This window comes from Oncorhynchus mykiss, chromosome 16 (assembly GCF_057628025.1).
Source record: "Oncorhynchus mykiss isolate SJ-2025 chromosome 16, ASM5762802v1, whole genome shotgun sequence".
In the NCBI taxonomy this organism is placed as follows: Eukaryota; Metazoa; Chordata; class Actinopteri; order Salmoniformes; family Salmonidae; genus Oncorhynchus; species Oncorhynchus mykiss.
The window spans coordinates 62,687,656-62,831,834 of NC_143037.1; the positions used below are offsets into that span (position 1 = coordinate 62,687,656).

Genomic DNA, 144,179 nt, shown 5'->3' on the forward strand with positions numbered 1-144,179 from the left:
GTGGTTCCAAACGTCTTCCATTTAAGAATGATGGAGGCCACTGTGTTCTTGGGGACCTTCAATGCTGCAGACATTTTTTGTTACCCTTCCCCAGATCTGTGTCTTGACACAATCCTGTCTCAGAGCTCTACGGACAATTTCTTCGACCTCATGGCTTGGTTTTTACTCTGACATGCACTGTCAGCTGCGAGACCTTATATACAAAGGTGTGTGCCTTTCCAAATCATGTCCAATCAATTGAATTTACCACAAGTGGATTCAAGTTGTAGAAACATCTCATGGATGATCAATGGAAACAGGATGCACCTGAGCTCAATTTCGAGTCTCATAGCAAAGGGCCTGAATAATTATGTAAATAAGGTATCTGTTTTTTTTATTTTGAATACATTTGCAAACATTTTACAAAAAAACTGTATTTGCTTTGTCATTATGGGTTATTGTGTGTAGATTGCTGAGATTTGTATTTATTTATCCATTTTAGAATAAGGCTGTAACGAAATGTGGAAAAAGTTAAGTGGTCTCAATACTTTCCGAATGCACTGTATGACTTTGGATGTTTCCGTGAGGCTTACGTGCCTTTTCTATGAAATGATGTGCAACAGATTTTAAGATCATGTTGAAATAGAAAGGGTTTGACTTTGTGGCTGTGTTAACTAGTGACAACCCTACACCTGGCCATGGAGCAAATTAAAATAGGGGGAGCAAACAAATGTTTTTACTAGCAAATTATCATAATCCAAAATGTTTAGCTGTCAGGAGAGATGGGCCAATGAATTATAGGCCTACTCATTAATAAACATTCCATAACTGCAGGTGGCAGTAAATCGCCAACCTTGGCTTTATACTGTTCAAACACCAGTGTGAACCCTTTCTGTTTTTTGCCAACTCATAGAAGTAGAAAATGTACTACCTCAATATAGAGATAGCCTCAATGGCCCTGCCCAATGCTCTCACCGACGCCGTAATGATACGATGTCTAAGTTAATGGTCTTTCCCCACCTCTTCCAGTCCTACTAGTGTACGTTGGCGGTTGGCAACAACTTCCTGGATCTCTCTCTCACTATGAGTCAGCGAGCGAGGATCTACTCTCTGTTGATTGGCTGGGTGGAGTACAATGGGGCTTTTGGGGGCCACCACGGGTTCAGGTAGAAGGCGTCATTACGACCTTTAGCACTCAGTGGACTGAGAGAGAAGGAAAGAGAGGTTAGTATTATGTGACAAATTGAAAAAAATGTTTTAGTGTTTAAACTGCCATTTATCGGTATAAAATTTTTATCATAAAAATCCATGTGAAAATCATATTGCGTGGTATGACTGCTAGGGGCAATGAAGTTCTACCGCAATCATACAGTAGGCTTAGGCAATTGCTTTGTGGCTGCTCAAATGAGTATGTGAAATTTTGTCCCTAAGACAACCGTTCATTCACGTTTACTCCGATGATCCTCTGCGGCATTAGCGACTCATAACAAAAAATGAACTTAGCCAAGTAATCAATATTCTTTTCACTATATTCTCTTTTCCCTCCTTGGAGCTGTATGAGCAAACAAAAATACTCGTCAGTACGCCCAACCTAGAACATTTCCCCGCAGCCATGCCCGAATAGTCCACCACACAAAGGACATCCAGCCAACTTGACACATCTGAGGGTGGCAATGGCTTCAACATGGGCTAGTATCTCAGGGCTCTATGGGGGGTGATTCATGACAGAATTAAGCCACGTGAAGCTACTGATACCTCACCTAGTCACCTAACGTCTTCCTAGCTCCATAAAATAATGCCTTGAATTAACATGGATTGTCAAAGGAGACAAGTTTGTTTCAAAGGAGTCAAACTGCTGACTCGTTCACGTCACGTGACACGTACACGTTATGTAAACGTAGTGTTCATGTGGTGTTCACATTGCTAATGTGTGTTCGCGTGTAAGTTTATTATGATGTTATGTCTACATGTGTTACGTGTTAGTTTAAGTGTCTGTTTAGTTCATACATTTCATTTGTCGATTTAGCTAAAATAGGCCTATCACCGCAATGCTAAAATGATTAGGCTAGTTGATATGGCAGCCACCTTTACTGTGTAGATATGCCCATTTCTTGCATCAATACAAACCCCAAGGGCTTCTTGGTAGCCTAGTGGTTTGAGTGTTAGGCCAGTAACTGAAGGGTTGCAAGATCAAAGCTGACAAGGTGAACTTTTTTTTTGTCATTTTGCCCGAGCAAGGCAGTTAACCAACTATTCCCCAGGCGCCGAATATTGGATTTCAATTAAGAGAGGTTGGGTTAAATGTATTTTTTGTTGGTCCTGTCAATGTTAAGTGATCACACATGCCTCAGCACACATAGGTTACTTTGCCTGCTTGCAAATGTGTGCTAAAAGTGGGGATGCTTCATAGTATTTCTGATTATCTTAACTCACCACCATCAATTAATTTTATTTTTCACAGATATCCATGGAACCACGACTGCAATATAGGCCTACACTCAGATAAAAAGGTGCTATCTACAAACTAACAGGATTCTTCCACTGTCCCCATGGGAGGACCCTTTTTGGTTCCTGGTAGAACCCCTTCTGTCTCTAAGTAGAACACTTTTGGGCTCCATTCCACAGAAGGTTCTACCTGGAACCAGAAAGTTTTCTCCTTTGGTGACAGCCAAAGAATCCTGTTGGAACCCTTTTCTCAAAGAGTATACTCAACAAGTTTAGCCTGTTAAGTTCACACCATTTGATTCTGTACTCAAACATCTGCCTGGTATTCAAGATAACATGCAACATAGCACCACCACCTTTGAAGGTTTTTGTCAACCTCTGCTCACACTTAAATCACAGTGCTCCAAGAACCTCCACCAGGGTAGTATCCTGTAGTATCCTCAAACGGTCAAAAAGGAGACACGAGGCACCACACACTCATTTTAGATCCCAATGGGTCTTTATTTTCATACTGTATGCTCTCACTCTCATTACTGTCTCCTTTGCCATCTTCTCAAGTCTTTACTTGGGACTCCATCCATACACACACACACATTCTATAGCATCTTGCTTACATTTCTCACATTTTAGGCATCCCGCTGAGGCCTTGGATGGATCATGTTACACTGAGATGGGCACAGGGGTATATGTACAGTCCTTTTTAGTGTGGAGGCAAAGTAGTTGAACAGGAGAAGATGATGTGGTTACTTGTGGAGGGAGAACAGTGAGGGTGGTGGGTTGAGCACCTGCAGTGAAGCTGATTGGTTCACATCTTGACTAAAAGAGAGGTTTAGAAATTCACATCTTGACTAAAAGAGAGGTTTAGAAATTCACATCTTGGCTCAAAGAAAGAGATTTAGAAATTAGTTTGACATTGCCATAGTTCAACAGCTGAAAAGCCATCATTAACATACTCCCAGAGATAGCAAGACATTCAGTATTCACTGAATGAAGTAACCTACCCATCCTCGTTTACAATTGTATTCGTCAGTGAAATAAATGATACTATAACACATTCAATTACATTATTAATGTAGACTGCTCCTGTATCTACTTGGTACAATAACGTAATCATTGAATGAAATAAAAATAATCATAGCACACACAGTTACATTGGTGTAAAATAGGCTACTACTGTATCCACACTATATTAGGACACCGTTGTGATATTGTCAGGCCTGATTTTAGGTCTTCGATCAAAGTAGCATGTTCTACCTTTGTTTCTCTTCTTCAGTGAAAAGTAGTTATTTCATTTACAATTGAATTAATCCATTAAATAAATAATACTAGCACATCGAATTACGTTATTGTACACTAGCCTACTCCACTATCGACACAGTAAATAATATTTCCTATATGCTTTTGAAAATACGTTATCAGCAAAAAAGTATTCTTTTCAAATAAACCACATTTGCCTTAACACGGTAGGACTAAATATTTCCTAACGATATCACAACTTAAATATAGCCTAGTTACTCCTCAATTGGATCAAGTACATCTTGGTAATTATTTTCATTGTCTCTAATAAGGAAACTATCTGGGTAAGACACTCGAAAATAACTTCTGCCACTTAGAAAAGAAAATGTATGTCTGTTTTGCCACCTAGCTCTCAAATACCGTGCCAGTCTCTCACTCTATGAATGGTCACTGCTATCCGGATTCCTTGGGGCGTCCTTACCCTGAACCCTAAACTAACACAACTTAACCTTTTATATATTTATACTTGATGGAGATAGGGACATCCCAAGGATTCTGAATAGCACGGACCCTCTGGGAAAGAATATGCACTCCTCAGTAGGTAAGATTGCCTACGTGCTTTTGACAATACGTTATCAACAAAAAAATATTATTTTTTAATTAACCAAATTTGCCTTTATCACAGTAGGACTAAATATTTCCTAACGATATCACAACTTAAACATAGCCTACTTACTCCTCAACTGGATCAAGGACATCTGGGTAATTATTTTCATCGTCTCTAATGAAACTATCTGGGGCAGACACTCGAAAATCGCTTCTGCCACTTGTAAAAAAAATTAACAAAATAAAAAACTAACAAATTAATGTCTGTCTTGCTGCCGAGCTCTCAAATACCGTGCCAGTCTCTCATTCTATGAATGGTCACTCCAATCCGGATTCCTTGGGACGTCCTTACCCTAAACTAACACTAACTTTAACCAATTTACATTTATACTTGATAGAGGTATGGACATCCCAAGGAAGCCAAATAGCACATACCCTCCGGGAAAGTCTATGAACTGCTCTATTGACTTAAGGGACATCCCAAGGATTCCGAAATAGCACCTATGAACTCCTCTGAAAGCCGTGGACACAACTCTTATTGGTTGTCTGATGTGAACTGATAAAACAGTCTGTGATTGGCTAACAACATTTAGATCTGTATACAGCGAGATAAAATAAACATACCATGCCATGAGGTGTTGAGGGAAAGACTGATTATCTATAGATTGGGCATCATCTTTTCTAGGCCTTTAGCGATAACAGGAAATACACAAGCCGTACGCTACACTATAGTTCAAGGTGGCTACGTTGGAATGTCTGCTTGCACGGGAACAATTGTACGTTTCTAACATTTATGGTTGAGATTGAATTAATATAAATATAAACTATGCACATTATGACTTTCATTAACACGCGATGCAGGCGTCACGCAGACGTTAGTAAGGCGTTGGTATCATGTCATGTCAGGTGGTACGGTTGCCTAGGCTTATATATATGTCCCTTATCACCCCCCATGGAGGGCAAAAGGAGGTGTGACTCAACATTAGGAAGGTGTTCCTAATGATTTCTACACTCTATGTAACTTACTGTATTTTAAATCACAGGTTTTGCCAATGGCTGCTGCTAAAACTGACATTGCATTCATTGATGAAAAAATAGAGTTTTAAACAAGCTTTGGTTTTTTCCATTTGTCTGATTTGTGGCTTATCTGGGGTGCACCACTATACAACAAGTGGGTAACATCAAAATGTGATTTCACCACGCCGTGATGTGATTTGATTTCCCACTCATCTTCTGGGCAAGACACGCCCCACTGAAGTGCTGCGATTGGCTTTTTAAGGTCCTTAGTCTCATGAATCCTCCTGATTTGTCAGCTGAAGGGCGCACCAGGCAGGGTTTCACGCACACCGTGATAGCTTGCTAGCTAGTAGAGAGACAGACTACTAATGAACTGAGGGGACAGGCAGACTAATTTATTTTTATCACCACCGACAGACTCAATGTCTGCGTCTTATAATAAGCATACCATAGCCATTTATTGACTTATCTGAAAGATCAATGGCACTCATGAAACAAACAGATTTAGCATGTAAAATAAATTATTTTATTCCATCAAACTCTGACAAAACATTGACATTCAAAATAGTAATTGGATCAATCTACTGTATAATCACACAATAATAATTAAATACATACTGTACATTCATTATTTGGATCAATCAACTGTACAATATTACATTAATAATAAAAATAATTACTTAAGGCTGTGAAGTGAAATATTTACACCAAAACTCTGCTTTCACCAGGGTCTGGAATCTCTGGCTCAGTTGTCCCTAAATAAACCATTCTGTGAGCTTCTGGTAGATGTGTAGCATTGGTCAGTTGCAACAGGTCTTTTCTGTGGAGTCGGGGTTGTCTTTCACCTTGTGAAAACAAGTTTGACAATACAGACAACTCCTGAACAACGATTACAGTAAAAAAGTGTATGTAATCTCAACAGGTCAGGCCCTGATGTTTTTGTGGTTCGTCCTGCAGACGGATTTGTCGTCCACCCAACCTGTCCTTCCTGTGTGCGACCGATGTTTGGTTGCGCTGAGATTTGAGGCACTGTATGCCTGGAGGCTCACTGGATGGCACTGGATCTCTTAGCGCAGTTCACCCTGCCACATCGGCCAAACATGCATCACATTTTTGAAGGGATGTCTTACACAATAAATCTCAACAGATTAAAAAATATATATATTTTTGATTTACAACATTTTAATTTGTGCCTATATGCAACATTTTTGCTCTCATTTCAGATGTTAGTGGCAAGAAGCTGCTGCTCTGGCACTGGTGATGGATGATAATGGCAGTCTGGTGCTTGCATGGATCACCTTTTCATCCCATTGGACAATTGCACATCTCCATATACATGTCCACTATGTAGATCTGGCCAGGTGAGGACGAGTGCTTCACTTCAAAGTGCATGTCATTGATCTGTGAATAGACCACCCATACATAAAATGTATGCACGCATGTCTAAGCCGCTTTGGCTTTATAGTAAGCTGACAGACGAGTGGTCAAGAAGTCAAAGAGCTGGGGGACGTTATTAGCATTTGTTCGAGGCAGAATTTTATCCTTTAAGATCCTCTTGGCCGAGTTGTTAGTGCCGTTTCCTCTCACTGGCACAGGGCACAATATTCTCTGCGGTAGTAGAGCTTTTCCAGGTCGTTCTTGAAGTGCTGATACCTGCAAAGTTGAACACAATATTAAATTAAAGGATAATTTGATGTATAAAATGAATGTACATTAAACATAATGAATTATTATTATTATTATTATTATTATTATTATTATTATTATTATTATTATATACATATACCAAGATAATGCCCAAACCCCTGTCAGGAAATGAACCAAAATGAAATGAATTGTATATGCATTCAAACATCCTTTGTAACCCATAAGGCATATGCCTAACTGAAGTACTGTGTACGTGTGGTCCAATGAGTAAAAAACAGTAGTACAACCTTTCCTGTGGCAGTCCTCATGAGAGACAGTTTCATCATAGCGCTTGATGGTTTTTTCAACTGCACATGAAGAAACTTTCAAAGTTCTTGAAATGTTCTAGATTGACTGTGCTTCATGCCTTAAAGTAATGATGGACTGTCGTTTCTCTTTGCTTATTTGATCTGTTCTTGCCATAATATGGACTTGGTCTTTTACCAAATAGGGCTATCTTCTGTATACCACTCCTACCTTGTCACAACACAACTGATTGGCTCAAACACATTAAGAAGGAAAGAAATTCCACAAATTAACTTTTAACCAAGGCACACCTGTTAATTGAAATACATTCCAGGTGACTACCTCAAAGCTGGTTGAAAGAATGCCAAGTGTGCAAAGCTGTCATCAATGCAAAGGGTAGCTAGCTACCTTGAAGAATCTCAAATATAAAATATATTTTGATTTGTTTAACACTTTTTTAAAGAAAAAGAAAAACTCTTGAATGAGTAGGTGTGTGCAAACGTTTGACTGGCACTGTATATCTGAGGATACATCATCAATTATTACCTTTTCTTGATCCTATCTGAGTTCGCCATCTTCAACAGCTGCCCGGGAAACAATCTGGCGTAACTGTCGCAGTTTTGCTCTTTTATTTCGCTTCACCTTAGTCAAAACAAAGCGCTCGAGGTAAAATATGGCTCGGCATCGTAGTCAAAACCGCTCACATGACTCGAACCTAACGACCAGCAGCCAATTGCAACACTTCCGCGGAGGCGTGTCTTGCCCAGAAGACGAGTGTGAAATCAAATAACGCCATCTTGTGTCCGTCATTGGACAGTGTTTGCTGGTTTCCACTAGTTACCATAGCCACAAAGTCTAAGTGTATGATTTATTTTTTGGGGGGTCTTAATTTAAGTTTAGGGTTAGGCATAAGTATAGCAGTGTGGTTAATGTTAGGTTTAAAATCAGACTTTAATAAGATAATTTGAAATAGACAGGGTTTATGACTTTGTGACTGTTGTAACTAGTGATGACCGCGTTTACAGGCGTTGTGCCAAAAATCTCCCCCCGACAGAATTCCCCCCTTCGCTTGAACGCGCACGCACTCAAATTTTCATTGCTGCGACTTGCTTGCTAGTTGAGATTTCTGATCACGTTAGGCTGCGTTTCATTTATTTTTTTCGGTTTGAATGTGGGGGAGACACTAATATCTGCAGTTTTCCCATGTCCTATTCATCTAGTAGTTGTTCTGAAATGTTTATTGCTTGCCTACATTTTACTCCCTCCTCTATGTTTAATATAACACACATACATTAATGATTAATTTCGGTTGCCTATCCTGAAGTGAAGTTTATTCTATAGAAAGTATTAAGGTATTAAAGAAATTAGAGGGGAGGGGGGGGGGGGGGGGGGAGAATTTCGGCAGGCAAGAAAATGGCCTTGCCGTAATCCCCCACCCCCCTTCTAATTTCCTTAATTTTGTGGCTAAAGTCAAATACTTTCTGTGGCACACATCCGAGTCAAATACTTTCTATAGAACAAACTGCACGATAGGCAACCAACATTAATAATTAATATGTGTGTTACATTAAACATAGAGAAGGGAGTAAAATTTAGGCAAGCAATAAACATTTCAGAATAATTACTAGTCGAATAAGACATGGGAGAGATGAATTTTGGCAAATATATTTATTTATAGACTAATACACAAATAGCCAAACCGAAAACTGCAGACATTACTAGTGCCTCCCCTGCACCAATCCGACATAAAAAAAAAAAATGAAATGCAGTCTAACGTGATCAGAAATCTCAACTAGCAAGTAAATCGCAGCAATGAAGAATTGAGTGCGTGCGCGTTCACGCGAAGGGAGGGGGGAGATTTTCGCCACAACACCGGAAACCTCACAAGTCGCAGGCAGGTTTGACTGCAACGCAAGTCACAGGTGACAACGCCAGATAACACAATATGGCTGGGACAGACCTTTATGGGCATTCATTTGTTTATTGTTTTTTTCAAACGAGTTTTTAAGGGAACCTGGTGATAGGACAGGCTCATTTGTACATAGGCCTTTGTGTGCGGTCTCTCTTGAAAGTTTTCCTACATAGACTTTTACAACAAGAAGTTGAATGCCTCGGACGGACGGCTTTCTGCATTGTTCGCATAGGAATCGAAAGTTAAATGACGCTGTCACGAAATACATAAGGTAGGTGGTGATAATGAAACGAACCTGACAGAGCAACATAACAAGACCACACCTGATCAGACGTGTGTTGCTGGTAACGACTGAATGAAAACAACAATTTCACTGGAACTTCTAAATAAAATAAATGGATACACGGCCATACGAGACAACGCAGGGCAAGGTAAATATACCCGCTATTCTTAAGACCGACTGACCTGTGTGATCATTCCTACTCTGGTTTGTCTCATTGAAGGAAAAACATCCGTCAAGCTGTCAGCTAGCTTATTTTGTCAACTAAGTGTTTTACCAAAGAAGTGCACCATTATCATGTAATTATGTAATCCCCTACTCAAATCCACTTCCTGATTGTTTCATTGTGAAGGAAGTGCACAACCAATGCACTGTGTTGTTTACAACTGAAACAAACAGGCATAGTTGTGGCTCTGCTAAAACTATTGTTATAAGACATATTACTAAATTATTGGTCATCATAGCACAATCAAACATTGCACATTCTCTTTGTACTAGCAGTCCCAATCCAGACACAAATGCATGAGTTACACCTCCACTAAAACACTAAAGTCTGAAGTATGATTCAACTTTCACTTTCCAGAGCTCCACCATGCCACACAGAGAATGCAATGAAGAGTCACGTGACAAGAGGCCACACGAGGGACCTATCAAACATGTCACTGCGGTATTAGATATATAATCAATTTAACTGAAGTTACATGTGAGTCATTTTGTGTAATGCCAGGTTCAGCATGGTCCCAGTCCCAGATTTGTAGTTGTTTACTTTAGCCAACTCTTCTGCCATATTCATTCTATGGCATTTGCTGCATACAGATCTGGATACCAGGCTACAGCGAGCTCACAGTGGATACAATTTCTCATCATGAACACTAATTAGCTTACTCTGTAACATTTTCAGGAGGAGAAACGACCTTTGAGAAGAATGAGAAGTCCGCCTAGACACAGAATAACTGGTTCGTTTAGGCAGAGGTTTGGAGGGAGATTCAACAGACCACGGTAAGACTTAAGGACATTTCAGAGCAACCTTGTGTAGCCTAAGGTTTGTTCTTGGTCATTTCAACATTTCCACACATTCACCGACTCACAATACTCTCACTCACTCATTCACACCTCTTATTTTCTGCTGTTTTCCTTACTGTACCGATTCATAAGGGACGATCATTCATTCCGGAAGCCCCGCTTCAGTTTTGGGTTCCAGAGATACCACTCCTTTACCCCCCGCCCACGGTTTCACTGGAGAGACCAGTCCGGCCCCCCTGGGCCCCTAGGCCCACCACAAGACCCATCAGGCCCCAACAGCCAGTACAGTGACCAGAGGAACATGGACAGGAACTCCCCCGCCAAGTCCTCACCTAAAGGACACACCAGTAGGTTTACACTCATGTTGTGTTTGAGGGGAGTTTTGACCAAATTAAATAACCTGTGGCTACAGGGTAAGCGTATTACCGTCTATGCCAACATGAACCAGATCTCTTGGCAGAGTTCATAGTAGGGGCTAGGGCTGCACAATTAATCAGATTCACATCGAAATGTCAATATTGACATGTGAAATATTCATATCGCAATACATATTTTGAAACGCATCTCAGCCGTGTAATGGCCCCTTTTTTTTCTTTACTTTTCAATTATTTTGTTCTCTTGTGGCTGTTTCCCGCACCAAGACCGCCCCCGTCAATCAAGCAGGGCAGTTCCTCTTCCTCGCTGTTAGATCATTAAAAGTTTGTGTGCTGTTCTCTTAGATCAAATGCAGTCAACCGATTGTTCAAAACAAGAACGATGCTGCTTTCTACTTAGCTTCTCAATATGTCATCCTATTTCTAGGATTCCAACAGTTCACCCAAGTGTTTTGATCTATATCGCACGAAAAATCTAACATTTGGTTTTTAAAAAATCAGATCTTACCCTTATCGGGCAGCCCTAGTACATGCAAAAAAAAAATTATATTCCTAAAATACCTATATCACTTTACTCGTGTGAACACTAGAGTGCAGTATGAGCAAACAGTGTTCATGTCAACTCAGACAGTGAATATATTAGCTACATTTGGAATGTGTTTTGCTCATCAGTATTCCTGGTGGTTGATAGTCACCAAGCAACAACCTGACAATGTTGCATAATACTGTCTGCACACAGCATTGGTAGATATTATAATGACAGTATTATGTATACAATGAAATGGCAAAGAATAGTATCCTACTGAAAAAGTGCCAATCATTCCAACCTTCATTAAACACCAGTGTATTTATGTCACCTCTTATGTAGAATACATAAGATAACAGCTGCTGAGCATCAAATTATAATATATTTTATTAAATATAGTACTCTATTGGGCATATATTTAAAGGAATACTTTGGGATTTTGGCAAAGAGGCCCTTTATCTACTTCCCAGGAGCCAGATAAACTTGTGGATACCATTTTTATCTCTCTGTGTCCAAGTATGAAGGAAGTTAGAGGTCGTTTTGAGAGCTAATGCCAACTAGCGTAGCGCATTGACTGGAAGTCTATCTGCTAGTATGGTAGTAGATACACATAGACTTCCAGCCATTGCTCTAATGTGAGTTAGCATTGACTCGTGAAACTACATCTAACTTTCTCATTGCCAAAACCCCGAAGTATCCCTTTAAGTACTGTACTGTAAATATTTCTGATCATCAAAGTTCGCCTCATCACGTTAGCATTAGTATCATGAAGAATAAAAGTGGTTTAGTAAGACCGCAATCGGTGTGCCTGTAAGTCATCAATTAGTTCTTATGCTTAAGCCTCATTCTCTATCATGTTTGAAAGTGTTTTCTTGAATAACTTTGCATTGCCTGAAGACGACCCAGGTCATATCTGCAATAGAAACCATCATTTCATCTTTCATCTCCTTGCTTTTGTTTAAATTAGCTGTATCGCTATTCTCAACCGTGGTAGTGGTGGTGCTTGCTTTTTCTCCTATTTTAATCAGCTGCTATGTCTCTGCGCAGACTGCAGTACTGTGGAGGTGTGTGGGTGTGGGTGAGTGTGTGAGGAACAGGTTGCTCTATGTGCTTGAGAGATCTGCTATGATGGTGACTCATTTCTATAGTGTGTGTGTTAGAGATGGAAAAGGAGAGAGATATAGCTAAAGAAAACAAGGAGAAAGAGGGAGTGAGGTACCAGGCAGACAGCCAGCTCTGTATACAGGTAATGAACCATAACAAAGCTATCGCCTCACATACCCACACTGCAGTCAAACGTTGCGAGGCAGACTTCGCAAATCACACCCAATGCTGAAAGAATGCTTAACGAAACATTAATTTTAGCCCCTGCGTGCTGCCTATAAACAATAACTCTCCCGCTGATGGCAGATTGCAGCCAGAGAGATGGAGATGGGGAAGCTTAGTCCTGAATTATACCTTCAGCTAGTGGCGCTAATGGGATGTTAGTTTGGCCCTGAGGACACTGGGTAGATTGAGTAGTCCCAGCATCAATCACAGATATTAGAGTTAATTGAGAGATATCAACTGGGCCAATCAAGGATATTGGAGTTCATCACAGATGTCAGCTGCTGTAGTTTAGCTCTAAGTTATCCCCCATCTGTTCTGAGTTGTAGGTGTGTGTTATGTTGAGTGGGGGCTTGTGTTGTATTGTTGTTTGAAGATGTGGTTTGTCTGTGTGATGTTGCAGGTGCTCTCAGGTCTTCTGCAGGTGCCAGCAGAGAGGAGAAGCAGCCTGTGTCGTTCACAGTAAGTCCACATTCCACCACTCCTCAGCCTCGTTTGGGATCTGGGGAGTCTGCTGTTTAAAGTAGGGAGGGCACACATCCTGTATTTGTTGTCATGCTCCGCTAGTGTATTGCGGTGACTGAACTTGTAAATCATCCCCTCTCTCTTTCAAAACTACGTGTAGGTAGGCCTCCTTCATAAATTAAAAAAAAAAAAGTTTAACCAGCAGGGTTTGAGTAGGTTCCTTTCTAAATGTAATCCGTTACAGTTACCTGTCAAATTGTAATCAACAATGTAACTTTTGGATTACCAAAACTCAGTAATGTTATCTGATTACTTTCCCCTTAAGGGGTGTGGGCTCGTGGCTGTCACAGCCACAAAGTCATAACATCTGATTTTAAACCTAACCTTAAGCACAGTGCTAACACTAATGCCTAACCCTAACCTTAACTTTTTGTTTTCATAAGTTTTTACAGTATAGTCAATTTTGAGGTTATGGTTAGGCATTAGTGTTAGCAGTGTAGTTAAGGTTAAGGCTATGTTTAAAATCAGATTTTAATGACTTTGTGGCTGTGCCAGCCACTAACCTGGGCGTTACAATTTTGAAGACAAAATTACCATTTGAACGACATCAATAGCAGGTTAATTCAATCTTATAGTTTACATAGTTCGCCATAAATGGATGTTGATTGTACTTTATGGGTTGGTTATGTAGGGTTCTTCTAACCCATTGCTTTTTACTACAGATAATAATACGATTAGGCTATATCTTCACATTAAAAAAACAGTGTACATTTCCAATTAATTAAATATTCCTTGATCCTCAAGAATAGGACTTGGAAATGTATACTGATCAAAAATATAAACGTAAAGTGTTGGTCCCATGTTTCATGCGCTGAAATAGAACATTTCTGGGAGCTTTCATGTGCACATAAAGCTTATGTGCGGAGATGTGTTTACATCCCCATTTCTTCTCTGCCAAGATAATCCATCCACCTGACAGGTGTGGCAAATCAAGAAGCTGATTGAACAGCATGATCATTACACAGGTGCACCTTGTGCTGGGGACAATAAAAGGTCACTTTAAAATCTGCAGCTTTGTTACACAACACAATGCCATGCAATTGGCATGCTGACTGCAGGAATGCCCAACAGAGCTCTTGCCAGAGAATTGAATGTTCATTTCTCTACCATACACTGCCTCCAACATTGTTTTAGAGAATTTGGCAGTACCTCTAACCAGCCTCAAAACCGCAGACCATGTGTATGGCGTCGTGCGGGTGAGCGGTTTGCTGATGTCAATGTTGTGAACAGAGTGCCCTATTGTGGTGGTTGGGTTATGGTATGGTCAGACATAAGCTACGGACAACAAACACAATTGCATTTTATTGATGGCAATTTGAATGTACAGAGATACCATGATGAGATCCTGAGGCCCATTGCTGTACCATTTACCCGCCGCCGTCACCTCACGTTTCAGCATGATAATGCACGGCCCCATGACACAAGGATCTATACACAATTCCTGGAAGCTGAAAATGTCCTTGTTCTTCCATGGCCTGCATTCTCACAGATATGTCATCCATTGAGCATGTTTGGGATGGTCTAGATCAGCGTGTTCCAATATCCAGTAACTTCTTACAGCCATTGAAGAGGAGTGGAACAACATTCCACAGACCACATATCACATATCCAGACCACATATCCCAAAAACTAAGGACTAATTAGCCTCATTTATTTTGTCCTGGATGACTGATTGGGCTCATTTCTTCAAGTTGAAAAATAAACGGAAGCAAACTGAGTAGTCCCTTATATGTAACTGATTACATATAATCCATGACCCCCCCCCCCCCCTTGCTTGACTGCTGCTTCAATTTCTCAGAAGTCACATGTACCACACTGGGAGGTATGCACTGCAACAAATGTACTTATATTGAATTTAAGTCTGAGTGCATCTCTTTGCCCATGATGCTCGCTGTCAAAATGTTTATTACACACACACACACACAGCGTCTTTCAAGGTCCTTCAAATCAAAGATATATAAAAAAGAAAACCTCAAACATTTGAGTAATCTTGGCTAGTCTGCTCGGTAAGATTATTTTGTGTGTGTCCTCTGCGCTCTTGGCTATGATGGGAATTGGAAGGACAGAGAGAGCACAGGTGCAGCATAAAGAATGGAATTGAAAGTTGGATGGTCTGACTTAGAGAGAAAGGAGCAGAGCGAAGCACAAGGTTGTCTCCTTCCGTTTTACCATGCTGATGATTCAAACGGAGGCTTGCTGCCTGCTTACCTTGAGAAGATACAGTAGAGGGGGAGAGAGAGGCTCGTAATGAATTTAACAACAATCAGGTGGGCTCTGAATGGCAAATGTGCTAAGGTCTTAAGGAATACAAAGGGAACATGGACTTCCTGATGGGCCGCCCCCAGGTGGTAAGGGTAGGTAACAACACATCCGCCATGCTGATACTCGACACGGGTGCCCCTCGGGTGTGTGCTCAGTCCCCTCCTGTACACCCTGTTCACTCATGACTATATGGCCAGGCACGACTCCAACACCATCATTAAGTTTGCTGATGACACAACAGTGGTAGGCCTGATCACTGACAACAATAAGAAAGCCTATAGGGAGGAGGTCAGAGACATGGCTGTTTTTTTGGCATGGGTCCTCAGATCCTCAAAGTTCTACAGCTGCACCATCGAGAGCATCCTGACTGGTTGCATGACTGCTTGGTATGGCAACTGCTCGGCCTCTGACCGCATGGCACTACAGATGATAGTGCGTACGACCCAGTACATCACTGGGACCAACCTTCCTGCCATCCAGGCCTTCTATACCAGGTGGTGTCAGAGGAAGGCCCTAAAAATTGTCAAAGACTCCCGCCACCCTAGTCATAGACTTTTCTCTCTGCTACCATATGGCAAGTGGTACCAGAGCTCCAAGTCTAGATCCAAAATGCTTCTCAACAGCTTCTACCCCCAAGCCATAAGACTCCCGAACTGCTAATAAAATGGCTACCCAGACTATTTGCATTACCCCCTCTTTTAAACTGTAAACATTATCTATGCATAGTCACTTTAACTCTACCTACATGTAAATATTACCTCAATTGCAGAATTTTTAGATTTGAAACAATTTTACTGTTCATAAGTAGTGCTTTGCTTATAACTGCTTGTAACTCTCTCTCCCCTGTGTCTGTAGTTGGCTCAAAAGAAGGAGAGATCCCATAGCAGAGAGGGAGAAAGAGAGAGGGATAGAGGGCTCCCCTCCACCGTGAGCAGGGCCGCAGCACGAAACAGAACCATCCAACAGAAGAGGAAAGAAATAGAACAGGTATAGTACAGTGAGCTCTTAATATCTAGTATTGCATATCATGTTTCAAATTATTTGGAGGTAGAGTACATTTGAGAAAAACATGAGTGAAAGATGAAGGACTAAGAATATAACATCAGAAGAATACAATAAAGTACATTGGAAAACAACTTTCATCCTGATAACTCAACTGGATACTAACATACTAAGAGAGTTTCTAGCTACTAGCTACCTGCTGTTAGCTAACAAAAATGACAATAAAAAACAGCAAAGGACCGGACAAAAGACAGCAAAACAAGTACCTAAACTTACCCAAGCACGAGAAAACAATTCAGACAGAAAACAAGAAAGGTGGGCTTTGTTTACATTGAGAAATGCCTAGCTACAACTAGCAAAGTGAAAACATCTACTGTATCCAGCTGTAATTAACTAAGATGGATACATTTTTGACTCGTTTCAGGAAACTAGATGTATGTCGTGTGTCACTACTCCACAGGCGAGGCATTTGAATGCATCTTTTGGCACAAATGCCTTCTGGAACGTGAACTTTCATGTGCCTTAAATACAAAAGTGTATGCCATCTGTAAATACAAATAAAATTGGTAAATTACGAGCCTAATTGGTTTAGCCATGGATAAAAACAGGAACCTTCCCACTAGCTGGGATAATGGATGGGCTGGATATGCCAAGAGATGAGTTCGGATTGCGCTTGCCATGTAGCACGCTTCTGTCTATAACATGAGCTTAGTATGTGTAGGTGATCCTTTCTAAAGCGGCTTTTTTGAAAGATGATATAGAGAACCACGCAAATGTTGCTACGGCTCTCCACTTTCTGGAGGACCGAGTTATGAAATCAGTGGAATCTCCGGGAGAAGCAGAGTATGTAGATCTTTTGTTTCGGCTTTAATTAGGTTTTCCTGTCTGACTAAAGAGAGAACACAGAAGGCTGTTGTATAAAACACCTGTCTGGATTACATCTTCAAACTAAGGGCAACCATGGCATCAGTGACAGAAGCAAACATCAATGTAAGAGAGTCTAGCTAGCTACATTTTCAGATATTGTACGTTTCTAATTGGCTCGCTAGCTAATGTTACGTGTCTGATCTTTGTAGTAATGTTATTCGTGTCTCAGAGCCATTTGCATTGCTAGTTATAGCATAGTGTTAGCTAGGTAGCTAACATTGAACCTAGCTATTAGCTTTAGCTACCTGTAGATTCATGCAGGGTAGTAACTGATGTCATGCAGCCTGTCATTTTTGTGTTTATACTTTTTCACAATGACAATTTTGATGTCGGACGACAAAGAATGCTCATGATGTTGCTGCGACAACTGTCTTCAGACATGTCGATACAAGTAATATAAACCAGCTTTTAGTCTTGAAATCTTTGGTTGTACACTACCGTACTCATTGTTTAGCACATGGCCTCACGTGAATCCTTAAAGGGATGGGTGGGGCTGGGGCTTAAGAGGGTGTGAACGATGCTGAATGGGTGTAGATAAAGAAGAGCTCTCCAGCAGGTGTCCCAAACATTCAAGGGCCATTTCCTCAAAAGTGGGGTTACAAGTTTATCAACTTTCAAAGCAGAATTACTTTGCATTTGTTACTCAACTGCAGTGTATGATATACCATGTTATTATTCACATTATCCAATGTGAAAAACACAATTTCAAATGTTGCCCCATAAGACCTAATTGAGTCGGTCAGTCACATTTACCCAGCTCAGCAACCTTGCATCAAATATGCAGAAGGTATTGCCAGTGAAGCAGGGAGGAACAAATATAAAGCAAAGGTTTTAAAAGAGCACCCTGAGAGCAGACTATATGCAACAAAAATACAAAGATATCAATGTGGAGCTTCTTTTTTTCATAGAACATCCAAATATTTGACAAACAAACATCTTAAAATGTCTGGAAACAAGACAACCCCAAGATTTGATATTAATATATACAGTTGAAGTCGGAGGTTTACATACACTTAGGTTGGAGTCATTAAAACTTGTTTTTCAACCACTCCACAAATTTCTTGTTAACAAACTACAGTTTTGGCACGTCGGTTAGAACATCTACTTTGTGCATGACACATAATTTTTCCAACATTGTTTACAGACAGATTATTTCACTTATAATTCACTGTTTCACAATTCCAGTGGGTCAGAAGTTGACTATGCCTTTAAACAGCTTGGAAAATTCCAGAAAATTATGTCATGGCTTAAGAAGATTCTGATAGGCTAATTGACATAATTTGAGTCAATTTGAGGTGTACCTGTGGATTTATTTCAAGGCCTACCTCAGAACCTTTTTTGTAGACCTCCAAGTCTGGTTCATCCTTGGGAGCAATTTTCAAAAGCCTGAAGGTACCACGTTCATCTTTACAAACAATAGTGCGTGAGTATAAACACCATGGGACCACGCAGCCGTCATACCGCTCAGGAAGGAGACGTGTTCTGTCTCCTAGAGATGAACGTACTTTGGTGCGGAAAGTGCAAATCAATCCCAGAACAACAGCAAAGGACCTTGTGAAGATGCTGGAGGAAACAGGTACAAAAGTATCTATATCCACAGTAAAACAAGTCCTATATCGACATAACCTGAAAGGCCTTTTTCAACTGCACATGGGGACAAAGATTGTACTTTTTGGAGAAATGTCTTCTGGTCTGATGGAAAAAAAAGGACTGTTTGGCCATAATGACCATCATTATGTTGTGAGGAAAAAGGGGGATGCTTGCAAGCCGAAGAACACCATCCCAACCGTGAAGCACGAGGGTGGCAGCATCATGTTGTGGGGGTGCTTCGCTGCAGGAGGGACTGGTGCACTTCACGAAATATATGACATTATAAGATAGGAAATGTATGTGGATATATTGAAGCAACATCTCAAGACATCAGTCAGGAAATTAAAGCTTGGTCTCAAATGGGTCTTCCAAATGGACATTGACCCCAAGCATACTTCCAAAGTTATGGTAAAATGGCTTAAGGACAACAAAGTCAAGGTATTGGAGTGGACATCACATTGCCCTGACCTCAATCCCATAGAACATTTGTGGGCAGAACTGAAAAAGAGTGCGCGAGCAAGGAGGCCTACAAACCTGACTCAGTTACACCAGCTCTGTCAGGAAGAATGAGCCAAAATTCACCCAACTTATTGTGGGATGCTTGTGGAAGGCTACCCGAAATGTTTGACTCAAGTTAACCAATTTAAAGGCAATGCTACCAAATACTAATTGAGTGTATGTAAACTTCTGACCCACTGGGAATGTGATGAAATAAATAAAAGCTGAAATAAATCATTCTCTCTACTATTATTCTGACATTTTACATTCTTAAAATAAAGTAGTGATCCTAAGACAGAGAATTTTTACTAGGATTAAATGGTGGGAATTGTGAAAAACTAAGTTTAAATGTATTTGGCTAAGGTGTATGTAAACTTATGACTTTAACTGTATATATAATTTTTGTGCAAAATATTGAATAGGGTAATTTTACCAATTGCACTATATGGATGTGAGGTTTGGGGTCTAACCTGTAATTACGATTAAATGCATTGGGAGAAAAATCTTAAGACAGAATTCTGCAGAATTATCAAAAATAACAAATAATGCATGCAGAGTGGAACTCAGAAGATTACCTTTTTAATTGTAAATATAAAGAAAATGACAAAATGTTGCACCGTTTGAAATTAAGCCCCAAAACATCCTTATAATTCAAAGCACTGAAAATCCAAGAGCGGAACCCTGAACAGAGACCCCTGTGTCAGCTATTAAAAAAACACTAAACAACCCTATTATCCAAACACACAGGGAAATCTATCAAATTGTTACAGAAATTAAAACTATTTGACAAATTGGAAAAATGTAACAAACAGAAAAAACAAAATCACTATTTGGCCCTCAAAAGAGAATAGAAATTGGCAGAATGTCTCTATTCTGTCAGAAATACGAAACAGAGACAGATCCTGACCAAATACCACCAATTGGCTATAGAGAAGGGGAGACACAAAAAAACATGGCTACCCAAAGTGGGGTGTCTATGTGGTCACTGCACAACAGGGGAGGTAGAGACATAGAAACGTTTTCCTCTTCTGTAAGAAATACTCCAAAATAAGAATATTTTTTCAAGAAAATTCTCAATCAAATCCTAACTTCTCTGCATTTACTAATGACATAAAGCTGTGAATTATTCTGGGTGAGGGTGAAACCACAAATATTACTGCCCTATATGATTGCCATGGCCTGAGGGACATCCCACAACAATTCATTCCCTGAAGTATTTACATTGTATATAAATTACAAGTAATACATAGTGTAACCATCATTCATGTTTGTTTATTTATTAGCCGTTGTTTATTTTATAATCATATTTTTATTTAATTACATTTATGACTGAAGATTACACAATACAACAGCAGTAGTGTTGTACATGTATACATTATTATATATGTACTATTATTACTACTGAAATTAACTGTATTTCACTATCTTCATTGCATTGTACTGTATTTACTGAAATGCTGTACCACTATACCGCTTTGGCAATAGCTACAAATTGTATTTCATGCCAATAAAGCAATTTGAATTTGAGAGAGAGAGAAAAGAAAGAAATAACAGAGACGAGGAGGTAGGATTATGAGAGTGAGGGGAAATAGAGAGGGAGGGAAAGGAGAGAGAGAGAGAAAGAAAGAGAGCGGGTAGTTGTGGAAAAGGAGATTTGATAACTGCAGTGCCAAAACTAATTGAGTAACATTGCGCCAGAGACACGTCTAATTTATTATAATTTTTTCTTCATTGTAGCAGCTGAATCAGTTGAATAGGTTATCATTCATGATTAGAGCCAATACATGGTGAGGTTATAATCTGCTTGTACATCCCTGGGTAGTTTACCTGCAATCACTCGCAGATGGAACTTCTGTTATTGTCAGGTTGTTTGTCCATGTTTTTTAATAAATAAATCTTAATCATAATGAGTCATCACATGCGCACGGTGCTGTTTTCTTTGAATAGCTTTAAATACACGTGCTTTAATAGATACGTCACAGTCAATGTGACAGAACATCACATGAAGCGTTGCCAGTGGGAGGTGTGTTGTGTTGTCTCCATCCACTCGACTGATGAGAAGGTATCTCTCGCTCTTCACATCTCCATGGTTACTGGAGATGGTAGGCTCCGTGAGAGAGTAGTCTCAAAACAGGTAGCTGATACACCCATCCTTCAAAGATCCACACAGTGCCCTTTCATGGTGTGTACTGTCGTGTGAACAGCTGTCTGTGTGTGTGTGCTGCTGCCCTGGACTGCTAATCCACTCAGTGGTAATGGCATACACATGACGAGACCTCTCGCCCCAAGCATCTCTCCCAGAACTCTCTCAATCCCTGTCTTTCCATCCTCTCTTTCATGCTCTCTTGCTTTCCATCCTCTCTTTCATCCTCTCTTCACACCCGCTCTCTCTCCATCCTCTATCTCTTGTGATTTTCCTTTCTCTTCAGCCCAGCTTCTCTCTCTCTCTCTCTCTCTCTCTCTCTCTCTCTCTCTTTTTCTCTCTTTCTCTGTCTCTCTCTCTCTCTCTCTATATATATATATATATATATATATACTTTTTTTTCTTTTTTTTTTTTTCTGCCTTGCTCCTCCTGTGTCTGAAGGCTCATATCTGCAGCATTTCTCTGGTATTAGAGTGAGCTGAGGTGTCTTTAGACCAATCTGTGCTATGCTCCTCACTGGAACAGGAGCCGCAATGCAAAGAAACCTCTCATGTGCAATGAAAATATGTTTGTGTTTGTCGTGCTGGTGTACAATTAGGATTGTGACACAGCTTAATGTGGTTTAGAAGATGCGTGTACAGGTTTTGTGTTTTAGGACTGTGATGCACAGTTTAAATGTGATGGTGGAAAAAGCTGACTGTCTGTGTGCTATACAGGTGTACCGTCAGGACTGTGACACGTTTGGTGTTGTGGTGAAGATGCTGATAGCCAAAGACCCCTCCCTGGAGCGGCCCATCCAGTTGTCTCTACAGGAGAACCTCAGGGAGATTGGCCTGCGCTGTGTAGAGGCCATGCAAGAGTTCATTGAGGAGTATGACACCAGGGAACCATCCACAGTGATACGCACACATGCACCTTTGTCTTAACCTGTGTAAGTGGCTGGCTTCTCTACCAAAACACAGATTGTGGTGTTTTCATGCTGATTGGGTATGTAATATTGGGTATGTAAACTTGTGAGCTGGTCTGTCCTTGATCAGTCAGGCCAAAGTCACTCCTGGTACTCAGCCTTCTGGAAGCTCTGTGTCTGCTGCTGAAACTCAATAATTTATGTTTGTCAACTTTCAATATTGCTCGTGATGATGTAAGATATAGCTATGGCACTTGTGCTTCCTACCAAAGTGTAGTTCATTAATTCCAAGCCCTGTATTTTATTGAAATGTTGTCTTTTTATTGAAAATGTATTTATGACATGATTAATACATGAGTTATAATATTTTTTATATACAAGGGGGATTTCTTTCAATACAGTTTCTATTTACACAACCTTTGGATATTCTCGGAGCATAAAAATCTGTTCTTGAAAATTAGGTCTCTCTGTTTTTGATTGTCTTGTAATGTCTCATGCTGCTGCTCCCTACACTCCCTGATCTACAAATCTCCCTGATCTACAAATCACCCTTCTACACACATCACCCTAATCTACTAACACCCTGATCTACAAATCACCCTGATCAAATCAAATATTGGTCGCATACACATATTTTGCAGATGTTATTTTGTGTGTGTTCCTAGCTCCAGCAGTGCAGTGATATCTAACAATTCACAACAATACACAAATCTGAAAGAAAAAAATGGAATTAAGAAATATAGAAATATTAGGACGAACAATGTCGGAGTCCGGAGTTTAAAAATATGTGTGCATATATGCAGTACCGGTCAAAAGTTTGGACACACCTACTCATTCAAGGGTTTTTATTTATATTTACATTTATATTTACAACGCGATACATATCGGGGTGAACAGGCCGTGGCTGGGGTGATGTCCTTGATGATCTTTTTGGCCTTCCTGTGACATCGGGTGCTGTAGATGTCCTGGAGGGCAGCAGTGTGACTCGGTGATACATTGGGCAGACTGCACCACCCTCTGGAGAGCCCTAAGCTTGCGGGCAGTGCATTTGCCGTACTAGACGGTGAAGTGGGTCTAAGGAGGCTGAAGAAATTTGGCTTGTCACCTAAAACCCTCACAAACTTTTACAGATGCACAATTGAGATCATCCTGTCGGGCTGTATCACCAGCTGGTACGGCAACTGCACCTCCCTCAACCGCAGGGCTCTCCAGAGGGTGGTGCGGTCTGCACATTGCATCACCGGGGGCAAACTACCTTCCCTCCAGGACACCTACAGCATCCGATGTCACAGGAAGGCCAAAAAGATCACCCCGATATGTATCGCGTTGCATGAGGCAAATGGTGGTCACACCAGATACCGACTGGTTTTCTGATCCATGTCCCTACTTTTTTTGTAAGGCATCTGTGACCAACAGATGCATATCTGGATTCCCAGTCATGTGAAATCCATAGATTAGGGCCTGATGAATTTACCGATTTCCTTACATGAACTGTAACTCAGTCAAATCTTTGAAATTGTTTCATGTTGTGTTTAATTCTGTTCAGTGTACAAGGCATTTGGAAATTATTCAGAACCCTTGAGTTTTTCCACATTTTGTTACGTTACAGGCTTATTCTAAAATGTATTAAATAGTTTATTTTCCTCCTCAATCTACACACAATACCCCATAATGACAAAACAAAAGCATTTTTTTTAGAAATACAGTGCCTTGCGAAAGTATTCGGCCCCCTTGAACTTTGCGACCTTTTGCCACATTTCAGGCTTCAAACATAAAGATATAAAACTGTGTATTTTTTTGTGAAGAATCAACAACAAGTGGGACACAATCATGAAGTGGAACGACATTTATTGGATATTTCAAACTTTTTTAACAAATCAAAAACTGAAAAATTGGGCGTGCAATATTATTCAGCCCCTTTACTTTCAGTGCAGCAAACTCTCTCCAGAAGTTCAGTGAGGATCTCTGAATGATCCAATGTTGACCTAAATGACTAATGATGATAAATACAATCCACCTGTGTGTAATCAAGTCTCCGTATAAATGCACCTGCACTGTGATAGTCTCAGAGGTCCGTTAAAAGCGCAGAGAGTATCATGAAGAACAAGGAACACACCAGGCAGGTCCGAGATACTGTTGTGAAGAAGTTTAAAGCCGGATTTGGATACAAAAAGATTTCCCAAGCTTTAAACATCCCAAGGAGCACTGTGCAAGCGATAATATTGAAATGGAAGGAGTATCAGACCACTGCAAATCTACCAAGACCTGGCCGTCCCTCTAAACTTTCAGCTCATACAAGGAGAAGACTGATCAGAGATGCAGCCAAGAGGCCCATGATCACTCTGGATGAACTGCAGAGATCTACAGCTGAGGTGGGAGACTCTGTCCATAGGACAACAATCAGTTGTATATTGCACAAATCTGGCCTTTATGGTAGAGTGGCAAGAAGAAAGCCATTTCTTAAAGATATCCATAAAAAGTGTTGTTTAAAGTTTGCCACAAGCCACCTGGGTGACACACCAAACATGTGGAAGAAGGTGCTCTGGTCAGATGAAACCAAAATTGAACTTTTTGGCAACAATGCAAAACGTTATGTTTGGCGTAAAAGCAACACAGCTCATCACCCTGAACACACCATCCCCACTGTCAAACATGGTGGTGGCAGCATCATGGTTTGGGCCTGCTTTTCTTCAGCAGGGACAGGGAAGATGGTTAAAATTGATGGGAAGATGGATGGAGCCAAATACAGGACCATTCTGGAAGAAAACCTGATGGAGTCTGCAAAAGACCTGAGACTGGGACGGAGATTTGTCTTCCAACAAGACAATGATCCAAAACATAAAGCAAAATCTACAATGGAATGATTCAAAAATAAACATATCCAGGTGTTAGAATGGCCAAGTCAAAGTCCAGACCTGAATCCTATCGAGAATCTGTGGAAAGAACTGAAAACTGCTGTTCACAAATGCTCTCCATCCAACCTCACTGAGCTTGAGCTGTTTTGCAAGGAGGAATGGGAAAAAATGTCAGTCTCTCGATGCGCAAAACTGATAGAGACATACCCCAAGCGACTTACAGCTGTAATCGCAGCAAAAGGTGGTGCTACAAAGTATTAACTTAAGGGGGCTGAATAATTTTGCACGCCCAATTTTTATATCCAATAAATGTCGTTCCACTTCATGATTGTGTCCCACTTGTTGTTGATTCTTCACAAAAAAATACAGTTTTATATCTTTATGTTTGAAGCCTGAAATGTGGCAAAAGGTCGCAAAGTTCAAGGGGGCCAAATACTTTCGCAAGGCACTGTATTTGCTAATTTATTTAAAAATAAAAACTGAAATATGACATTTACATAAGTATTCAGACCCTTTACGCAGTACTTTGTTGAAGCAACTTTGGCAGCGATTACAGCCTTGAGTCTTCTTGGGTATGACTCTACAAGCTAGGCACACCTGTATTGGGGGAGTTTCTCCCATTCTTCTTTGCAGATACTCTCAAGCTCTGTCAGGTTGGATTGGGAGCATTGCTGCACAGCTATTTTCAGGTCTCTCCAGAGATGTTTGATCGGGTTTAAGTCCGGGCTCTGGCTGGGCCACTCAAGGACATTCAGAGACTTGTCCCGAAGCCACTCCTGTCTTTTATTGGCTTTGTGCTTAGGGTCGTTGTCTTGTTGGTATGTGAACCTTTGCCTCAGTCTGAGGTCCTGAGCGCTCTGGATCAGGTTTTCATCAAAGATCTCAGTACTTTGCTCTGTTAATCTTTCCCTCAATCCTGACTAGTCTCCCAGTCCCTGCCGGTGAAAAACATCCCAATAGCATGATACTACCACCAACATGCTTGACCGTAAGGATGGTATCAGGTTTCCTCCAAACGTGGCGCTTGGTATTCAAGCCAAAGAGTTCAATCTGGGTTTCATCAGACCAGAGAATCTTGTTTCTGATGGTCTGAGCGTCTTTAGGTGCCTTTTGGGAAAGTGGGCTGTCATTTGCCTTTTACTGAGGAGTGGCTTCCGTCTGGCCACCCGACCACAAAGGCCTGATTGGTGGAGTGCTGCAGAGATGGTTGTCCTTCTGGAAGGTTCTCCCATCTCCACAAAGAAATTCTGAGCTCTGTCAAAGTGACCACTGGGTTCTTGGTCACCTCCCTGACCAAGGCCCTTCTCCACTAATTGTTCAGTTTGGCCGGGCGGTCAGCTCTAGGAAGATTCTTCGTGGTTCAAACTTCTTCCACTTAAGAATGATGTAGGCCACTGTGTTCTTGGGAACCATCAATGCTGCAGAAATGTTTTGGCACCCTTCCCCATATCTGTGCCTCGACACAATCCTGTCTCGGAGCTCTACGGACAATTCCTTCAACCTCATGGCTTGGTTTTTGTTCTGACATGCACTGCCAACTGTTGGGACCTTTATATTTATATATATATATATATATATATATACAGATGTGTGCCTTTCCAAATCATGTCCAATCAATTGCATTTTACCACAGGTGGATCAAGATGTAGAAACATCTCAAGGATGATTCATGGACACAGGATGCACCTGACCTCAATTTCGAGTCTCACAGCAAAGGGTCTGAATACTTATGTAAATAAAGAATTTCTGTTTTTTGGTTTTTACAAACATTTGATAAAATGAAACGTCTTCGTTATGGGCTATTGTGTGTAGATTGCTGCGAAATAAACAATATTTAATCAATTTTAGAATAAGGCTGTAACGCAACAAAATGTGGAAAAAGTCAAGGGGTCTGAATACTTTCTGAAGGCACTGTTTAAACATCAAATCACCCTGGTCTACAAATATTCCCTTTTACTACCCAGTAAAGATGGTCAATGTGTGCAGAAGTCAGCTCAGGGTGATCGAGTTGAAAATGTAGATCAGGGATCCTCAACTTGCTTAAATTCTTCCAGAGATTTGAGAATGGGATGGAGATTCACCTTCCAGCAGGACAATGACCCTAAGCATACTGCTAAAGAAACACTCGAGTGGTTTAAGGGGAAACATTTAAATGTCTTGGAATGGCCTAGTCAAAGCCCAGACCTCAATCCAATTGATAATCCGTGGTATGACTTAAAGGTTGCTGTACACCAGCAGAACCCATCCAACTTGAAGGAGCTGGAGCAGTTTTACCTTGAGGAATGAGCAAAAATCCCAGTGGCTAGATTTGCCAAGCTTATAGAGACATTCCCCAAGAGACTTGCAGCTGTAATTGCTGCAAAATGTGGGATGAACAGTTATGCACGCTCAAGTTTTCATTTTTTTTTATTATTTCTTGTTTGTTTCATTATAAAAAATATTTTGCATCTTCAAAGTTGTAGGCATGTTGTGTAAATCAAATGATACAACCCCCCCCCCCCCAAAAAAAATAAAATAAATAAATGTTAATTTCAGGTTGTAAGGTAACAATAGGAAAAATGCCAAGGGGGTGAATACTTTCACAAGCCACTGTATCTGTAAGGTCTCTCAACTAAGTAATGAATTTCAAGCACAGATTGAACTGCAAAGACCAGGGAGGTTGCAAAGAAGGGCACCGATTGGTAGATGTGGAAAAAATAAAAAATACAAATAATAATAAAAGCAGTCCCTGAATATCCCTTTGAGCATGGTGAACTTATTAGACTTTAGATGGTGTATCAGTACACCCAGTCACTACAAAGATACTGGCGTCCTTCCTGACAGTTGCCGGAGAGGAAGGAAACCACTCGGGGATTTCACCATGAAGCCAATTGTGATTTTAAAACAGTTACAGCTTGGTTGTGATATGATAAAACTGAGGATGGATCAACAACATTGTTGTTACATCTCTAATCTAAATGACAGACTGAAAAGAAGGAAGCCTGTACAGAATACAAATATTCCAAAACATGCATCTTGTTTGAAACAAGACAAAAAACTGAGGCAAATAAATTATATATTTTTGTCCTCAATACAAAGCGTCGTGTTTAGTGCAAATCCAACACAACACATCACTGAGTACCACTCTTCATATTTAAAGCATGTTGGTGGCTGCATCATGTTATGGGTATGCTTATTATTGGCAACGAATAGGGAGTTTCTTAGGATAAAAATAAACCGAATACAGCTATAAGCACAGGCAAAATCCTAGAGTTTAACCTGGTTCAGTGTGCTTTCCAACAGACATGGGGAGACTAATTCACTTTTCAGCAGGACAATAACCTAAAACACAAGGCCAAATCTACACTGGAGTTGCTTCCCCAGACAACATTGAATGGTCTACTGAGTGGCCTACTTACACTTTGGCAGAAATAGGTTTGAAAATCTATAGCAAGACTTGAAAATGACTGTCTAGCAATGATCAACAATCAACTTGACAGGGCTTGAATTATTTATTTTTTATAATAATGGGCACATATTGTACAATCCAGGTGTGCAAAGCTCTTAGAGACTTATTCAAAAAGACTCACACCTTTAATTACCACCAAAGGTGCTTTTACAAATTATTGACTCGGGTGTGAATATTTATGAGATATTTCCTTATTTCATTTTAAATAAATTTGCTAAAATCTCTAAAAACATGTTTTCACTTGGTGGACCAAATAAATTAAATTTGGCCAGCGGCCACCAGTTTGGGAACCCTGATGTTGATGGATGTTTGATCACTAAGTAGCCAACCAGTTAGTCAGTCAAAGCCTATTTTATACTTGTCGATAACATGCGTCCTTTGTCCTGATCTTCCCCACGTTCTGATTGTGCCCATATTTTCAGAAATATGTCTATCCATGGTATTAAAATGTTTCTCATATCGGTCCACTGTGTCCGCATTGTGACCAAATTATTTGACAGCTATTCTTTCAAAATAATATTTTATTTTAAGACACATATTGATGCCATAAATCAATGGTGCTACCCGTCAATGCTTTTAAAAGGCAGGATGATAATGATCACATTGCAGATTTTAATCGTCTATACCTGTTTGAAAATGTGGGCACAATCAGAATGTGGACAAGATCAGGACAAAGGATGCAAGTTAGAACCAGGTATAGACTTATTATGGGCTTATTAGCAGCAGACTGGTAATGAACAGATGGAATTTCTACACCAAAGGTTGGAGCGACGTCAGGAGGGACAGGGACTGTCAGTCAACCAAACCAACATGGGATTCCATAATATACGTAATAATACATGCCCTTTAGCAGACGCTTCTATCCAAAGCGACTTAGTCATGCATGCACCATGTGCCATGCACCATGTGCCATGCTCTACCAACTGAGCTACAGAGGACCACAGCTAGAACCAACCACATAAATCTGGAGAAAGCTGCTTCACGGCATTTATATTATTATAAAAATGTATAAGCAATTATAATGACCTATTAAACAGGGTTTTTATTACAGTGTTAACAAAAGAAGACGTGACATTTTCACTGTTCATTAAAATCCACTTTAATTCCAATATGACACAACATCAACAAATAAACATGCAAGACTTTTCTATCCCTACATCATGTTATACAAATAATGATTCTGTAGTTACAAAATATATATAAATATGTAGGGTCATTATGTACAGAACATTTACATTACTACATCCATAACTTAAATAACATGTATTTTACTGTTATATACATTTAACAGGTATTATTATTGTTATTATTGTTATTATTATATTTCATTATTATTAATCTAGTAGTGGTATTCTAACTCTGAAAAACAAAGCTTGTTGCGGGAGAACACGGGACCATATGAGACGCTGCTGTGCCTGAATGGTCAAGGAGCAGAGGCTAGAGCTGTCCTTGGTAAGCATGGATGGAGCGAGGGCAGGAGGCTATGTAAAACACACAGCACAGGGTTAGGTTCAACAGGCTACTTATACAGGGTGATAACATGGCTGGCTAGCCAACGATACTGTACATTCAGCAGCTCTTGGTTTCCACTGAGGTAAAAGACAACACTGTACAGAATCTAGCACACATTTCCCACAATCACGCAGCCAGTTGACTTGGTTTGGAGGGCTGCAGTGTGTGCCAGGCAGTTTTTGGTTCTCCTTAGTAATTGATGGACTGATTATAAGTCATTGGTGGATCACTGGTATGAGAGGTCCACTCAGGTGGTTTTCCAAGGTCCAGTAAGGTACATAAAATACGTGAGCACTTCGGCCCGTAGAGCTCTTGTTGGTGTGTGCCATTACTTCTTTTAACTGAGTCATTTGGGAGCATTCATTAAACTTTACAGACATGGTGAATTTATCCCCTGTCTGTTTCAAGATGGAAAACAATGCTAAATAGTTGCTAAATTCCATCATGAATTGCAACTATTTGCAGTATTATTTTATGCCTTGTTGACGTACTGAATATTATGCATGCATGAATCCAATTTCTATAAATGTTTTAACTGGTTTGAAAAAACAGCTAGTAGTTTTACTATGGCAGTACATTTTATGAATAAGTCCAGTATTTCTTGGATGTATCTCTAGATGTATCTCTCACATGCGCACGCGCACGCACAGTTTATAATTTGCTGTAACCTTTCTTGTTGTATATAATAAACAGTTAACAATACAAATGTGATGCTCGTGCCAATCGTTAGTCACCATTGTAAACATTGCAGTTGTGTAAGAAGCCGGTCCATTGCAGGCTTCCTGTTCTGATTAGATCATACTGTGTAGGTGTACACAAACAACACTCCCCCCCCCCCCCCCCCCCGCGCACAGAGCCAGTTGTATAATTTACACACATCAAATATATATGTCTCTCTCTCTCTCTGACACATACACATACACTCTTTCACATACTCTCTCTCTCACTTAATTTTTCTCTGTCTCCCTCCCACTCCCTTTCTCTCTCTTTTTCCCTTCCACTCTCTATGAGATGGTGCAGTTCTTGCTCTTCCTCCTCTGGCGCATTTGTAGCTGTCCGTGCAGCTGCCCGTGGTTTCCTCCATGTAGGGGTCCATGTATGGGTCCATGGTGGCCCCCCATCCCTCCCACTCCTGTAGGGCTGTATCTGTGGCGCAGCTCCTCATTGTTGAGGTAGCGTAGCTGGATAGGTCTGGGGATGGGCTCACCCAGGAAGTACCCCTCATCTTCTTCAGACTCAGAGGACGAGGAGCAGCTGGAGCACCAGGGGTCTGCCCCCTCCCCGTACCCCTCTCCACCACAGTATGGACCCCCCAGGCCCAGTGGCTGAATCCCCCCACCCCCCACTGCATTGTGCAGGGTGAGATCTGAGGTGGTGCGAGGGCAGGGTCTATAAGGCTGTTGTCTGTAACCACCCATGCCCCCAACCCCAAACAGGTCCCGGGCGGTGCGGCCGGCGGGGAAACGGTCGTAGTCCTCCTGAATGCGACGGTGTGGTGGTTCCATCATGTGATTTGCCCGGTCGGCCGCCAGGTGGAGGGCGTTGTCAGAGCGTGAGCGTCGAGAGCGCCGGTGGTGGCGACCGCTGTTGCGGTGGTTGCCGTTTCCATCATTACCGTTGCCGCGGTGTTTCCGTCGCCGTGGTTGCGTTGGTAGTTGTTGTTGCCGTATGGGCTCTGGCTCATTGGGCCGACGACGAGGTGTCCTCTCAATCATGGGGGGCATGCGGAGGTTGCCACTACTCCCCATCAGGGCCACACGACCTTTACCCTCAAAGGCCAGAGGCTGGGGGGCGTCCCAGTACCCCAGGGGGTACCCCACCTGCACGGGCGCATTCAGGTTCCTGTACAGCCGAGAGGAGGTCAGGGACTCAGAGCTGCGGAATTGGACAGGGGAACCCAGTGTCCCCATGTTGCTCTTCTCAGACACATTCATCCCAGAATCCTTACTAAGGTCTGGCATGGAGAACCTGGACAGGTGCTCCTGACGCTTATTGACTCCATCCAGAGAGTTACCTGGGAAAGATTCACAGACAGGTTATTGATACTTTATTACCTGATTGGGAGCATAAATCATTAGCCATATTATCATATTCGATCATATCTACGGTCTATCTTCTAAACTCAGGTGAGAGGGCACAGCACCTGTAGCGTTGGACAGGGCCAGAGACTCCATGGATCCTCGAGGGGTTTGTTCCAGAGGGGTGAGGGGCTCTGTGAAGCTAATGCCGTTGCTCATGGCGTTCCTGGTCAGGGGGGGCCTGCTGTCTCTCTGGAAGCCATGCATGCTGATGCTCCTCTTGTCTGAGAAGCCCTGGCCTTGGCTGGACACCTCGTTAAAACTCATCTGGGTTCTCAGCTTGGGTGGCCGGAACTCGTCCTGGCTGTGGTGGATCCAGTTGTCCTGGAAGGATTGGCCCCTCAATGCCGCCATGGGCGTCCTCTTGGTGTTGCCCTGCTCTTTAACCCAGGACTCAGGCCTCTTCCCTGGGTTGCCAGAGCTCTGGGTTGGGGGGTGGAGTTTGGGGCTGGGGCTGTAGCCCTGCCTGGGGTTACACGGGCCCAGGAGCAGGGGCGTGGGGGTTGGAGAGGGGTCCCGCGGGGAGCCCTCATAGGCTGCCTCGTATGCTGGGGGGTAAGGTTCGTCCCGGCTCATCCACACCTGGTTGAGACTAGGGGTGCGGCTTGGGGTGCGACTGGGGGTTCGGCTGGGTGTCTGGATGGAGCCAAGGCTCAGACGGTCCATATGGATAGACAGGGGGTCCACCTCGACAGACAGACGGTCAGGCATGGGCGCTGGCTGGCGACGCTCCTTCTCGGTATTTCGGTGATCCTGTTTTATGATCTTGGTGCTGTGGCGGGACTCACGGGAGCGGGCACTCTGGAAGGCCGAGTCCGAGGAGTCAGATTCATCTGGGTCCTGATTGATGGAATTGATTACATAATTGAAATACATAGAAAACACACATACAGGTGTCACCAGAACATTCAGTTAAATGCTGGTTGTTCACCTGTCCGGCGCTGCAGGAGCGTGAGCAGTAGATCTGTCCCTGTTTGGGCAGAAAGGGGCGCCCCAGGAGGGAGCGCTTACAGCGGGCACAGCAGAAACACTCCTCTGTGGCATGCCAGTGCTGCCCGTCATATGTCATTTGGCCCTGGTCAATGCCTGGAGAGAGGATCACATCCTGGCATTAGAATTAGAAATGATGCTTACTACTAATAAGGTGTCAGTTTGGGGATATCACAAACTGATTCTTAATGATCACAGACAATTGGAGGCTTGATCTTGTCTTTGGATGAAAGAACACTGGCATAGGCATATGGTATATCAGCAGCATTACCGTCAGTCTAACTGACTGGCTGAAACACATCATCTATAGTGAGAGACTGTAACTTTCCTCAGTAATGAGCTGAGCCAAGCACACAGTCTCTGAAGAGCCTGCTCAGAGCCTCAGCTAATCTGTAAAACATGAGCCTACAAAATATTTGTATGATATTTCCTGGAAGAAATTAAATACAGCACAAACGCTGCGTTTTATTTCCCAGAAGGTTGATATTGTGATTTTATCCAAAACTGGGATTATGCGGTCTGTATAATAACTAAATAAATAACTAAATAAATATACATTTATCTCAGATTTTATGACTATTGGCACTTAACGATCACAGGTTATTTGAATGGCTCCATTAGGTTGTCGTCACAGGTAAAACATGTCAATAATGAAATGAGTTGAGACATGGAGAAATGGAGGTAGAGACACAGAGAGCGACAAAGGGAGACTGATGGCGTGTGGGAACAACACAGTCATAGAGACTTGAAACAGGGGGCAAGATAAATGTAAAAAGAGACACTAACCACGTTTCCATCCCAAATTTTAAAGTCATGCAGTTTATTAGGCTACCGATGAAATAAGTTATAATGAACTTCACAGAGTGGTGAAAGTGCACAGTGATCTTAATGCTCCTTTCAATACATTTCGATGGTGTTATTCTGGCGTGATGATGACTGATGCTTGACAGCTATCTGACAAATAAAAATAGAGTTGAAAATGTGATGGAAACACATTGAACTTTAGATTTCTTTTCGGCACACGAAAAAGTTAATTTTGTGTGGACTATGTCAACACACACTGATTGTTATCCACACTGGAAACAACACTGGTGGGAAAATGTGCATGTTTTCTTTGAGGATTTTACAATATTCGCATGAAAATCTGTCGCCAATTGGATGGAAACCACGCTACAGAGAGCGAGAAAGGGATAAAAATAGGTCAAGGGAATAAGAAATGGTAAAAAGAAAAGCAGGGATGGATATAATGTCAACAAGAGAGATGGAGGAAGATGGACAGCAATGAAGAGAGAAGCAGTTACAGAGGTGAAGACGGACGTACAAGTAGAGGATGCAGGCGCGTTTTGAAGAATATACAATCATTGCATGATTTATTAATTGAACATACGAACTGACAATAACAAAGAAAGAGAGTTGTAAATACACTGATTGAAGTGACAGCAATACGTGATCATAGCTGTCACCTGGATTCATCTGGTCAGTCTATGTCTTGGAAAGAGCAGGTGTTCCTAATGTTTTGTACACTCAATGTATGTATACATCATGTTCAGGAAACGTCTAGAACCATGTACCTATGTGTTCACCGCAGGCGTCACAGTACTCTGCGTAGAGGGACTCAAAGCAGTTGCAACAGTGTGGGTGTCCATCCTTCATGATGTAGCGCTGGCCGCCCAGCGGAGCCTCACACTCATAGCAGCAGAAGTGTTTCATGTGCCAATGCCTGCCCTCCGCCTCCGTACACTCATCAGCAAAGATAATCTAAAGCAAAGCAAAGAGAAAGAAAGAGAGAGAGAGAGAGAGAGAGACCATTCATCACAACAATCAGCAAACCTGATAGCATCTTCTAAAGAAAATAGATCCAAAATCATCAGCAAAAATAATTCAAGATAATATGCAGGTAAGACAGAGAACAGACTGTCAAACCATAGACCACTAGAGAGGGTGAGAGATACACACCAAGCGGAGACAGATTCTTACCAAGTGAATATCACACATATCTTAGAATTAGCTGAAATAAGACTTAGTCAAACCCAGCAAGACTTCCTCAGATAACTGAGATGTGGAAGGTGACACCCCTCAACACTCCATACCCCTTAAACCCCATCTCCCGCTGAGCTCCAGCCGACCCCCCACCACCCCAGCCCTCTGAGCCCAGGCGTGCTTACCTCATCACAGGCACAGCAGCGGGGTTTGAGCCTCTCGGCATGGTGCCGGCCGCAGTAGATCTTCCCTTCTTGGTGGAAGTAGATGAGGTCCACCAGGAGCTCCTCACACATGCAGCACACGAAGCAGTGAGGGTGCCACACCAGGCCGTGGCCTGCCCGCGATGCAAACACCACAATGTCCCGTCCATTTATCTGGCCCCCACACTGAGAGAGAGAGAGAGAGAGAGAGAGAGAGAGAGAGAGAGAGAGAGAGAGAGAGAGAGAGAGAAAATAAATGTACAGAGGGGGAAAGAAGAAGGAGGGGTAGAGAGAAGGAGGAGGAAGAGAGAAGGCGGGGGGAGAGAAAAAGAGTGGGAAGGAAGGAGGAGGGGGGAGAAGGAGGTGGAGAGAGAAGGAGGGGAGATTGAAGGAGGAGGGAGAGAAGGGAGAAAAATGCCAGTTACGATATGAATAATCCAATGTTTCTAAATGTGAAGTGCATGATCTTATCACTGAAGGGCTTTTATGGCTAATCCTGCTGATTAGACATCAAACCAAAAACAATGGCAAAGAAAGCATCTCATTTAGACATGAACAGATCTGAGTAGAAAACTGAATTTATTTTCAAATAGAAATTAGATTTGCTGTAGCACATATTTTATCCCATTTGCACCATCCCCTAGTGGTGCCCTCTATGTTTCTGCTCTTTGTGCTGTAGGTTTTCTGTCATGTTTGTTTTGTGTCAGCAGTGAGTACCTGTTCACAGATGGCCCCACTGATGGACAAGGGGAAGGGGCGGACATTGCCTCTTCCCAGGTTGTCCCTCTTTCTCTGGTTACTGAAGAGCTTGAGCTCCCTCTTCTCCTCGTCGTCCAGTGTGTTGCAGTATCGGACCTGACGACCAAACCAAAACACTCTTTCGTCACCCATATCAAAAACATTAGACATCCCTTCATAAATGTGCCGAAGGTCACTAGACACAGGGAATCAGGTAAACTAGTGTCACCTCGTTGTCGTGCGGGGGCAGCTGGTGAATCAGCTGTTTGATGCGGTGCTTCTCTCCTGGGCTGTTCACATACGGCACCCTGTCCTCAGGTAGAGAACCGTAGTACTGATGCACCTGACAGGGACACAAACCACAACACTCTGGCTTTAGTCTCACAAAACGCTAAGGGTCTTAGTTCAGCATGGTGACAATGATAGCATCTTCTACAGCCTTGGTACATGTTTGTTTTTGCACTCAACAATTGTTGGTTTTTTGTAATGACAGGATTGATAGAGTGGCTAGTCTGATCCTTCCTGAAGTATGCCATGTGCCTACCTATCATTACAAACGTTACCCTCTCTGTAAATTGAATGGTAAAATGTCTGTCGATTAAAAACAAAAGTTAAAAAACCCTCCCAGATGAACCTGAAAGCAGCAGTTTTTAATGAATAGATGATGGGCTTTATATTCTGCTGTGTTGGTTATTGTTCTGTCCTCCATCATCCTTGGCCTTGAGAACAACGGCTGGAACTAGAAGTGTCTGGAACAAAGGCTCTTGTGGCTCTGCAGCAGACACAGCCTTGGAGAGCAATGTTCTCTTTAATTGCAGACAGTGTTTTGTAGAGTCCCGATTGTAGGCTCTTATTCTACTTAGCTTTATTAGTCCATATATGATGGAAATGTGTCTTCTGCTTTTTATCCAACAAATACGTTCCTTACTCTAGGGAACATGGAAGGGAGGGAGGGAGCATGGCAGCATTGCATCACAGGTCCCACTTGTGCAGCACTTTACCGTGGAGACAAGCAGGAATTATTACTTCAACCTCAGACATCAATGCCAGCAAACCTCCAGCTGCCAGCTCACTCCCACTAGATTTTTGCCCTGGTCTACAGTAGGATTTGAACCGCCAACCTTCCAGTTGCTGGCCCACCCTCAAAGCTAGTGATGGGAAAATAGAAAAGTATCTATGATTTCTGAATGCCTGTAGGCTACAATCAAAGTAATTATAGGCATTCAGGAAAACTTGCTGAGCTGAAGTCACATGATAGAAAGGAGGGAAAATGCTTCAGGTAATTATTCTTCAAGAACACAACAATCTTATGGTACAATTAAAGTTTTGTCACACCTCAATGATTTGCAACATAATCCTTGACACATACAGAGCAGATTTAAACTAAAATCATTGTGTGGCTCACACCTAACATTGCACAAAATAAATTAGGGCCTTCCAATCCACTAGAAAACAGCCATCTAGTCAACAGCAGACGCTAAACTTAGTTGTAGGTCACAATCATCCAGCAGGCTTGATTGCCTTCATCTCCTGTAGGTTCAGAGAAAGGCCACAGCCTCCCTCAGAATCCTGTCAAGATGGCTAACTGGAGAAAATAACTATCATCAGCCCTGCCTGTCATCTATTAACAGAGCTCCTGAAGGGAGGGAGGAAGGGAGGGTGGGGAAAGGAAAGAAGGAAGGGAGGGCAGGAGGGAGGGCGGGTCGGCGGAAGGGGAAGGGAGGATGGAAGGATGGGAGAGAGGGAGGGAGCGATGGAGGAAGGGGTGGTGGGAGGAAGGGAGCATGGCAGCATCGCATCACAGGTCCCACTGTGCAGCACTTTACAGTGGAGACAAGCAGGAATTATTACTTCAGCCTGAGAACAAACAAAGGACTAACTTCTCCCTCATCTGGACAGCTCCCGTCAACGGAAAGAAGTAATCATTTTTATGTCTGTGCTGTTTTCTCTCTGTGGTGAAAGTTTATGTTTCAATTTGTTCCAATTTGAGGGGTTAGGAATGACAATCCTGATAGAATAAAACATAGCAATCCAACAAACAGTAAACAATTCTAGAATATATAATACACACCATCATTACACCACTGAAACCAAAAGAGGCACCATCATTTCATTACTTTCATGTCGTTCAGATGATGCAGTCCACAGATTATCCATCAGGTCATCTTCATGGTTTGGTCACGGTTGTCATTAGGTTGGGCTCTGACCACTCTGCTCATGTCGTGTCACCTCAACAGTGACAGTTGAGTAATTTCTTCACATTTGCACTTCCATGAAATGTTTGACAGCTAATTTGTTATTTTCTCTCTCTCTCTCTCTCTCTCTCTCTCTCTCTCTCTCTCTCTCTCTCTCTCTCTCTCTCTCTCTCTCTCTCTCTCTCTCTCTCTCTCTCTCTCTCTCTCTCTCTCTCTCTCTCTCTCTCTCTCTCTCTCTCTCTCTCTCTCTCTCTCTCTCTCTCTCTCTCTCTCTCTCTCTCTCTCTCTCTCTCTCTCTCTCTCTCTCTCTGAATTCAGGACACCATAGAGGGAGTTTTAAAGCAATTAACCATCAGTTCTGCTGCTTGTTTATCAATCAATGATTCCACCCCTCTCAGATAACTAGGAAAATTAAGAAGGGGAAAAGAAGAAGGGGAAAAGAGGGGTACAAAGTGGATGGTGTACCTGCTCAGGGCTGAGACCAGGGGGCGCCCAGGCGTATTCCTCCAGTGCGCAGCCTGAGTCGTCGTCAGAGGTAGAGTTCCCCTGGAAGTCATACATCAACTTAGTGACACTCTTCTCCATCTCCAGAGACATGGCCCTCACCACATGCTCCTCACTGGGACACTTAGAGTAGACACAGGTCTTACTTTAGCAGAGCAGAGAGAGAGAAGGAGAAGGGGGAGAGAAAGACAGAGCGCGAGGGAGGGAGGGAGGGAGGGAGGGAGGGAGGGAGGGAAAACAAAGAGAGATATAGAGGGGAGAGAGAGAGAAAGATAGAGAAAGAGAAAGTAATTAGTATTCTACACTACAGGCTGCGGTTTCAGATTTCCCAGGGCCATACATCAGGGCTATGGCAGACATATGAAAGCATTTTCACCAATTTGTTATAACCAATTATGCATAAATATTGTACAGAGTCATACACACAAACACACACACTGGCTCAGACTTTAATAAAACTGTCAAATGCACAAAATGTTTGTGCCATTATAGTTTTCAAAACGAATATACAGTCCAAACACAGAAATCTAACACAACAAACCTAAGTTATGTGACCATTTATCAGATATGGCTGAGCTCCTAAGACAGTGTTGATCATAATTCAGAATATGAATTAGGATGAGCAGAGATCAATGCAGAGGCGATAGAGATAGAGAGAGGGAGAGAGTGAGAGTGAGAGGATGGAGGGTCTCTGGCTGGATAGTGGAACAGCTGGACACATTACTAATACATGACTGATTAGGAGGAGACGGTATCTGCTGCAGATCGCTACCTGCTGTCACCAGAAACATGGCACGAAAGCAATTAATTTAGGGAGAAAATGGGACATTTTATAGCATGAATGGATGGTGGGTGATAGGGGTAAAGGCCATGGCAAGGTGCCCCTACAGTAAGTTGGTCCATATGAGAAACAAGATGGGTTTACTGTAGCTAATCCACTTCCAATAAAATCAGTCCCACCACATGACACGTCACGGATCAGGCTCAAACAGGATCTGCCCACCATTAATCCAAAACAACATTCCCTCACCACAACACAGACACCCTGTGGAACGTCCATTACTTGGAATCTAACAGATAGCTACAACAACTTTTCAGAGCTTCTTACACAACACACAAAGCCACATGAGATAACTAAAGCCATGAAAGCACAAGGACATAACTAATCTCCCTCACTGTGCTTTGAGGAGTGAGCCAGTGAGTCAGACTGCATGAGGTAGTGTGGTGTGTTGTTTATCTCGCTCTAAGATGGACGCTGCTGATTCCTCTAGGGTTCTAGGTAAAGCTGGTGCTGATGTAGCTGCTAGCTCTTGGCCTGGCCCGTTCAGGCAGACAGTGCATCAGTTACATCACAACTGTATGGAGTAGAGAGAGTGAGGGAGAGAAGGCCTCATGGGAGACCTGGAGAGTGTGTGTGTGAGTTCGATGTAACACACTCTCACTATGCCGAGTGGTTTGTCATCACGCACTCCTCTAATCTGCCCCGGCAACAAATTAAGGGGGTGGAGGAATTTGGAGGGAGGGAAGGAGGGAGGCAGGCAGGCAGGCAAATTTGATCTTTCACTTTTTTTCTCACTGGTTTGTGTTCAGTTCTGCGTTCTATAGAGAGAAAAAAACAAAGGCTTGTCTATCAGTCACAGCCAATCAGAGATAACATGCATTATGTGCCATTAGTTCACTGATAATGAATATGAGCACGTAGCCAATATGAGTGACACATCATCTGCATCGCATGAATGACAGCTTTGGCCAGGAGCATCATTATTACCACTCTTGTTACATACTGTAAAGTTCAAGGAGGTTCAGTCAATAATCACCATGACATTTAGTTTTGCCATGGCTTAAAGAAAAAGTTTATCAGACAAATATCAAGAGAGGATGAATGCTGCCACATCTCATTGTCTGTAGAAGAAGGTAATCACTCAATTTAAATGAAAGGGTGGTAGTATGCTTTCTACTGCATACAAAACTCCAAACGACTTCATCTTCAGAGAGAGAGAGAATTAGAAATAGAGATGCTGTAAATGGAGAGAGATTGATAGGTATAGATTTTGGCTCTTTAATCTATAGCAAAGAACAAGCAGCAAAAACATATACATGATCAAATACAAATCTTAGAATCAACTATTAAAGACTACCAGAACCCACTGTATTCTCCAATTACATTGAATGAACTACATGACAAAATACAAACCTTCCAACCCAAGAAGGTCTGTGGGGTTGACGGTAACCTAAATGAAATGATAAAATATACAGACCACAAATTCCAATTGGCTATACTTAAACTCTTTAACATCATCCTCAGCTCTGGCATCTTCCCCAATATTTGGAACCAAGGACCGATCACCCCAAATCACAAAAGTGGAGACACATTTGACAGCAATAACTACCGTGGGATATGTTCAACAGTAACCCTGGGAAAATCCTCTGCATTATCATTAACATCGTACATTTCCTAAGCGAAAACAATGTACTTAGCAAATGTCAAATTGGCTTTTTACCAAATTACCATACAATAGACCAGGTATTCACCCTGCACACTGTAATTGACAAACAAACAAACCAAAACAAAAGCATATCATGCTATGTTGATTTCAAAAAAGCTTTCGACTCAGTTAGGCATGAGGGTCTGCTATACAAATTGATGGAAAGTGGTGTTGGGGGAAAAACATACGACATTATAAAATCCATGTACACAAACAACAAGTGTGCGGTTAAAATTGGCAAAAAAACACACACATTTCTTTCTACTGGGCCGGGGGGTGAGACAGGGATGCAGCTTAAGCCCCACCCTCTTCAACATATATATCAACGAATTGGCGAGGGCACTAGAACAGTCTGCAGCACCCGGCCTCACCCTACTAGAATCTGAAGTCAAATGTCTACTGTTTGCTGATGATCTGGTGCTTCTGTCATCAACCTAGGAGGGCCTACAGCAGCACCTTCTGCACAGATTCTGTCAGACTTGGGCCCTGACAGTAAATCTCAGTAAGACAAAAATAGTATTCCAAAAAAGGTCCAGTTACCAGGACCACAAATTCCATCTAGACACCATTGCCCTAGAGCCCATAAAAAACTATACATACCTCGGCCTAAACATCAGCGCCACTGGTAACTTCCACAAAGCTGTGAACGATCTGAGAGATATGGCAAGAAGGGCCTTCTATGCCATCAAAAGGAACATAAAATTTGACATACCAATTAGGATCTGGCAAAAAATGCTTGAATTAGTTATAGACTCCATTACCCTTTATGGTTGTGAGGTCTTGGATCCGCTCACCAACCAAGAATTTACAAAACGGGACGAACACCAAATTGAGTCTGCATGCAGAATTCTAAAAAAATATCCTCTGTGTACAACGTAGAACACCAAATAATGCATGCAGACATATTGGAAATAATACCTGACATATTGGAAAGAATTTACAAAAAAACTGCAAACTAGAACGCTATTTGACCCTGAACAGAGAGTACACATGGGCAAAATACCTGACCACTGTGACTGACTCAGAATGAAGGAAATATTTGACTATGTACAGACTCAGCCTTGCTACTGAGAAAGGCAGACGAAGGCAGACCTAGCTCTCAAGAGGACAGGCTATATGCACACTGTCCACAAAATGAGGTGGAAACTGAGCCGCACTTACTAACCTCCTGCCAAATGTATGACCATATTAGAGACACATATTTCCCTCAGATTACACAGACCTACGAAGCATTAAAAAAATGTAATTTTGATGAAATCCCATATCTATTGGGTGAAATACCACAGTGTGCAATCACAGCAGCAATATGTGTGACCTGTTGCCACAAGAAAATAGCAACCAGTGAAGAACAAACATCATTGTAAATACAATCTATATATATATATATATATTTATTTATTTTCCCTTTTGTACTTTAACTATTTGCACATTATTACAACACTGTATATATACGTAATAAGACGTTTGAAATGTTTATTTTGTGAGTGTAATTGTTACTGTAAATTTGTTATTGTTTATCTATTTCACTTGCTTTAGCAATGTAAAGGTATGTTTCCCATGCCAATAAAGCCCCTTAAATTGAAATTGAATTGATTTGAGATTGATAGAGAGAGAGAGAGAGAGAGAGAGAGAGAGAGAGAGAGAGAGAGAGAGAGAGAGAGAGAGAGAGAGAGAGAGAGAGAGAGAGAGAGAGAGAGAGAGAGAGAGAGATAGTGATTATAACGGTCTCTGTGTGAGTGTGCATGAGAGAAAGAAGGAGAGCGTGAGGGAGGAAGGAAGGAAGGAAGGAAGGAAGGAAGGAAGGAAGGAAGGAAGGAAGGAGTAAGAGAGAAAGAGCCTCTTCTTTATGTAAAAACGAACATGAGAAGAAGTGCTCGTCTGAAGCACTGAACACCTAACCAAGGGTCCATTACTTCTTCACTGACAGTTCTCCACCAATCATATGCCACTGTTGTGCTTTTCCCATGTCACACTACCGTTATAATAAAACACATGACATGTTTCTCTTAAATATCACATTTACATATGTATTCAGATCCTTTACTTAGTACTTTGATGAAGCACCTTTGGCAGCGATTATCGCATTGAGTCTTCATGGGTATGACGCTACAAGCTTGGCACATCTGTATTTGGGGAGTTTCTCCCATTCTTCTCTGCAGATCCTCTCAAGCTCTGTCATGTTGGATGGGAAGCGTTGCTGTACAGCTATTTTCAGGTTTCTCCAGAGATGTTCGATTGAGTTCAAGTCCAGGCTCTGGCTGGGCCACTCAAAACATTCAGAGACTTGTTCCCAAAGCCACTCCTGTGCTGTATTTGCTGTGTGCTTAGGGTCGTTGTCTTGTTGGAAGGTGAACCTTTGCCCCAGTCTGAGGTCCTGAGTACTCTGGAGCAGGTTTTCATCAAGGATCTCTCTGTACTATTCTCTGTTCATCTTTCCCCTGATAATGACTAGTCTCCCAGTCCCTGCCGCTGAAAAACATCCCCAGAGCATGATACTGCCACCACCATGCTTCACCATAGGGATGGTGCCTCGTTTCCTTCAGGCGTGATGTTTGGCATTTAGGCCAAAAAGTTCAATCTTGGTTTCATCAGACCAGAGAATCTTGTTTCTCATGGCCTGAGAGTCTTTACGTGCATTTTGGCAAACACCAAGCGGGCTGTCATGTGCCTTTTACTGAGGAGTAGACTCCAATCAAGTTGTAGAAACATCTCAAGGATGATCAATGAAAACATGGTGCACCTGTCACGTTCACTGTCTTCAAACTCCCTGTCATAAATGAGCCAAGGTGCAGCGTGCATGTAATTCCACATCTTTAATAAAAGTGAAACCTTCACAAAAAAACAGGTAAACAGAAACTGAACTTGACGCAACCGTGTCGCACACAAACACACACAGAAAATAAATAATAATAACATTAGGTGGCAAAAAGGCTGCCGACCGGACTGGGGACCGTCGCTGCAGGCTCCGGACCGCACTGGGGACCGTCGCTGGAGGCTCCGGTCCGGACTGGTGAACGTCGCTGGAGGCTTCGGTCCGGACTGGGGACCGTCGCTGCAGGCTGCGGACCAGACTGGGGACCGTCATTGGAGGCTCCGGTCCGGACTGGGGAATGTCGCTGGAGGCTCCGGTCCGGACTGGGGACCGTCGCTGCAGGCTGCGGACCGGACTGGGGACCGTCGCTGCAGGCTGCGGACCAGACTGGGGACCGCCGTTGGAGGCTCCGGTCCGGACTGGGGAATGTCGCTGGAGGCTCCGGTCCGGACTGGGGACCGTCGCTGCAGGCTGCGGACCGGACTGGGGACCGTCGTTGGAGGCTCCGTACTGGGGACCTTCGCTGGAGGCTCCGGACTGGGGTCCGTCGCTGGAGGCTCCGTACCCTGGATTTTTACTGCAGGCTCCGGCCATGGATCATCACTGGAGGCTTCGTGCCATGGATTATTACTGGAGGCTCCGGGCCATGGATTATCACTGGAGGCTTCGTGCCATGGATTATCACTGGAGGCTCCGGCCATGGATTATCACTGGAGGCTTCGTGCCATGGATCATCACTACAGGCTCTGGGCCATGGATTATCACTGGAGGCTTCGTGCCATGGATCATCACTACAAGCTCCGGCCCATGGATCATCACTGGAGGCTTTGTGCTATGGATTATCATTGGAGGCTCCGGGCCATGGATTATGACTGGAGGCTTTGTGCCATGGATCATCACTACAGGCTCCGGGCCATGGATCATCACTGGAGGCTTCGTGCCCTGGATATATCACTGGAGGCTTCGTACGTGGATCCGGAACAGGTCTCACCGGACTGAGGATACGTACTGGAAGCCTGGTGCGTGGAGCTGCCACAGAGCTTACCAGGCTTGGGAGACATACTGGAGGCCTGGTACGTGGAACCGGAACAGGTCTCACCGGACTGGGGAGATGCACTGGAAGCCTGGTGCGTGGAGCAGGCACCGGATACACTGGGCCGTGGAGGCGCACTGGAGGTCTCGAGCGTAGAGCTGGCACAACCCGTCCTGGCTGGATGCCCACTTCCGCCCGGGAAATGCGGGGGCACTGGCACAGAGCGCACCGGCATGTGAATGCTCACTGGAGACACAGTGCGCATCACCGCATAACACGGTGCCTGACCGGTCACATGATCCTCACGGTAAGCACGGGGAGTTGGCTCAGGTCTAAACCCTGACTACGCCAATCTCCCTGTGTGCCCCCCCCAATTTTTTTTTGGAGCTGCCTCTCGGGCTTCTGTTGTTGACCTAACTTCGCTGCCTCCGCCTGCTTCCATGACAGGGTCTTGTCCCCTGCCATAATCTCCTCCCCGGTCCATCTCGTCCTCCAAGTTGGTGCACGCTGCTGGGTCTTTTAATGGTGGGTGATTCTGTCACGTTCACTGTCTTCAAACTCCCTGTCATAAATGAGCCAAGGCGCAGCGTGCATGTAATTCCACATCTTTAATAAAAGTGAAACCTTCACAAAAAAACAGGTAAACAGAAACCGAATGTGACGCAACCGTGTCGCACACAAACACTCACAGAAAATAAATAATTACCCACAACATTAGGTGGTAAAAAGGCTGCCTAAGCATTATTCCCAATCAGAGACAACGATAGACAGATGCCTCTGATTGGGAACCCCACTCAGCCAAAAATGAAGAAATAGAAAACATAGAATGTCCACCCAAATCACACCCTGACCTAACCAAATAGAGAAATAGAACGGCTCTCTAAGGTCAAGGCATGACAGCACCTGAGCTCAATTTTGAGTCTCACAGCAATGGGTCTGTTTTTGCTTCATCATTATAGGGTATAAATGAATTTAATCCACTTTAGAATAAGGCTGTAGCATAAGAAAAAGTCTGAATACTTTCATAATGCACTGTATCTATACTATACACATCCTTCATCTGTGAAGGTTATGAGCAAAAAAAACTCTGTAATGATCATCTCTAAACACTGATCAGTATCTCTTTTCTCATCTCATGTTCAACAATGAGAAACAAAATGGTGATTGATTCTATTTGCAGCCACAAAAATATCAGCAGTTGCATAACTTGCCCACATAGTCCATTATTGTCCTAGAATGGGAGAAACTTCTTGTTTTTTCTTGTTATTTTCATATATAAAAGCAACTCAAAATATATAATAGCAAAAACTATCAAAGAGTATACAAACATTACAAACAGTCTGGGGGACATCAGCTATTCACTGTCCCAACATCGGGAAACAAAGGGAAACTCAGCCGCGAGCTTCCAAGTGACGCGAGCCTACCAGACGAGTTAAATGTCTTTTATGCTTGCTTCGAGGCAAGCAACACAGAAGCATGCATGAGAGCACCAGCTGTTCTGGACGACTGTGTGATCACGCTGTCAGTAGCAGATGTGAGCAAGACCTTTAAACAGGTCAAAATCCACAAGCCACGGGCCAGACAGATTACTAGGACGTGTACTCAGATCATGCGCAAAGCAACTGGCAAGTGTCTTTACAGACATTTTCAACCTCTCCCTGAGAATAATACCTACAAGTTTCAAGCAGACCACCATAGTCCCTGTGCCCAAGAAAGCGAAGGTAACCTGCCTAAATGACTACCACCCTGTAGCACTCACGTCATTAGCCATGAAGTGATTTGAAAGGCTGGTCATGGCTCACATCAACACCATCATCCCGGAAACCCTAGACCCACTCCAATTCGCATACTGCCCCAACAGATCCACAGATGACGCAATCTCAATCACACTCTCCACTCTGCCCTTTCCCACATGGACAAAAGGAACACCCATGTGAGAATGGTGTTCATTGACACAGCTCAGCGTTCAACACCATAGTGCCCAAATAGCTCAAACCTAAGCAAGGACACTGGGACTAAACACCCCCCTCTGCAACTGGATTCTGGACTTCCTGACGGGCCTCCCCCAGGTGGTAAGGGTAGGCAACATCACATCTGTCACGCTGATACTCAACACGGGGGCACCTCCGGGGTTGGTGCTCGGTCCCCTCCTGTAATCCCTGTTCACCCACGACTGCACAGCCAAGCATAACTCCAATACCATCATTAAGTTTGCTGACGCCACAACAGTTGTAGGCTTGATCACCGACAACGATGAGTCAGCCTATGGGGTCCCAGGACAAAAAGCTCTCCCTCAACGTGAGCAAGACAAAGAAGCTGAACGTGGACTACAGGAAAAGGAGGGCCAAACATGCCCCCAATCACATCTACAGGGCTGTAGTGGAGCATGTCGAGAGTTTCAAGTTCCTTGGTGTCCACATCACCAACAAACTATCATGGTCCAAACACACCAAGACAATCGTGAAAAGGGCACGACAACACCTTTTCCCCCTCAGGAGACTAAAAAGATTTGGAATGGGTACCCAGATCCTCAAAAAGTTCTACAGCTTTACCATTGAGAGCATCCTGATCAGTTGCATCACCGCCTGGTATGGCAACTGCTTGGCATCCAATTGTAAGGAGCTACTGAGGGTAGTGTGTACGTCCCAGTACATCACATCACCATGCTTCCTGCCGTCTATTATTCAGACCCCTCCATTTTTTCCACATTTTGTTTTATGAAAAAAAAAAACTAATCTACACACAATACCCCAAATGATAAAGCGAAAACAGGTTTTTAGAAATTTGGGCATCCTGTTTCCAATGATCATCCTTGAGATGTTTCCACAACTTGATTGGAGTCCACCTGTTCTTGATTGGAGTCCACCTGGTAAATTACATTTATTGGGCATGATTTGGAAATGCACACACACCTGTCTAAATAAGGTACAGTACATGTCAGAGCAAAAACCAAAGGGTGCCAAAACATTTCTGCAGCATTGATGGTCCCCGAGAAACACAGTGGCCTCCATCATTCTTAAATGGAAGAAGTTTGGAACCACCAAGACTCTTCCTAGAGTTCGTTGCCCGGCCAAACTGAGCAATCGGGAGAGAAGTGCCTTGGTCAGGGAGGTGACCAAGAACCTGATAGATCTCCAGAGTTCCACTGTGGAGATGAGAGAACTTTCCAGAAGGACAACCATCTCTTCAGCACTCCACCAATCAGGCCTTTATGGTTGAGTGGCCAGACGGAAGCCACTTCTCAATAAAAGGCACATGACAGTCCGCTTGGAGTTTGGTCTGATCTGGTCTGATGAAACCAAGATTGAACTCTTTTGCCTGAATGCCAAGAATCACCTCTGGAGAAAACATGGCACCATCTTCTGTATACCACCCCTACAATGTCACAACACAACTGATTGGCTCAAACACATTAAGAAGGAAAGAAATTCCACAAATTAACCTTTAACAAGGCACACCTGTTAATTGAAATGCATTCCAGGTGACTATTTCATGATGCTGGTTGAGAGAATGCCAAGAGTATGCTGTCATCAAGGCAAAAGGTGGCTACTTTGAAGAATCTAAAATATAAAATATATTTTGATTTGTTTAACACTTGTTTGGTTACTACATGATTCCATATGTGTTATTTGTTATTTAATAGTTTTGATGTATTCACTACTATTCTACAATGTAGGAAATAGTAATGTAAAGAAAAACTCTTGAATGAGTAGGTGTGTCCAAACCTTTGACTGGTACTGTATATACTGTATTTAATTTCCCTGACACCTTCACAGTTCACATTTCATTTATGGCAGAGAGGCTTGTTGAGCGAGCAGGGACAGAGCTGGATGCGGGATGTAGCATCCTAAAGCCAGTGTCACATGAATACTGACTATAACAGACTGAGAATGCTGGACCTAGCAGCCTAACTGTTGAGACCAGGATGGACTGGGCTCTTCAGGGAGCTGTGTGACCTGTACAGTACTGTCTGGCTGGATTAAACACACAGCCTCTAGGTATGTCTGGGTGACAGATATAAAGACACTTCTCTCTCCCCAGCTCTACTGACAGCACTTCATCACTCACAGCTATAGGGGAACTTCAATGGTTCTGCTCATCCAATGAAATATTGAAGAAAGAATATATGTGAAGCCACTAAGCTATAAACTTTACTAGATGAGAGGGTACATGTGCGTGTGTGTGTGTGTGTGTGTGTGCTTGAATTGGTTCCTCATGTACGAGTGATTTAAATCCCCTCTAGGACTGGTGTGTCCTTCCTTTGCAATACTGTAAAACATCAAACACTTTTATAATATGCCCTTGGGCCATTGGGAAAGTTGTGGCAGACAAATGTATAAATTATCAAAGTGCTTAAAGGTCAATTATTGAAAAATTGAAAATCCGGATTCATTGAGTAAGTCTGCTAGTGTATAATAGAGGAATAATCAGAGTTGGGGGAAATACTGTAAATGTAGAATTTATGTTGAAAAGTGCTCTTCTCTAATGACATAACTCAGCAGTGTATGGATTAAACCTTCATAAATATTAATTTGGCTGATAAGGCCCACTTTCAATGGTAACTGAGAAGGCCATTTTCTATTGTGTGTAGAGTGGATTGGTTTATTGGTTCTATCCCATTTAGACAATTTATTTGTCTAAACTACCCAACAAAAATATATGAACTAAAGAATATGTTAATCTGCTGTGGGACAACAGACAGATGCTACCTAACACCATCCCACTCACTTACTTCCTGTATCACTGCCTGGTATGGCAACTGCACCGCCCTCAAACACAAGGGTCTACAGAGGGTGGTGCAGAGGGCCTAATACGTCACTGGGGGAATGCTCTTTGCCTTCCAGAACATTTACCAACCAGCTTTCAGTCTCACGTCAGAATTAGACATTCATCCATGTTTCAAAATGTCAAGTTTCGAAGTTGTTCCAAATGGGACATTTCGAAGGGTTAATGGTTAAGTTTAGGTATTAACTCTGGATTTTGAAGGTTAGGGTTAAGTTCAGGCATTAACTCCAAATTCTTAGAGTTAGGGTTAAGTTTAGGCATGTACTCTGAATGGTTAACCTTTTCACACTTATCAGCAAACTGGTGTGATCATTCTACAGTGGTCCCTGCAGCATATGCTCAAACTGGTGTGATTAGAACGTTTATTTAGAACGTCCAGTTTCGATTGATGCAAGTCAGCATTTGAGCTAACATTTTGCGCAAACACAGTCCTTACAAAGTTATGTCCTGAATGTGGCCAGTTTACTTGGGATGCAATATTCAGACATTTACAGAAGACAGCATACACAATCATCCAAACTGGAAAATGTAGGCTACATTAGTCCTAGTGCTAACTGAGGAAAGACTGACATAACACAAGAAGTCATATTTAGAAAACAGAAACCACAATATGAATAAGCTAATAGCAATTACTATTTATAATTCATCACATTACAGGTGCGCTCAACATTGATCGAAATAATTAAATAAAACACTTTCTAGAAATCGAAAGTAATCATAGGATGGGTAGTTTGTGCGCGTCGGCATATTTGTTTTTTTCGCGTCAACCAAAGATAATAAGAGGAGACAAGAGGAGTAAGGTCTGTTTGCAGTATGCATGTTGAAGGGGGTGTGTCATCTATGATCGTTCACGTCCCTTCATTCACCTCCGGAAGTTTACTCGGAAGATGAGTGAACCATTCCTTCACCTTATTTTATTTTTTCATTCCTTTATCTCATTATAATATATTTGGTCTGAGACGTTTACGTGACACCCAGAATGCATTGTATAATGTCAACAAACATGGCGCCACACATAGCTGGCAAATATCTTAGCATTAGCTCATTATAATCAGTACAACCTTCAAAAAAGTATTTTACACAAATCATAGGTGTCTATTACAATCTATGCAATAATCGGAATGCATTATTTGTGACCAGTACTTGAAAACGTGAATAAAACGGTAAACACATTATGCTCCATACATACATACTTACAGACCTACAGACCGTATGCTACAGTAGAAACGACACCACGGCATACAGAAAATAAAGCACTCACTTTTTAGGCTCCTGAGTGGCGCAGCGGTCTAAGGCACTGCATCTCAGTGCTAGAGGCGTCACTACAGACCCTTGTTCGATTCCAGGTTGTATCACAAATGGCCAGGTTAGGATTTTGCCTAGGCAGGCTGTCATTGTAAATAAGAATTTGTTCTTAACTGACTTGCCTCGTGAAGTAAAATAAAATACTTACATAGGAGTGCAAACATGTCCAAAGTTATTATTTGTAAGAATAATATCAATGCAAAAATGCGAGCACTGGCTAGAAAATGTGAGCACCGGCCAGAGCACCGGCCAGAAAATGTGTTTATATGTCTGCATACTTAGGGAAGGGCTCTCCTCGAAGAGGGAAGGTTGTCCGGCTCAGTAAAGCCTCAAACATAAAAACATTTTGCAACACTGAAATGGGCTACTTATTTGTGAATTAATGAGGAGGTGGAACACACCTCAATTCAAACTGTTGTTAGAAAAAAATACTTGTTAGAATTTTTGGAAAAATTGATGAAGATGAAACATAGCCGATAGATAATTAGCAGGCAGCGCACGTTAACTGTCCTGTTGCGCAACAATCACATTTTGGAACAGTGAGTGTATTTTGACATCATGTGCATAAAACAACTCACGCTGGGGCAAGCGTTATTCGGAACTCACATGTGAAAGGTTAAGGTAAGGGTTAAGGTTTGGGATAGGCTTAAAACAAACATTTCAAAAACAACTTTCCATCGCTGGATTAGAACATGCAATGTTTGACACCAGAGGCAGATGCCCCTAGTGGACGGTTTCCACTTCATCTCCCGACGTCCTCAGACATGGATGGATGTCGAATACTGACTTTTATCACAGGTGACAAGGCTGCATTTACACCAAGCCGTGTCTGAGGAAGGCCAGGAAGATCTTCAAGTATGCCAGTCACCCAAACCATGGACTGCTCATTATGTTATCATCTGGCAAATGGTATCGGAGCATTGGGTTTCGGACCAACAGGCTCCAAGAAAGCTTCTACCACCAGGCCATTAGACTGTTGAACAACTAACCCAAGATGTCTACCTGCTCAAACCTGCACCTTAGAGACTACTTGCACATCAAAAAAAAAACTGCTCCTAACATGCTGACCAGACCACTCGTGCGCTTGCGTCCGCGTTCTATTTAGTTCTATTTTAGAGCCTGGATACACAGACGCTCGTTGACGCGTGTGAGCAGTGTGGGTGCAATGAATAACATGTATGTGTACATTTATTTTGCACTCGAAGCGGGCGGTGGGCTCAGCATGTTAGCAGCATTCCCCACACATCCAACCCTTACACACACGCACACAGCTAACACTGCTGTTCTATTATATACTAGGTATTTAACTGCATGACCAAGACACTACCCACTTTATGTTTTTAAATACTGTCAAACTTGACATAGCACATTCATTATATATACACTGTATATCCCATTGTTCATTATCTATACTGTATATTCTATTGTGTACATATCAGTTTACCACCTTCTAATTACTTCTTATTTTTGATTGACTTCTGATTATTATCATATTGAAATTAGCACTGCAATGTTAAGGGAGCTAGCACTGCTTGTGGAAAAAGTACCCAATTCTCATACTTGAGTACAAGTAAAGATACCTTAGTAGAAAATGACTAGAGTAAAAGTGAAAGACATCCAGTAAAATACTACTTGAGTAAAAGTCTGAAAGTATTTGGTTTCAAATATACAGTTGAAGTCGGAAGTTTACATACACTCAGGTTGGAGTCACTAAAACTCATTTTTCAACCACTCCACAAACTTATTGTTAACAAACTAAGTCGGTTAGGAAATCTACTTTGTGCATGACACAAGTAATTTTTCAAACAATTGTTTACAGACAGATTATTTCACTTATAATTCACTGTATCACAATTCCAGTGGGTCAGAAGTTTACATACACTAAGTTGACTGTGCCTTTAAACAGCTTGGAAAATTCCAGAAAATTATATCCTGGCTTTAGAAGCTTCTGATAGTCTAATTGACATAATTTAAGTCAATTGGAGGTGTACCTCCGTGTATTTCAAGGCCTACCTTCAAACTCAGTGCCTCTTTGCATTACTGGGAATGTACTGAGGGAAATAAAAGCTGAAATAAGCAATTCTCTCTATTAGTATTCTGACATTTCACATTCTTAAAATAAAGTGGTGATCCTAACTGACCTAAGACAGAGAATTTTAACTAGGATTAAATGTCAGGAATTGAGAAAAACTGAGTTAAAATGTATTTGGCTAAGGTGCATGTGAACTTCCGACTTCAACTGTACTTACTGTCAGAATAATAGTAGAGAGAATGACTTATTTCAGCTTTTATTTCTTTCATCACATTCCCAGTGGGTCAGACGTTTACATACACTCAATTAGTATTTGGTACCATTGCCTTTATATTGGTTAACTTGAGTCAAACATTTCAGGTAGACTTCCACAAGCTTCCCACAATAAGTTGGGTGAATTTTGGCCCCTTCCTTCTGACAGAGCTGGTGTAATTGAGTCAGGTTTGTAGGCCTCCTTGCTCGCACACGCTTTTTCAGTTCCGCCTGCAAATTGTCTATAGGATTGAGGTCAGGGCTTTGTGATGTCGACTCCAATACCTTGACTTTGTTGTCCTTTGTTGTCCTTGTCCAAATGGGTCATTTTCCATTTGGAAGACTCATTTGCGACCAAATCTTTACTTCCTGACTGATGTCTTGAGATGTTGCTTCAATATATCCACGTAAATTTCCACCTCATGATGCCATCTATTTTGTGATGCACAAAACCAGTCCCTCTTGCAGCAAAGCACCCCCACAACATGATGCTGCCACCCCCGTGCTTCACGGTTGGGATGGTGTTCTTTGGCTTGCAAGCCTCCCCCTTTTTCCACCAAACATAACAATGGTCATTATGGCCAAACAGTTCTATTTTTGTTTCATCAGACCAGAGCACATTTCTCCAAAAAGTAAGATCTTTGTCCCCATGTGCATTTGCAAACCGTAGTCTGGCTTTTTTATGGCGGTTTTGGAGCGGTGGCTTCTTCCTTGCTGAGCGGCCTTTCAGGTTATGTCGATATAGGACTCGTTTTTACTGTGGATATAGATACTTTGTACCTGTTTCCTCCAGCATCTTCACCAGGTCCTTTGCTGTTGTTCTGAGATTGATTTGCACTTTTTGCACCAAAGTACATTCATCTCTAGGAGACAGAATGCGTCACCTTCCTGAGCGGTAAGATGGCTGCGTGGCCCCATGGTGTTTATACTTGCGTACTATTGTTTGTACAGATGAATGTGGTACCTTCAGGCGTTTGGAAATGAATCCCAATGACGAACCAGACTTGTGGAGGTCTACCATTTTGTTCTGAGGACTTGGCTGATCTCTTTTGATTTTCCCATGATGTCAAGCAAAGAGGCACTGAGTTGGAAGGTAGGCCTTAAAATGCATCCGCAGGTGCACCTCAAATTGACTCAAATGATGTCAATTAGCCTATCAGAAGCTTCTAAAGCCATGACATCATTTTCTGGAATTTCCCATGCCGTTTAAAGGCACAGTCAACTTAGTGTATGTAAACTCACTCACTGGAATTGTGAAACAGTGAATTATAAGTGAAATAATCTGTCTGTAAACAATTGTTGGAAAAATGTACTTGTGTCATGCACAAAGTAGATGTCCTAACCGACTTGCCAAAACTATAGTTTGTTAACAAGAAATTTGTGGAGTGGTTGAAAACGAGTTTTAGTGACTCCAACCTAAGTGTATGTACATTTCCGACTTCAACTGTAAGTATCAAAAGTAAATGTAATTTCTAAAATATACTTGAGTATCAAATGTGAAAGTATAAATCATTTCACATTCCCTTTGTTTTTTTTTCCATTTATAGATAGCCAGGGGCACACTCCAAATATCAGACATCATTTATAAACAACGCATTTGTGTTTAATGACTCCGCCAGATCAGAGACAGTAGGGATACCCAGGGATGTTCTCTTGATAAGTGTTATTTTTAAGGTATTTTAACTTAAGTACTTTACTCCACTGCACGCAAGCATTTCACTGCACCTTTCACCTGCTGTTAGCTGTGTACGTAACAAATAAAAATAGATTTGAGGTAGAAGACATTCCAAACTACACAAGGATTGGTTGAAATCCCACTACAGAGAATTGAGAACTGTTATTTGGTCATGGTTTAACAGCAAGTACAGGGCAGCATTCTCTTGTGACACCTGTTATTCAATATGAATCACTTTCCACGTTCTGAATAATATGAAATGGCAATAAAAAATGTAAGCCTGACAAACAGGTGCAAATGTGACCTTAAAGCAGGCACAGTGCCTACAACTCTCACAAAGGCAGCATAGACAATGCACAATGACTGATCATTAGATAACAAACTGTTGTATTCCTGTTGGGCCTTGCTAGAATGTCACCTCATCCCTGTGACACTGTGCTACAATAAGAAGTAGAACGCTTAGAACATGTTCACAGAGTCACGGTGACTCTGGAGAAACACACACCAAAGCAGTGGTGACAGTGTGGATCAGAGTGTTAACCCACTGATTCACACATGGTGTTGCTGTAAGTCCCCCTCCCTGTGGACTTACAGCAACAGCCCAAATGTCATCAGCTGGCCCCTTTCTCTCTGAAGCTGAACTCACAGCCATCCCCGATTAATAATGAAGTGATGGAGGGAGGGAGGGAGAGCAAGAGCATACACAAATCCACCCTTCCTAACACCCCTAAGGAACTGATTATTTCACTCTGGGGAAAAAAGAGCGTTCCAGAACACAGTGGTCTCCCCCTCTTCCCTCCTTCCACCTGAACACACTTTTCACTTAGCAAGAAACCAGTGTTCCAGAAGACAGTTATCTCACCCCACTTCCCTCCCCCCTCTCTATATGCCAATGGGGCTGGTTTCCATGGAGTAAGGTCAGGCGAATCACCACAGTAACCCCAGTCCAGCTCTCCCTGGCACACTGAGTGAGTGATGAGAGAGAAAATGCAATTACACGATGGCAAAGATGGAGGAACCACAAAGGATGTCTGTCATTCTGTCATTCTGTTTGTCTGAGTGTGGGTACAAGGAGATACAACTGGAGATAAAATAATGAGAGGGATACACTTTACATACTGATATGATGAAATGCAATAGCTTATGCGGTGACAGAAGTTCACACACTGATGGAGGTTGAAACGTTGAATATCCTAAGTGCAATAATTTGTGTTGTGGTCATGTCGAGTCCAATTTGAATGAGTTTCAATCAACCCAGCAACCACTCTCTCTGTTTTCCAGCCCACCACCCACCTCTTTCCCATGTGTTAACATGCAGGATACATAGCAGCAGGTCCTTGGTTATGTATGTATGTATGTATGTATGTATGTGTGTATGTGTGTATGTATGTCTGTCTGTCTGTCTGTCTGTCTGTCTGTCTGTCTGTCTGTCTGTCTGTCTGTCTGTCTGTCTGTCTGTCTGTCTGTCTGTCTGTCTGTCGCAAGGAGATCACAGTCAAGGACACAGAGGATATCTGCACTGCACTGTCCTTGCTAACTTCAGCACCAATCTATCAACACTGAGTAGCCTATAAGTGCCGTTATATCACATTATGCCTAACAAAACTGTCCCTTGTTTCTCAAATCTGCACCTTATGACTTGTAAAATATATTTAGACCAAATAATAACTACTGCACAATGCCTAGAATCAAAGACTATATCAATAATCACCAGAACAACAAAATTCTTAAAATACCTCCAGAAACAATGGATTTAAGTTGAACAACTACATAAGAAACTGTCTGGGACCCTTAACATTTCTTAAGGTATAGGGGGCAGCATTTTCACTTTTGGATAAATAGCGTGCCCAATTTCAACTTCCTGCTACTTATGCCAGAAATATAAGCTATGCATATTATTAGTAGATTTGGTTAGAAAACACTCTGAAGTTTCTAAAACTGTTTGAATCATGTCTGTGAGTATAACAGAACTTATGTAGCAGGCAAAACCCAGAGGACTAACCGTTCAGATTTTTGTTGTTGTCTCTGTCTGTTCACTTCTCATCGGCAAATGATATTTCTTAGGAACCTGTTTTCAGTTCCTACCGCTTCCACTGGATGTCACCAGTCTTTGGAATTTGTTTGAGGTTATTCATTTGTGCAATGAAGAAGTAGGCCATCTAGGAACTGGGTAACACTGTTGAGAGTTGCGCAAGATGTGAAAAGTAGCATGGTTTGGTGTCTTCCTGTATTGAACACAGATAGACCCGTCTACAATTTGATCGATTATTAACATTTAAAAATACCTAAAGTTGTATTACAAAAAGTAGTTTGAAATATTTTGGCAAAGTTTATAGGCAACTTTTGAAATATTTTGTAGTGACGCTGCGTTTTTTGGAAGCTGTTTTTTTCTGGATCAAACGCGTCAAATAAATGGACATTTGGATATATATGGACGGAATTAATCGAACAAAAGGACCAATTGTGATGTTTATGGGACATATTGGAGTGCCAACAAAAGAAGCTCGTCAAAGGTAATACATGTTTTATATTTTATTTCTGCGTTTTGTGTAGCGCCTGCAGGTTTGAAATCAAATAAAATTTTATTTGTCACATACACATGGTTAGCAGATGTTAATGCGAGTGTAGCGAAATGCTTGTGCTTCTAGTTCCGACAATGCAGTAATAACCAACAAGTAATCTAGCTAACAATTCCAAAACAACTACCTTATAGACACAAGTGTAAGGGGATAAAGAATATGTACACAAAGATGTATGAATGAGTGATGGTACAGAGCGGCATAGGCAAGATACAGTAGATGGTATTGGGTACAGTATATACAGTGCCTTGCGAAAGTATTCGGCCCCCTTGAACTTTGCGACCTTTTGCTACATTTCAGGCTTCAAACAAAGATATAAAACTGTATTTTTTTGTGAAGAATCAACAACAAGTGGGACACAATCATGAAGTGGAACGACATTTATTGGATATTTCCAACTTTAAAAAAAAATCAAAAACTGAAAAATTGGGCGTGCAAAATTATTCAGCCCCCTTAAGTTAATACTTTGTAGCGCCACCTTTTGCTGCGATTACAGCTGTAAGTCGCTTGGGGTATGTCTCTATCAGTTTTGCACATCGAGAGACTGACATTTTTCCCATTCCTCCTTGCAAAACAGCTCGAGCTCAGTGAGGTTGGATGGAGAGCATTTGTGAACAGCAGTTTTCAGTTCTTTCCACAGATTCTCGATTGGATTCAGGTCTGGACTTTGACTTGGCCATTCTAACACCTGGATATGTTTATTTTTGAACCATTCCATTGTAGATTTTGCTTTATGTTTTGGATCATTGTCTTGTTGGAAGACAAATCTCCGTCCCAGTCTCAGGTCTTTTGCAGACTCCATCAGGTTTTCTTCCAGAATGGTCCTGTATTTGGCTCCATACATCTTCCCATCAATTTTAACCATCTTCCCTGTCCCTGCTGAAGAAAAGCAGGCCCAAACCATGATGCTGCCACCACCATGTTTGACAGTGGGGATGGTGTGTTCATGGTGATGAGCTGTGTTGCTTTTACGCCAAACATAACGTTTTGCATTGTTGCCAAAAAGTTCAATTTTGGTTTCATCTGACCAGAGCACCTTCTTCCACATGTTTGGTGTGTCTCCCAGGTGGCTTGTGGCAAACTTTAAACGACACTTTTTATGGATATCTTTAAGAAATGGCTTTCTTCTTGCCACTCTTCCATAAAGGCCAGATTTGTGCAATATACAACTGATTGTTGTCCTATGGACAGAGTCTCCCACCTCAGCTGTAGATCTCTGCAGTTCACCCAGAGGGATCATGGGCCTCTTGGCTGCATCTCTGATCAGTCTTCTCCTTGTATGAGCTGAAAGTTTAGAGGGACGGCCAGGTCTTGGTAAATTTGCAGTGGTCTGATACTCCTTCCATTTCAATATTATCGCTTGCACAGTGCTCCTTGGGATGTTTAAAGCTTGGGAAATCTTTTTGTATCCAAATCCGGCTTTAAACTTCTTCACAACAGTATCTCGGACCTGCCTGGTGTGTTCCTTGTTCTTCATGATACTCTCTGCGCTTTTAACGGACCTCTGAGACTATCACAGTGCAGGTGCATTTATACGGAGACTTGATTACACACAAGTGGATTGTATTTATCATCATTAGTCATTTAGGTCAACATTGGATCATTCAGAGATCCTCACTGAACTTCTGGAGAGAGTTTGCTGCACTGAAAGTAAAGGGGCTGAATAATTTTGCATGCCCAATTTTTCAGTTTTTCAATTGTTAAAAAAGTTTGAAATATCCAATAAATGTCATTCCACTTCATGATTGTGTCCCACTTGTTGTTGATTCTTCACAAAAAATTACAGTTTTATATCTTTATGTTTGAAGCCTGAAATGTGGCAAAAGGTCGCAAAGTTCAAGGGGGCCGAATACTTTCGCAAGGCACTGTACATATGAGATGAGTATGTAAACAAAGTGGCATAGTTAAAGTGGCTAGTGATACATGTATTACGCAAAGATGCAGTAGATGATATAGAGTACAGTATGTACGTATACATATGAGATGAATAATGTAGGGTATGTAAACATTATATTAGGTAGCATTGTTTAAAGTGGCTAGTGATATATTTTACATAATTTCCAATCAATTCCCATTATTAAAGTGGCTGGAGTTGAGTCAGTGTGTTGGCAGCAGTCACTCAATGTTAGTGGTGGCTGTTTAACAGTCTGATGGCCTTGAGATAGAAGCTGTTTTTCAGTCACTTGGTCCTAGCTTTGATGCATCTGTACTGACCTCGCCTTCTGGATGATAGCGGGATGAACAGGCAGTGGCTCGGGTGGTTGTTGTCCTTGATGATCTTTATGGCCTTCCTGTGACATCGGGTGGTGTAGGTGTCCTGGAGGGCAGGTAGTTTGCCCCCGGTGATGCGTTGTGCAGACCTCACTACCCTCCGGAGAGCCTTACGGTTGTGGGCAGAGCAGTTGCCGTACCAGGCGGTGATACAGCCCGACAGGATGCTCTCGATTGTGCATCTGTAGAAGTTTGTGAGTGCTTTTGGTGACAAGCCAAATTTCTTCAGCCTCCTGAGGTTGAAGAGGCGCTGCTGCGCCTTCTTCACGATGCTGTCTGTGTGGGTGGACCAATTCAGTTTGTCTGTGATGTGTACGCCGAGGAACTTAAAACTTACTACCCTCTCCACTACTGTTTCATCGATGTGGATAGGGGGGTGTTCCCTCTGCTGTTTCCTGAAGTCCACAATTATCTCCTTAGTTTTGTTGACGTTGAGTGTGAGGTTATTTTCCTGACACCACACTCCGAGGGCCCTCACCTCCTCCCTGTAGGCCGTCTCGTCATTGTTGGTAATCAAGCCTACCACTGTTGTGTCATCCGCAACCTTGATGATTGAGTTGGAGGCGTGCGTGGCCACACAGTCGTGGGTGAACAGGGAGTACAGGAGAGGGCTCAAAACGCACCCTTGTGGGGCCCCAGTGTTGAGGATCAGCGGGGTGGAGATGTTGTTGCCTACCCTCACCACCTGTGGGCGGCCCGTCAGGAAGTCCAATACCCAGTTGCACAGGGCGGGGTCGAGACCCAGGGTCTCGAGCTTGATGACGAGCTTGGAGGGCACTATGGTGTTATATGCCGAGCTGTAGTCGATGAACAGCATTCTCACATAGGTATTCCTCTTGTCCAGATGGGTTAGGGCAGTGTGCAGTGTGGTTAAGATTGCATCGTCTGTGGACCTATTTGGGCAGTAATTGGAGTGGGTCTAGGGTGTCAGGTAGGGTGGAGGTGATATGGTCCTTGACTAGTCTCTCAAAGCACTTCATGATGACGGAAGTGAGTGCTACGGGGCGGTAGTCTTTTAACTCAGTTACCTTAGTTTTCTTGGGAACAGGAACAATGGTGGCCCTCTTGAAGCATGTGGGAACAACAGACTGGGATAGGGATTGATTGAATATGTCCGTAAACACACCAGCCAGTTGGTCTGCGCATGCTCTGAGGGCGCGGCTGGGGATGCCGTCTGGGCCTGCAGCCTTGCGAGGGTTAACACGTTTAAATGTTTTCCTCACGTCAGCTGCAGTGAAGGAATGCTATCCTCTTTGTTTACTATTGGGCTATCATCAGATAATAGCTTCTTATGCTTTCGCCGAAACGCCTTTTTAAAATCTGACATGTTGGCTAGATTCACAACGAGTATAGCTTTACAGTTTTTCTCAGTCGCTTTGGTGCTTTTCTTAGATCAAAAGTGCAATTCTTGATACTACTTGTACAAATTCCAAATAATCTAGTCACTTGTACACACAATTAAAGCAATTTCTTATTCCTTTGAACAAATTGCAATTGATAATGTACAAGTGTCAGCTTTTTTCCACATTATCAATTGCTCATGTCATGTTGATCAAAATATAGTAGATGGTTCTCTGTTGAATAGTCTTACCCCTCAAAACATCTAGGCATTAGTTCCTTGCATAAGCCATTACATGCAAAATTATTGAACTATTTGTCATAAACTATCAAGCATAGTTTTACACATTTCTTTTAGACCTTTTGTACAACAACGTGAATTGATGAATCGTGCAGGTGAAATTGACCCTCACTCATGAAGGAATGTAAAGTGTTAGTTCAACCAACAATCAACCAGTTGTCTAAATTGCTCAAAGGTGCATCTCATGAAGAATCAATTGTCAAGCATATATAGACAGACCACAACACAGAGTTGCAATTTTCCAATAATGGATGGACCAGGAAACGAACAGGGTCAACAGCCAAGAGGAGGAAGAAGAGGAGCAATGATGCGTGGTGGAAGGCAAAACAGAAGAAGAGGTAGAAGAGGACATAACCGCATATCTGATGACATAAGGGCCACTATTGTAGACCATGTTGTCAATCATGGCCTTACAATGGCTGAGGTGGGTCGAAGGGTGCAACCGAATATTGGGAGATCAACCGTGTCCTCAATAGTTCAAACGTTTCGAAGAGAGAACAGGTATGTCCACCAATGTACAGTGCACTGTTACTGTATATGAGCAGTATACTGTATACTTCCTACAATGCTTCATATTACAGTAGTCCACTTGTATTTCACAGCATACAGAGATATACTCTATACAGATACATACTGCACCTTACATGCACCCACCTGTATGTTTTACAGTAAAATGTGTGTTCGCATAGTTTTTGTCTATGTGAAAGTGTGCGATGCATCACTGCATTTTTCCCCACATAGGACTGCAAGATTACCTCAAACCGGTGGCAGAGGACGCCTTTTCACACCTCAACAGGAGGAGGCTATTTGCACCATGGTCCTAGCAAACAATGCCATGAGACTCAGGGAAATACAAAGGACCATTATAGAAGACAACGATGTCTTTGAAAACATCCATATGGTTAGCATCTCAACCATCGACAGGTTGCTGCATAGAAACCAGATGAGTATGAAACAGCTGTACCGTGTACCATTCCAAAGGAATGAGGACAGAGTTAAGGAGCTATGGTACCAGTATGTACAGGTAAAACATATATCTATGTACTACTTTACAGCAACATTTTATAGTGATACATAGTACAATAAGCATAAACTGCACTCATTTCCATTTCTGTGGAAGGAACATGTAATATATGTATATTTTATGTCACTCTTCCTTACCAAAACAAATTAAACTGTGTGTTCTGGGATATAGTGTATAATGGAGTTGGAATCAAGTGAACCCTCTCACACCTTTGTATACGTGGATGAGGCTGGCTTCAACCTGACCAAATGCAGAAGGCGGGGTCGGACTATCATCGGTCACAGAGCTACTGTGGATTTGCCAGGCCAACGGGGAGGAAATATCACCATGTGTGCTGCTATTTCGGAGCATGGTGTCCTAACCCATATCCCCCTTATAGGGCCATACAACACCCAGCATCTACTCAACTTTTTAGAGACTCTCTACAGGGCTCTCATCCCTGATGATGAGAGGGGTCTGTTTAGAGAGGATTTGCCAAAGTATGTGGTCATTTGTGATAATGTGAGTTTCCATCGATCAAACATCATAAGGCAATGGTTTGTGACCCACCCGAGGATGCTCATAGAATTCCTCCCACCTTATTCACCATTCCTTAACCCAATTGAGGAGTTCTTTTCAGCATGGAGGTGGAAGGTGTACGATCGTCAGCCACACACACAGATGACCCTGCTGGCTGCAATGGATGCAGCATGTGAGGACATCACAGTAGACGCCTGCAGAGGATGGATAGGGCATTCCAAAAGATTCTTTCCACTTTGCATTGGAAGGGAAAATATCCGGTGTGATGTGGATGAGAATATGTGGGCCGACAGACAGGAACGTCTGGATGTGTAGAGACAGCACAACAGTGCTGCGGGCAAAGTTGTGCCTTAGGGGTGGTTTCCTGTGTTTCTTTCTAATTTAGTTTTTTTTCCTTTGTGCCCCTTGGGTTGTCCAGTCTCTTTTAATCCATACCCCACATACAGTAATATGTAAATAGTACTGTTGAAATTGATATATTCCATAGAAGTGCAGCCTTGTGCATTTTCAATACAGTAACTGTCATCCAAACTGTAGCCTAAGTTTACATCAGGTAATACTGTCAAAGTACACAGTTACATTGACAACATGCCTAAACATTTTGACGACCTTGTTCGTGAACAATGACTCAATGACTTATCATTCTGATGACACTGACATGATCATTGGCATGAATATTTACTTTTGAGAGATGTACTAAGGATTTTTAGTGACTGACTAGCTTTAGAAACATATATATTGTATATTGCAGTTTGTACAAATTGTTCTGAGAAATGCACTTTTTATTTTGCACATTAGGGATGATGTGAAAAATGCACCAAAGCGACTGAGAAACTGTAATTGAGTATCTTTAATGTGTGATTTAATGAAAGTTAGATTTTTATATAATTTTTTTGAATTTGCAGCACTGCATCTTCCCTGTTTTTGCCCAAGTGGGATGCAACCGTCCCCTAAACCATAAGAAGTTAAAGGTAGACCAGACATGAAGAGTTTCTGCTATGCGGATGACACACAGCTGTACATTTCAGTGAAACATGGTGAAGCCCCAAAATTGCCCTCGCTAGAAGCCTGTGTTTCAGACATAAGGAAGTGTATGGCTGCAAACGTTCTACATTTAAACTCGGACAAAACAGAGATACTTGTTCTAGGTCCCGAGAAACAATGAGATCTTCTGTTGAATCTGACAATTAATCCTAATGGTTGTACAGTCGTCTCAAATAAAACTGTGAAGGACCTCGGCGTTACTCTGGACCCTGATCTCTCTTTTGACGAACATATCAAGACTGTTTCAAGGACAGCTTTTTTCCATCCATGTAACATTGCAAAAATCAGAAACTTTCGGTCCAAAAATGATGCAGAAAAATTAATCCATGCTTTTGTTACTTCTAGGTTAGACTACTGCAATGCTCTACTTTCCGACTACCCGGATAAAGCACTAAATGAACTTCAGTTAGTGCTAAATACGGCTGCTAGATTCCTGACTAGAACCAAAACTGTTGATCATATTACTCCAGTGCTAGCCTCCCTACACTGGCTTCCTGTCAAGGCAAGGGCTGATTTCAAGGTTTTACTGCTAACCTACAAAGCATTACATGGGCTTGCTCCTACCTATCACTCTGATTTGATCTTGCCGTACATACCTACACGTACGCTACGGTCACAAGACGCAGGCCTCCTAATTGTCCCTAGAATTTCTAAGCAAACAGCTGGAGGCAGGGCTTTCTCCTATAGAGCTCCATTTTTATGGAATGGTCTGTCTACCCATGTGAGAGACGCAGACTCGGTCTCAACCTTTACGTCTTTACTGAAGACTCATCTCTTCAGTGGGTCATATGATTGAGTGTAGTCTGGCCCAGGAGTGTGAAGGTGAACGGAAAGGCTCTGGAGCAAGGAACTGCCCTCGCTGTCTCTGCCTGGTCGGTTCCCCTCTTTCCACTGTGATTCTCTGCTTCTAACCCTATTACAGGGGCTTAGTCACTGGCTTACTGGTGCTCTTTCATGCCGTCCCTAGGAGGGGTGCGTCACTTGAGTGGGTTGAGTCACTGATGTGATCTTCCTTTCTGGGTTGCCCCCCCCCCCCCCCCATGCTGGTCATTTATAAACATTTGAACATCTTGGCCATGTTCTGTTATTATCTCCACCCGGCACAGCCAGAAGAGGACTGGCCACCCCTCATTAACTGGTTCCTCTCTAGGTTTCTTCCTAGGTTTTGGCCTTTCTAGGGAGTTTTTCCTAGTCCCCTGTGCTTCTACACCTGCATTGCTTGCTGTTTGGGGTTTTAGGCTGGGTTTCTGTACAGCACTTTGAGATATCAGCTGATGTACGAAGGGCTATATAAATACATTTGATTTGATTCCAAAATGCTACATCACATTTTTCAAATTTGTGTTTTTTCATTAAAAATTATTGCTCATGGGTAACTTCATGTGTATGTAAAATATTACTGTTCTCAGATGTTTTTATTCATAGATTTTAGATGCGTATTAAAATGGGTTTTGTTGTAAAAGGGCAACATATCCATTGTTCAGCTGGAATGGAATGTTCGTGTTCTGTATATTTGACTGTGATATGTTGTCTCACCTAACTATTTTAACATGAATGCACTAACCGTAAGTCACTCTGGATAAAAGCATCTGCTAAATGACTAAAATGTCAAATGTAAATATTTTACATGCACATCTCATATTACTGTATTGATCAATTGAAATATGTCTCCCTCCATTGAGTATGATAGGGTACGTATGATGTATGTACTTATTATGTATGATATGTATTCATTTGTAGATGTCCATCATCCTTTTTGTACAGTTGGAGTTGGAAGTTTACATACACTTAGGTTGGAAGCATTAAAACTCATTTTTCAACCACTCCACAAACTTCTTGTTAACAAACTATAGTTTTGGCAAGTCGGTTAGGACATCTACTTTGTGCATGACACAAGTAATTTTTCCAACAATTGTTTACAGACGGAATTTTTCACTTATCACAATTCCAGTGGGTCAGAAGCTTACATACATTAAGTTGACTGTGCCTTTAAACAGCTTGGAAAATTCCAGAAAATGATGTCATGACTTTAGAAGCTTCGGATAGGCTAATTGACATCATTTGAGTCAATGGGAGGTGTACCTGTGGATGTATTTCAAGGCCTACCTCCAAACTCAGTGGCTCTTTGCTTGACATCATCGGAAGAAAAAAAATCAGCCAAGACCTCAGAAAACAAATTGTAGACCTCCACAAGTCTGGTTCATCCTTGGGAGCAATTTCCAAATGCCTGAAGGTACCACGTTCGTCTGTACAAACAATAGTACATCATGGGACCACGCAGCCGTCATACTGCTCAGGAAGGAGACGCATTCTGTCTCCTAGAGATGAAGTACTTTGGTGCGTAAAGTGCAAATCAATCCCAGAACAACAGCAAAGGACCTTGTCAAGATGCTGGAGGAAACAGGTACAAAAGTATCTATATCCACAGTAAAACGAGTCCTATATCGACATAAAAAAGGCCGCTCAGGCCGCTGAAAGACCGCTCAGCAAGGAAGAAGCCACTGCTCCAAAACTGCCATAAAAAAAGCCAGACTACGGTTTGCAACTGCACATGGGGACAGAGATCGTACCTTTTGGAGAAATGTCCTCTGATCTGATGAAACAAAAATAGAACCGTTTGACCATAATGACCATTGTTATGTTTGGAGGAAAAAAGGGGACGTTTGCAAGCTGAAGAACACCATCCCAACCTTGAAGCACAGGGGTGGCAGCATCATGTTGTGGGGGTGCTTTGCTGCAGGAGGGACTGGTGCACTTCACTAAATGGATGGCATCGTGAGGGAGGAAAATTATGTGGATATATTGAAGCAACATCTCAAGACATAAGTTAAAGCTTGGTCACAAATGGGTCTTCCATATGGACAATGACCATAAGCATACTTCCAAAGTTGTTGCAAAATGGCTTAAGGACAACAAAGTCAAGGTATTGGAGTGGCCATCACAAAGCCCTGACCTTAATCCTATAGAACATTTGTGGGCAGAATTGAAAAAGCGTGTGCGAGCAAAGAGGCCTACAAACCTGACTCAGTTACACCAGCTCTGTCAGGAGGGATGGGCCAAAATTCACCCAACTTATTATGGGAAGCTTGTGGAAGTCTACCCGAAACGTTTGACCCAAGTTAACCAATTTAAAGGCAATGCTAGCAAATACTAATTGAGTGTATGTAAACTAAAGGGGTCTGAATACTTTCCGAATGCACTGTATGTAATGTTTTACAACAAAACATGATTATTTGTGTCTCTGAAATGAAACCATCAAGTGATAGATAAAAAAATAACACGCATGTCATTGAACATCCCCAATTCATGATTAGATGCTTAAAAAACACACCAATCTCTTTTAGAAGTTCTTTAAGCAAAAAAAGCGAATTTACCAAAATGTTAACGTGTATGCAACTGTTCATCAGAATGATGCACAGCTTACTATCAAATCATAATCCAAACATGAGCAATAAATCCTTTATACAGTTTATCTGGATACAACCTAACAAGAAATGCATTGCAAGCACATGACCCTATAGGAGTAAACCAAACCTCCATGGTTAGACAGACTGATATCAGCATGGCAAAAAGGGATAGAGTGGGAGGAGAAAACAACAGAAAAATAAATGGATACAGTATGTTGCTTTTTCAATAAATCTGTTGAACAAATATAGCGCTCACAGAGGGCAGCAGCTATTCACTTCGAACCAAATCTTATATGGTCAAATTGACCACAATTAAGACAATTCTGAGAATCCTTATGAAAATTGCAGTCGCAAACCTCTCACAAATACATGCGCACACGCATGCACGCACACATGCATGCAGACTCCACACACACACAACACAAATACACAAAACACACACACAGTACATCTCCTTGATGTGCTAATTGCCAGAGGCCTGTTGGTTCCTGAAATCTAAAGTCTACAGAGGCAAATGATTTCTCAGGAAGTAGAAAGCTGTAATTAACGGTGACAAATGTGGGTTCCTCTCCCCCAGTGTGTGTGATGACCCGAAATAGAATCCCTAGGTTCCACCAACCAGGCAGGCAAATCACACTCACATAGCTACTACGCCACAGCACAGTCAGGAGTCAATGTTGGAATAATAGGACTTGGCAAGAAATGAAGAGAAATGTATACCCTACTCCCTCTGCTGCTGCACATCTTTCCTTCCCCATCCCCCCTGTAGGCTTTGTGCCAAATTCACATGTATTACAGGGAGAGAGACATGATAAGGTAATATGACAAGAGGGGAGAGGCACCGTGGGATGGGGAGTGGGATGGGGAGTGGGATGGAACAACAGGAGAGTGATGGTGAGCATAATGCCAGTGCAAAGCAGACCATCACTAGTTCCACTGTTAAGAACAGAAGAATGGATCCAACAGGGAGAGGCAAATCTTCTCCTTTGGATGTTGCTGGTGATTCACTACCCATGACGTTGAGCTCTGCTTCAAAATTATACTTACACCATTTCGCTTGAGGGTGGAATCTTTCATCTGGGCCCATTATTATTTGAGTGTATGTGTGTGCGTATGTGTGTGTGAACGAGAGAGGGGGAGAGAAGGAGAGAGTCTGTTGCTATGCATTTTTCCACATCCCTGCCTACCACCAGCCTCTTCACACCAACCATCAGTGAGCTGAGCTGAGTGATCATACTGTGATGCTTCACCACTAAGGGCTCTGAGAATTCCAAGCCTACAGTGCCTTCAGAAAGTATTCACACCCCTTGACTTATTCCACATTTCGTTGTGTTACAGCCTGAAATCAAAATGGATTAAATGGATTTTGTTCTCAACCATCTGCATACTATATATCCCATTTTCAAGTCTTGCCATAGATTGTCATGCTGATTTAAGTCAAAACTATCTAGGCAACTCAGGAAAGTTCAATGTCGTCTTGGTAAGCAACTCCAGTGTATATTTTGCCTTGTGTTTTAGGTTGTTGTCCTGCTGAAAGGGAATTTGTCTCCCCATGTCTGTTGGAAAGCAGATCTCTATTCCGTTTCTTTCTATCCTAAAAAAACTCCCTTGTCCTTGCCAATGACAAGCATACCCATAACAAGATGAAGCCACCACCATGCTTGAAAATATGAAGTGGTCGTCAGTGATGTGTTGTGTTGGATTGCCCCAAACATAATACTTTGTATTCAGGACTTAACGTTCTTTGCAGTTTTACTTTAGTGCCTTACTGCAAACAAGATGCATGTTTTTAAATATTTTTTTCATTCTGTAGTCTTCCTTCTTTTTCATTTAGGTTAGTATTGTGGAGTAACTACAATGTTGTTGCTCCATCCTCAGTTTTCTCCTATCACAGCCATTCAACTGTAACTGTTTTAAAGTCACCATTGGCCTCATGATGAAATCCCCGAGCAGTTTCCTTCCTCCAGCAACTGAGTTAGTAAGGACGCCTGTATATTTGTATAGTGACTGGGTGAATCGATACACCATCCAAGGTGCAATGAATAACTACACCATGCTCAAAGGGGTATTCCAAGTATGTTTTATTTGAACCCATCTACCAATAGATGCTTTTCTTTGCGAGGCATTGGAAAATATCTCTGGTCTTTGTGGTCGAATCTGTGTTTGAAATTCACTGCTCGACTGAGGGACCTTTCAGATAATTGAATGTGTGGGGTACAGAGATAATAATCATGTAAATCACGAGGCAGCCTATTATGTGACTTATTAAGATAATTTGAGTCCTGAATGTATTTATGCTTGCCTTAACAAAGGAGTTGAATACATATTGACTCAAGACTTTCAGCTTTTCAATTTTTATTAATTTGTAAAAATGTCTAAAAACATAATTCCACTTTGACATTATGGGGTATTGTATGTAGGCCAGTGACACAACATTTAAATGTATCAATTTGAAATGTAGCCTGTAACACAACAAAATGTGGAAAAAGTCAAGGGTGTGTGTACTTTCTGAAGCCACTGCATATACAGTGCCTTGCGAAAGTATTCGGCCCCCTTGAACTTTGCGACCTTTTGCCACATTTCAGGCTTCAAACATAAAGATATAAAACTGTATTTTTTTGTGAAGAATCAACAACAAGTGGGACACAATCATGAAGTGGAACGACATTTATTGGATATTTCAAACTTTTTTAACAAATCAAAAACTGAAAAATTGGGCGTGCAAAATTATTCAGCCCCCTTAAGTTAATACGTTGTAGCGCCACCTTTTGCTGCGATTACAGCTGTAAGTCGCTTGGGGTATGTCTCTATCAGTTTTGCACATTGAGAGACTGAAATTTTGTTTGACAGTGGGGATGGTGTGTTCAGGGTGATGAGCTGTGTTGCTTTTACGCCAAACATAACGTTTTGCATTGTTGCCAAAAAGTTCCATTTTGGTTTCATCTGACCAGAGCACCTTCTTCCACATGTTTGGTGTGTCTCCCAGGTGGCTTGTGGCAAACTTTAAACGACACTTTTTATGGATATCTTTAAGAAATGGCTTTCTTCTTGCCACTCTTCCATAAAGGCCAGATTTGTGCAATATACGACTGATTGTTGTCCTATGGACAGAGTCTCCCACCTCAGCTGTAGATCTCTGCAGTTCATCCAGAGTGATCATGGGCCTCTTGGCTGCATCTCTGATCAGTCTTCTCCTTGTATGAGCTAAAAGTTTAGAGGGACGGCCAGGTCTTGGTAGATTTGCAGTGGTCTGATACTCCTTCCATTTCAATATTATCGCTTGCACAGTGCTCCTTGGGATGTTTAAAGCTTGGGAAATCTTTTTATATCCAAATACGGCTTTAAACTTCTTCACAACAGTATCTCGGACCTGCCTGGTGTGTTCCTTGTTCTTCATGATGCTCTCTGCGCTTTTAACGGACCTCTGAGACTATCACAGTGCAGGTGCATTTATACGGAGACTTGATTACACACAGGTGGATTGTATTTATCATCATTAGTCATTTAGGTCAACATGGGATCATTCAGAGATCCTCACTGAACTTCTGGAGAGAGTTTGCTGCACTGAAAGTAAAGGGGCTGAATAATTTTGCACGCCCAATTTTTCAGTTTTTGATTTGTTAAAAAAGTTTGAAATCTCCAATAAATATCGTTCCACTTCAAGATTGTGTCCCACTTGTTGTTGATTCTTCACAAAAAAATACAGTTTTATATCTTTCTGTTTGAACCCTGAAATGTGGCAAAAGGTCGCAAAGTTCAAGGGGGCCGAATACTTTCGCAAGGCACTGTATACACCTCCAGTGGTCATGGAAATCCTCAAAGCACTATCTCTCTATATTGTATAGAGAAAAGGGCTTAAACCCGCTTTAGAATGATGAACCTGGACTCAGATAAACCTAACATAGTAACTGTAAATCTATATCCTTCCATTTATTATGATGTTATTTTTGTGATGTTATCTTCCATTTATTATGAAGTTCATTTTGTATGGTATGCATTAGTTTGTGGATGTCCATCATCCATTTCGTATATGTTACAAATTACAATTCTTACATTATATTACAAATGAGTATGAAATGTTATGAATTCCACTTTGTTGTGGCTAATATTAGCTAGGTTGTTAACGTTAGCTAAAAGGGTTAGGATTAAGGGTTAAGGTTAGGATTAAGGTTAGGTAGTTGCAAAGTAGCTAAAAAGTATTAAGTATTTACAAAGTTGCTGATTAGCTAAAATGCAAAAGTCCATGATGTGATATGAACACACAACGTTTTGTTGCTAGACATTCACGTTACACACCTACCCATCCTCAAGGACCAATGTACCTCCTTTCTTTTTTGGATTAAATAACCTTCTGTCTTATGTAACCATACCAAACATAAAATACATTTACGTTTACTATGAGTGTCACACATTTACTGTTAATATGGAAATGAGAAGGGCGTGAGAATGGCACCGGAGGAGATGGCGGCCATTTTGCGGACTCCTAACCAATTGTGTGTGTTATTTCGCGTTATGTGTAACAAATTTTGTACATAATGTTCCTGCCACCTTCTCTTATGACTGAAAGAGCTTCTGGATGTCAGGACAGCCATTATTCACCTCGTACTGGCCGTAGATTTTTTCTTTAATGAGTCGGACGCAAAGGATTTTCTCCAGACACCCGACAAGGCCCAAATCCCCGTCATTCACATGAGAAAGAGACGGAGATATCGGGGACGTAGGTCGGGGTGCCTTGTAAGGATCCGACAGCGAATGCGTAATCTGCCTCTACCATCAATCATATTAGCCTAAGTATAATCATTCGATAATGAAATAGAAGAACTACGATCACGAATATCCTACCAACGGGACAATAAAAACTGTAATATCTCATGTTTCACAGAGTTGTGGCAGAACTACGACACTGATAATCAGATGAGCTAAATTACTTCTATGCTCGCTTCGAGGCAAACAACACTGAAGCATACATGAGAGCGTCAGCTGTTCCAGACGACTGTGTGATCACGCCTTCCGTAGCCGATGTGAGTAAGACCTTTAAACAGGTCAACATTCACAAGGCCAGGACGTGTACTCAGAGCATTCGCTGACCAACTGACATTTTCAACCTGTCCCTGACTGAGTCTGTAATACCAACATGTTTCAAGCAGACCACCATAATCCCTGTGCCCAAGAACACTAGGTAGTCTGCCTAAATGGAGCCGGAGGAGATGGACGCTGTTTTACGGTCTCCTAACCAATTGTGCTATTATGTGTTTTTTTTCGCGATATTTGTAAATTATTTTGTATATAATGTTTCTGCAACCGTATTTTACGGCAGAAAAGAGCTTCTAGATATCAGGACAGCGTTCACTCACCTCGGATTAGACAAAGAGCTTCTGGATATCAGGACAGCAATCACTCACCTCGGATTAGACAAATATTTTTTCAACAACAACAACAACAACAGCAGCAAGCAGGACTCACACGATATTCTCCAAACACCCCACAGGGCAATTATTCGCAAAAGGAAGTGACGCAGAGGAAGAAGAGCCAGATGACTCATCCAGACCAGCAGAAGGCAACTAGGAAAGCTGCCGTTACCGTCAATATTCCTCGCCAACGTGCAATCATTGGACAATAAACTAGACGAGGTACGATCACGAATATCCTACCAACGGGACATCAAAAACTGTAATATCCTATGTTTCACGGAATCGTGGCTGAATGACGACATGGATATTAAGCTAGCGCGATACACGCTACACCGGCAGGATAGAATAGCACACTCCGGTAAGACCAGGGGGGGGGGGGGGGGGGGGGGTCTGTTCATATTTGAAAAACAACAGCTGGTGCACAAAATCTAAGGAAGTCTCTAGATTTTGCTCGCCTGAAGTAGAGTATATTATGATAAATTGCAGGCCACACTACTTGCCTAGAGAGTTCTCAGCTATACTTTTCGTGGCTGTTTATTTACCAACACAGACAGATGCCGGCACTAAGACCACACTCAGCCAGCTGTATAAGGAAATAAGCAAACAGGAAACCACTCACCCAGAAGCGGCGCTCCTAGTGGCCGGATACTTTAATGCAGGGAAACTTAAATCAGTTCAACCAAATCTCTATCAACATGTTAAATGTGTAACCAGAGGGAAAAAAAATTCTAGATCACTTGTACGCCACACACAGAGATGCTTACAGAGCTAAACCTCCCTCGTCCTCCATTCAACATTCACACTGAGCTAAAGGGTAGAGCTTTCAAGGTGCAGGACTCTAACCCAGAAGCTTACAAGAAATCCCGCTATGCCCTGCGATGAACCATCAAACAGGCAAAGCATCAATACAGGGCTAAGATTGAATCATACTACACCGGCTCGGACGCTCGTCGGATGTGGCAGGGCTTGCAAACTATTACAGACTACAAAGGGAAGGACAGCCGCGAGCTGCCCAGTGACACGAGCCTACCAGACAAGCTAAATCACTTCTATGCTCGCTTCGAGGCAAGCAACACTGAGGCATGCATGAGAGCATCAGCTGTTCCGGACGACTGTGTGATCACGCTCTCCGTAGCCGACATGTTTAAATGTCTTACTAGACATATAAACAGGTCAACATTCACAAGGCTGTGGGGCCAGATGGATTACCAGGACGTGTGCACCGGGCATATGCTGACCAACTGGCAGGTGTCTTCACTGACATTTTCAACATGTCCCTGATTGAGTCTGTAATGCCAACATGCTTCAAACAAACCACCACAGTCCCTGTGCCCAAGAACACAAAGGCAACCTGCCTAAATGACTACAGATCCGTGGCACTCACGTCCGTAGCCATGAAGTGCTTTGAAAGGTTGGTAATTGCTCACATCAACACCATTATCCCAGAAACACTAGACCCACTCCAATTTGCATACTGCCCAAACAGATCCACAGATGATGCAATCTCTATTGCACTCCACACTGCCCACACACCTATGTGAGAATGCTATTCATTGACTACAGCTCAGCGTTCAACACCATAGTACCCTCAAAGCTCATCACTAAGCTAAGGAACCTGGGACTAAACACCTCCCTCTGCAACTGGATCCTGGACTTCCTGACGGGCCTCCACCAGGTGGTGAGGGTAGGTAGCAACACATCTGCCACGCTGATCCTCAACACTGGAGCTCCCCAGGGGTGCGTGCTCAGTCCCCTCCTGTGCTCCCTGTTCATCCACTACTGCATGGCCAGGCATGACTCCAACACCATCATTAAGTTTGCAGACGACACAACAGTTGTAGGCCTGATAACCGACAACAACGAGACAGCCTATAGGGAGGAGGTCAGAGACCTGGCCGGGTGGTGCCAGAATAACAACCTCTCTCTCAACGTAACCAAGACTAAGGAGATGATTGTGGACTACAGGAAAAGGAGCACCGAGCACGTCCCCATTCTCATCGACGGGGCTGTAGTGGAGCAGGATGAGCGCTTCAAATTCCTTGGGGTTCACATCAACAGCAAACTATCGTGGTCCAAATACACCAAGGCAGTCGTGAAGAGGGCACGACAAAGCCTGTTCCACCTCAGGAAACTAAAAAGATTCGGCATGGGTCCTGAGATCCTCAAATGGTTCTACAGCTGCAACATCGAGAGCATCCTGACCGGTTGCATCACTGCCTGGTATGGCAATTGCTCGGCCTTCGACCGCAAGGCACTTCAGAGGGTAGTGCGTACGGCCCAGTACATCATTGGGGCAAAGCTGCCTGACATCCAGGACCTCTACACCAGGCGGTGTCAGAGGAAGGCGCTGAAAATTGTCAAAGACCCCAGCCACCCCAGTCATAGACTGTTCTCTCTGCTACCGAATGGCAAGCGGTACCAGTGCTCCCCCTACCTCAATAAGCCTGAAAAACCGGTGTCTGTATATAGCTTTGCTAATCTTATTTTCAAATGTCTATTTACTGTTGTTTTATTTCTTTACTTACCACCCCCCCCCCCCCCCCCCCCCCCCCCCACACACACACTTTTTTTCCTCCACACTATTGGTTAGAGGCTGTAAGTAAGCATTTCACTGTAAGGTCTACACCTGTTGTATTCGGCACACGTGACAAATGAACTTTGATTTGATTTGAGAAATGACTACAGACCCGTAGCACTCACGTCTGTAGCCATGAAGTGCTTTGAAAGGCTGGTCATGGTTCACATCAACAGCATTATCCCAGAAACCCTAGACCGACTCCAATTTGCATACTGCCCCAACAGATCCACAGATGATGCAGCCTCTATTGCAATCCACACTGCCCTTTTCCACCTGGACAGAAATAACACCTATGTGAGAATGCTATTGATTGACTACAGCTCAGTGTTCAACACCATAGTGCTCTCAAAACTCATCACTAAGCTAAGGACCCTGGGACTAAACACCTCCCTCTGCAACTGGACCCTGGACTTCCTGACGGGCCTCCCCCAGGTGGTAAGGGTAGGTAACAACACATCTGCCACGCTGATCCTTAGTCCCCTCCTGTACTCCCTGTTCACCCATGACTGCATGGCCAGGCACGACTCCAAACCCATCATTATGTTTGCCGATCACACAACAGTTGTAGGCCTGATCACCGACAATGATGAGACAGCCTATAGGGAGGAGGTCAGAGACCTGGCCATGTGGTGCCAGGATAACAACCTCTCCCTCAACGTGATCAAGACAAAGAAGATGATTGTGGACTACAGGAAAAGGAGGACCGAGCACGCTCTCATTTTCATCGACGGGGCTGTAGTGGAGCAGGTTGAGAGCTTCAAGTTCCTTGGTGTCTACATCACCAACAAACTATCGTGATCCAAACATACCAAGACAGTCGTGAAGAGGGCACGACAAAGCCTATTCCACCTCAGGAGACTGAAAATAATTTGGCATGAGTCCTCAGATCCTCAAAAAGTTCTACAGCTGCACCATCGAGAGCATCCTGATCAGTTACATCACTGCCTGGTATGGTAACTGCTCGGACTCCGACCGCAAGGCACTACAGAGGGTAGTGTGTACGGCCCATTACATCACTGGGGCCAAGCTTCCTGCCATCCAGGACCTCTATACCAGGCAGTATCAGAGAAAGGCCCTAAAAATTGTCAAAGACTCCCGCCACCCTAGTCATAGAGTGTTCTCTCTGCTACCGCACTGCAAGCAGTACTGGAGCTCCAAGTCTAGGTCCAATAGGCTTCTTAACAGCTTCTACCCCAAGCCATAAGACTCCTGAATAGCTAATCAAATGGCTACCCAGACTATTTGCATTGCCCCCCCACCCCCTCTTTTACGCTTCTGCTACTCTCTGTTTATTATCAATGCGTAGTCACTTTAACTCTACCTACATGTAAATATTATCTCAATTACCTCGACTAACCTGTGCCTCTGCACATTGACTCTGTTACGGCACCCCCTGTATATAGCCTCTCTATTGTTATTTACTGCTGCTCTCTTATTTGTTATGTTATTTTTATTTGATTGTTTTCCTTATTTATTTTGACTGAACGCTTATTTTTCTTAAAACGTCATTGGGCTTGTATGCACGGTAAACATTTCACTGCAAGGTCTACACCGGTTGTATTCGGCGCATGTGACAAATAATGTTTGATTTGATTTGAATTGAATATGTTACATGTAGTCTTTAGGCCCTGCTGGAATGTTAGTAGTGTTGCAATTTTCCAAAAGCTCCAAATGTTCCAGTGTTCTAAATCATCTGGAAAACCTTGACAGTTCTGCAAGACTATGAAGCTGCTGTTCTGCTAGAACATTGTTGAGAAAGTGCCTGGTCCGTCAGTTTCACACCTAAAGGAACCTCCTCACTAAGTTGTAAAAATAACATCCCATCTTTACCTTCGACTTCCACAATCAGATTTTTTCCTCATTGATTAATGTCTTTGATTGTTCTCAGAAGCAGCGATAACTCATATATTTTTCTGATTTGTTGTTTGATTGATGACACTTTGGATTGAACAGTTGCAAGCACTCTCAGCATTCTCCTTCCGGAAATAAATAACGTCATAAATCCAAATATATATACAGTGCCTTGCGAAAGTATTCGGCCCCCTTGAACTTTGCGACCTTTTGCCACATTTCAGGCTTCAAACATAAAGATATAAAACTGTATTTTTTTGTGAAGAATCAACAACTGGGACACAATCATGAAGTGGAACGACATTTATTGGATATTTCAAACTTTTTTAACAAATCAAAAACTGAACAATTGGGCGTGCAAACTTATTCAGCCCCCTTAAGTTAATACTTTGTAGCGCCACCTTTTGCTGCGATTACAGCTGTAAGTCGCTTGGGGTATGTCTCTATCAGTTTTGCACATTGAGAGACTGACATTTTTTCCCATTCCTCCTTGCAAAACAGCTCGAGCTCAGTGAGGTTGGATGGAGAGCATTTGTGAACAGCAGTTTTCAGTTCTTTCCACAGATTCTCGATGGATTCAGGTCTGGACTTTGACTTGGCCATTCTATCACCTGGATATGTTTATTTTTGAACCATTCCATTGTAGATTTTGCTTTATGTTTTGGATCATTGTCTTGTTGGAAGACAAATCTCCTTCCCAATCTCAGGTCTTTTGCAGACTCCATCAGGTTTTCTTCCAGAATGGTCCTGTATTTGGCTCCATCCATCTTCCCATCAATTTTAACCATCTTCCCTGTCCCTGCTGAAGAAAAGCAGGCCCAAACCATGATGCTGCCACCACCATGTTTGACAGTGGGGATGGTGTGTTCAGGGTGATGAGCTGTGTTGCTTTTACGCCAAACATAACGTTTTGCATTGTTGCCAAAAAGTTCAATTTTGGTTTCATCTGACCAGAGCACCTTCTTCCACATGTTTGGTGTGTCTCCCAGGTGGCTTGTGGCAAACTTTAAACGACACTTTTTAAGGATATCTTTAAGAAATGGCTTTCTTCTTGCCACTCTTCCATAAAGGCCAGATTTGTGCAATATACGACTGATTGTTGTCCTATGGACAGAGTCTCCCACCTCAGCTGTAGATCTCTGCAGTTCATCCAGAGTGATCATGGGCCTCTTGGCTGCATCTCTGATCAGTCTTCTCCTTGTATGAGCTGAAAGTTTAGAGGGACAGCCAGGTCTTGATAGATTTGCAGTGGTCTGATACTCCTTCCATTTCAATATTATCGCTTGCACAGTGCTCCTTGGGATGTTTAAAGCTTGGGAAATCTTTTTGTATCCAAATCCGGCTTTAAACTTCTTCACAACAGTATCTCGGACCTGCCTGGTGTGTTCCTTGTTCTTCATGATGCTCTCTGCGCTTTTAACGGACCTCTGAGACTATCACAGTGCAGGTGCATTTATACGGAGACTTGATTACACACAGGTGGATTGTATTTATCATCATTAGTCATTTAGGTCAACATTGGATCATTCAGAGATCCTCACTGAACTTTTGCTGCACTGAAAGTAAAGGGGCTGAATAATTGTGCACGCCCAATTTTTCAGTTTTTGATTTGTTAAAAAAGTTTGAAATATCCAATAAATGTCGTTCCACTTCATGATTGTGTCCCACTTGTTGTTGATTCTTCACAAAAAAATACAGTTTTATATCTTTATGTTTGAAGCCTGAAATGTGGCAAAAGGTCGCAAAGTTCAAGGGGGCCGAATACTTTCGCAAGGCACTGTATATATATATTTTTTTACCAGCACAGAGGGGCCGGCCAATCCGTGAACTCAACCATATGGGAAGCATTTACTTCACTCTACGCATGTGCAGTGTTATTCAATTGAGTCTTTGGTTGTGTTCAATCTGGAGATGAGTGTTATGTGGACTAAGCATGTACGGAGGTGTGTGTGTGTGTGTGTGTGTGTGTTCCGTTTGAATAATTTTTGTACCACATACATACTGTAACTGCATTTACAGTGTCACAACTATCTTTATCAAGATGATATATTTCCATTAGCTCATGTTTGACACGAGAATGAAAGTCTATGTAGAGTATAAAATGCCTTTCACCTGGGAATAATTGCTTTGAGAAAGATATATTTCAGATAAGCATGACCATGTAAAAGGCAGGAGGTTAAAATACGCCATCTGTCTGGGAAAGTCTTTTGTAGGGAAATTCTTATGGATAGGGACTCCATTGGAGCAGTTTGAGCTTGGCTACCAATCCCAACAATAGAAGGAACACTCATTGAAGGCATGATTCATTTAACACCCTGTCCCATTGTTGCAGCTTTTATTGAAAACTAGCTCCATTGTGTAGCCATGTCATGAACAATGGCTGTGTAATGACTCACGCCCATTTCTTTATAGTACTCACAAAGAGTTCCAATTTGACATTGACAGTCAACCATTTAAAAAGAAGGCAGACAATGAAACAAGATCAAGAGATCAAGTCTCCATAGATCAAGTCTAACTCACAAAGCCCCTTGAAGTAGAACAAGAAGGTGTTTATGTAACATACCGTATCAAAATACCATTCCTGGTGTTGCCATAGTTTTTTGTTCACTGAACAGCCTACTATGTGGTGCTTGATGTTATACATTTTATTTGATTGTGAGAATACATATTTAGTCTACCAGGGATGCATGGCAGGACCATAGAATAGAAGCAGAGGGGGATTACATATAGACATTGTTAGCATTTAATATAGCTTTTTTTCACTGATCCCCTGTAGTAATCATACTACTGTGGGATTTTCATATCAAAGACCATAGTGACGCTCTTTGAATACGACAATAGCGTAACTATGAATGTCCAACACAACAATATAACAGTGTGAATATTTTCAGAGGTTATCTGTTGGCATTAGTGTAAATGTCAGTGGGCTGTTAGTTACAGTATACAGATTAAGACCTTTACACAACACACAATTAACTAATGAGGTGGATCTGGTAGCTATTAGCAACGTGTTTCTGTTTTTGTGGGGCCTGGGAGGCATACAGCCATGTGGGGAGTAAACTCAGCCTGGATGACATCTCCGCTATGGTAGGGGGGACCATCACGTTAACAACCAGCAGAGAGAAGGACATAAAGGAGAACCAGGAGAACATTTTAGTTTTAACTAGTATATTAGTATGCAATGACAGGTTAAGGTTCAAGACATGGCTACACTGAGCTACAACTGAATTACTGTAACACAATTTCTTCCACAATGTGGGTGTTGCTCTTTTACTCCAAATGGGCCTTCGGACAAATTGTCTCTTGTAGGCATGTGGTCATTCTAAGGACAACTTATTTGCTACTGTAAATACTGTTACAATTAGCATTTCAACAAACTAATGGAAGAAATAACAAGTCTTAATTTGGTTCTTTATTTGTCCAAATGGACCTCCTGTTTCTAACATAGTAGGGTCGTTCCATGAAAAGAGTGTCTTTTGCGTCCCTTTGATATTTAAAGTAGAAATTGTGCCCCAATATTGAATTGTAAAGCTTGTTAATGTCAATTAAGTGCCCTTTAATATAGACCACATGGAGAATTTAATAAATCTGATTTTTATATTAATAAAGACTTGCTAAAGTGCAAAAATGCAGCATTTTGACATGTCCCTCCATGCACCCTTTTTCAAAGAAACATTGAACATCTAATTGTCAAATCATAGTGTAAAAGCAGGTGAGCTGGTTCTACTCTTTTTGGCCATTTGCTGGTGTTTTTGTGGGCAGGTCGAGCGTAACACGTCAACCCTATAGACCCCATAGATAGACAGGCTATAAATGTAGAAGATTGTGAATTTTACAAAAGGATTTACTTACAATGATGGCCTACCCCGGCCAAACCCTAACGACGCTGGGCCAATTGTGCGCCGCCCTATGGGACTACCAATCATGGCAGGATGTGATTCAGCCTGGAATTGAACCAGGGTCTATAGTGATGCCTCTAGCACTGAGATGCAGTACCTTAGACCCCTGCGCCACTCGGGAGCCACAAAATTAAGCGTGCATTAATTTTCCACTCCCTGTTGCACACAACAAGCTTCCATTCCCCCTGTCACAAGGGGATTAATGGCTGATTTAAGATGAAATCATCAACCTTGTTACGGTCAATCCTGTTACTTTTTTTTAACTTAACTTTATTTGGTACTTAATAGGCACTTACTGTAGACATTCTTTTTAATTTAACCTCAAGTTTTTTTCTCATGAAGTTGAACATAAACTCTTTATGACAGAATTAATAAAATAATAACATTTGGTGAAATCCATAAGAAAGAAATACGTTTACCTCTCAGAAAACCGAATTGATGGAACGACCCAGACTCCTTGTTTAGGGCCAAACGCTACGCCACGCCCACGGACGTTAGTTTCTTCTCCGCAATGAGTCTGGATCTGAATACCTCCCCAACCCTTCACCAAATGCGATCACATTAGAGGCCACCTGATTGGTCCAGAAACCAATGGGTTGGTCCAGAGCCAGAACACACATGAGTAAAACAGAGGTTTGAAAATGTGTCATTGGCTTTGATACTCTGATTGGTTAGAGACGATCCAATCTTTGATGACCTTGTTTTGTACAACGCTCCTCGTGCCCCTTGTTACCACAAATTACTTCAATGATGTCAGTCTCAGACTAAAGTGTTTACAGTGGCTTGCGAAAGTATTCACCCCCTTTGGCATTTTTCCAAGTTGGATGGGTTCCGCTGGTGTACAGCAATCTTTAAGTCATACTACAGATTCTCAATTGGATTGAGGTCTGGGATTTGACTAGGCCATTCCAAGACATTTAAATGTTTCCCCTTAAGCCACTCAAGTGTTGCTTTAGCAGTATGCTTAGGGTCATTGTCCTGCTGGAAGGTGAACCTCTGTCCAAGTCTTAAATCTCTGGAAGACGGAAACAGGCTTCCCTCTAAGATGTCCCTGTATTTAGCGTCATCCATCATTCCTTCAATTCTGACCAGTTTCCCAGTCCCTGCAGATGAAAAAACATACCCAAAGCATGATGCTGCCACCACCATGCTTCACTGTGGGATGTTGTTCTCGGGATGATGGGCGGTGTTTGGTTTGCGCCAGACATAGCGTTTTCCTTGATGGACAATTTTAGTCTCAACTGACCAGAGTACCTTCTTCCATATGTTTGGGGAGTCTCTCACATGCCTTTTGGCAAACACCAAATGTGAATGCTTATTTCTTTCTTTAACAATGGCTTTTTTTCTGGCCACTCTTCCGTAAAGCCCAGCTCTGTGGAGTGTACGGCTTAAAGTGATTTAACAGTGCTCTGTGGGATGTTCAAAGATTATGACTCAACCCTGATCTGTACTTCTCCACAACTTTGTCCCTGACCTGTTTGGAGAGCTTCTTGGTCTTCATGGTGCCGCTTGCTTGGTGGTGCCCCTTGCTTAGAGGTTGCAGACTCTGGGGCCTTTCAGAACAGGTGAATATTTACTGAGATCATGTGACACTTAGTTTGAACACAGGTGGACTTTATTTAACTAATTATGTGACGGTAATTGGTTGCACGAGATCTTATTTAGGGGCTTCATAACAAAGGGGGTGAAAACATATGCACGCACCACTTTCATTTTTATTGTATTTTTTATTTTTTTAAATCAACATTTTTTTTTCATTTCACTTTACCAATTTGGACTATTTTGTGTGTGTTCATTACATGAAATCCGATAAAAATCCATTTAAATTACAGGTTGTAATGCAACAAAATAGGAAAAACGCCAAAGGGGATGAATACTTGAACCTTCTATTCCCTTGCAAGATAACCTAGGACAAATGTGGTACTAGCAGGATCTGGTAATTCTAAGGACAGACCATTGGTGATTGTACATGCTTAATCCTGTTTCCTTAGCAATTAAAGGCATGACCAAGTCAACCAACTGTTTGAGGACATTGTTTAAAAGTGTCCAATAGTGCTTCAGTCACACTCTTTCGGAGATTAAGGTTCAATAACCTCTGATTGGCTTCTTAATAAGGAGTCTCTGGTCTTTTAACAATGAATGTAGTTTTACAACAACTAGGAAAAGCCTATATACCATATGAGCTCAGTATATGTCATATTAAGGAGTTTCATTATAGCAGAGCTTGTAAGTAGTCTACGAGGTGCATGAGTTAACACTGTGTGAACACACACACACACACACACACACACACACACACACACACACACTTACAGGGCTGGGGGGGAAATCATTAGCCACAGCCTCAAATGAATTTACCTGACAGTCGCAGTGAGGACTACAGGGGTAAAATAACTCCCAGCACTCCTCACATTACAATTCCCTCTATGACCGGGTTGACCACACCTCATCAACTAATCAAAACAGCAGCCCTATGCCAGTGGATCAAAACAACCAGGAAGACTTAGGAAAGGGAGGTTTGGGATGCTAGTGGGGAGGGAGAGAAAAATAAAATAAATACGAATCAAGAACTAGTAGGGAAGAGAGAGCGATTTGATGCCTCTTTCAGTAGTTCCCCCTGTTTGATTAACGGTTAGAGAGCCTCCCATGAAGTAAGCAGGAGACACAGTCACACAGAAAGTGCTTTTTCTAATCAGATCCAGACACCCAGCCGGGTTCTGCTCACCACGTTCTGACCTCCACTTCCTCTGCACTCACAGAAGATAGAGAGGGAGAGAGATGCAATAGGGAGAAAGAAAAATCAAGAAACATGGCGAAATAGCAAGAGATAAATAAATGAATGTGTAAGCCAGGAGTGCTTTACTTTTCATTTGACTTCCCGAATGCGGGGTAAGAGGGGAAAACCCAATCAAGCCCATTCCTGCTGTGGGAACACTGTATGAATGCTGTATGAATGCAGTGTGAAGGCTGCAGGAAGCCTGTAAGAAGCCTGTAGGAACACTGTAGGAATGCTGTAGGAATGCTGTAGGAAAGCTGTGGTAAGACTGTAGGAATGCTGTGTAAGGCTGTAGGAATGCTGTAGGAAGGTTGTGGGCTGAGACAATTGGATTAGCAGTGATATTATTATGCTTGATGAGGGGGTTAATAAGAGGCAGGTGGTACAGCACCATAGCAGCTCTGTTGTTTTGGAGTGTGAGTGTCTGTGAGTGTGTGTGTGTGTGTGTGTGTGTGTGTGTGTGCATGCTTGCGGTTTTTACAGAGAAGTTGTAATAGCTAGCAGCTTCGCTGCACTGCGCTCCCTCATCTCATCAAACCCATTTAGGTGATAAGAGAAATCATTAGCAGAAACCCACATCTTTCTGGTCGACTGGATCTAGCCTCTAAAGGAATTCCAAACAGAGAACTCAAGAAAACTAAGGATTTAAAATGCAGATCTGCCATCTGGAGAAGAAGAATTTAGATTTGGGATTTGGGGAGTGTGTAAGAATTTTCTATGTAAATCAGCCTCTTAACAGTGTAGTCAGTTTCATACAGCCGTGGTGATTTACATGGATGTCACAGTCAATCATTGCAGAGCAGAAAAATCCCCTTCCATTTTGACAATCAGTACACCATCCACTTGACTCCATTCAGTATTCACAGTTGTAAATATTAATGTTAGACTATGACACCGAGGCCAGCCTTATGAGTTCGGCTAGTGTGTGTGTGTGTGTGTGTGTGTGTGTGTGTGCGTGCATCACAGGAGGTTGGTGGCACCTTAATTGGGGAGGACTTGCTCATGGTAATGGCTGGAGTGGAATAGGTGGAATGGTATTAAATACATCAAACACAGTGTTTGATTCCATTCCAATCGCTCTGTTCCAGCCATTATTATGAGCCGTTTTCCCTCAGCAGCCTCCACTGCCATGCATACATGCTTGTCTGTTTTATTGTCCATGTGTGTGCCTATGTCTGTTTGAATCTATGGGTGTTGAATAGGGTTATGGTATTTCAGAGAGACAATAGTAATGCAGTAGTCTCAGTTCTGTCCCTCAGTGGAGAGACCCCCAGGCCTCGGCCATGGCAGCCACACAGATAGTTCTCATACAGGCTGCTCTCCTCACACTCATCTGCATAGAGCAGTCAGGCTGGGTATCTGTGTAAGCACTTTGTGACAACTGCTGATGTAAAAAGGGCTTTATAAAATACATGTGATTGATTGATTGACAGTAGAGGCCAAACCAACATCACAACCATCACCATCGTCACCACCAGTACAGCACCAGCAGCAGAATCACGATCTGCATTTCCTCTCAGTACCCCTGGTTAGGTAGGCCTACACACACACACATCATCACCAATCACCTTTATCACCATCCTCTCTGGCATACACCGACATGATATCCACCTTAGCTTGGTTTACCCCTTCTTCTGTCTCCCTTTCCAAACTGAGTTTGGCGGTAGGCAACTTTTGATTTGAGGAATCAGGCTTATGGAAAAACCACATGAATTTCACATGTGAAGTGTTCCAAAAACACATGTTTTCATGTAATCACATGTGATCTTAATTGAAGTTAATGTGACAATATGTGACAACATGCAAAGCAACATGTGATAACATGAAACTATACGTGAAGTGTTCCAAAAAAATGAAATGAAATGTTGTGGTTTGTATGCATGCTCTGGATAAGAGCGTCTGCTAAAGGACTAAAATGTAAATGTCAAATGGTAACATGAAGTCTGTATCGTTCTCTAAGTAATCTCCCTCCTAAAATGGTTAGCACTTTATACTGTGACAGATTGGAAAATCATATTGTGTGTAGTAGCATAAAGTGAAAGGGACTTCATCAATTGAAAAGCCATAACTATATCTACCCTGTAAAGCTCTATGTTGCCCTTTCATTCATCCTTCATCACACCTCCCTCTAGCCAGGAATGTTACACCGGAGCCATTTTGAAACCAGAACTCACGAGGTGATTGGCCATTTAGAGCGAAAAGAGGACCAGATGGCAGGAAGAGCAGGTCCAGATGGGACTAATTGGCCAGAGCTATGAGGTTAGCACCGAGACACCCTGAAACTAAGCTCAATGGCACCTCAGAAGGACCAAAATGACTCAGAACCTCTGTGTGAAGATTACGAATCTGCTAGACAGATAGACGAGGAGGATGTTGGAGCAGGCGTGGTAAAACGATGGTACGATGGCTCTTGAGCATTCAATCAGTACTAATGAGTGTGTTAATAATGGGCTTGCTGAAGCCAATTTAAGCGTTTTAATATCGAGTGTGTGTGGAGAGGGAATTAGTCATCAGCAGACAGCAGGGAGCTGAAGGCAGAGGCAGCCATCTCAGACACTCCACCAAAGCCTGCGGGATTTTCATGACAACTCGTTGAAGACACAGCATTCAACATTTCGCCCCAGACAAAAGAAATTTGTCTTCCCCCCCAAACGTCACTCTGCTTCAAAATTACAGTGCATTCGGAAAGTATTCAGACCCCTTCCCTTTTCCCACAAAAAACAGAAATACCTTATTTAAATAAGAATTCAGACCCTTTGCTATGAGACTCAAAATTTAGCTCAGGCAAATCCTGTTTCCATTGATCATCCTTGAGATATTTCTACAACTTGATTGGAGTCCACCTGTGGTCAATTCAATTGATTGGACATTATTTGGAAAGGCACACACCTGTCTATATAAGGTCACAGTTGACAGTGCATGTCAGAGCAAAAACCAAGCCACGAGGTCAAATGAATTGTCCATAGAGCTCCGAGACAGGATTGTGTCGAGGCACAGGAAGGTTACCAAAAAATGTCTGCAGCAATGAAGGTCCCCAAGAACACAGTGGCCTCCAACATTCTTAAATGGAAGAACTTTGGAACCACCAAGACTCTTCCTAGAGCTGTTCACCAAGCCAAACTGAGAAGGGCCTTGGTCAGGGAGGTGACCAAGAACCCAATGGTCACTCTGACAGAGCTACAGAGTTCATCTGTTGAGATGGGAGCACCTGCAACACTCCATCAATCAGGCCTTTATGGTAGAGTGGCCAGATGGAAACCACTCCTCAGTAAAAGGCACATGACAGCCCGCTTGGAGTTTGCTAAAAGGCACCTAAAGGACTCTCAGACCATGAGAAACAAGATGATCTAGTCTGATGAAACCAAGATTGAACTCTTTGTCTTGTATGCCAAGCGTCTCATCTGGAGGAAACATGGCACCATTCTTACGGTCAAGCATGGTGATGGTAGTGTCATGCTGTTGGGATGTTTTTCCACTGGCAGGGACTGGGAGACCAGTCAGGATTGAGGGAAAGATTAACAGAGCAAAGTACAGAGAGATCCTTGAAGAAAACCTGCTCCAGAGCGCTCAGGACCTCAGACTGGGGCAAAGGTTCACATACCAACAAGACAACGACCCTAAGCACACAGACAAGACAACGCAGGAGTGGCTTCGGGACAAGTCTCTGAATGTCCTTGAGTGGCCCAACCAGAGCCCGGACTTGAACCTGATCGAACACCTCTGGAGAGACCTGAAAATAGCTGTGCAACAACACTCCCCATCCAACCTGACATAGTTTGAGAGGATCTGCAAAGAAAAACGGGAGAAACTCTGCAAATACCGCTGTGCCTAGCTTGTGGCGTCATACCCAAGAAGACTTGAGGCTGTAATCGCTGCCAAAGTTGCTTCAACAAAGTACTGAGTAAACGGTCTGAAAACTTATGTAAATGGATATTTTTTCATTTTTTATTATACAAAATCAAACCTGTTTTTGCTTTGTCATTATAGGGTATTGTGCTTAGATTGATAAGGGGAAAAATAAACTATTTAATCAATTTTAGAATAAGGCTGTAACGTAACAGAAAGTGAAAAAAGTCAAGGGGTCTGAATACTTTCCGAATGCACTGTTAGAGTCGGGCTCACATGGCTACAGATGGGTTTAAAATGAGCTCAGATGATGTCTCTGTCTGGATCAGGTCTCCACTAGTAATCCATATACTATAATACAACATTTTTTTTTATCTCCTCAAGGTGCAATTTATAGGGCATCATCTACAGCAGGGGTTTTCAAACTACGGTCTGCGTACTGCAATTTATCAATCAATTGTTTTGAATGATTTATTTTAAGGAATTTTACATTACTTTTCACAATGCAAATGTTTAAAAATAATAATAGGCATTTAATATGTAACAAATTTGACCGGCAAGGTATTTTATTTTTTTGGTTCTCAAAAGCTTTTGACAGTGATTCGGTGGTCCCCAGACTGGAAAAGGTTGGGAACCACTGATCTAGAGTACAAGGGCCATCTATAAAGAACTACCCAGGTCCAAACCTTAACTGAACCACTAAAGGTAGAGTGACCCCAGTCCATTCGGTAAAGTTAAGATTTGCAGCAGTAGTTCTTTCCACAGATCACACAGTTTAAACCCCACGACAACTCAGCCATATTAATATTCTTCAGACCAAATATTTTAAAACTGCCCAATTTATCATTAGAACAATTCAATTAAAATGAAAGGTCCAAACTTATTGAGCAAATCAATCTACATGCCAGCTGGGGATAGTTGAGAATGCAAAGTCAATAACCGAAGCCCACTCCATAATCATTAATCTGATCAGCTAAGTGAGGGATGCATCCCTCTACATGAGTGTAGAGTGTCGCAGCTAATGTCCTCCCCCTCTTCGTTTCACTTCAATCAATTACCCAGTCAGGATGGATCAGTCTTCCACACTGCATTACCCTGTTTGAGGAACGCCTCTGCCAGGCCTGGGCTGTTTTGGCAGAGAGAGGGAGGAGAAAACTAAGGGAGAAAGTAAAGGGAGAGGGATGGAAGGATGGGGGGGGTGAGGAACAAGAATAACCTCTATCACACCCTCATTAATCACCAGTGGGGTACCTTGGAAACACTGACTCCCTCCCACTCGTTCTCTCTTTATCAATCTCTCCCTCTCTCTCTCTTGCTCTCATTTCCTCTTCATAAACACTCTCTCTTCGTACTTGTTCTCATCCCTGAAAATCTTCAATTTTGCCTGCTACAGTTTGGGTTGGTCAGACTTGCTTCCCCCCACAATGACAGTGTCACCCTAACCCTAACCCTAGCCAACTGGGCAGACAGAGAGAGATGAGGTCCTATCGGGTCTTACCTGAACATCAAGACTGTTGGGATTGTTCAGGAAGGTGCTACTGTGACATCCTCCTACTGTCTCCCATCTCTCTCTCTCTCTCTTCTCCTCTCTTGGGGGATGTAGTGTATCCATGGGTACAGGACGTGCTAGTGCACAACAGGGAGCTGCCACTACAGTCAGCTGACTACTCGGCAGGAGCGTGTACCAGAAGTCACATAACACACTGAATGAGCTGAAGGGCACATACACACACATGCTTGCACACACCCACTTTCTATAACTGAACAAATGAGCTCAAAAGGGTTGTACTTTAAGGAAAGAGCAGCTGATTTCCACCTGAGGCCCACAATTCCACACATATCCCCTCAGCTACACTGGAGGGGCAAGTGTCCTCAGACCATGGACATGGCTCTGCACTCTAAGGCTTCCAATGGGGGTAACAGCATAGTCGTAAGAGACATCTGCTTCCACTGCTGTTCTAATGACATGAATAGAGAGAGAATTTAGAAAGTGAGAATGTGAGGAAAACATTACGCAGGAGCAATGTCCTCTTATTCTATCCTCATCTTCATCATGGGATATTCTTCTTATCGTAACACCTTAAAGGGATTATGAAGCAGTGGCACCTGTGTTTTCCTCCTCCACCTGTGTTGAGCGATTCTCTCAGATGACTCTGCTCAGTGCTGTGACTAACTTTTGATGTGTCTGCAGTATGCTGTGAGTCTGGAGTCTGGGGCGGGTTCTGCGTCACACAGCTGACGGTAATGACTGCACCACTGCAGCCCACATCCTCTCTATTCTTCGATTCCTATTGTTATCGGAATCACAGAAATAGAATTGAATAGCCCCAACTAAACTTTGGGTAGGCATTACACCATAGCAACTGGAAATGCCCATGCAAGAGTGTCAGCCTATATGTAAGAACATACACATGCATTGTACTAGTTTTCTTTAGCCATTAGACATGTTTTTACCCAAGTAATGTAAAGTAGGACTCGAAGCTTTGAACCTTTCATACTGAAGTCTTATTGAATAGAAAGACTCCTGTCCCCATAGTGTATACTAATAATATTTCTGGACGAATATAAAAGGAAATTACACATTGGGGGATCAATGACGTAATACATCACACAGCAGGAGGAGATCCAAAATATAATTTCCAGGGAGAAAAACAACCTAGATGAACCTGGATCTCCCACAGTACTTCCTGCCTAAGCATAATTCGCGTCCTAATTTAATCAGACATTCACTAAGGGCGGTCTCATGGGGTCCTGTGTGGGACTAACTGTGTTGTGGTTCTATGACAGTGACAGCTTTCAGTGAGCAGAGGTTTCCATGGGGCCCCAAACTTGTTCCAGAGACCTTTTTCGTGACGTTAGTTTAAAAAGGGTTTATACTGACCTATAGCCATAGGGATGAGTCACTGTCAACACTAGCAGCAGTGTGACATGGACCATAGGCCTGATAACTGAGTGGATTTTAATGCCCTGTGATTCATCTTCATAAAAAGATGAATACCCACTCTCACATAGATATTAGTTCTGTATGAGACAGTGTGCTGGCATCCTTGTTATTCCATGGACCCTGCACCTGGAGTTTGATGGATGTTCATTTTTAAATTGTGATTAATCAATATCACAATATATTTCAAACGTTCTTAGAAAAAATGGTTCCAAAAGGGTTCTTCGGCTTCCCAATAGGAGAACCAGATAGAACTCTTTTGGGTTCCATGTAGAACCCTATGGGGGAAGGGTTCTACATGGAACCCAATAAGGTTGTTCCTGGAACCAAAAATGGTTCTTCAATTAGTTATCTTATGGAGACAGCCAAATAACAATTTTAGGTTCTAGATAGCACCTATTTTCTGAGTGTACTCAAACTGGACAGTTGGATGCTTTGCGTGATGTATTGTTGTCTCTACCTTCTTGCTCTTTGTGTTGTTGTCTGTGCCCAATAATGTTTTGTGCTACTACCATGTTTTTGTCATGTTGTGTTGCTACCATGATGAGTTGTTGTCTTAGGTAAGAATTTGTTCTTAACTGACTTGTGAAATAAAATGATTTTAAAAAACATCTGAAGGACCTACAGTTGAATTCAGAAGTTTACATATACTTTAGCCAAGTACATTTAAACTCAGTTTTTCACAATTCCTGACATTTAATCCTAGTAAAAAGTCCATGTCTTAGGTCAGTTAGGATCACCACTTTATTTTAAGAAAGTGAAATGTCAGAATATTAGTAGAGAGAATGACTTATACCAGCTTTTATTTCTTTCATCACAATCCCAGTGGGTCAAAAGTTTACATACACTTAATTAGTATTTGGTAGAAATGCCTTTAAATTGTTTCACTTGAGTCAAAATGTTTGGGTAGCCTTCCACAAGCTTCCCATAATAAGTTGGGTGAATTTTGGCCAATTCCTCCTGGCAGAGCTGGTGTAACTGAATCAGGTTTGTAAGCCTCTTTGCTCGCACGCGCTTTTTCAGTTCTGCCCACAAATGTTCTATGAGATTGAGGTCAGGGCGTTGTGATGGCCACTCCAATATCTTGACTTTGTTGTCCTTAAGCCATTTTGCCACAACTTTGGAAGTATGCTTGGGATCAATATCTATATGGAAGACCCATTTGCGACCAAGCTTTAACTTTCTGACTGATGTCTTGAGATGTTGCTTGAATATATCCACATAGCACCAAAGTACGTTCATCTCTAGGAGACAGAATGCGCCTCCTTCTTGAGCAGTATGATGGCTTCGTGGTCCCATGGTGTTTATACTTGCGTACTGTTGTTTGTACAGATGAACGTGGGACATTCAGGCGTTTGGAAATTGCTCCCAAGGATGAACCAGGCATGTGGAAGTACACAATTTTTTTTCTGAGGTCTTGGCTGATTTCTTTTGATTTTCCCATGATGTCAAGCAAAGAGGAACTGAATTTGAAGGTAGGCCTTGAAATACATCCATAGGTACACCTCCAATAGACTCAAATGATGTCAATTAGCCTATCAGATGCTTCTAAAGCCATGACATCATTTTCTGGAATTTTCCATGCTGTTTAAAGGCACAGTCAACTTAGTGTATGTAAACTTCTGATCCACTGGAATTGTAATACAGTGAACTATAAGTGAAATAATCTGTCTGTAAACAATTGTTGGAAAAATTACTTGTGTCATGCACAAGTAGATGTCCTAACCAACTGTGGAGTGGTTGAAAAACGAGTTTTAATGACTCCAACCTAAGTGTATGTTAACTTCCGACTTCAACTGTATATGGCAAAAACACACAGTGAAGGTTGCATAGAATTAATAATATTTTTGTATATTGTACTGTAGGAATGGAAAACTTGACAAGAAGAAAACAAACACAGAACACTCAGAAAAATGTGTGAAATTATTCTGTTTGATTGACATGCCTGTGCTGTAGGTCCTACCAGAGACCTGCCTCTTACAGTGTTTATTGGCATGGTGTTCATGTGTGGTCCTTTACAATCTGAGGGGGCAAGCATGTTCCATTACATCACATCATGAACACATTAGCATGGCATGGCTTCTCAACATCTGGTTTGTGGTCTCTCCTGTAACTCGATCCATATCTCTCCATCATTCACTAGGCATACAATCGACTGCAGGAGTGCAAGGTCGAGCCACAGCCATTAATAACTGTCTTGTCATGCTACATTACATTATTAATCAGCTCAGTGATACCTCTGAGAACACACACACAAAGTATCCTCTGTCAGGTGTGTAACCCTCCAGCGTTACATTAGCCACAACATGGTCATTGAGCAGCCCCTTTCATTCAAAGCACAGAACAGTGAGCACACAGATTCAATAACCAACAATGACCCAAGCAGGAATTGAACCCACAACTGTGGTGTTGCCAGCACCATTCACTAACCCATCCGAGCCACGGCCAATAGGCACTACAGATGCAGATAACTACAGTACAATGCTGCAGGAGGCAGAGCATTCAGGATCTCTGTGTCTTTTTCCACCCACCACCCTTCCAGAATCAGCCGTTTCTGTGGCGACAGAGCTGGGGGGAGAAGCGGAGGGGGTCGGAAGAGGGGGGGGGGGGGTCGATTCTGTGAAAGTGGAGAGACGACACTTCAATTACAGTGGGAGAGAGATGGAGGGGTGGAAGGAGGGGGGATAAAGGGATGTGAAAGGGTCAGTAGGGAGCTTACGCATCTCTCTGCATCTCTCAACATCTCTCAGATAGACAGACAGGAGTGGCAGAGGCTTGGCAGAGGCTGTGGCAGAGGCTGTGGCATTCCCAGCGTATTATCCAGAAGCTGCCTTTTCTCTGAAATCTGCAGTTGTCCTTGTTCTACATGAATGAAGCAAACAACATTCTCCACCATTTCCTCTCAGTCTATTCCTCTATGCTTCTACAGTAACTGACGTAAGAAACAGAAATGGCCTCAATCGATGTCTTAACACACTAAAATGGAGGAATTTCACACTGAATTGATGGTCTATTAAAAACAAACTCCAAAACAGTCAGAGCCTACCAATAGCAATAGACAGTACCTAACAGAAAAATCTGCAGCAGAAACCCGCCAGAAGCATCTACAAGTGGTTAGTACTAACACATTAGACATCACCACTGAACCCTTTCCCCATGCTGGCTTAGAAAGCCATTTATATGGCTTAGAAAGCGGAAATAGGAGGCAGTTATCAACTGTGTCACGGGCAAGATTACTGCAGTACAGCTCTCCATGCTCCACCCCTGCCCACACAGCTCAGTCCATAGGGATGGATCAGCCTTCATACAGTACAGAGGAGATGATCTAGACCCACAGTCACCCTGAGAACCAGAGGGACAGCTATACAGATAGAGTTATACAATTGACAGGCTGGCTGGACAGCTGTAAGGTACAGTAGCCTAGCTATGTGGATATTTGCATTCTGTCAGCTGGTCGGTGGTTTAAATCAGAACAGCTGAAAATACACTTGTGTCTTCATGTTTCATTACTCCTGAGCTAAGTCAGATAACAGTAATGTTGCTGCTGCTGTGTTCATCCACCCACTCTCTCTCTCGCTCTTTCTCACTGCCTCTTTCTTTCTCTCTCACTGGAACGCACAAACATAGGCACAGGCACGAGCACACACAAGGGCACATGCACACACACACACGCACACGCACACACACACACACACACACACACACACACACACACACACACACACACACACACACACACACACACACACACACACACACACACAGGTTGTAAGAGGGATATAGCTCGATACATAACTTGCCATTCAAAAAGTAAACAGGATACACAAACAGAGAGACACACACACAAACATAAACATAAACATAGCATCCACACACACACCCATTGTCTGTGGCAGTTCATAATGGATACACCCTAAAAATGGTATCAGACTCATAAAACTTTCCACACTTTGCTTTGGTAATATCATCAACATTAAACCTGTTCAGTCTTATTATAAACACTTCAGTGTTACATCTTTCTGAGTCATCTAACACACCAAGAAACTAAGACGTCACATTCTCTCACCCAAGACGAATGAAAACAATACCAAAGATCAATTCATGAAGTTTTACGAGCACATTAAGCTGTGAACCAAAACACACCATACAATTATTTCCCTCTTTCTTTCGTTCTCTCCCTCAATTCAGTGGATACATATGTTTTATTGCCAAAACAGTTCACTACTGCAAATTTAAATCTCTCTCGCCTTCTCTCTCTGACTACAGACTTAAAGAAAAGCAGCAGACAGACTCACCTCTGTAATTATCTGTCTGTGGCTGCAGGGTTCCGCAGCTGTAGCTTTAGAGAGGTGGTGGACAGGAGGAACTCTCTCTTTTCACTCACAGTGTTGTCATGGCAGTGGTGTGGCAGAGGTACAGTACTGTTCACAGCTTACAGCTCACTGCTCTGTCTGTCTGTAGATCACTGAGAAAAACACCAGCTCAGCTCAGCCCCTGGCTCTGACTCTGACTGCAACGCAGCAGCAGCAGTAGACAGATGAGAGGCACGACTGGAGCCTGCAAGCTCTGTCACCAGCTCAAGTCCCCCTCCCTCACTCTGTTATTCTCTCTCTTTCTCTCTTTATTTCTCCTCCAGGCGTGGTGTCTCTCCCCAAGGCTGCTCAGAGGTAAAGGGAGAAGAATACTACAACAAATCAGCACATTCAGGTTGTGTTGGCTTCCTTCACATGCATGGCATGTGTGTTATGAACTTTCTGTGAGCGCTAATGAGAGTTAGGCAAGCAGGCTCTCACTGAGAGATAGGCTGATAGAAAGCTACTCCCACCTCTACCCCCCTCCCCTCCTCTTCTCATCATTTCTCCAGCCTGTTAGAGAGTGAGTCATCGTCTCTGAGCCAATCACAACGCGGCGAACTGCCTATGATTAAAATCACAAGGGTACTAACCAGGGCCGAGGCTCCACCACTGCTATCATGAGGAGAAGGGGATGAAACAAGGAGGGAAGGAGAGGAGGATAAAACAAGCAGAGACAAGGAAGAGGAAAGTCTGAGAGAATTTTATTTTATGGGTGGGGATTCAGTGGACTCTGGTCATATGAGAGGTAGTCAGTGAATGACAGCTGCATTCCTCTTTGAAACTGTGTCACAGTAGTCTGTCAGGGAAAGGGTTTCTCCTCTGATGCATAATTACATCAGGCACAGAAAGTGAAGGGGAATGCAGAGTCCCCTGGTGGATTTGACATCTTCTTGATAATAAGCTATTTTGTCCTGTTGGGTTGCGCCTGATTGAATAGGGGGGATAAATAAACCTGCTGGGCAGAATTAGGGAATTCTAGGGCTGATTCTCCTACTTATTCTGAAGTGCTGCTGATTGCAAACCCTTTACAACTGACCACTGCTGTTGGATTACGATGACATTCATTCAACCAACCTGCCACCATCGACACCAGGGGTCCCCAATTACATTCAGCCGTGGGCCGATTTTCCTTGAGCGGATGGTCGGGGTTATAAATCATTTGAACATTGCAAATTGACTGCAAGAATCCCGAACACATATAGTATTTGACAAAAACAGAATTATTTCAAACCTTGATTACATTTGGATATGATCACATATGCCTTTCTATTTATTATTGGGAATACTTTGGAACAGATTCACTAACTTAAAATCACTTTGAGCTAATTTCCTGGTGATATTATAGTCTCTCACGTCCATTATTGAAAATTATAACATATATACTCTACCGGTCAAAAGTTTTAGAACACCTACTCATTCAAGGGTTTTTCTTTATTTGACTATTTTCTACATTATGGAGTAATAGTGAAGACATCAAAACTATTAAATAATTCATATGGAATCATGTAGTAACCAAAAAAGTGTTAAACAAATATATTTGAGATTCTTCAAAGTAGCCATCCTTCACCTTGACAGCTTTGCACACTCTTAGCATTATCTCAACCAGCTTCACCTGGAATGCTTTTCCAATAGTCTTGAAGGACTTCCCACATATGCTAAGCACTTGTTGGCTGCTTTCCTTCACTCTGCGGTCTGACTCATTCTAAACCATCTCAATTAGGTTGAGGTCGGGAGATTGTGGAGGCCAGGTCATCTGATGCAGCACTCCATCACTCTCCTTCTTGGTAAAATAGCCCTTACACAGCCTGGAGGTGTGTTGGGTCATTGTGCTGTTGAAAAACAAATAATAGTCTAACTAAGCCCAAACCAGATGGGATGGCGTATTGCTGCAGAATGCTGTGGTAGCAATGCTGGTTAAGTGTGCCTTGAATTCTAAACAGACATTGTCACCAGCAAAGAACCCCCACACCATAACACCTCCTCCTCCATGCTGTATGGGGGGAAATACACATCCGGAGATCACCCACATCCCGTCTCACAAAGACACGGCGGTTGGAGCCAAAAATCTCCAATTTGGACTCCAGACCAAAGGACACATTTCCACTGGTCTAAGTACCCACAAAACACCAGTCTCAACGTCCACAGTAAAGAGGCAACTCCGGGATGCTGGCATTCTGTCCAGTATCAGTGTTCTTTTGCCCATCTTAATATTTTATTTTCATTGGCCCGTCTGAGATATGGCTTTTTCTTTGCAACACTGCCTACAATGCCAGCATCCTGGAGTTGCCTCTTCATTATTGACGTTGAGACTGGTGTTTTTAGGTACTATTTAATGAAGCTTCCAGTTGAGGACTTGTGAAGCGTCTGTTTCTCAAACTAGACACTAATATACTTGTCCTCTTGCTCAGTTGTGCACCAGGGCCTCCCACTCCTCTTTCTATTCTGGTTAGAGCCAGCTTGCCCTGTTCTATGAAGGGAGTAGTACACAGCATTGTACAAGATCTTCAGTTTCTTGGCAATTTCTCGCATGGAATAGCCTTCATTTATCAGAACAAGAATAGTCTGACGAGTTTCAGATGAAAGGTCTTTGCTTCTGGCCATTTTGAGCCTGTATTCGAACCCACAAGTGCTGATGCTCCAGATACTCAACTAGTCTAAAGAAGGCCAGCTTTATTACTTCTTTAATAGGAACAACAGTTTTTAGCTGTGCTAACATAATTGCAAAAGGGTTTTCTAATGATCAATTAGCCTTTTAAAATGCTAAACTTGGATTAGCTAACACAATGTGACATTGGAACACAGGAGTGATGTTTGCTGATAATTAACCAAACCAATTAACCCATTAACCAAGGTGGCGTAGCAGTGAAGACGTGTTTGTTTGTCCTCTCATGTATTTTTTGTATATATATTTCAATTTTATTTTCAATTTTTAATTTGATTATACCTTCCGGTAACCTGCCTCACCTGATGTGATACGGAATCGCTATTATTTAAAATTTTAGAACACATTCAAGAACTTCTAGAAGCTAACCAGCTAATTAGCTACAAGCTATTTAGTCATTGTTAGCCACTGCTAGTGGCTTTTACCTTCTGCACAGATACCAGCCCTGTTTTTAGCCTCGCCAGTCTACCAGTATCGGACTGTCTCTCCACAACAACGCCGGATTCCTGCCGTAATCCCTGGACCACTACTTCTGATCTTCACAGCTAACTTGCACCTTGCTAGCTCACAGCTAGCTTGCACTCACCATGGCACCCAGTACCGAAGCTATCCCTGAGGCCCACCTCCCGGCCTACTCAGCTGTTCACCCGAACCCCACTCATACACGGCTAGAGCCCAATACACCACCGGATCCTTGCTGTAAACTCTGGACCTTGGCACCGGATCACCGCTGCTACCGATTGGCTATAGTGGCTAACTCCACTGCCAAGGAAGCTAGCACCAGTTAGCCATGAGCCAGGCGCATCTCCCGGCTAGCAAACTAAACTCTACAATACCTCTTTCGCCATCTGGCTTGGATTCTCTGTCGACACGGCGCCCCACTGCACCACCACGATTGGTCTGCCGACGAATACTCCATCCGCTGTGCCTTCAACCGGCCTCCGTCGGAGCAGACGCTCCTACTAGCCCCGGGCTACTAACTTTAAACGACGTGTCGCCCGCGTGCTAGCGTAGTGGCGGCTTCCCTGTTCCATCTACTGCTGCCCCCTGGACTCTATGATCACTTGGCTACATAGCTGATGCCTGCTGGACTGTCCATTAATCACGGTACTCCATTCTGTTTATTTATTTTTTATTTGTCGGCCCCAGCCGTGAACTCAGGCTCTGTGTGTAGTTAATTCGACCCTCTCTGCCTAGTTATCGCCATTTTACCTGCTGTTGTTGTGTTAGCTGATTAGCTGTTGTTGTCTCACCTGTTGTTTTAGCTAGCTCTCCCAATCAACACCTGCAATTACTTTATGCCTCGCTGTATGTCTCTCTCAAATGTCAATATGCCTTGTAGACTGTTGTTCAGGCTTGTTATCATTGTTTTAGTTTACAATGGAGCCCCTAGTTCCACTCTTCATACCTCTGATACCTCCTTTGTCCCACCTCCCACACATGCAGTGACCTCACCCATTACAACCAGCATGTCCAGAAATACAACCTCTCTTATCATCAGCCAGTGCCTGGGCTTACCTCTGCTGTACCCACACCCCACCATACCCCTGTCTACGCATTATGCCCTGAATATATTCTACCACGCCCAGAAATCTTCTCCTTTTATTCTTTGTCCCCAACACTCTAGGCGACCAGTTTTGATGGCCTTTAGCCGCACCCTCATCCTACTCCTCCTCTGTTCCGCGGGTGATGTGGAGGTAAACCCAGGCCCTGCATGTCCCCAGGCACCCTCATTTGTTGACTTCTGTGATTGAAATAGCCTTGGTTTCATGCATGTCAACATCAGAAGCCTCCTCCCTAAGTTTGTTTTACTCACTGCTTTAGCACACTCTGCCAACCCTGATGTCCTTGCCGTGTCTGAATCTTGGCTTAAGAAGGCCACCAAAAATTCTGAGATTTCCATACCCAACTATAACATATTCCGTCAAGATAGAACTGCCAAAGGGGGAGGAGTTGCAGTCTACTGCAGAGATAGCCTGCAAAGTAATGTCATACTTTCCAGGTCCATACCCAAACAGTTCGAACTACTAATTTTAAAAATTACTCTCTCCAGAAATAAGTCTCTCACTGTTGCCGCCTGCTACCGACCCCCTACTGGGATATGCTTAACACCCCGGCAGTCCTACAATCTAAAATAGATGCCCTCAATCTCACACAAATTATCAAGGAACCCACCAGGTACAACCCTAAATATGTAAACATGGGCACCCTCATAGACATTATCCTGACCAACTGGCCCTCCAAATACACCTCCACTGTCTTCAATCAGGATCTCAGCAACACTGCCTCATTGCCTGTATCCGCTACGGGTCCGCGGTCAAACGACCACCCCTCATCACTGTCAAACGCTCCCTAAAACACTTCTGCGAGCAGGCCTTTCTAATTGACCTGGCCCAGGTATCCTGGAAGGATATTGACCTCATCCCGTCAGTTTAGGATGCCTGGTCATTCTTTAAAAGTAACTTCCTCACCATCTTAGATAAGCATGCTCCGTTCAAAAAATTCAGAACTAAGAACAGATATAGCCCTTGGTTCACTCCAGACCTGACTGCCCTCGACCAGCACAAAAACATCCTGTGGCGGACTGCAATAGCATCGAATAGTCCCCGCAATATGCAACTGTTCAGGGAAGTCAGGAACCAATATACTCAGTCAGTCAGGAAAGCAAAGGCCAGCTTTTTCAAGCAGAAATTTGCATCCTGTAGCTCTAACTCCAAAAAGTTCTGGGACACTGTAAAGTCCATGGAGAACAAGAGCACCTCCTCCCAGCTGCCCACTGCACTGAGGCTAGGTAACACGGTCACCACCGATAAATCCATGATAATCAAAAACCTCAACAAGCATTTCTCAACGGCTGGCCATGCCTTCCTCCTGGCTGCTCAAACCTCGGCCAGCAGCCCCCCCCCCCCCCCCCCCGCAGCTACTCGTCCAAGCCTCCCCAGCTTCTCCTTTACCCAAATCCAGATGGCAGATGTTCTGAAAGAGCTGCAAAACCTGGACCCATACAAATCAGCTGGGCTTGAGAATCTGGACCCTCTATTTCTGAAACTATCCGCCGCCATTGTCGCGGCCCCTATTGCCAACCTGTTCAACCTCTCTATCGTCTGAGATCCCCAAGGATTGGAAAGCTGCCGCGGTCATACCCCTCTTCAAAGGGGGAGACACCCTGGACCCAAACTGTTATAGACCTAAATCCATCCTGCCCTGCCTATCTAAGGTCTTCGAAAGCCAACTCAACAAACAGATCACTGACCATCTCGAATCCCACCGTACCTTCTCCGCTGTGCAATCTGGTTTCCGAGCCGGTCACGGGTGCACCTCAGCCACGCTCAAGGTACTAAATGATATCATAACCACCATCGATAAAAGACAGTACTGTGCAGCCGTTTTCATCGACCTGGCCAAAGCTTTCATATTCTTATCGGCAGACTCAGTAGCCTCGGTTTTTCTAATGACTGCCTTGCTTGGTTCACCAACTACTTTTCAGACAGACTTCAGTGTGTCAAATCAGAGGACATGTTGTCCGGTCCTCTGGCAGTCTCTGTGGGGGTGCCACATGGTTCAATTCTCGGGCCGACTCTTTTCTCTGTATATATCAATGATGTTGCTCTTGCTGCGGCCGATTCCCTGATCCACCTCTACGCAGACGACACCATTCTGTATACCTCTGGCCCTCCCTTGGACACTGTGCTATATAACCTCTAAACGAGCTTCAATGCCATACAACACTCCTTTCGTGGCCTCCAACTGCTGTTAAACGCTAGTAAAACCAAATGCATGCTTTTCAACCGTTTGCTGCCTGCACCCGCACGCCCGACTAGCATCACCACCCTGGATGGTTCCGACCTAGAATATGTGGACATCTATAAGTACCTAGGTGTCTGGCTAGACTGTAAACTCTCCTTTCAGACTCATATCAAACATCTCCAATCTAAAATCAAATCTAGAGTCAGCTTTCTTTTCCGCAACAAAGCCTCCTTCACTCACGCCGCCAAACTTATCCTAGTAAAACTGACTATCCTACCGATCCTCGACTTCGGCGATGTCATCTACAAAATAGCTTCCAAAACTCTACTCAGCAAACTGGATGCACTTTATCACAGTGCCATCCATTTTGTTACTAAAGCACCTTATACCACCCACCACTGCGACCTGTATGCTCTAGTCGGCTGGTCCTCGCTACATATTAGTCGCCAGACCCACTGGCTCCAGGTCATCTACAAGTCCATGCTAGGTAAAGCTCCGCCTTATCTCAGTTCACTGTTCACGATGACAACACCCACCCGTAGCAAGCGCTCCAGCAGGTGTATCTCACTGATCATCCCTAAAGCTAACACCTCATTTACCCGCCTTTCCTTCCAGTTCTCTGCTGCCTGTGACTGGAACGAATTGCAAAAATCTCTGAAGTTGGGGACTTTTATCTCCCTTACCAACTTTAAACATCTGCTATCTGAGCAGCTAACCGATCGCTGCAGCTGTACATAGTGCATCGGTAAACAGCCCACCCAATTTACCTACCTCATCCCCATACTGTTTTTATTTATTTACTTGTCTGCTCTTTTGCACACCAGTATCTCTACCTGCACATGACCATCTGATCATTTATCACTCCAGTGTTAATCTGCTGAATTGTAATTATTTGCCTACCTCCTCATGCCTTTTGCACACAATGTACATAGACTCTTTCTTTTTTTGCTACTGTGCTATTGACTTTTTTATTGTTTACTCCATGTGTAACTCTGTGTTGTTGTCTGTTCACACTGCTATGCTTTATCTTGGCCAGGTCGCAGTTGTAAATGAGAACTTGTTCTCAACTAGCCTACCTGGTTAAATAAAGGTGAAATAAATAAAAAATAATGGGCCTCTACGCCTATGTAGATATTCCATAGAAAAATCTGCCTTTTCACAACATTAACAATGTCTACACTGTATTTCTGATCAGTTTTATGTTATTTTAATGGACATTTTTTTTTGCTTTTCTTTCAAAAACAAGGAAATGTATAAGTGACCTCAAACTTTTGAACTGTATCACATATATATATACGGGCAAATAAAATCTCCTGGCCACATATTGTGGAATCCTGATCTACACTATATCTTCCTCCTTCAGACCCTCTACCACATTTTCTTGCCTCCATAAATCATGAATTGCCTGGGAGGAGAGGGAAACATTGATGCTCTTCCACCTAATGGTGCACTTCCACCTACGACTTAACCCACACCAGTTTGTCGCCCACCAGTGTTTAAGGTTAATATAAGCTCTAGTGTAATTGTGTTTCCATCAGGAGTGTGCCACTAAAGTCTTTGGGCAAGCAGAACCTTTACAACCCTTTAATGTGGTTGTATTCGGACAAGCAAGCAAAAGCCAACAGCTGGAGGGAGATATCGCGAAATTTGAACACCGATACTGATGTCAAAGAAACATGGTCACCAACATCCAACCCACCGGCCAGGCACATCCGTGCTCTCTGCCCTGCCCTGCAATTCCATTAACCTCACCCCCATCTCCCCTACCCAGCTCCAGTGGTCGGACGAGGAATACAGCTAAGGATCCTTTGGACACTGGCATTATGCAGCAGGTGGTTGACTTAAAAGAAACGTCAGCGGGAGTTACAGAAACAGCAGCAAAGGCCATCTACAATGTCATGGTACTATGGAAGGTGTCTAATCCTTCTGATCAACGTCTCCCGTTTGTCTCACCACAAAAACCGTTGTGCTTTTTTTTTGCTTTCATTTGTCAGGGTGGTGGGTAATTTACTGGGGGTCTTTTTGTGGATGTTTTCTATACTTATTTCCTCGTTCATCACACTTTTGGGTATTACATGGGTATTACATTGTGTTACGTTACACTATTTTCCTGTTGTGATAGTACATAAATCTAAAAGGTCTGCAAATGTATTTGTCTGGTTATTTGTACTTGTTTATTTTATCTTTATTTAAATATTTATTTATTTAAAGTTACGAACAAATTCTTATTTTCGATGACGGCCTAGGAACAGTGGGTTAACTGCCTTGTTCAGGGGCAGAACTACAGATTTTTATCTTGTCAGCTCAGGGATTCGATCTTGCAACCTTCCAGTTACAAGTCCAACGCTCTACTCACTAGGCTACCTGCTGCCACTTGTGGCAGAAAATATTACTGTTTTTATTCAGACACTCAGTAAACTCTCAGAGCTATGTAGATAAGGTTAATGTCTTCGGGGATATGTCCTTATTGTCTACAGCTGGACACTCACCCATGTATCAAAGCAGGAAGGTCTCAATTGAAAGGCCACTACACATGTCCATGTACAACCTTATGTTATGTATATGAGGTTAATGTCCCGCGGGTCAAGCCTTGTCCTCTACAGGTGGACAGCCATTCTCACCCATTTGTTATAGTAGGAAAGTAATCATTGAAAAGGCCACTACACAACACAAGGTTAGGCAAATGTGTTGAGGGTCTAGAAAATATGAAAAACTAAAACAAGAAAGAAGTGACTGTCATTATAGTGTGATTATTAAGAAAAACAGGAAAATCAAGTGTGTAGCTCACAACATGACACAATCAGTCAACAACCAGAAGTGCATGTTTTCTAAACCACAATCCAACATTTACTGAATGTTGCCACACGTTATAGTAGCATCCCGGAAAGACACTTGACCTGCTTGTGTGAGGAAGTAGTCCTTGAGGTTGTTGCACACAACCAATTTTGGTTGCTCTTTCTGCTGACATATTTCTTGCATCCAGGACGCTGGTGTCCCCTTGTACCACCTGTCTCCACTCTCCTGGAAGCAGGTCCCCAGTAGGTGTGGAGTGGTCAGCAAACATGGGGTGAATGTACCGTGTTGAGGAATCTGTGTTGTCAGTGTCTGTGTTAGTGTCTGTGTTGCAAAGGTAGTTTTGGAGGGCAACGTAGTCCTTCACAATGGTCTCAGCTTTCTCCGGGGCAACATCAAAGATTCATCCCAGGATCCTCCATCTTGCAGCAAGGGTCCATAAGCAGTTCTCTGAAATTCTTCTGGCTCTTGAGTGGCGGTAGTCATAGATCTTCTTGGCATCATCAAGGCCAGAATTATCCTTGAATAAAATAAGTGTTTCCATAGTATTGAACAGGAACATGAACACTATCAAATGTGTACTGTAACAACTGTTTAGCCTATGCTTTGGACATAGGCCCCCATTCTATTAATGGGATGCCAGTTCACTTTTATGTGAGGCATATCATTAGACCATCTATATTGGTATAATTTTCACATACTGTATGTATATAGTCGCATGTTTTTAGCGTATCTTCCCTGAATATGGTCGGTACCTTGCATCAGTACCATTGACAAAAATACTTTGTAGTTGTAATCACTGCCGAGTATACCGGGTCTCCGAGCTGACAAGGTACAAATCTGTCGTGGATGTCGATTAAGGCAGCCCCCCGCACCTCTGATTCAGAAGGATTGGGTTAAATGTGGAAGACACATTTCAGTTGAAGGCATTCAGTTGTACAACTGACTAGTTATCCCTTTTCTGTGGACAGTTCCTGCATTACAACGGATAATTCCAAAAGTCCCCAAAATCTACGACGATTTCTGCCCATTGTGCCATGGAGGGATAAGCAAAAAAATCCTCCTTTAGGACATGCCAGATAGCCTGGCACACTTCCGTGACAATGGCACAAACTGTCGAGATTCCTAGCTTAAGTTATAACTCACAGTGTTACTTTGCCGTGTGCTGCCACTCGCCAACAACTGAAAGGTCACAGACAGACTTTCTGCAGCACTTACGGGTAAGCTGTGAGTTCTCTTCTGCAAGATGTGAGGGGCAAGCCGATGAAGCAAGTGGTCAAATCTGGCAACTGACATCCTAAAGTATTGAACATGTCTTTCCTCGTCAATGCTTGGCATAGGTTGAATAAGAGACATGTATTCTCCATCGTCCCCTCTTGTAGTCTTCCATTTTTTCTTCTTCTCCTCCTGAGTAAGAATAGCAGTTTAAGCTCTTGCTGTTCAAGCTCTAGCAATTACAATTTAAAAAGAGACATGTTTTCTTCTGTAGCTAAAAACTAGTGTCGTAAAGCATAGAACACCAGACTATCTTGACATGTAGCTAGCATTTGTAAACAGGCATAGAACACCAGACTATCTTGACATGTAGCTAGCATTTGTAAACAGGCATAGAACACCAGACTATCTTGACATGTAGCTAGCATTTGTAAACAGGCATAGAACACCAGACTATCTTGACATGTAGCTAGCATTTGTAAACAGGCATAGAACACCAGACTATCTTGACATGTAGCTAGCATTTGTAAACAGGCATAGAACACCAGACTATCTTGACATGTAGCTAGCATTTGTAAACAGGCATAGAACACCAGACTATCTTGACATGTAGCTAGCATTTGTAAACGTGAGGTAAAGAATAATTCATTAATTAGAAGACTAATTGATCAGATATTAAAATATCTGAAGAACTATATTAGGAAAATTATAACTTTTTAATCTGAAGATTTTCATTGGTGCTCCAACTTCCTCGTTAATTACATTTACATGATTAGTTTAATCATGTAATAATAATTACAAAGAATCGATTTGATAAAATAACAGTCATCAATTTAATGATGCCAAAGACACGACACTACACAACGGGGACTTCCTCTCTGGTTGGAACGTAATTAAAAATGTTCGCTTCCCCTTCAAAAACGACTCCACACACAAACATTTATGCAAGTAGATCTACTCACGTAAACCGTGTAGATCCCTTAGATGGAAACAGAAAAGTCTGAGCCTTTTGGGTAAAACAATAAGGTAAATCTGAGCAGGTTGACATTTACAGCCATGAATCTTACCCTGGAGGCAGCTCTGCAGTGGTCACCACAAAGGCATAACATCTGATTTTAAATCTGTTTTTAAACCTAAACCTAACCTTAACCACATTTCTAACCCTAATGCCTAACCCTAAGACCAAATAGCAAAACAGAAATATGAATTTTGACTTTACAGCTGGTCCATCTAGTGGAAATCGATCAGTTCTGCCTTCAGGGCAAGATTTATGACAATAAACACCAACCTGCTAAATCTTATGGAAACTTGCAGAGAGAAAAGGAGAGGCCCAATCTTCATACACTCAGTCATTCCATCATTCCCTCTCTTTCTGGTCATATAAATACTAAACCTTTATTTCCCACTCAATTTTTATCTTTCAAAATGTACCTACAATGTTAGACCCGCACTCCATATCTTAGTTCAATGTGGTATGGCCACAGCACCACAAAATATTTTATTTTTCACTTTCACAAGTTAAAGAACCAGACATGAAATGGGTTTAGAATATTTAATGAGGAAATGGAATGGAAGTGGGGAAATGAGAATAAACTAGATGAAGCCAAGTGCTGCAGATGAAGGATCCAGAGGGGTTGACTCGTTATGGTTTGGCTTAGAGTCTCAGACAGATATCACTGGAGTGGGGAGGAGGATGGATGCAACACAAAACAGAGAGAATTAATTATTGTTTGGTCAGGTTTAAGTAGGGTGGTAATGGTGATTAAGGAGAGTGACAACAGGTGTTGAGGCTGATTAGCAGTTAGTGGCAGCTTGAGCTTGTTTGATGAGTTACGTTCAAACCATCTAGTTAAGTGTTGCAAACAGTAGTTGAGGCTGATTGGCAATGGATAGCAGCTGGTGCTTGTTGAGTTGCTAGGAAGCTGCTTTCAAGGCAAGTGTTACATTCAAATCTGGTCCTTTCCCCTGAATTTTTGTTAATCCTTAACACAATAATTTGAGTACACACATGCTAATAAAACCAATGTGTTATTGCAAAGGGGTATTACAAATCAAGCATGTACAGTATCTGTGACTGAACCAGAGTTGAATTTTATTCCAGATTTATGGAAAATCTGACAACGTCAGTAGAACGTGCATTACACAATGCAGTAACAGTAACTCAACAACAGACGCCACTGTTAAAGATGGGAACTGTGATTTAGCCATGGAGTCAATACTGAAGTGGTCTGTTGCCAAGCGCTCCGATCCAAATCAATTTCCTCCTCCTGTTTCTTAGAGTTCTGCGATAGAATCAGAGAGAGTCAGAGGAAAAGTCCAGATATTAAGTGATGAGAAATATGAACAGAGGAATAGAGAGAATGAAAAGGCTTCAAAAGAAAGCAAGAGAAAGGAAAAAGGGGTAAGCAAGAAAGAAAGGAGAGATGGATAGAGGGAGGGAGACAGAGCAATCCACATGACTGAAAATGAATGCTGTGGTGTAGCTGTTAAAGCCATTTCCCCTCTACACATTTCTGTTTCAGCCTGAAAATAGGCATTGACATCTGATGTACATAATAGAATAACCTGATGATTATAAAGCCAGACAGCCATCTTTCTTAACAGTCTCCCTTTTTGTTCAAAAATTTCCATTAACTCAAAAGCAATTACTCTGACAGAAGGGAAACTGGATCCATCTTGGCCATTTATTCAGGAAGAAGGATGTATAGCAGTGGTGGTCGGTGGCTTTTAAAATGAGGGAGGACAGAAACATTTTTTATGAGCATGGCCTTATTTCTATAATAGCATATTGGATGACTGTCATTCATATTCCATTCACCCAGTTCAATGTAACGTTGATAGATTTTGGCTACTACATGATGCTCAAATTTCCCTATACCCATCATGAGGTTGCTACAACCTAGCCTATGAATGAACATTTACAACGTAGGTGCACCAGTCAAGATACTTTTTTGTAATCAAGGTTACAGACAGTGACACATTCAATACCGCCTTGCACACTCTTGCCTGTATCTAGCTGATCTTGGGTGTAATCATTAGTCCAACAGTTGCAAACGAGAGTTCCTATTGGACAAATTCGGGCATGTTTATCCCCGTTTCGCTCCGTTTGCTTCCGTTTAAGAAACATTTTTCAACAGAATTGGCCGAATGAATGATCACAAGCAAACACAGTTCATTTTCATAGCAGCTACATACCAACAGCATGATATCTTCGCTCTTGTAATTCTTTCTCGCATCTATGCGTTCTCTTCTTCTCTCACATTTTCCCTTCGCTTGTGGACTTTAGTGCACAACACGTCAGCTGTCTGTGACCAACCTTTCCAAGCCAAACCTTCATATCATAACCGCTATCCGGCTACATTGTTGTCAACATATTATCTAACATCATAGTCAGCATAGCTAATTAAACTAACGCATTTGCTGGTAAACCTGCTACAATAATGCAATACAGTGTACAGTTAGCAAGCACTTTAGCACCGGCAGGACCCGGTTGCAATAAATTAATAAAACCAAAAGCTTACCTTGACTTGGAAGAGTTCCAGTGTTGGATAGCAATAGCCAGCTAGCTAACATAGCATCCCTCTCTGTTTGAGTCAGTTTTTGTGTAGGCTAAACTAGCTAGCTGGCAAAGAAATTGAAAGTTTAAAAAATATTATGAAATATAGCTAGCTCTCTCTCGCTCCCACTTTCTCCTGCTTCACCTTCATTTTTGAAGAAATGTATTTGATCAAAACTGTTCAAATATTGTCTTTCTCTCTCTTTGAGTCATCTACTCACCCTTTTATGCACTATAGTTATAGCTAGCTGTAGCTTATGCTTTCAGTACTTGATTCATTCTCTAGTCCTTTGATTGGGTGGAAAACATTTCACTTCATGCTGCAAGAGCTCTGATAGGTTAGAAGACGTCCTCCAGGAATTGTCATAATTATTGTGTAAGTCGATGGAAGGGGGTGAGAACCATGAGCCTCCTAGGTTTTGTATTGAAATCAATATACCCAGAGGAGGACAGAAACTAGCTGTCCTCCGGCTACAATAAGGTGCTACCCTACAGAGTGCTGTTGACGCTGCTGTAGACCTTCGTTGCAAAACAATGTGTTTTAATCAATTATTTGATGATGTGAATATATTTGTATAATTTTATCTAAAATGATAGCTTTTTTTAATGTTTCACTATTTCTTTTTGAAGAAATTCACTGAGGAGCCTCCACTGGTGGACGGGGAGGAGGAGGGGAACTGAAAGCGACAAGAAGAGAAACATATCTATCATCTTATCAATTGCTAGGATGATATTCATAGAATGAAATGCCTGACAGAATGGACTTTGCCTAGAAGGCCAACAGAGATATTGAGTTAACATCCTCATCACAGGACCAGATTAGCACTTCCCTGAGCGAGAGATGAGGGTAGGAAAAAAACGGATTCTGGGTCTGTGTGTGTCAGGGCAGAATAGCCTTGACCTTCCGTGTAACTGACTGGGTGTCTGTTTGTCAGATTGGTGTTGACTCCATAACCCAATCTGAAAAACCCAGACAATAAACACTAGCACGTCCAATAAAATGTCTGTTTTCAATTATAGGTGATCAAGACAAGATTGTCCTTTTGTACAAACTTCTGCAAGGACTACGTTTAAAAAGTGAACTGCTCTACCCAATGTGCAGCTAAACATAATGTATGTCTGACTTGCCACCCTTAACCTATAGACTCATAAATGGTGTCTTACCTGTGTAACTATTTCAAGGTGGCACAATGTTAGACCACTCCAAAAAGCAGACCATAAACACTCCAGCCTTGTTCCAGATGGAAACGCACATAGATAGACATAGATCCAGCATTGATTCTTTGCATCCTCAGTGTGTGGTGGTCTGATTGCTACATCTCCTGTGAGGTTATTAGCCCTGGTTAGCATCTCCAGGGCTGGGAGGTCCAACTTGCTGAGAACACAGACAGGGTGGAGGGTGAGCGCCATGTAAAGCTGTTGAATGGTTGTCTTGAGTGCATCCAAACTACGTTAGCCAAGCATGTCCAATGTGTCCTCTTTTGCCTTTAAATATAAACAGCAATACTGTAAGTACACCTATAGCCAGTCTTCTGAATCTGTTGTAGATTTTGTGTATTTGACAGCTGTTTCAGATCTGCTTTTCTCTTCATTTCAGAAATGGAAATGAGACATATGTGAGTTTCTGTACCAATATGGTGGAAAATGTTACGCTTCACGCTCTGAGGAGAAGCAGAGAGGAGAATGCTGCTCATCCCCCATGCAAGGCTGGACTTCATAAAAATAGCTAGAGACAACTGACCTTGATGTATGGCACGACAACGACACAAGGCTGTTTTTAAAGGACTTACCAGTACGTGGGAACAAGAGTAGTATATGTATTGAGAGTGCCTTGCTCAATAGATTACTGATTATTAATGGACGTGACTCGTGAGCAAATCATACAATACATTGCAGCGATAATGTCCGTATGAATGCTAATCTGAACAAAAGAGTTTCAGAAGGGGTTATTGGTGTAAAATACTGACACCTAGATGTTGATCATCTGAGTTCCTCACACTTTCCAAATGTAGGCCTTCTACCCACGAGCCGGGCTCTAAAGTGAAACCAATTTTATTTTGGGAGGAATGTGCGCCCAGGATAAAAAAATTCCCAGATGATAATTGTTGTAATAAAAAGGCTTTGCTGTACCGTTGTTGCCGAGTGCCTTAGAGAAAAAGTGAGTGCAGATTTGTTAGCGTCATGTTTGCACCGTTACTAGAGTGAAAATGTCTAGCTTCTAGCCCAATCAAGCAGGGTTCTAAATTAAAATGTTTCATTGGCACTGTAAAAAAAAAATATATATAGATTGAATACAACCTATATTGGGCCTATATGAATTCTAGCTATTTTTGAAGCACATGTTGTGCCCTAGAAAATCATATGTAACACTGTAAAGACCTTAGTTTATTATATAATCTGTAAAAGTCATTTGTGTAATTTTAGGTTTCTACATTATGTAAAAGCATTATTTTTCTATTGAGATGCATTACTTTGACAATTGTTCACTGTCTCTTTAAAAACATCAGGTTTGTGATGACAAAGTGCAAGAGATCTGTCAGCCAGTGAGTAAGGAGTTCACAGGAGGAGACACTGGGACACAGATCGGGCATGGTGCAGGCTGCAAGCTACTAGCAATGATGGCTAGCATATGTAGTTAGATAGCTAGGTTAGATACGTTAGTTAACTAGCTGGCTATGATTAGACGTAAGTCAACACATTATAAGAAATTAGTCGATGGACATAATCTACTAAAATCATTCTGGTCTAACAAATAACATTTAAACTGCTAGTTGTCATATATATGATGACACCATTAGGGTATCCCCACAAGAGATAGGAATCACACCTGCCTCCTCTGCCCCTGTACTGGGACACTTATTTTCTTGTGCAGTAAAGCTGTTCCTTGACTCAATAATATTAAAGCTGCAAGCCAAAGTAAGTAAGAGGGTAGCGACAACGGCTCATAGAAGCTACTGTTTCTGTAGTGTGAGGCCATTTGAGGTACAAGTACACCACCTGGACAGGACGCTAGTCTATCGCAGGGCCTTACCCCCAATCTATCTTGAGCAGAGACGCATCTGGTCCCAATTTCACAGTCTTTGGTATGACTCATCCAGGGATCGAACTGTCCAACCTCCAAATCTCAGGGAAGAAACTAACAACAAATACACTGAGTTGATTGTGCAAGCCATACGCATAACTATACTGAACAAAATGATGGCCTTTTATTTGTGTAAGCACTTGTGTAATAATCATGCTTTTAATCAGCTTCTTGATATGCCACACCTGTTGACGTGACTGCCAAACTGCAGTCACATCAAGAATCTGGTGAGGACAACGAGCACGCAGATTCGCTTCTCTGAGGCGGTGTCTGACAGTTTGTGCAGAAATTCTTTGTTTGTGCAAACCCACAGTTTCATCAGCTGTCTGGTTGACGGCACTCTGAAAATCCGACAGCTGAAGGATCCGGATGTGGAGGTCCTGGGCTGGTGTGGTTACACGTGGTCTGCGGTTGTGAGGCCGGTTGGACATCCTACCAAATTCTGAAAAATGACGTTGGAGGCGGCTTATGGTCGAGAAATTAATAAGTGCACAAGGTGCACCCGTGTAATTATCATGTTTAATCAGCTTCTTGATATGCCACACCTGTCAGGTGGATGGATTATTTTGGCAAATGAGAAATGTTCACTAACAGCAATGTAAACAAATTTGTGTACACAATTTGAGAGAACGGAACATTTGCACGTATGGAACATGTCTGGGATCTTTTATTTCAGCACACTTTACATGTTGCATTTATATTTTTGTGTATACTGCAGATTAAGTTATTCCATGTTGACTGAAAAATGAGAGGCATGCACAATTAAGCATCACAAATAATTTTATTAAGGATATGCCTTACTGTACCCTTGGTGACCTGTGGTAGAGACATTGTCCTACAGGTATCAGTTATTCTTGTTCTTAGAATCACGGGTATTCAACAAACAGGTTACTATCGACTATGTTCAACTACTGTAGGATTCCATGATAATGGTTTCCAACATATGATTGGAATAACCACATTGAAGAGCAAAAACATTTCTGTATTGTTACTATTTTTGCAGAACATGTTATTGAACATGTGACCAATGGTAACAATGTGGCTCTGTACATTTGACTGAACACTTCAAGCATTTCAGCAACAATGGATAATTCTGCCCTCCTCTTCCTCATCAGTACAGCTATTTATTTTCTAAAAGTATTAGTAGTATCATCGGGGACGATATTTCTTCCCGGTTTCTATCAGCTTATTGACCATATCATAGTTCATGTGGGATTCAACGACATTAGGAAAGGCAGCTCAGAACAGCTGAAGAAGGATTTTAAAGAACTGATTGGGTCACTACTTGACACCAACAGAAGCTCCAATATATCTGGCCCTCTGCCCTCTGTAAATCGTGGCATTGAACGGTTCAGCTGATTTTTAGCCCCCCATAACTGGCAACGAGACTATTGCAGCTCTGTGGGTAACTGTGAGTAACATTACTCTGTGAGTAACATTTATTGACAATTTTGATACCTTCTGGAAACAAAGTTCATATTATAAGAAGGATGGGATCCACCCAACTCATTTGGGTTCCAGGATCCTTTCACAGCATTATAAGGCTGTGTTGAGACAATGACCTTTTTATGACCCAAGCCCAGTTATTTTAAACCCTACCATTGTGTTGCTGAGTTTTCATAATGCTTCAGCAAATTTACATTATCCCAAGGGTGCTAGAAGAGGCAATGTAACTAACCTAATGTATGTCCTTCTTTCTGACCTGAATGTCTCTGCGGACCCTATAGCTATTGAATGCAGTAATCATGTGCCTATGAACCAGAGTTATACTGTTAGGACTGAGGCTGTGTGCTCTAGCAGGAAGTCCACTGTGCACTAACATAAATAACATGAGAATGTCTACCTCTGCTAAATTTCTCAGTAAAGCAATAAAAACAATCAAGCATCACAGAAAATTAAAAAAAAATAGCCCACGTTAACATATGCAGCTTAAGAAACAAAGTTAATGAAATCAATAATTTGCTAGTAACAGATGACATTCATATTCTGACCATGTCATCCTGACCGTAGTTCCTTTGTTTTGTCTTTGTTTAGTATGGTCAGGGCATGAGTTGGGGTGGGCAGTCTTTCTGTGTTCGGTCTAGTATGGTTCTCAATCAGAGGCAGGTGTCGTTAGTTGTCGCTGATGGAGAATCATACTTAGGTAGCCTTTTTTCCACCTGTGTTTCGTGGGTGTTTGTCTTCCGTGTCAGTGTTTGCCGCCACACGGGACTGTTTCGTTGATGCACATTATTTTGTTTTGTTCCAGTGTTCTGTTGTTTTTATTATGGACACTTACCACACTGCGTTTTGGTCCTCCGATCCTTCTCGCTACTCCTCCTCAGAAGAGGAGGACGAGATCCGTTACAGAAACAACCACCACAAAAGGACCAAGCAGCGTGGTAACGGGCAGCAGCAGCAGCGGCCGGAATCGCAAGACTACTGGACATGGGTTGAGATTCTTGACGGCAAGGGACCCTGGGCACAGGCCGGAGAATATCGCCGCCCCAAGGCTGAGCTGGAGGCAGCGAAAGCCGAGAGGCGGTGGTATGAGGAGGCAGCACGGCAGCGCGGCTGAAAGCCCGGGAGGCAGCCCCAAAAATGTATTAGGGGGGGCACACGGTGAGTGTGGTGAAGGCAGGTAGGAGACCTGCGCCAACTTCCCGGGCTTAACGGAGAGAGAGAGGGACCGGGCAGGCACCGTGTTATGCCGTGAGGCGCACGGTGTCCCCGGTGCGTGTGCATAGCCCGGTGCGGTACATCCCAGCTCCTCGTATCGGCCGGGCTTGAGTGGGCATCGAGACAGGTGTCATGAAGCCGGCTCAGCGCATCTGGTCTCCAGTGCGTCTCCTCGGGCTGGTGTACATGGCACCAACCTTACGCATGGTGTCCCCGGGTCGCCAGCACAGCCCAGTGCGGGCGTTTCCACCTCGCCGCACTGGCCTGGCTATTCAACCAGGTAAGGTTGGGCAGGCTCAGTGCTTGAGACCTCCTGTGTGCCTTCACGGTCCGGTCTATCCGGTGCCACCTCCACATACCAGCCCTCCGGTGGCAGCCCCCCACACCAGGCTGTCTCTCCGTCTTCTCCCTACAGGTGCTCCCGCCTGTCCAGTGCTGTCAGAGCCTTCTTCCTCTCCAGCGCTGCCCGTCTGTCCTGAGCCGCCAGAGCCGCCAGTCTGTCCTGAGCCGCCAGAGCCAGCAGTCTGTCCTGAACCGCCAGAGCCGCCAGTCTGTCCTGAGCCGTCAGTCAGCCAGGAGCTTTCAGAGCCGTCAGTCAGCCAGGAGCTGCCAGAGCCGTCAGTCAGCCAGGAGCTGCCAGAGCCGTCAACCAGGTAGGAGCTGCCAGAGCCGTCAGCCAGCCAGGAGCTGCCAGAGCCGTCAGCCAGCCAGGAGCTGCCAGAGCCGTCAGCCAGGAGCTGCCAGAGCTGCCTGTCACGCCGGCGATGTCAGAATCGCCCTTCACTCCGTAGTCTCCCGTCTGTCCAGCGTTGCCGGAATCTCCCGTCCATTCGGGACCCATTGCTAGGGTCCCCTGTCTGAGGCCGGCGGTGAGGGTCGCCGCTCGTAAAAGGTCATGGAGGCGGTTGAGGAGGCGGACAAAAACTAGGGTGAAGTGGGGTCCACGTCCCGCGCCAGAGCTGCCACCGCGGACAGACGCCCATCCAGACCCTCCCCTATAGGTTTAAGTTTTGCGGCCAGAGTCCGCACCTTTGGGGGGGAGTACTGTCACGTTACAGACCATCTCTGAAACTCACTTAGATAATACCTTTGATGATACAGTGATAGCAGTACATGGTTATATGATCTACAGAAGATAAAGAACTGCCAAAAGTGGAGGTTTGTATTCAGAACCCCATTCCTGTAAAGCTTAGACAGGATCTCATGTTAAATACTGTTTAAGTAATATGGTTACAGGTTCATCTGCCTCACCTAAAGCCCATTCTGGTGGGAAGCTGTTATAGACCACCAAGCGCTAACAGTCAGTATCTGGATAACATGTGTATGTGTACAATGTATGTGATATCAACAGAGAGGTGTATTTTCTGGGTGATTTTAATATTGACTGGCTTTCATCAGGCAGCCCACTCAAGAAAAAACATCAAACTGTAAATAGTGCCTGCAACCTGGTTCAGGTTATCAGTCAACCTACCAGGGTAGTTACAAACAGTACAATAATGAAATAATCAACATGTATTGATCAGATCTTTACTAATGCTGCAGAAATTAGCTTGAAAGCAGTATCCAAATCCATTGGATGTAATGATCACAATATAGTAGCCATATTTAGGAAACCCAAAGTTACAAAGGCTGGACCTACTATAGTGTATATGAGGTCATACAATAAGTTTGTAGTGATTCCTATGTTGTTAATATGAATAATATTTGTTGGTCCGTGGTTTGTAATGAGGAACCAGATACTGCACTTGACACATTTATGAAATTGCTTATCCCAGTTACTAATAAGCATGCACCCATTAAGGAAATGACTGTAAAAACTGTTAAATCCCCATGGATTGATGAGGAATTGAAAACTTGTATAATTGAGAGGGATTAGGCAAAATAAATTGCAAATAAGTCGATTGGCAAACATACCGCAAATTGAGAAATCATGTGACTAAACTGAATAAAATTAAGAAAAAACTACACTACGAAACAAAGAAACAATTACATAAAGAATGATAGTAAAAAGCTTTGGACCACCTTAAATTACATTTTGGGCTAACAATACTCTATCATTCATTGGATCAGATGGCTCATTCATCACAAAACCGACTGATATTGTCAACTACTTTTAATTTTTTTTTGTCAAGATTAGCAAACTTAGTCATGACATGCCAGCAATAAATGCTGACACTATACATCCAAGTAGATCTGACCAAATTATGAAAGAAAAGCATTCTGTAAAGTGAGTGTGGAAGAGGTGAAATTATTATTGTTGTCTATCAACAATGACAAGCCACTGGTGTCTGACAACTTGGATAGAAAAGAACTGAGGATAATAGCAGACCATATTACTCCTCCTATTTGCCATATTTTCTATTTAAGCCTAATAGAAAGTGTGTGCCCCCAGGCTTGGAGGGAAGCAAAAGTCAGAATAGAATAGAATAGTAAAGCACCCTTTACTGGCTCAAATAGCTGACCAATCAACCCTTAGTAAACTTTTGGAAAACATTGAGTTTGACAAGATACAATGCTATTTTAGAGTAAACAAACTGACAACAAACTTTTAGCATGCTTATATGAAAGGACATTCAACAAGCGAGCACTTACACAAATGATTGATGATTGGCTGAGAGAAATTGATGATAAAAATATTGTGGGGGCTGTTTTGTTAGACTTTAGTGTAGCTTTTGACATTATCAATCATAGTCTGCTGCTGAAAAAACATGTTATTGCTTTACACCCCCTGCTATATCATGGAAAAAGAGTTACCTGTCTAACAGAACACAGAGAGTGTTCTTTAATAGAAGCCTATCTATATAATCCAGGTAGAATCAGGAATTCCCCAGGGCAGCTGACTAGGCCCCTTACTTTTTTCAATCTTTACTAACTGCATGCAAGTGTGTCTATGTATGCAGATGTCTCAACACTATACACATCAGCTACTACTGCGACTAAAATAACAACAACACTTAATAATGAGCTGAAGTTAGTTTCAGAATGGGTGGAAAGAAATGTTAGTCCTAAATATTTCAAAAACTAAAAGCATTGTATTTTTGACAAATCATTTAAAAAACCCTAAACCCTAAACTTGAACTAAATCTTGTAATCAATAATGTGGAAATTGAGCAAGTTGAGGTGACTAAACTGCTTGAAGTAACCCCGGATTGTAAACTGTCATGGTCAAAACATATTGATACAACAGTAGCTAAGATGGGGAGAAGTCTGTCCATAATAAAGCGCTGCTCTACCTTCTTAACAGCACTATCAACAAGGCAGGAGTTTAATCGAATCCCCTCATTGTAATATCGCTATAGCCCTCAGTTACAGGAATAGCCATATGGGTCTTTGAGAGAGCACATTAGGGCTACATCCCAATTCTCCACCCTTCTCTTCTGGTGTGCACTTGAAAACTCCTCATCATGGAAGTATGCAATTGCACACTTTCGGGGGAAGGGAGCAGAATCATTACAGCAACAAGTCCAACTCATTTGGGTACTGCCTATGAGGAGAACGGGTGGTCCATACAGTCTGTTCACAGTGTGTGACACAATGTGTCTTTGGGTTGCACAATCACAGCCACGCAATGACTTGCAAACATACAGTACACAGTATGTTCCTCTACTGTATGCTTGCAACATCTGCCTCCTATCTATCTAAGTATTAGTAGCTAATATGGGATACTTACTTCTACATGTCACACATGTGCCCAGTGTAGATGCCCTCCAGTGTTGTCCACCACTACTCTCCTGCAGCCACATCTGGGGGTGGGGGAGACTAAATGTTATTTATTGTATGCGACATTCCACTATCTAGTCTGGTGGCATGCATTCACAAAATGATCTTGTTTTTGAGTAGCCACATATCATTAGTGATCCCTTCTAGAGTAACTATTTGTGGTAATAAATAAATAACCATGCTAGTAATCCAACAAATCGTTTCAATGCGCCTTCCAAATGTGAAATTAGAAGACAAATAATGCCCTTTACCGTACTTAAAGGTGTTCCACAATGTCTTATTGTGAAAGTAGCTAGATAGCTAGGCTATCTAGTGGGCTAGGTACCTAAAGTTAGACAGTAGTTCCTCTTCATAGCCAGCTACCTGGGGTGGCAGGTAGCCTAATGGTTAGAGCGTTGGGCCAGTAAGGTAAGTAAGACCTGACAAGGTAAAAATCTGTAGTTCTGCCTCTGACCAAGTGTCACGATCGTCGTAGTGAGGAGACCAAAGTGCAGCGTGATGTGAATACTTCTTTTTAATTAAAGACGAAAAACACGAAGTACACTAAACAAACAAATAAAACAACAAGACGAACGTGACCGCTATCAAAACTGAGTGCTATCGTGCAACATAACATAGACAATAACCCACGAAATACCCAAAGAAGATGGCTGCCTAAATATGGTTCCCAATCAGAGACAACGATAAACAGCTGCCTCTAATTGAGAACCAATCTAGGCAACCATAGACTTACATAAACACCTAGATGGTAAACAACCCCATAAACCTACAAAAAAACACCTTGCGCTCCGCCGCATAACACTGTGCCTGACCAGTACAACACCCGCCACGGTAAGCACGGCTCGGAGAACTGTAACGCCGAGCTGACACAGGACGTGCAGGGCTAGGGAGGCGCACAGGAGGCCTGGTGCATGGGGCTGGCACAGTCTTCACCAGACGGCTAGCACGCACCTCAGGACGAGTATGGAGAGCTGACCCAGGTGACATCAAATCCCCGACACGCTCCGTCTGGCGGATGTCGTGCCTCAGGCAACAACACAGCACCTCCCTCATAACTCTCTCCTCCAATCTCCTCATTAACTCCTTCACTGTCTCTGCTTCGCTCACCTCTAATACCGCCCTGACCGGCTCTGGTTCCATCCTTGGCTCCTAAGCAGGGGGAGTTGGCTCAGGTCTGACTCCTGACTCTGCCACACTCTCCCTGTTCCCCCCCCCAATACATTTTTTGGGCTGCCTCTCGGGCTTCCAGCCGCGCTGCCTCCTCCTCCTCTCTGCTTACGCTGCCTCCAGCTCTGCTTTGGGGCGGCGATATTCCCCTGGCTGTGCCCAGGGTCCTTTGCCATCCAGAATCTCCTCCCAAGTCCATGAGTCCTGCGTTCTTTGCCGCTGCTGCTGGCCATTACCACGCTGCTTGGTCCATTGTTGGTGGGTTATTCTGTCACGATCATCGTAGTGAGGAGACCAAAGTGCAGCGCTATGTGAATACATATTTTTAATGAAAGTTGAAAAAACATGAAGTACACTAAACAAAACAACAAGACAAACGTGACCGCTATCAAAACTGAGACCTATCGTGTAACATAACATAGACAATAAACCACGAAATACCCCAAAAAAAGATGGCTGCCTAAATATGGTTCCCAATCAGAGACAACGATAAACAGCTGCCTCTAATTGAGAACCAATCTAGGCAACAATAGACATACATAAACACCTAGACGGTAAACAACCACATAAACCTACAAAAAACCCTAGACAGTACAAAAACACATTCAGGTCAGGGCGTGACACCAAGGCAGTTAACCCACTGTTGCTACTGTATGCTGTCATTGTAAATAAGAATTTGTTCTTAAAACTGACTTGCCTAGTTAAATAAAGGAAAAAAAAAAAATACCTACTAGCTAGCTATCTAACCTACTGGTAGCTAACTACATATAATAGCAATTAGCCATATTAGCTAGTAGCTCCCCTTGTGTCTTCAACTGAGCGTTATAGTCCCCTTCCGCAAACTCCTTGCACACACTGGCTGTTCCTCTTTTTCTTTCTTAACTAATTTAACCTTTATTTAACCAGGCAAGTCAATTATGAACAAATTCTTATTCTTACACTGACTGCCTGGCAAGAGGCAAAAGTGCTCCTGTTGGGACGGGGGATAAAAAAACAACAAACACACAATGTAAGACAAAAATGGACAACACAGACAGAAGACACAACAGCAAACAAACAGTGGATGTGTGTGTGTGAAAGGCACGTGTGCAGTGTGTGTGAAGTAAAACAACATACTTCCTTACGTAAGGCAAAGCAAACTATGGACATCGGGTGACAACTAGAAACAACTATGTTTCAACAACCTGTTAATCTATGTGTCCTTTGAACTTCCCCAGGGATATCAGATCCTACAGTTTTAGGTTGGCTTGGAGAGAATTCCATGAGCAGGGGGCTGAGTAGTTTTCCCAAGCTCAGTTCAAATTGTTGGGACTTTTAGCATAGAACAAGATTGATTGAACTTGTATGTGTTTTCATTTCGAGCTAGAAGAGAGGATAGATAAAACGTCAGTTTCCTGAAATGGCCTTATAAATAAGAATGTTGCTAGTGATGTTCACCCGACAGTTCTGTAGAGATCACAATTGTGAGTTAGACGTTTCCGATTGGTGATAAATCCTTGAAAGACACCCAAGCACAACTCTACTGTGGGGTTTCACATTGCCTCTTGTTGCCGGAACAGTGTACAACACGGCACATTTTATTCTTCTTCTTTAAATTTGTATTGGCGGATCGCAACCAAGAGGTGCATATACTACCACGTACTGTACTGGAGTGTGAGGCGGGTGATGGCCTCTCTATTAATCAATGTATCTTAGCCCTGTGTTACGCCTACTGTTCTGGAGAGTGAATTCATGACACTTTGTGACACAAAAAGGAAGGAAAAAGGTATGGGGAAAAGGGAAGAAAAATTATCCTACCAACTAGCCCTACACCCATTCAAACCTCACCACTATTCCACTACATGGCCCTGTCTGATACTACACCAGGCCAACAGCCTGGGAGGATGGGAAACTGTAGTTCAGTTGTAACTCTACTGCAGTAAAATATTGTACACACAAGTGCTTCTCTGTAGCTACCACCACATATAGTACCAGTAAAACATTTGGACTATTTTCTACATTGTAGAATAATAGTGAAGACATCAAACTATGAAATAACACATATGGAATCATGTAGTAACCAAAAAAAGGTTAAACAAATAAATACCTTGTCACAACACAACTGACTGGCTCAAACTCATTAAGAAGGAAAGAAATGCCACAAATGAACTTTTAACAAGGCACACCTGTTAATTGAAATGCATTCCAGGTCACTACCTCATGAAGCTGGTTGAGAGAATACCAAGAGTGTGCAAAGCTGTCATCAAGGCAAAGGGTGGCTACTTTGGAGAATCTCAAATGTAACATATATTTTGATTTGTTTAACACTTTATGGTTACTATATAATTCCATATGTGCTATTTTATAGTTTTGATGTCTTCCTTATTATTCTACAATATATAAAATAGTAAAAATAAAGAAAAGCCCTTGAGTGAGTAGGTGTGTACAAACTTTTGACTGGTACAGTATATTTTCTGTGATTTATGTTCCATTTCTGTGTTACAGTTGATAACCATGCGTATGAACGCTAAGAAATCAACCTTACCAATGCACATTTTATCTATCGTTCTCTATTGGCCTCTTTCTACTCAAAGAAGGGGCCTCTTAGGATCCCTCACACTAGACCCATCTTCCTCTACTAATCTCCTCACTGCTTCAGCATACAACACCTTCTGTACTACTCTGATCCTGGCAACCTCAACCTTGCCTTTCTCTCCCAGGACACTTCTGATTTCTAGTACCATGGGTAATGCTACAGTTAATACACACAACTTTTTCCATTAATACCACACATTCCTTTGTCTCATGCACACTTCTAACATCTAGGAATCTCCCTTCTACACACTGCTGCAACATGACCATAACCTTGGCACCTAAAACACCTTAATGGGTTCGGGACAAATGGATACAGGATATGTGTCAGTACACATCCTAACTTGACTTTGTTGGGTAAAGACTTTACATCAAAACTCAGCAGGACAGACAGTGTCTTTTCTGTTTCACCACGCTCTCTGCCGGTCTGCGTCGCAACAAATGGCAGTCGTCTCAGACACTGGGAATCTTCCATTTCAGTTGATCCTATTTAACAGTTAATGCCGCCACAGTTTTCACTCCTTTCAACGGTGCACTGCTCTGAGAGGAAAACAAGTCCGTTTTTGTCCTTAGGCACGTGGTGCTGAGTGTCTGCTCCCACTGGACCAAAAAAACACAACAAATCATCACGAGTCCACTTCCAGTTACTTTCACCGACTCAACCTGACACCACATATGGATCAGCCAGACGGCAGGGATCCATTCTCCCCTAAAATCTCACTCCCACAGGGCCAGAATCATCTTTGTCATCCTTTTCTTTCTTCCCACTCTTCACAGACACATCAACCTCCACACTTTGCAGCTCCGAATGCGCTCCTCCATTTTTTTAAACGTCTTCCTCTCTTTCTTCAACTCATGTCACTCTCCTCAGTTTCACGTTCTGAGCTATTAAAGTACTGTTTTCTAGTTTTGTACTTGACACCCAACATCTTCTCTTTCCCCAGGGTTTTTCCTTGTTCACTCGACCCTGCCACCATTTTCCCTCTTGTCATTTTCACTTTCTGTACTGCTGTAGCATGATTTCCCATTTTTGTACTTCTCTCAACATCTTCTCTTGTCCCAGGGTTTTTTCCTTTTGTTTCTTCAACTTTTCTGCTTTCTTCCTCATGTTCTCTTCCGAGCAACTAAAATACTTTTTTCAATTTTTGCACTTGATGCCTATCAACCTCCCGTCTTCATCGTCCATATTCGAAATCCCTGGGACTCAAACTTCTGTCTACCCACGCCACATTGATACAGTTATGACCGAAAATGACTGTTGCCAGCAAGCACAGGCAACCTCTTCCGCCTCGCGTTACCAAAACCCCACCTACAGTGTTTGAATGACAATCGAAAATGACAAATTAAGAAACTAAATAGCAAAATTAAGCATTGCGATTGATTTCTTGTATTGATTGATCATTAGAATTTTGACGGTCTTAAACCACAGGGTATGGAAACTAATTGTCAATTGCGAATTTATCATTATTTATCTTTTCATCACAATTCATGCAATCACAACAAGGAAATTAAATGGCAAACGTGATAAATTATTTGTCATTTAAGCATTTACATTAGATTTTTAAATGTGTCAGTGTTGTATTTGATAGTACCATGGAAATAAAACACCAAACACACTTTGTTATTTATTTTTCATATGGCTGACATTATGCATACTCAATCATGAAAATGCTAATGAAATATCTAGCTATAGTTGCTAAAATTGGTATAGGCCCAATATAGGTGGTATCTCAATCAATAAAACAATTCTGGTGCTCCTAAATTTCATGTGGTTGCTCCTAACTTTTTCAAGTTGGGAGCACCAGTTCTACAAAATATTTGTATTTATTTATAGCCCTGCTTCACAAGGGACATCTGTTCTTAACTGAAGCATATGTTATTCCTATCACTCTCATTTGGCCTCTCCCTACTCACAGGGAGCCTCTTAGGATCCCTCACACTGGACCCATCTTCCTCTACTAATCTCTTCACTGCTTCAGCATATGACACCTCCTGTACTACTCTGATCCTGGCAACCTCAACCTTGCCTTTCTCTCCCAGGACACTTCTGATCTCCAGCACCATGGGTACCACTACAGTTAACACACACAACTTTTTCCATCGATGTGGTGCTCCTTAATTTTTTAAGTAACATAGTGTGTGTGACCTTTTGCATCCTCAACAACCACAGTGATTATTATTATTATTTGCTATAGTGATCCTGCTGACCCTGCTGGTCATCTATGAACATTTGAACATCTTGGCCATGTTCTGTTATAATCTCCACCCGGCATAGCCAGAAGAGGACTGGCCACCCCTCATAGCCTGGTTCCTCTAGGTTTCTTCCTAGCTTCTGGCCTTTCTAGGGAGTTTTTCCTAGCCACCGTGCTTTTACACCTGCATTGTTTGGTGTTTGACGTTTTAGGCTGGGTTTCTGTACAGCACTTTGTAACATCAGCTGATGTAAGAAGGGCTTAATGAATACATTTGATTGATTGATTGTGTATGTGGCCATAGCACTCTAAGACTACACACATAGCCCTGGGAAAAATACTCTTTAGGTCCACAGCAGCATGTGAATTACAGAAGACATTTCCCTAACTATGAGCCAACCACTCAAGCTGGAAATAAACACTGTTAAACACTGAATGGCCAATGGAAGCCAAGACAGCATTTTATTATTGAACCAATCTGGCGGCTGGAGAGGCGATAAAGTTTCTGCTGGTGATGTGTTGAGTTTATTCGAGTCAGTGACAGCTTGTCTGACCATTGCTTTAATCACACAACTTTACAGAGAGATAACCAGCCCTCCCATCCCTCACTGTCACGGGAAACACATCTGTGTGGCAGGTAGAATATCTCAAGTCACTTCCCTATTGCAAATCATGATAACAGACAAAACAACAGAACTCCTTAATTTCAATGCTACTCTAATAGTAAGTAATTGATTAACAGCAATATAAACTGTAAATCCCACATGATCTAGATCTTCTCACAGACAGAGGCAAATTTCCACTTTATGTGGACAATATATATATATTTTTATTCTATTCTACTCTGTCCAGTCCTGCACAGAAAACCAAGGTTGTTAGTAGCAATATTTTGGTTACTTGTTTTGTACAATATTAAGTCCAAATGTGTCAAAATTGGCATAATTGAAGATACAGACTAAATCCTTAAGCCATTAAAGAAAGGGGACCCTGAAGCATCTTCTGTTCCTTGGAGACAAGAAACAATTCACACTTTTGTACTCAAGTCTAAAAATACAATCTTTACAGAAGAACATAACAAAAAAACAACAACGTGAAACATGAAAAACATGTTTTGGTTTCAGTGGTGTAGACTGAGTTGCAAGCTGAAAAAATTGTCCTTTACAGCAGCAGAGGCCCTCTTTTAATAACTAACTCCTATGCTCCATGGAAAACACCATCATCGCATGAAACACTGTTTTACTCCTCCTAACAGTGACTGTTTACAACATGCCACCGGTTATTGAATACAGTACTATGCTTCTCGCTGCTCTGAAATGGTACACTGAACAAAAAAATATACACGCAACAATTTAAAAGATTTTACTGAGTAACAGTTCATATAAGGAAATCAGTCAATTGAAATGAATTAATTAGGCCCTAATCTATTTATTTCACATGACTGGGAATACAGATATGCATCTGTTGGTCACAGATACCTTAAAAGAACACCAGTCTGTATCTGGTGTGACCAACATTTGCCTCATGCAAGCGTGACACATCTCCTTCACGTAGAGTTGATCCGGTTGCTGATTGTGGCCTGTGGAATGTTGTCCCATTCCTCTTCAATGGCTGTGTGAAGTTGCTGGATTTTGGCGGGGTCTGGAACATGCTATCGTACACATCGATCCAGAGCATTTCAAACATGCTCAATGAGTAACATGTCTGATGAGTATGGGAACTGGGACATTTTCAGTTTCCAGGAATTGTGTACAAATCCTTGTGACATGGGGCTGTACATTATCATGCTGAAACATGAGGTGATGGAGGTGGATGAATGACAATGAGCCTCAGGATCTCGTCACGGTATCTTTGTGCATTCAAACTGCCATCGATAATATGCAATTGTGTTCGTTGTCTGTAGCTTATGCCTGCCCATACCATAATCCCACTGTCACCATGGGGCACGATGTTCGCAACGTTGACATCAGCAAACCGCTCACCCACACAACACCTGGTACAGTTGAAACCTGGTTTCATCCATGAAGAGCACACTTCTCCAGCATGCCAGAGGCCATCGAAGGTAAGCATTTTCCCACTGAAGTCGGTTACGACGCCGAACTGCAGTCAGGTCAAGACCCTGGTGAGGACAACGACCACAGTTTTATCAGCTGTCTGGTTGGCTGGACTCTGAAAATCCCGCAGCTGAAGAATCTGGATGTGGAGGTCTTGGGCTGGTGTGGTTACACGTGGTCTGCGGTTGTGAGGCCGGTTGGACGTACTTGCCAAATTCTGAAAAATTACGTTGGAGGAGGCTTATGGTAGAGAAATTACTATACATTTTTCTGGCAATAGCTCTGGTGGACATTCCTGCAGTCAGCATGCCAATTGCACACTCCCTGAAAACTTGAGACATCTGTGGTATTGTGTTGTGTGACAAAATTGCACATTTTAGACTGGCCTTTTCTTGTCCCCAGAACATGCCACATCTGTCAGGTGGATGGATTATATTGGCAAATGAGAAATGTTCACTAACAGCGATGTAAACAAATGTGTGCACAAAATTTGAGAGAACGGAACATTTGCACGTATGGAACATTTCTGGGATCTTTTATTTCAGCACACTTTACATATTGCATTTATATGTTTGTTCAGTATACATTGTACATGTAATTGGCTTATTGGTTGTTTCTGCTATCATTGTTCATTGCATTTGTATAGAATACTTTGTCTGTGTGCATGCCATGTAATAGTCAATGTAGGCTATTCCAAACTATTTGAAATGTTATGGTTGATTTACGATCTCCACTATTCTGGACATGTAGTCTTTGGCAGAATGTATTTCTGCCAGTCATGTGGGTTTGTTGGGTTTGTTGGAGTGGAAGGTGCTGTATAGTACTATGGACCTAGAAGAGAGATGGAGTTGATGGTTATTGGGTTAACCCGGGTCATAGCGACTCACACTCTGACCATTCCGAGCTTTCAGGAGATAAAGTATTTTATTAGGATCCCCATTAGCTGTTGCCAAGGCAGCATCTACTCTGCCTGTGGTCCAAACAGAGATAAAACATTATGTTAAACAAAACATTGTGCATTATACAAAATTAGATTGCTCCATTATTACCTTATACTATTACATTAGTAAGAATAGTGTGTGTGTGTATGTGTATGTGATGTGATGTGATGTGATGTGATGTGGTGTGGTGTGGTGTGGTGTGTGTGTGTGTGTGTGTTTCTTCAGAGATGAGGCCATTGATTCCCTAGTGGCTGAGCAAGCGCACAAGCAAGCAGCGAGACTCTAGCTAAGAGAGGGAGAGAAATCACTCAGAAAAGATAATCCACTTTCATGGCCCAGAAAAAGCACTTGGATCATACAAATAAAGAATGAGGTTTGGATAAAATGTGATTCCCTTTCCCTCGTTGAAACCCATGATTAAAAAACTAAAATATTGATAGATTTTTTAAAACATGACTTTAAGACATGTACACAGCAAGAGAAGGGAAACGCTAAAAACAGATTGAAAAAATAAGAAGATTGAAAACATACTGTACATGAAGTTCTGAACCTCCAATCTTCCATCTGTATCCTGATCACTCTGCCCCTTTCAACCTCTTAAAGGTTCCCTTCCCTCCTCTCTCTCTCTCTCTCTCTCTTTCTCTCTCTCTTACTCTCTTGCATCCTGTCCATTTCAGCTCCTCACAGCACCTGTCTTGTAAATACACCTGGTCTGGGGACTCCATGCTCCTCTGTAGAGGATGACAGAAACGTCAACAGGCTTCAACATCAACAATATGTATATCTTATCACTCTTTATCACAACTCCCTGGGAAACCAGCTGTCAGAGGCCTTCCCTAAGGAATCCTTAAGGCTTTACAAAAGGAGGCCAAAGCCAAAACATACATTATGCACGCACGCACGCACGCACGCACGCACGCACGCACGCACGCACGCACGCACGCACGCACGCACGCACGCACGCACGCACGCACACACACACACACACACACACACACACACACACACACACACACACACACACACACACACACACACACACACACACACACACACACACACACACACACACACACACACACACACACACACACACACGTCTTCTGTCACGGTTTTCTTATCTCATGCTGGAGATGCTGGGAACTTTTACATTGTCAGTGTCTGGCTTTTTTCTGCAGTGAAATACAGTTCTCTCTTTCAGCAAGATGAAATGAAAATAAGCTGCAGAGGAATGATAGACATTGTCTGGAGTGTGAGGCTGTTTTTCATCTGAACATACTCTCTCTCTTTCTCTTTTGCTACACTTTCTTAGATGGATGCTGATACATGAGTTCTAAACCTTTCCAAAAGCACAATCTCAAGAGATGCACTTTGATGTTTTTCACATCTTAAAAAGTTTCTGTCTCCATTGGTATAAACCAATGTGCACAAAAACATCTTCTACAGACAGAAATTCAGTGGAAAACCCATTTTTACTCATAATTCATAAGTTTGACATTCACTTGCCTCTCTAACTGATTTTAACACACACTTGTTGTATCACATGGATAACGGCATCTAATCAACTATCATGAATAATCCAAATTGGTTTTCAAGTAGACCGAGTCTATCACTATAAAATGTAACTGTCTTGTAAGTGTTATTATTCTATGAGAAGTTAATCTCAAATGTCAAGCTACAGCTTCCTGAACAGAACATTCTTCCCCATCATATGCCAATGGACGCCTCAGTGCAGAATGACATTTCAAAAATATATTTTAGGCAGTTAGTGGAGGATTTATGATTATCTCCCTACTGTAGTGGAGGTTTTACCCATGTACAGCTCACTGCAGGTCCGTTCCCCTGGACATTACACATCCACTATGGGGATGGTTAATGACAGAACATTAAGCCAAGTTGACACGAGCCCAATGGACTAAACAACACATGCACGCATGTACGCCGCATGCACACACACAGACACGTGTCACGACTTCCGCCGCCGGCTTTCTAGCTGCCACCGATCCACGTTTCTTTTTCCATTTGTTTTGTCTTGATTGTACACACCTGGTTCCCATTACATTATTATTTCCCTATTTAACCCTCTGGTTCTCATTATGTTTTGTGCGTGATTGTTCCTGGTCTTGTGTTAGGGTTTGTTATTATATAATTATTTTGTTTTACTCAGTTCTGTGTCCTGCACCCGACTCTGTCCTCACCACTGCACAACTGACACTTGACAGAATCACACGCACCCTTTATGGAGTCAGCAGGTGCACCCAGTCTTCCGGACCCAGTGGAGGAAGGAGTCCAGCAGCACGTGACGATGCTCCAACATCTTGGCACAGCCATGGATCGCGTGCTGCTCACCATGGAGCAATGGGAAATAAGTTTTTTTCCCCCATCAATTTCACTCCAACCAACACCACAACCCACACCGCTGTCCACCCCTCAGTCACCTGGACCCAGTGGGATTCGGCTCTCGCTCCCGAGCGCATATGATGGGACGGCTGCCAGGTGCCAGGGGTTCCTGCTCCAGTTGACGCTCTACCTGGCGACCGTCCACCAGGCTCCCTCGGGATACGAGAGCATATCCTCCCTCATCTCCTGTCTGTCTGTCTGTCTGTCGGGAAGGGCGCTTGAGTGGGCCAACGCTGAATGGGGAAGTATAGATGCAGCGTCAGTCCGCTATGAAGATTATACCCGCCGCTTCAGGGCGGTCTTCGATCATCCACCTGAGGGGAGAGCGCCGGGGGAACGCATGTTCCATATCAGACAGGGGATGAGGAGCGCACAGGAATTCGCCCTGGACTTCAGCACCCTGGCTGCAGTGGGGGATGGAATGAGAGGGCCCTGATTGACCATTACGGATGTAGTCTACATGAGGACGTTCGTCGGGAGCTGGCCTGCAGGGATACCACCCTTACCCTCGACCAGCTGGTGGATTTATCCATCCGGCTGGATAACCTGTTGGTCACCCGCGGACGTCCGGATCGGGTTCCGTCCATTCCATCCCCCAGCACCTTCGATCCTACACCTATGGAGCTCGGCGGTGCTGCTCTAAGGGTGACCGGAGGGGGGGCTGTGGTCGCAGAGGACTACCTGTGGTCGCAGAGGACATACTGCTGGTCAGTGCTGGAGAGGTTCCCCAGGAAGTTGAGACGGCAGGCAAGGCACTGGTGGATGATCCCAGGTGAGTATGCACCCAACTCACACAGAGCTTCCTGTTGAGCACATGTATATATCTATATATCTAGAGTTTTCCCTGCTTTCCCAGCATAAGGTGCTAGTAGATTCAGGCGCAGCTGGGAACTTTATTGACCGTTCATTTGCTCGTAGATTAGGGATCCCTATTGTTCCTGTTGATGTGCCCTTCCCTGTACATGCCTTAGATAGTCGTCCTTTAGGGTCGGGTCTAATTAGGGAGGTCACAGCTCCACTATGTATGATAACGCAGGAGGGTCATGAGGAGAGAATGACTCTCTTCCTGATCGATTCTCCTGCGTTTCCTGTGGTGTTAGGGTTTCCCTGGTTGGCCAATCATGACCCCACTATTTTGAGGCAACAGAGGGCTCTCAAGGGATGGTCACGTCAGTGTTCAGAGAGGTGTATAGGTGTTTCCATAGGTGCAACTACGGTGGAGAGTCCAAACCAGGTCTCCACCATACACATCCCCCCTGAATATGTCGATTTGGCTCTCGCCGTCTGTAAAAAGAAGGCGACTCAACTACCACCCCATCGACGGGGGGATTGTGCGATAAATCTCCTGGTAGATGCAGCACTTACCAGGAGTCATGTGTATCCTCTGTCACAGGAGGAGACGGCGGCTATAGAAACATATGTCACCGAATCTCTGGGACAGGGATACATTCGGCTTTCCACTTCACCTGCCTCCTCGAGTTTCTTTTTTGTGAAGAAGAAGGTTAGAGGTTTACGCCCGTGCATTGACTATAGAGGTTTAAATCAGATCCCGGTGAAGTACAGTTACCCTCTGCCTCTCATAGCCAGTGTGACCAAGTCATTGCATGGGGTGCGCTTCTTCACCAAATTGGATCTCAGGAGTGCTTACAACCTGGTGCGTATCCGTGAGGGGGATGAGTGGAAGATGGCATTTAGTACCACCTCTGGGCACTATGAGTACCTTGTCATGCCGTACGGGTTGATGAATGCTCCATCTGTCTTGCAATCCTTTGTAGACAAGATTTTCAGGGACCTGCACGGGTAGGTTGTAGTGGTGTATATCGATGACATTCTAATATACTCCGCTACACCTGCCGAGCATGTGTCTCTGGTGCGCAAGGTGCTTGGTCGACTGTTGGAGCATGACCTGTACGTTAAGGCTGAGAAATGTCTGTTCTTCCAACAGTCCGTCTCCTTCCTAGGGTACTGCCTGTCTGAGTCAGGGGTGGAGATGGAGAATAACTGCATTTCAGCCGTGCGTAATTGGCCGACTCCAACCACAGTAAAGGAGGTGCAGCGGTTCTTAGGGTTTGCCAACTACTACGGGAGGTTTATCCGGGGCTTTGGTCAGGTAGCGGCTCCCATTACTTCTTTGCTGAAGGGGGGACCGTTGCGACTGCAGTGGTCAGCTGGGGCGGACAGGACTTTTGGTCACCTGAAGGCTCTGTTTTTCTCGGCTCCTGTGTTGGCTCATCCTGATCCCTCCTTAGCGTTCATAGTAGAGGTGGACGCTTCCGAGGCTGGGATAGGAGCTGTGCTGTCTCAGCGCTCGGGTACGCCACCAAAACTCCGCCCCTGTGCGTTCTTTGCGAAGAAGCTCAGCCCGGCGGAGTGAAACTATGATGTGGGGGACCGGGGAACTGAAAGCGTGGCCCAAAACTCCCTCCGCCACTCCTCCACTAACCTGTCTCCGTTTCAGTGTGTACTAAGTTATCAGCCGTTTCTGGCACCGTGGCATCAGAGCCAGATCGGTGGATGAATGGTTTCGGCGCTCGGAGGAAATCTGGGGCGCTGCCCATTTACGCCTGCAACGGGCCATCAGGCGACAGAAGGCGAGCGCCGACCGCCACCGCAGTGAGGCTCCAGTGTATGCACCGGGAGACTGGGACCCGAAACCTGCCCCTTCGCCTGCCCTGCCGGAAGCTGGGTCCGTGGTTTGTGGGGCCATTTAAAGTCCTGGGGAGACTGAATGAGGTATGTTATAAGTTACAGCTTCCCCTGATTATTGTATTAACCCCTCATTCCATGTGTCTCTCCTCAGGCTGGTGGTGGCTGGTCCGCTCCAGCAGTCTGAGGTGTGGGAGGTTCCTCCGCCCCCTCTGGACATCGAGGGGGCCCCGGCGTATACTGTGCGAGCCATCATGGACTCAAGGCGTCGGGCGAAGGGTCTTCAGTACCTCGTGGAGTGGGAGGGATACGGTCCGGAGGAGAGATGCTGGGTGCCGGTGGAGGACATACTGGACCCTTTCTTACTGCAGGAATTTCACCGTCTCCACCCAGATCGCCCTGCGCCTCATCCCCGAGGTCGGTGTCGGTGTGCTGCTGGAGCCGCGTCCCGGGGAGGTTCCCATTACATTATTATTATTTCCCTATTTAACCCTCTGGTTCTCATTATGTTTTGTGCATAATTGTTCCTGGTCTTGTGTTAGTATTTTGTGTTAGGGTTTGTTATTCCCTGTGTGGATTTATTTTGGCTGATTTATTTTTCTGAGTAAAGTACGTTGTTTTACTCTATTCTGTGTCCTGCGCCTGACTCCGTCCTCACCTCTGCACAACTGACACTTGACAACACGTCACATCTGTAGGGCTGTGTGTGCTGTCTACCTCTAATCCTGTCAGTCTGTTGCCCTTTCACCAAATCACACCATCAGAGAAAACACACATGGGGAGAAGTTTAACAGCTGTCTGTCAACCTCCTTCTCACATTGCTCTTTCTCGCCCAGACCGAACCAATAGAATCAATCAAAGCAAAAAAAGCTACAAAACCACAACCTTTAAGAGTCTACGAATTAGTCACACAAACTGAAATCATGCTAGCATAACAGTAAACCTTCAAACTGCCACCCACAGCCATATATTGGGTAAATCCTTCAAAGAGAGCTGTAAAAGAGAAAGTCACGAAAGGGAATCAGATTTCACTGGGTTTTACATAGCCGCTTTGTCCTGGTCCTGGGAGCCACATGGGACTGTAAATCCGCCATTACATATAACTCTGAATTGGCTTATATTCAAAGACTGTAACAGTATATGAATCCCTCAAGAATGATAATGGACTAGAGTATGAACTCTCTAAGTCACTCTGAGACCATACAGTGGAATGAAATCCTTCATCGTTAACCCTTACTATTAGGATTAAGCTAATTACTAAAATGTCCATTTAAAAGCTTTAACTTATTGTCAACTTCAGCTTTTAGATCGCTTGAGGCTGCCTCTTTCAACATAGCATCTTTAGTACATGAATCCAGTAATTATCATCCCTTGTTTCACTAATGAAGCAAGATGTACCTTTGAAAAACTATTTCTGTGTGTTTCAAACACTAAAAAAGGAGCCCAGTTGGAGTCTCTGCAGAGAAACAGAATCATCTTTATATAAATAAGGTGTTATGAAACCCTTTCATTTGCATTTCTGTTTCTGTTTCCGTCAAGCAGTTCTTAGGTGGGTCGTGAGTTAGAGGCAACAAGAAGACTTTACCTCATCAACCTTGTGAGAAGGTCACAATAATAACAGAACGTTCCAAGAAGGCACCAGAAGAGGATTTATTCAATTCCATTCCTTCTCACATAATCATTGGAAGACCTCTATTTCAGTATTTGTTTATTTAGTATTTATTTCCATATTTTGGAATGGGTAAAGGGAGGGAGCGGGTAAGCTGTCATTGATACACATACAGCCCTGGATCTGAAGTCATCAACATCAATTTATATTTCAGCAAGGGCCCAACAGACACGCTCCCTGCTCTGTCTTTTGTTCTCTCCCTCACTTCTCCCTCTCTCTCATACATATGTATCATATCACCATTTACTTCAAGGAATGCAAAAAAAATATTATTATGTAACTGAATAAATGTTTGACTTGATTATGGTGGGAAACTTAAAAGGACAGCATAGTAGAGCTAAATCCCAAGGGACCGGGGTAGTCTAATTATGTAATAAGGCCTGAGGGGGTGTGGTATATGGCCAATATACCACGGCTAAGGGCTGTTCTTATGCACGACGCAATGCAGAGTGCCTGGAAACAGCCCTTAGCCGTGGTATATTGGCAACATACCACAAGCACCCAAGATGCCTTATTGCTATTATAAACTGGTTACCAACATAATTAGAGAAGTACAAATAAATGATTTATCATAAGCGTGGTATACAGTCTATTATAAACTGGTTGGTTCGAGCCCTGAATGCTGATTGGCTGACAGCCGTGGTATATCAGACCGCATACCACAGGTATGACAAAACATGTATTTTTACTGCTGTAATTACATTGGTAACCAGTTTATAATAGCAATAAGGCACATTGGGGGTTTGTGGTATATGGACAATATGCCACAGCTAAAGACTGTTTCCAGGCACTCAGCATTGCGTCGTGCGAAAGAACAGTCCTTAGTCGTGGTATATTGGCCATATACCACACCCCCTTTTTCCGGTCACAACTTGCAGACTTGTTTACGTGTTGCTGTGCGTTTTGTTGCCAACCTTACTTTGTTACCTGACAACTTTACGGTTTTTACTTGTTTTACTTTTTAATAACCGTTTATATTTTTGATTTTTCCCTCACTCAACTTTTTTTCATTCTGGACGCTTTATCTGGACGTGGTTCGTCAGGACCTCCAACAGCCGAAGCTAAGTAGTAACATTAACATGATGCCTTCTAATTGCAGTCGCTGTACTCATAATATACAGGAGAACGATCGCCTTAGGGCGAAGATAGCTGAGTTGCAAGCCCAGCTTCAGACGCAATCGTTAGGCAAGGGTAATTTCAGTGTAGGAAAGGATGAAACAGCATCTGTGCCACCAGTAAGTACAGATAGTAACGTTAGTATAAATCCTCTCGCACGGTCCCCGCAGCCGGACAATTTTCTCATGGATTATCATTCAGCCGACAAACTTTCAACCGGGTTTTCCCCATTAAGCAGCGAGTCGGAGTCTGAGGCCGAGCCTTCTCTTGTCTCTACTCCTCCCGTTACGGGGTCTGAGACGCCGAAGCTTCCCACCATTAGCTCTGACAAATTGAAAACCCTAGTCATTGGCGACTCAATTACCTGCAGTATTAGACTTAAAATGATCATACACTGTTTACCAGGGGGCAGGGCTACCGACGTTAAGGCTAATCTGAAGATGGTGCTGGCTAAAGCTAAATCTGGTGAGTGTAGAGAGTATAGAGATATTGTTATCCACATCGGCACCAACGATGTTAGGATGAAACAGTCAGAGTTCACCAAGTGCAACATAGCTTCAGCATGTAAATTAGCTAGAAAGATGTGTCGGCATCGAGTAATTGTCTCTGGCCCTCTCCCAGTTAGGGGGAGTGATGAGCTCTACAGCAGAGTCTCACAACTCAATCGCTGGTTGAAAACTGTTTTCTGACCCTCCCAAAAGATAGAATTCTTAGATAATTGGCCCTCTTTCTGGGACTCACCCACAAACAGGACCAAGCCTGTCCTGCTGAGGAGTGACGGACTCCATCCTAGCTGGAGGGGTGCTCTCATATTATCTACCAACATAGACAGGGCTCTAACTCCTCTAGCTCCACAATGAAATAGGGTGCAGGCCAGGCAGCAGGCTGTTAGCCAGCCTGCCAGCTTAGTGGAGTCTGCCACTAGCACAGTCAGTGTAGTCAGCTCAGCTATCCCCATTGAGACCATATCTGTGCCTCGACCTGGGTTGGGCAAAACTAAACATGGCGGTGTTCGCCTTAGCAATCTCACTAGGATAAAGACCTCCTCCATTCCTGTCATTATTGAAAGAGATCCTGGTACCTCACATCTCAAAATAGGGCTACTTAATGTTAGATCCCTTACTTCAAAGGCAATTATAGTCAATGAACTAATCACTGATCATAATCTTGATTTGATTGGCCTGACTGAAACATGGCTTAAGCCTGATGAATTTACTGTGTTAAATGAGGCCTCACCTCCTGGTTACACTAGTGACCATATCCCCCGTGCATCCCGCAAAGGCGGAGGTGTTGCTAAAATTTACGATAGCAAATTTCAATTTACAAAAAAAAAAATACATTTTCGTCTTTTGAGCTTCTAGTCATGAAATCTATGCAGCCTAATCAATCACTTTTTATAGCTACTGTTTACAGGCCTCCTGGGCCATATACAGTGTTCCTCATTGAGTTCCCTGAATTCCTATCGGACCTTGTAGTCATAGCAGATAATATTCACATTTTTGGTGACTTTAATATTCACATGGAAAAGTCCACAGACCCACTCCAAAAGGCTTTCGGAGCCATCATCGACTCAGTGGATTTTGTCCAACATGTCTCTGGACCTAGTTTTGTCCCATGGAATAAATGTTGTGGATCTTAATGTTTTTCCTCATAATCCTGGACTATCGGACCACCATTTTATTACGCAACTAATAATCTGCTCAGACTCCAACCAAGGAGCATCAAAAGTCGTGCTATAAATTCAGACAACACAAAGATTCCTTGATGCCCTTCCAGACTCCCTCTGCCTACCCAAGGACTTCAGAGGACAAAAATCAGTTATCCACCTAACTAAGGAACGCATTTTAACATTGCGCAATACCCTAGATGCAGTTGCACCCCTAAAAACTAAAAACATTTCTCATAAGAAACTAGCTCCCTGGTATGCAGAAAATACCCGAGCTCTGAAGCAAGCTTCCAGAAAATTGGAACGGAAATGGCGCCACACCAAACTGGAAGTCTTCCGACTAGCTTGGAAAGACAGTACCGTGCAGTATCGAAGAGCCCTTACTGCTGCTCGATCATACTATTTTTCCAACTTAATTGAGGAAAATAATAATATTTTTGATACTGTCGCAATGCTAACTAAAAAGCAGCATTCCCCAAGTGAGGATGGCTTTCACTTCAGCAGTAATAAATTCATGAACTTCTTTGAGGAAAAGATCATGATTATTCGAAAGCAAATTACGGACTCCTCTTTAAATCTGTGTATTCCTTCAAAGCTCAGTTGTCCTGAGTCTGCACAACTCTGCCAGGACCTAGGATCAAGAGAGACACTCAAGTGTTTTAGTACTATATCTCTTGACACAATGATGAAAATAATCATGGCCTCTAAACCTTCAAGCTGCATACTGGACCCTATTCCAACGAAACTACTGAAAGAGCTGCTTCCTGTGCTTGGCCCTCCTATGTTGAACATAATAAATGGCTCTCTATCCACCGGATGTGTACCAAACTCACTAAAAGTGGCAGTAATAAAGCCTCTCTTGAAAAAAACAAACCTTGACCCAGAAAATATAAAAAACGAATCGGCCTATATCGAATCTTCCATTCCTCTAATTTCTTTTAGAAAAGGCTGTTGCCTCACTGCCTTCCTGAAGACAGACAATGTATACGAAATGCTTCAGTCTGGTTTTAGACCCCATCATAGCACTGAGACTGCACTTGTGAAGGTGGTAAATGACCTTTCAATGGCATCAGACCGAGGCTCTGCATCTGTCCTCATGCTCCTAGACCTTAGTGCTGCTTTAGATACCATCGATCACCACATTCTTTTGGAGAGATTGGAAACCCAAATTGGTCTACACGGACTAGTTCTGGCCTGGTTTAGATCTTATCTGTCGGAAAGATATCAGTTTGTCTCTGTGAATGGTTTGTCCTCTGACAAATCACCTGTAAATGTCGGTGTTCCTCAAGGTTCCGTTTTAGGACCACTATTGTTTTCACTATATATTTTACCTCTTGGGGATGTCATTCGAAAACATAATTTTAACTTTCACTGCTATGCGGATGACACACAGCTGTACATTTCAATGAAACATGGTGAAGCCCCAAAATTGCCCTCGCTATAAGCCTGTGTTTCAGACATAAGGAAGTGGATGGCTGCAAACCTTCTACTTTTAAACTCGGACAAAACAGAGATGCTTGTTCTAGGTCCCAAGAAACAATGAGATCTTAATGGTTGTACAGTCGTCTCAAATAAAACTGTGAAGGACCTCGGCGTTACTCTGGACCCTGATCTCTCTTTTGACGAACATATCAAGACTGTTTCAAGGACAGCTTTTTTCCATATATGTAACATTGCAAAAATCAGAAACTTTCGGTCCAAAAATGATGCAGAAAAATTAATCCATGCTTTTGTTACTTCTGTTTATAAGTGGAGATCAATTCTTCCAGATAAATGCCTGGAAAAAGCCCAACATCATGTTCATAACAAGCAGGACAAACAGATCAAACAAGACTCGTCATGATTTAATGTTTGGCATTTGTTTCTCCTAAAAGTGTTGTTATTTGGATTAGATTACGGCTGCCAGTAATTTCAATTTGCCAAGGTGATTACAACAGGGTCGAAGTAACATTAAATATAAAGGTATTGAATTTATTCATTTGTAAGTATGGAAACGTTGACAAACAAAAGAAGCCATGTATAAAATACTCACAAACAGTTAACACTTACTCCTGCTACAGTCTCTTCAATTCCAACCCCATGGCTGTGAAGCCCATGACAAAGACCACCTAACCACATGATCCAGCCATAATCACCCTCTCTGTCCTCAGTCCATTACAACCACACCACAACAAACAAACACAATCTCACTGGGATGTACACTCTAGACACACATGGCCACTTCTGGCTGTCACATGCAGCTGTAAAGTCAGAGCAAGGCCAGAGCCAGGCCTGTAGGGAGACAGGAGAGACAATGTTAAGGCCCCCAGACAGACATGATCAAGACTAACACCAGATTCAAACTCCCTCCCTGGTGTTCAGTAAGACCCCTGAGCCTGACCCAGATGAGCACACTGTCTGGCCATGTTGAGTCTGACTTCAACACGGCCCCCTACAAACAGAACAATTCTGAACCTTTGACTGTCAGTGTCAGCACACAGAAAAGCTATTGAGAAGTGGCATCTGAATTGAGTCAACAAACGTCCAAACACAAAACAGAACAGACTTAGAGATGAGATTGGTATAACACAGTCAGGCACATAGTAAACTAAAGCTCTGTGTATTTATTGGGCCTAAAGCAAAGCAGCAGTTAAAAGGCAGTGGTTACAGTAGACAGCATAAACACTTACTGTTATGTAACTACGTCTTTAGCAGCTTTCTGGCAATGTCAAAGCAAAGTGTGTTACACGTGACGTGTTGTTTTGAAAGTCTCTGAAAAAGTTTTCTATTGACAAAGTTTGGTTACTAGCTACCTTTTGAATTTGGATCAGGCGACTCGGTTAGCCTCAGTTAATGGGACTGCTATATCTGTCCAGGGAGAAGATAATCAAAAGTTTGAAGCAGCGTTTTCTTGACAGCTTGAACCCACCTCTACCTAAAATGCACACACGTAACATAAAGACAATCCCGCACAAAACAAGGGTGGGTCTACCTACTAAATATAGGGAAGCTCATAAAAACCAAACAACAGAAACACAGGTGAAACTAATAAGACAAAACAAACAGACAAACGAAAAAGGGATTGGTGGCGGCTAGTAGGACGGTGACGACGACCGCCGAGCACCGCCCGAACAGGCAGGGGAGCCAACTTCAGCGGAAGTCGTGACAGTATCTCCCCCCCCCCCCCCCCCCCCCCCCCCCCCCCCCCCCCCTGACGTGCGGTTCCCGCAGTGCGCCGCCACCGGCCTCGAGGACCGGATGGTAACCCAACACACACTCAAAAGGGGACATGTTCGTTGAGGAGTGGCGGAGGGAGTTCTGAGCGAGCTCAGCCCAAGGAACATACCTCGCCCACTCAAAAGGCCGGTCCCGGCAATATGACCGCAGAAACCTGCCCACATCCTGGTTTACGCGCTCCACCTGCCCATTACTCTCGGGGTGAAAACCCGAGGTCAAGCTGACCGAGACCCCCAGTCTCTCCATAAACGCCCTCCAAACTCTGGACGTGAATTGGGGGCCCCGATCAGAAACGATGTCCTCGGGCACCCCATAGTGCCGTAAGACATGGATAAACAAGGCCTCCGCAGTCTGCAGGGCCGTAGGGAGACCGGGCAACAGGATGAGACGGCAGGACTTAGAAAACCAATCCACAACGACCAGGATCGTGGTACTTCCCTGGGACGGGGGAAGGCCGCACGACCCCCACCTCAGACGCGTCCACCTCCACTATGAACACTAAAGAGGGGTCCGGATGCACCAACACGGGCGCATTGGTGAACAGCTCCTTCAGACGACTGAAAGCTCTGTCCGCCTCTGTTGACCATTGCAAGCGCACCAGTCCTCCCTTTAGCAGTGAGGTAATGGGAGCAGCCACCTGACCAAGATTATACGCACTCCTCAGGTCCAGTTTGGTGAAGAAGCGCGCCCCATGAAATGATTCCACCGCCGTAGCGATGAGAGGTAGTGGGTAACTAAACTGTGATGGAATTTAGACCTCGATAATCAATGCACGGACGCAGACCTTCCTCCTTCTTCACAAAAAAGAAGCTCGCAGAGATGGGTGATGCGGAGGGCCGAATGTACCCCTGTCCCAGCGATTCAGCAACATATGTCTCCATAGCTACTGTCTCCTCCTGGCACAATGGATACACGTGACTCCTAGGAAGTGCAGCATTCTCCAGGAGGTCTATCACGCAGTCCCCTCGACGATGGGGTGGTAATTGGGTCGCCCTCTTTTTACTGAAGGCGATAGCCAAATCGGCATATTCAGAGGGAATGCACACGGTGGAAACCTGGTCTGGACTCTCCACCGTAGTCGCACCAACGGCAACTCCTATACACCTGCCTGAACACTCCTCTGACCACCCCTTAAGAGCCCCCTGTTGCCAGGAAATCACCGGGTTGTGCTGAGCTAGCCAGGGAATTCCCAACACCACTGGAAACGCAGGTGAATCGATAAGGAACAGACTAATTTGCTCCTTATGACTCCCCTGCGTTACCATGTCCAGCGGCACCGTGGCCTCCCTGACCACTCCTGACCCTAATGGTCGGCTATCTAAGGAGTGCATGGCGAAAGGTACGTCTGTCGACACAAGGGGAATCCCTAGCCTTAACGCGAGCCCCCGATCCATGAAATTCCCAGCTGCGCCTGAATCGACTAGCGTCTTATGCTGTAGAGAGGGAGAAAACCCAAGGTTAACACATACATATGACCGACAGGAAGCTCTGGGTGAGTCTGGTGCTGACTCACCTGGGGTGATCGAGTAGTGCTCCGCCTGCCCTCCCGACTCCCAGATGACTCCCTCCAGCACCGGTCGGCCGGGTGTCCTCGCCGACCACAACTGGTGCAGGAGGACACTCCTCCTCCGGTCCCCCTCGAAGCCGCCCCCCCAACTCCATAGGGATAGGAGCAGGAGGGCTGGGAGGTGGAAACAACAGGACCTGTTCCGAACACCCGCGGGCAGCCAGCAGGTTGTCGAGACGGATGGCCATGTTGATGAGTTCATCCAGCGTGAGGGTGGTGTCCTGACACACTAGCTCCCTGTGGACGTCCTCCTTGAGGCTGCATCAGAAATGGTCTATCAAGGCCCTGTCGTTCCACCCTGCTCCTGCGGCCAAGGTCCTGAACTCCAGGGCAAAGTCATGCGTGCTCCTCGTCTCCTGACGCAGGAGGAACAGCCGTTCACCAGCCGCACGACCCTCTGGTGGGTGGTCAAATATAGCTCTGAATCGGCGGGTGAACTCGGGGTAATGATCCCTCGCAGAGTCTGGACCATTCCACACTGCGTTGGCCCACTCTAGGGCTCGTCCAGTCAGACAGGAGACGAGGGCGCTCACGCTCTCCTCTCCGGAGGGAGTAGGACGAACGGTCGCCAGGTAAATTTCCAGTTGTAGGAGGAAACCCTAACACCCCGCCGCCGTTCCATCATGCTCCCGTGGGAGCGCCAGCCGAAGAGCCCCGGAGCCGGATGCGGTAGCAGGAACAGAAGGTGCTGGAGAAGGGGGTGCTGGAGATGAGGTGGGAAGGCCACTCCTCTCCCATCGATCCTTCCTCTCCATCATTTGATCCATTGCAGAACCAATCCTGTGGAGAACACTGGTATGATGGAGGACCCTTTCCTCCATCGATGGGAGAGGAGGTGCGGCTGCTCCTGCTGATTCCATATGCTGGGTGCGGGATTCTGTCACGCGGGACTAGGTGGGTGAAGGAAGACAGATCGTTTCTGTCCTCCTCTGGGTACATTGACTTCAATACAATACCTCGAAGGCTCATGGTTCTCACCCCTTTCCATAGACGTACACAGTAATTATGACAACTTCTGGAGGACGTCCCATAACCTATCAGAGCTCTTTTAGCATGAACTGACATGTTATCCACCCAAACAAAGAATGAATATAGTACTGAAAGCATAAGCTACAGCTAGCTAGCACTGCAGTGCATAAAATGTAGTAAGCAGTTGACTCAAAGAGAGAGAGACATTATTTGAACAGTTTTGAATAAATTCATTTCTTCAAAAATTAAGGAGTGCTTGATAATGTGTGTGATAACAGAGAGGTCTATTTTCTGGGTGTGCATAGCAATAGTGTTGGAACTGTGATATCCACTTGCATTGATCATATCTTCAGTAATGTTGCAGGGCTTTGCTCCAAAGCAATCCATTTCTATTGGCTGTAGTGACCAAAACATTGTGGCAATAACAAGGAAGCCAAAGTGCCAAAGGTTGGGGCTAAAGTAAAAGATAAGAGATGATACCATTTTTTGGAAGATGTAAAAAATGTATGTCAGTCTGATGTGTATGAATCTAACTGTTAAGAAACTAACTGCGAGAACTGTTAGAACCCCATGGATTTGATGATGATTTGATGATGACCCTTTCCTCCATCGATGGGAGAGGAGGTGCGGCTGCTCCTGCTGATTCCATATGCTGGGTGCGGGATTCTGTCACGCGGGACTAGGTGGGTGAAGGAATCAGACGCAGAGAGTTCCACTGGGGTAAAGAGCTCTTTACTTCAGCACACAAAACGATAAGCTTAACAATACAGGGCGTGGACATACAACGTGACAACCCAAAAAACAGGGTGCCAAGTTCAAAAAATAAATCCACCTCTACCTAAAATGCACACACATAGCATAAAGACAATCCCGCACAAAACAAGGGCGGGTCTACCTACTAAATATAGGGAAGCCCATTAAACCAAACAACAGAAACACAGGTGAAACTAATAAGACAAAACAAACAGACAAACGAGCACCGCCCGAACAGGCAGGGGAGCCAACTTCGGCGGACAGATATAGTCCTGACAGATATATTTG

The 144,179-nt window shown here is 43.0% G+C and overlaps 2 protein-coding genes and 1 long non-coding RNA gene across 8 annotated transcripts; 1 reads left to right on the forward strand and 2 right to left on the reverse strand.

Annotated features, from left to right (window-relative positions):
* Positions 1-5,786: 5,786 nt before the first annotated feature.
* LOC110492462 (uncharacterized) lies at positions 5,787-8,027 on the reverse strand. Its single transcript, XR_002469011.3, has 2 exons — positions 7,762-8,027; positions 5,787-6,936 (listed from the first exon to the last, which is right to left on the reverse strand). It is a non-coding gene; the product is annotated as an uncharacterized LOC110492462 (long non-coding RNA).
* A 1,073-nt stretch (positions 8,028-9,100) lies between these two features.
* On the forward strand, positions 9,101-22,968 carry LOC110492463 (uncharacterized). 4 transcript variants are annotated; one of them, XM_021566804.3, is made up of 7 exons: positions 9,101-9,558; positions 9,991-10,074; positions 10,309-10,406; positions 10,563-10,777; positions 13,060-13,118; positions 16,299-16,430; positions 22,321-22,968. In XM_021566804.3, exons 1-7 carry the CDS (start codon positions 9,523-9,525, stop codon positions 22,528-22,530), a joined length of 834 nt encoding a protein of 277 aa, XP_021422479.1. In that variant the 5' UTR covers positions 9,101-9,522; the 3' UTR covers positions 22,531-22,968. The 4 variants fall into 4 exon arrangements, with proteins under 4 accessions (XP_021422479.1, XP_036803350.1, XP_021422480.1 ...); XM_036947455.2 differs by having other exon boundaries at positions 9,101-9,398; XM_021566805.3 differs by lacking the exon at positions 9,991-10,074.
* Positions 22,969-29,887: 6,919 nt separating this feature from the next.
* On the reverse strand, positions 29,888-96,023 carry LOC110491132 (prickle-like protein 2). Of its 3 annotated transcripts, none has more exons than XM_036947457.2 (9): positions 95,475-96,023; positions 38,976-39,159; positions 36,545-36,658; positions 36,295-36,432; positions 35,560-35,763; positions 34,966-35,152; positions 33,336-33,490; positions 32,470-33,244; positions 29,888-32,340 (listed from the first exon to the last, which is right to left on the reverse strand). In XM_036947457.2, exons 2-9 carry the CDS (start codon positions 39,105-39,107, stop codon positions 31,331-31,333), a joined length of 2,715 nt encoding a protein of 904 aa, XP_036803352.1. In that variant the 5' UTR covers positions 39,108-39,159; positions 95,475-96,023; the 3' UTR covers positions 29,888-31,330. The 3 variants fall into 3 exon arrangements, with proteins under 3 accessions (XP_036803352.1, XP_090059796.1, XP_036803354.1); XM_090203670.1 differs by having other exon boundaries at positions 38,976-39,056; positions 95,475-95,982; XM_036947459.2 differs by having other exon boundaries at positions 38,976-39,155; positions 95,475-95,947.
* Positions 96,024-144,179: the final 48,156 nt, after the last annotated feature.

Coding starts and splice junctions, on each gene's coding strand:
- LOC110492463 (XM_021566804.3), top strand. CDS start 9,523: ATGGATACACGGCCATACGAGACAACGCAGGGCAAG. Junction 9,559..9,990: donor ACGAGACAACGCAGGGCAAG/GTAAATATACCC, acceptor TTCACTTTCCAG/AGCTCCACCATGCCACACAG. Junction 13,119..16,298: donor AGCAGCCTGTGTCGTTCACA/GTAAGTCCACAT, acceptor CTGTGTCTGTAG/TTGGCTCAAAAGAAGGAGAG.
- LOC110491132 (XM_036947457.2), bottom strand. CDS start 39,107: ATGTCTCTGGAGATGGAGAAGAGTGTCACTAAGTTGATGTATGACTTC. Junction 36,659..38,975: donor CTGGTCTCAGCCCTGAGCAG/GTACACCATCCA, acceptor TGTCCCTGTCAG/GTGCATCAGTACTACGGTTC. Junction 36,433..36,544: donor TGCCCCCGCACGACAACGAG/GTGACACTAGTT, acceptor TTTGGTCGTCAG/GTCCGATACTGCAACACACT.